General features: G+C 45.3%; 1 protein-coding gene across 1 annotated transcript; it reads left to right on the top strand.

Annotated features, from left to right (window-relative positions):
- Window positions 1-33,720: 33,720 nt before the first annotated feature.
- On the top strand, window positions 33,721-139,730 carry CHRNA4 (cholinergic receptor nicotinic alpha 4 subunit). Its single transcript, XM_054980192.1, has 6 exons — window positions 33,721-33,781; window positions 41,523-41,674; window positions 77,641-77,685; window positions 79,028-79,137; window positions 111,248-112,631; window positions 139,473-139,730. The coding sequence occupies exons 1-6, from the start codon at window positions 33,721-33,723 to the stop codon at window positions 139,596-139,598; spliced, it is 1,878 nt and encodes a 625-aa protein (XP_054836167.1). The 3' UTR covers window positions 139,599-139,730.
- The last annotated feature ends 4,449 nt before the right edge of the window (window positions 139,731-144,179 follow it).

Raw genomic sequence — 144,179 nt, 5'->3', positions numbered from 1 at the left:
TTGTGTGGTCCTTGCATGATATTAACAGCCATGATGGGGAAAGTTCAGTGCAAAAGCAGTGACCTTCACAGACACCAAGAGCCTGTCAATATCCATCACTTAACTGGGCCAAAATAATTCTATAAGCAGACTGCAGGTATCTCAACATTGTCTGACTCCTAAATCTGAACCACCATTGCTTCAGAAACAGACAATTGGTTGTAATACCTTTCAAAAAAAATTTGCTTATAAAATAGCACGGATATGCTCTGATCTGGATGCTGGATGTAATTTAGGTGAGGTGGAAGAAATGCTTAATATACTGCTGCAAGTTAAATGCAGAGGAGTTAGCCGTGTTAGTCTGTAGTAGCAAAATCAAAAAGAGTCCAGTAGCACCTTTAAGACTAACCAACTTTATTGTAGCATAAGCTTTTGAAAATCACAGTTCTCTTCGTCAGATGCATGGAGGGCAAGAAGAAACTGGTCAGATATATAGGTGGAGATGGGAGGGAGGAGTAGATGCAAACAGTCGCTTCTGATACGGAGATCAGTTTGCTTCTGTCTCCATATCAGAAGCGACTGTTTGCTTTTTGCAATTCATCTATGTATACTTCTGAATTTTGGAAGCCCACCTTTTCAAGCTGAATGCCTTCATTTCAGCTTTACAAACTGAGTTGTGTGGATTGATCCAAATCAAACCTATCCTTTCTTTTCAGGCCATTTTCTCCTTCTTTGCACTAAATTTACGCCCTGTTAAATGATCTTTTTACATCACATAACATCTCCCCACCACTGCACCTTTTGAATTTGTTTTATTATTTGTATATTGATTTTAGTTTTTGTTTTTATCGATTTTAACTGTTCACCGCCCAGAGCCCCTGGGGATGGGTGGTATATAAATTGAATAAATAAATAAATAAATAAATAAATAAATAAATAAATAAATAAATAAATAAATAAATAAATAAATAAATAACAAATTGCTTCCAGTAAAGAAATCAGGAATGCCCGCAACAAAAATAGATGAAGCAACAAAACTCACAACGGCAACATACAAAAAGGGAACCCAAATGGACATATTCATAAAACATCTCTAAATTCAGCCCCCTGGATCCTGGCTGAGATGACTGAGTTCTGCAAAAATTAAATCATGAAAATGAAAGATAAAATAAAGGATAGTAAAGAAGCTGGAATCGGTAGCGGGAAAAGGGAGGGGGTGGAATTGGCTTTGTTCTGCTGCAGAATATTTACTACATGTCTCCCAGGAGGTTTGCTGCTAACATCCCAGAAGGAGAGGCAAACAAAAATTTTCAGCAAAGCTCTGAGTAAATAACACGAGAATGCAGTTATTATTGATTTAGTATAATATGCAGGGTGTGTGAAAGCTTTTTTGCAAAATAAACACACAAGGAGTCCTGACCCTGCAGCCTCTGCAGTGGATGCTGTAAAACAAACTGTGGCACAGATGCAAGAACTACTACGGGTAGAAAGAGCCTAGGGCACTGCTGCAACTGAAGAACCCACAAACCCGGACACCACATTGAATCTCACCGGCCGGCACAGCATTTCACCACTGCCTGTTCCCTGGCTCAGTATAGAGGTGGGCTGCACATATACTATGCTGTGCAGTAACTCAGAATTTCTCAAACTGGGGACTGGAGACCCATGTGGGTCTGTGAGGGTACTATGGGGGCGGTCTTTGAGTCCTGGATATGTAAAGATAAAACCTCCAGGTGCAGCTTGGAGATCTCCCAGAATTACAACTGATCTCCAAGATCGGAATCCAGTAACACCTTAAAGACCAACAAGATTGCCAGGGTATAAATTTTCAAAGCTTCCTGGAAATCTTGTTGATCTTTAAGGAGCGACTAGACTTGAATCGTGCATTTCTATTTATTTATTTATTTATTTATTGCATTTCTAACTTGTTGTTTCCTCAAGCGGGCTCAGAGTGGAGCACAACATTCTTAAACATAAAAGGGGAGCCGTATTCCAGATGACTGACCCTTTTATTTGGCACAGGCGTAGTTTGTGCGCCTGCGGGAAGGACTGCCCACCTCCCTTCCCTTCACCACCGTGAAGGGCTGGGAGGCATGCCAACCCTCCAGCCCCGGAGTCCACCCGCCTGCCAAGCCCAGAGTGGGGAGGGCAGGTGGCGGGATGGGCAGGCACACCTCTCAGCCCTTCTGTGCCTCCCTGCCTCCCCCCCCCGCCTAGATCTGGGTGCCTGGAAGGGGCCAATGTCAGGCCCGGCCTCCCCCCCTCCCCCTGCCCCAACTGGATAGCTGGGGATGGGCCAATGCCACGCCCAAGCACCTTGCTCTTTCTAGAGTCCGTTGAATTTTCCCCCCACAATGAGCTTTGTTGCTACTATGTAATATAGCACAACATATTAATTTAAAGCCAGATAAAACATTAGTAAAATCAAGACTGCAGTTTCTAAAAGGCAGTGGTACACACACTCAGGGCCAGTGCCAGAGTTTCTGGTGCCTGAGGCCGGGGCACCTTCAGGGCTGTTGCTGCTCCCATGTGCGTGCGCTTGCACGTGGATTGTGTGATAACGTCACTGCATGTGACATCATCACACAGCATGCTGCTGTGAGCTGGCCCTATTGGCACAGCAGGCAGCTGGGATGGCACGTGGGTGGCCTCTCAGCCCTTCTGCTCAGTTGCCCCGCACTGCCCCAGCTGCCTGCTGTGCCTGGCCCGCCACTGCGTGCAGGTGGCGGTGGCAGCAGCACAGGGCAACTGAGTGGAAGGGCTGGGAGGCTCAGGCTGCCCCATGCTGCTGCCGCTAGCACATGCTCCCGGCCAGGTGCAGCAGCTGCAGGCCAGACATGGCAGGTGGCCGGGGCGGCGCGTGAGTGGCTTCCTAGCCCCTCTGCTCAGCCGCCAGTGCTGCTGCCGCCAGCTCCGCAGCCTGCACCCCCGTCCCTGCACCCCCTCTGGCGCCTCAGCACTTGAGGCGGCTGCCGGATCCACTTCCATGGATGCGCCGCCCGGCCCTGTCCATACTTCATGACCCAACAGTAACAATCCATAGGAATGGGTGGCCAACTGCTAGATGTTAGCAGAACATGTGTGTGTGTGTGTGGGGGGGGGAGAGAGAGAGAGAGAGAGAGAGAGCCCCCTGCAGGAGGCTGGTTCTTCTACTGCAGCCTGTCATCTTCAGATGACAGAGATCAGTTCACCTGGAGAAAATTGCTGTTTTGGATCACGGACCCTATAGCGTTATATCCACTGAGGTATCTTTCCTCCCCAAACTTTACCTTCCTTAGACTTCTTAGGCCCCACCCCCAAGTCTCCAGGAATTTCCCAACCTGGAGTTGGCAACCTTAGATCTCATGCAGCTATTTCCTCCACAGAGCAATCGCCTAGCTTGCAGATCACCCCAAAGCACAAACCAGAAAAGACACTGATTGGTTTCTGGGATCCATTAGCTTAGCTCAGACTAGGAAATCTAATCAGCTGAGTGATATCAAGAAGGCAAATTCTGCAGTCCTGAAGGCTGTATCCACACGTCACTGGATGGTGTGTATTGTTGTGGTATAGCAGTCATTACTGGAATGGACTGAACTCTCCGGTTGCAAAGGATTGTACTTATATAAATAAAGCTTCCATGGGGCTCAGGCACTTTGAAAGGAGGCTGTCTGGTGCACTGTAGATGCCAGTGAAGACAGAAGGGAAGGCTTGAAGTCCACGGCAACTTTTAAATGAAAATGGAGGTCCCATAGGTTCCTAGAGTTTGAGCACTGCTGCACTGGCTAACAGTGAACTAGTGATACTGCTTACCAGAAAGAATGTCCTTATGTCCATTACTTACTATCTTGGTGGCAGAGAGTGCCCTCGAGCCCTAGCTGGCTTATGGCAACACCTGATGGGGTTTTCACAGCAAGAGACTAATAGGTGATTTGCCATGGCCTGCCTCTGCAACCCTGGTCTTCGTTGGAGGTCTCCCATCCAATTACTAACCAAGGCTGACCCTGCTTAGCTTCTGAGATCTGAGGCTTACTTGGGCTATCTAGGTCAGGGCTCTTTCTGTCTTACTTTTGTCTTATCTGGATTGTTGTTTTTATTTACTGTTTTTTCCTCTTATGTCTTCACTTCTAATGAGCTTGTTCATGTCCTGAGATCCTCCCACAGCCTTCTCCTGGTTAAGTCCTCCCTTTGAGCTATCAATCTAGGCCGAGCACTTCTTTGGTGGTAGCTACACCATTATAAACAACAACAACATTTAGAAGTGGAATCACTTATATGTTCTTTCGTTGTCCTTTCCATCAAGTCTATAGGGACAAGTTTATTTCCCCACTCTTAGACACACCAATTGCAGAGGCAAATAAGGCCTGCCTGGAGAAACTCCTAATTGATGAAAATCCAACTATCTCCAGGCAAATAGCCAAATTCTGTCTCTATTTGGTTAAATTCCATAATAAAAAGAATAGCCATACATAGTCTCCTGCTTTTTTAATGATTTTAACTATTTTAATTTCAGTGTTTTAAATATTAGAATTCCTGCGGTTCCCAGAGAACTATATACATTTTAAGATAAGATTTTAAATGCTAAATGTACTTTTTTATGTCCTTTACATTTTTACGCTGGATTCAATTATTTTATCGATTGATAAGGATGTATTGTCATTGTTATGGTCTCTGGCCACAAATAAATTCATTCAGTGTTCAATTCAACAACATTTGATTTATACACCGCCCATCAAGACAACTTAGCACCCACTCAGAGTGGTTTACAAAGTATATCATTATTATCCTTATAACAATCACCCTGTGAGGTGGGTGGGGCTGAGAGAGCTCTGAGAGAGCTGTGACTAACCCAAGGTCACCCAGTTGGCTTCAAGTGGAGGAGTAGGGAATCAAACCCTGTTCTCCAGATTAGAGTCTGCTGCTCTTAACCACTACACCAAACTGGGTTGCCAACACCAGCCTTGGAAGTTCCTGGAGATTGGGGGGGGGTAGAGCCTGGAGAGGGCAGGGTTTTAGGAAGGGAGAAGACTCAGTGGTATATAATGCCACAGAGTTCACCCTCCAAAGCAGTCATTTTCTCCAGGGGAATTGATTTCTGTCACCTGGAGATCAGTCATAATTCCAGATCTCCAGCCACCACCTGGAAGCTGGCAACCCTCTGCCATATAAATATGGAAATAGAACAATCATTGAGGATGTCGGATGATAATATATACTTGGGGAGCAATAGAGGGCTAAAGGTTAAGGATCATTGATTGACAGCACTGGACAGTGATAATTTCTGGCTATATATCATCCCCGTACGCGACATCTTTTCAAGGATATGTTCATTGTTTAAAACATGACTAGCTTTGCCCTCAATGAATATGATAAATGGCTGTGATGAAAATGCACTTTTGAACGGGCCAGTGTTTTCACTGCAGTGCGTTTCCCTCAATAAATAAATATGCGAATAGTTCTTCAGGCATTGACGGTATGAAAATTGTTTCTAAGTCTTTTTGTTTGCTACAAAATTTATGTTTTCTGTTTCCCACTTTTATTTTCCTCTGCTTCTCAGACAGTGAAAATTAAGATATATATGCTTAGTGCTGGCTCGCTCTCTTTTTCATGTTTTTGCAACTTTTGCAGCTTTGTTTGTACGCTACTAAGGTATTTGTAGGCACAGTATAATTATATATATATATATATATATATATATATATATATATATATACCACCTCTGAAAGTCTCTTGCCTTGAAAATCCTATAGAGCTGTGACTTGATGGCACTTACACACACACACACACATGCAATTTTATATGACAGCCAACTTTTGAATGCCACACGTGAGGTTCTTAAAGCAGTCGAGTACGTTTAAGTTGAACGAGCAAGTAAATATATTTCACACATTCCCCTAACTTTTCTTTTTTTCACGGCTTCAAAATTTCTGAAGCTTGTAGCTGTCTGATCCATATGCATCTTCTGCATTAGAGCTGGCCATTGTACTATTGTTGTGCTATAGCACTCATTCACAACTGGATTGCCTACTGCACATTGAGAATACAGTTGCAAATTAGTGCCATAGCGCATTGTCCAATGACGTGTGCCTTGCAGCCTCAGATGGCTAGCAGAGGCAGAAACTGAAGGCCACGCAAGGATGCCAGGTCTTGAGAAATCTCCACGAGGTTCTAAGAAGTCGAAATCAACTTGGGGCACCCTTTAAGTTTAGACATCTCTAAGAAACTGAAACCAAGTGCTTGGTCTGGTGGAAGTCTGAGTTCCAGTCCAGGAGTGTTTCGCATTGCTCTTCTTCCTAAGAAGTAGATTAGGTAGGCCCTACCTTGGACTTTGAACCAGTTTTAATATAGGGCACGGTGATACAGCCTTTGCTTTGTGTGCAGAAGGTCCCATGTTCAATCCCTGGTAGCTCCAACTAAAAGGATTAGGCCATAGGTAGTGTGAAAGCTTGTGACTCTCTTAGGCAGGGGTCATTTCGTAGAAAAAGAGCTGGAGGAACTCATTAGCACAACTCATTAGCATATGCCATGCCCCTTGACATCACCAGAAATGTGTCATTAGCATAACTGATTTGCATATGCCACACCCTCTGACATCTCCTATCCTGGCTGCTTTGGACCCAATCCTGGCCATTCAGGGCCGAAATTGGGCCCAAAATGGCAAAAAGGGGCTGAAAATGGCCAAAAAGGGGCCCAAGATGGTCAGGATCGGGCCGCTGCTGAGTGAGAGAGTGATTCACCACCCGTCAGAGGCCTGATCCGGGTTGTTTCGGCCCCAATCCAGGACGAAACGGGCCCAAAATGGCTGAGTCAGGTGGGCGGGGCCACCTGACATGTGACCTCTTTGGGGAACTGCCGGAACTGTGTTCCTGCGTGTTCCCCCTCGCAATGAGCCCTGCTCTTAGGTGATGTTGAATCCTGAGACACTGGAGGTGGACTTTCAATCCCAGGTCTGGAACATAAGAACATAAGCAAAGCCATGTTGGATCAGGCCAGTGGCCCATCCAGTCCAACATTCTGTCACACACAGTGGCTAGAAATCCAGTGCCATCTAAAGGACTGTCAGTGAGGCCAGGACACCAGAAGCCCTCCCACTGCCTTCCTTCCAGCACCAAGACAACAGAGCACCACCTCCCCACAAAGAGAATACCATCTATCTCCTGTGGCTAATAGCCACTAATGGACCTCTGCTCCATATATTTGTCCAGTCCCCTCTTGAAGCTGGCAATGCTTGTAGCTGCCACCACCTCCTGTGGCAACGAATTCCATGTGTTTATCACCCTTTGTGTAAAGTAGTATTTTCTTCTATCTGTTCTAACCCGACTGCTCAATAATTTCATAGAGTGCCCACGAGTTCTTGTATTGTGAGAAAGGGAGAAAAACACATCTTTCTCTACCTTCTCTAACCCGTGCATTATCTTGTAAACCTCTATCATGTCTCCCCTCAGTCGTCTTTTCTCCAGGCTAAAGAGCCCCAAGCGCCTCAATCTTTCCTCATAGGGAAAGTGTTCCAACCCTTTAATCATTTTAGTTGCCCTTCTCTGTACTTTTTCCAGTGCTATGATATCTTTTTTAAGGTGTGGCGACCAGAACTGTACACAGTACTCCAAATGAGGCCTCACCATCGATTTATACAGAGGCATTATGATACCGGCTGATTTGTTTTCAATCCCTTTCCTAATAACCCCTAGCATAGCATTAGCTTTTTTTATGGCAGTCGCACACTGTGCTGACGTTTTTAGTGAGTTATCTATCATGACTCCAAGATCTCTCTCTTGGTCAGTCTCCGCCAGTTCAGACCCCATCAACTTGTATTTATATTTTGGATTTTTGGTTCCAATGTGCATTACTTTGCACTTGGCTACATTGAACCTCATTTGCCACATGGATGCCCACTCTTCTAGCCTCGACAGATCCCTTTGGAGTGCCTCACAATCCTCTCTGGCTTTCACCACCCTGAACAATTTCGTGTCATCTGCAAATTTAGCCACTTCACTGCTTAATCCCAATTCCAAATCATTAATAAACAAGTTAAAAAGCATTGGACCCAATACCGACCCCTGTGGCACCCCACTGCTCACCACCCTCCACTGTGAGAAGTGCCCGTTTATACTCACTCTCTGTTTCCTATTAATTAGCCAGTTTTCGATCCACAAGAGGACTTGGCCCTTTATCCCATAGCTACTGAGCTTACTTAGGAGCCTTTGATGAGGAACTTTGTCAAAAGCTTTCTGGAAGTCAAGATAAACAATATCTATCGGGTCTCCCTTGTCCACTTGTTTGTTCACTCCCTCAAAGAACTCTAACAGATTGGTGAGACAAGATCTTCCCTTACAGAACCCATGCTGAGTTTTCCTCATCAGCTTTTGGTCATCAATGTGCCCACTAATTTTATTTTTGATAATAGTTTCCACCAACTTACCCGGTATTGACGTCAGGCTGACTGGCCTGTAATTTCCCGGATCTCCCCTGGAACCTTTTTTAAAGATGGGGACAACATTAGCTACCTTCCAGTCCTCAGGAACAGATGCAGAGTTTAATGACAGATTACATATTTTTGTGAGGAGATCTACAAGTTCACACTTGAGTTCTTTCAGAACTCTTGGATGTATGCCATCTGGGCCCGGTGATTTATCAGTTTTTAAATTATCTAGCAGTCGCATAACCTCCTCTCTCGTCACCTCAATGTGACTCAGGTCTTTCAAAACCCCTCCCAAAGTCAGTGCTTCCGGAGTGGGCATGCACTTCTTATCTTCCACAGTGAAGACAGAAGCAAAGAACGCATTCAGCTTCTCGGCCATTTCCCTATCACCCTTTAGTAATCCTTTTACGCCTTGGTCATCCAAGGGCCCCACTGCCTCCCTAGCTGGTTTCCTACTTCTAATATATTTAAAGAATTGTTTATTGTTTTTCTTTATGTTCTTTGCAATATGCTCCTCATATTCCCTTTTTGCCTGTCTGATCACAGACTTGCACTTTTTTTGCCACAGCTTATGCTCCTTTTTATCAACCTCACTCCGACTAGTTTTCCACTGCCTAAAAGAATCCTTTTTACCTTTTACAGCTTCTATTACATTGCTTGTTAACCATGCTGGCCTTTTCCTAAACCTATTTGTGCCTTTCCTAACCAGCGGTATATATTTAATTTGAGCTTCCAGGATTGTAGTTTTAAATAGTCTCCAAGATTCCCCAAGTGTTTTGACCTTTTTTACTTTCCCTTTCAGTTTCTTCTTCACGTACCCCCTCATCTCAGAAAAGTTACCCCTTTTGAAGTTAAACATGGCTGTGTTGGTCTTATTTGGCAATTTCCTATTTATACATATGTTGTACTCAATAACATTATGGTCACTGTTCCCAAGTGGTGCAATCACATTTACATCTCTCACCAGGTCTTCAGCATTACTGAGGACCAAATCCAGGATCACCTCTCCCCTAGTAGGTTCTGTAACCATCTGTTCCATAGCACAGTCATTGAGACAGTCTAGAAACTCACTTTCTCTCCCCCGATTCGAACACCCATTGGCCCAGTCAATGTGTGGGTAGTTAAAATCACCCATTACAACACAGTTTTTTTGTTTAGCAGCCATCTTTAATCCTGTCATCATTTTATAATCCTCCTCTATTTTCTGATCTGGAGGGCGATAACAAACTCCCACAGTTAAGTTTCCATTTGGGCCCGTAATTTCAACCCATAGCATTTCCAGAAGCGAATCTAATTCAGTTACCTTCTCAATCTTACTGGAATGTATACCTTCTCTGACATATAGAGCCACCCCACCACCAACCCTTCCCTCCCTATCCTTCCGATATAATTTATATCCAGGAATCACCGTGTCCCACTGATTTTCCTCATCCCACCAAGTTTCTGATATGCCCACAATGTCTATGGATTCGCCTAACACTAAACATTCCAGCTCCCCAATTTTACCTCGGGCACTTCTAGCATTTGTATATAAACACCTGTAACTTCCCCGGCACACTTTGCCTCGAGACGTAGTTAGGTCATCTGCACTGTTTGTCTCCATCTCAGTTGACAACTCTAATCTATCTCCCTGTAGAAGTGTTATACCTAGCCCTTCATCTCTCTGAGATGAACCATCCTGAACCAGAGACACTTTATCTCTTGTCGGCTTCCCCCTAGCATTTAGTTTAAAAACTGCTCTGCCACCTTTTTGATTTTAAGTGCCAGCAGCCGGGTTCCTTCTCGGGACAAGTGGAGACCGTCTCTCTTGTACAGCTCCCGCTTGTCCCAAAAAGAATCCCAGTGCCTAACAAACTTGAACCCTTCCTCCCTACACCATCGTCTCATCCACGCATTGAGACTCCTGATCTGCGTTTGTCTCTCTGGCCCTGCGCGTGGAACAGGTAGCACTTCTGAGAAGGCTACCTTGGAGGTCCTGGCCTTGAGTCTCCTGCCTAACAGCCTAAATTTTTGTTCCAAGACCTCACGACTGCATTTCCCAACATCGTTGGTTCCAACATGGACCACGACCGCTGACTCTTCCCCAGCACTATCTACCAGCCTATCTATAACACGCGTAATGTCTGCTACCTTCGCACCAGGCAGGCAAGTCACCATACGGTCAGAATGCGGTTGTGCCACCCAGCTATCTACTTGTCTAAGGATCGAATCACCAACTACCAAGAGCCTCCCTCCCGCCCCACCCAGGGATGGTTCCTTGATGCGAAGGGAAACCTGCTCACCAACTGAAGAAGAGGTCCCTTCTGAGGGCATGTTCCCCTTATCCTCAGTACGGTGCCCTGATTCCACAAGATCCTCATTCTCCTTGACAACAAGAACGCTGCCATTTTTAGAGTGGGACACATCTATCCTGTCCCTGAGAATCTTGTCCTCGTGCCTATCTAACTGTCTCCGCTTCTCCAGGTCAGCCACCTTGGCCTCAAGGGTACGTACTCGTTCCCTGAGAACCAGGAGCTCCTTGCAGCGAGCACACATCCAGGACTTCTGACCAGAAGGCAGATAGTCATACATGTGACACTCAGTGCAATACACTGGAAAGCCCCCAACCCCCTGCTGGCATTCTGACTTCATTAATCTGTTTTAGGAATAACACACTAAGAGGAAAGAAAACGGCTATGATCCCCCGGCTAAGAGCCACAGGCCAAGAGCCCTTTAGCTCTCGCCCTTCGGCTCGCGCCAAAGGCTCGCGCCCCTGCCCAGCAGTTGCCTTTTCAATGCAAAAGGTCACTTCCTGCTAAGCACAGGAGGTGAGCACAAAAGGGGGTGTGTGGCTTGTACTGCAGCAACCCCCAGCAGCCTTACAAACACACTCACCCTCAAACACAATCAAGCCCAAACACACTCAGCCTCAAAACTACACTCAAATCAACACAAAACTACACACAAAAAGCCCCAAAGCTAGAGAGGACCACCCTTAGCTTCTCAGCTTAACCCACCACAGCCAAGAAAGGCAAAAAGCCCTTACCTCCTCTAGCAGCTGCAGACCATGTGCTCTTGAGCCCAGGTGACTCTGCTCTGCCAGCCCAGGTGACTCTGCTCTGCACATGGAGGATCTGTTGAACTTTCTTTCCCACATTCTAGCTCTTTGAGAGAACCGGGTAAATGATATTCTTGCAAGAAGAGCTAAAGATTATTGATGAAAGAGGTGATAGGGGTCTCATTATGAGAGCAGGCGGAGTGATGAAGAGGAACGCTCAGTCGATCCAAGCCTTTCCGTCATTCTCTAATTAATTGACTATGTCCGGTCAAATGCCAAAGATCTTCAAACGCTATGTGAAAGGTGGGCCATCTTCTTCCTGAAGCTCATTTGCAAAAGGAAAAAGCATGTGTGCATATTCTTACACACAGCACACATTCACACAAACACTGATATTACTGTTACTGTTACTGTTACTGTTACTGTTACTGTTACTGTTACTGTTACTGTTACTGTTACTGTTACTGTTATCATTATCGTTATCGTTATCGTTATTTATTACATTTCGAACCCAACCTTCCCACAAGCAGGCTCAGGGCGAGGTACAGCAGTTATAAAAATATAATACAAATATTAAAACAATTCATAACAGATAGGATGCAGTGAAAAGGAGGAGAAATATACTCTTCCCTGAGCTTTTTGGAGAAAGGAGAGTTGAAAAAATATGGTTGATAATGCCATTAATATACCAGTTGTTCTGCATACTAACATAAGCAAAAAAGTACAGATTGCTGTCCTAAAGAGCTTTCAGTCTAAACTTTTGGTTATTGGGGGAGACAATAGAGGGAGGGGAAGAATGGGGGAGAGCCACCATAAATATGGAGTTTCATCTACTCAGGTTGCTGTTCAGGTGAGGATGAGGGGTTAAGCGAAAGGCATTATGGGAAAGGTGGGTTTTATGGATGACAGTGGAAACAGAGGAGCTGTGAGTACATCGGAATGAATGTTTTTGAACCATCCGATGCTCCTCGGCTTTATTGTTTCTTCTTCATTTTCTGTGTGTACTTAATGTGCATAATACACACATCTGCTAACCGGGCGGAAGGAAAAGGTACTAGACTAATTATGTCTGATGGATGCTCCGGTACACATGACAAATCCCATATCCCTGCAAACAAAGCTGCCCACACAAGGTACGAAGATGTTCCCTATGACAAATGGCTGTTTCCTAATGATCAAAACATGTCCTTAAAAATCAATACAAAGGCTGGATAATCAACACTGTTAGCTCCTGTGTAACGATTGCGCTGATCTTTAATCCTTCACGCAGCTGAGCATGAAGGTCAAGGGTTGCCTGTGCCAAAGTCCTGAATTCTTATTCACAATCAAAAGGGGAAATATTTCACACTGTCTCAGATTCTTTATTGGAGCGATGCTCTGATGCATTTGTCAAGGCAACAGTGTTGTTTGAAGTTCTGAGGTCTTTTCAGGTAGATCAAAACACTATTAACAGGAAACCGAGCCTCACTGTCTGTGAGTATAAAATATAAACACCTACTGACTTCTTTGAGGAGCTGAGTAAACCAAAGGTGAATCTTATACCCTGGAAATCTTATAGGGCTTTAAGGTACTACTGGACTTGAATTTTGCTTTTCTGTTGCAGATGAACATGGCTGCCTACCTAAAATTTTAGACTTTGATTACAGGATTATAGGAAACTCCAACCCAACTCACATTTAAGGTGTGGCTACACTCACCATCAAAATGGTGTGTGTTGTGATAGCACAGTGTCCATATTAATAAAATGCTAAGGTATTGCTATGAATACTACAACTTGGAATAAGCATTTTACCACAGGGAAGCTGATACCCAAAAAACAACTCCATCTCTTACTAACATGGGTTTAGGGGTACTCTTTAGAAACTGGGCAGGAATTAATCTTCTTTTCCTCAGAAGATAAAAACCCTTCTTTTTTTGCCTTGTAAGGGAGTCTCAGTCCACTACCCAATCACTCTTGCCAAAACACACTTCCAGTTCTCTCGTGTCTGTGTAAAATGGGTTTCAGCTTACGTGACACTTATGCTTTGAATTCTTAAATAGAATTCTTCCTCCGTTAAGACACAAGATTCCTCTTCCCTCATATCAAGGGGATCCTGTCTGACCTTCCATGTCAGACGCACTCATACACTCTGAACAATCCTGTCAGAAACCAACTGACTCGCTTCAGACTGGTTCTAAACTGACCAATCAGAGAGGAGGGACCAGCCTGTCACTCAAGCTCTCCATTCCAGGCAGTAGTTAACTCTTTCCCTCCTAGCTCCCTGATTTTGCTGCACTTAGGAAACCTGCTTTTAAGTGCAGTCCATCACGCATGGGTTTAGGGATACCCGAGGGATAGTAGAACCACACCCCCTGAGGGATAAGTGCAGCCCAGTTTCATGGACTAAGACATAAAAACCATGGGGCCATGGAGGAATTCATTGCTCTGGAAGCATGGCTTGGGGCTCCCCCCACCTCCCATGCACAGAGGGAAAAGCACTGAGGCTTGAGAACAAATGGATTCCCCTGGTTTCACTCCTCCCATCAAACTTAATGGGCCTGGCAATTATGCTTTCTGTTTGGTATAGTTAGTCAAATCACTTTTAAGTCACTTCAACAGGGTGGGCTCTCATGAAAACCCTCAAATACACCAGTAGATCTCTGCAATGGATAAGAACCAGAGCTCCTTGCAATGTATATCAATGTACACGATATTGCTCTGATTTATTTTGTACATCAAAGCTATAAAAGGACAATGAATTGCTAGCAGCTTATAGAGTCCGTTCCCTTAGAACCCGTTCAGGATTAGAGATGGGCATGAACCTGAATACGAACAAAAAAAACCCATGAACCAGCCTGGTTCATGGTTCGCGAACCAGTGGTTCGCGGAAGCTCGTTTCCATGAACTTCCACAAAAAGGGGCTACTGGTTCGTTTGGTTCATATTAAAGGGCAGTTTAAATGGCCATTTCCCCGGGGAAATGGCCATGTAAACTTTTCCTGCTGCCTGCAAGTGGCAGGGCCCTTTAAACGCTCAAATCCCACAAACCCCAGTCCTAGGTATCTGGACTTCTTTCAACACTGTTACCTAACAATCACCCACCTCTTGCTTTACACTGCATACGCAAAGACCCAAACTTTCAATCCTAGCCCAAATTAGTACATACTGCTCAATCTAAATGAAGACATGTACTAAGTGTCCATATTAATGAGCTTTATTTACATATTGTGTAGGTGCCTTATAGGAGAAAGGTAGCACCAAAATAGGTGCTGTTCGCTCGTTCTCTGTGCCACATGTGTTTTTTGTGCACCTTTTTTGGGGTACTTTTGATGTACACCTACAGTGCCCTCTGCACTTTGCATACCCTTACACCAGGCACCTCTTTGGCCTGTGATCATTGTTGATTGCTGTTGAACGTGATCCCTCACAACTACTTTTTGGAGTTCCATCTGGAAATTTTCCTGTTTGGATCCTTCACTCTTCAGGTCAGGTAGTACGCTGTCTAATCACACCTACACTTACACATACATGAGCATGTTTAGGAACAGCTAGAAACATCTGATCAGTCAGGAAATCTGCAGCATTCGGTTCGTTATGGCTGTGTATGATTTGTAACCATGTATGATATGGAGGGTGGTGGTGGAGAGTACCCTCAAGTCAGAGTTGACTGATGGCAACCCCTGGTGGGGTTTTCATGGCAAGAGACTAACAGGTGGTTTGCCGTTGCCTGCTTCTACAACCCTGGACTTCATTGGAGGTCTCCCATCCAAGTGCTAACCAAAGCTAGCCCTGCTTAGCTTCTGAGATCTGATAAGATCAGGCTCTCCTGGGCTGTCCAGGTCAGGGCATGATATGGAGGGTGTAGAAGTGAATAACCCTTTGTTTTGTTAGGTGTTCTTTGTTGTATTCTTTGTAGTTTGTGCCCTTTGTAGAGATTCCGTTGTTTGCCTAGTAGTAAAAGCCTATATGGTAAATATAAAATTTATATTTATTTAATATAAAATTTTATTTATTTATAAAATAAATAAAAATAGACCATATAATTAAAATACAGCATTTAAATATAAGAAGAATAAAAAGCTGACTAAACCTAAGTGCAGATGATAGTACAGAGTCTCCCCTAAAACTTATCTGAGACTGATTTTGCATTTCAGTGAAATTATTATTGCCAAAAATTTCACCACCGAGACTGTTATTGCAGGAACAATGTCTGCTAATAAATAAGAAATCGTCCCCAGCTCCAGTGGAAGATGGTATTTGATAAAATGGGAAGTATCCAGTAGGATTTAAGAGCAGTCCATGGAAGGCAAAGCAATAACAAGTGGGCTGGAATATGATTGATTTGATTTCAAACATTTTGGAATGGCCTTTCATGGATGAATTAGCATGACACCGGACTGGGAATATATTCTTCCCTTGCCCCCAGTCCCAGATACTTGAATATTTCAAAAACTTCGCCAAACTGGGAATATATTCCTCCCCTGTCCCCAATCCCAGAGATCTGAATATTTCAAAATCTTCTCTTTGAAAGAGAAAGTGGAGATTCGTGCTTTTAAAAGAGTCTAGCCACATGCCTTGACCTCTAAGAGAACCCTGTATTGAAACGGATGTCCAAATGAAGTGTGGGTGAGGGGCTGATGGGAAATTCTGCAAGGGGCTGGTGATGCGGAAGAGAACTGGCAGTGCATTTTGGTGCGGGGGGAGGTCGCTTTGAGGTAGTGGAATGATGATAAAATATGTTCCTTCAACAACCCTGGTGCTATTGCCCTCTAACGAAGATGGGGAGGGGAGAAAAGGAGATTAAACCCTTCTTTGCCACAGAATGCCTACCCATGATGGATGTGTCTCGGAGGGGGGGGATACCATTTTTTAATCAAAATTATTTATAGGGTTAACCCAAAGCCAACCCTTGCGTGCCAGATTTATTGAGAGGCAGTGATGATTTGAGTGCATGGTGGAAGTTGATGGAATATAACTACCGAGGGTGCAAAAATGGCTGTTGTCATTTTGTGTTTAAGACTGTGAGCTTCGGGTTGGAAATTGCCTGCCTGCCTCTTGGTTGAGCTGCGGATTCAGAAAATGCCTCGAGCTCGCCATGGTGCAGTCTTTGTCTGAAATATGTCCTCTCTACTGTTCTATTTTGCGGTATGATACAAAGTCCTCATGGCTGGCATGAGGGAAATGCATGCTGGGAATTTCAGGCTTATTCTGATCCTGACTGTGTTTTTTATTTGTTTGTTTATTTATTTAACCAAATCATCAACCAAAAGGGAGACTGCAATAAAGAAATCAGAAGATTGAGATTTGGAAAAGCAGCTGTGAAGGAGCTAGAAAAGATCCTTAAAGATTAAGTTGTCTCTCCAGGAACCATGATCAGATTAATCCAAACTATGGTATTCCCCATTACTATGTATGGATGTGAAAGTTGGATGGTGAAGAAAGCTGAAAGGAAGAAAATGGATTCATTTGAAATGTGGTGCTGGAGGAGAGTTTTCAAGATATCATGGACAGCCAAAAAGACAAATAAGTGAGTTCTAGATCAAATCAAGCCTGAATTCTCCCTAGAAGCTACAATGACAAAACTAAGGCTATCGTACTTTGGTCACATCATGAGAAGACAAGATTCTCTGGAAAAGTCAATCATGCTAGGAAAAAAGGAAGACCTAAAACAAGATGGCTGGACTCAATCAAAGAAGCCACGTCCTCCAGTTTGCAGGATCGGAGAAAGTCTGTTAATGATAGGACGTTTTGGAGGTCTTCCTTCATGGGGTCACCATAGATGGGAGGCACATAACATACTCACACACTTATTGATTTATTGGATTTATATCCTGCCCTCCCCACAAGCGGGCTCAGGGTGGGTCACAACATCATATTAACAGCAATTATAACAATATATAAATAGCATACAATATTATAAAATATAACTTGGTGGTGAGTGCTCTCAATTCACAGCTGACTTACGGTACACCTAGTGGAGCTCTCATGGCAAGAGACTAACAGAGGTGGTTTGCCATTACCTGCCTTTGCAACCCTGGTCTTTCTTGGAGGTCTCCCATCTAATTATTAACCAAGACCGCCCCTGCTTAGCTTCTGAGATTTGATGAGATCAGACTCACCTGGGCTATCCCAGTCAGGGGATAAGGTATAACTTAAAACCATATAAAACAGTAAAACAGAGTCCAACAAGGACCTCCAAGATGTGGCAGTGTGGTAACTTAACAACAACAACGACAACATTTGATTTATATACTGCCCTTCAGGACAATTTAATGCCCGCTCAGAGTGGTTTACAAAACATGTTATTATTATCCCCACAACAAACACCCTGTGAGGTGGGTGGGGCTGAGAGAGCTCCGAGAGAGCTGTGACTGACCCAAGGTCACCCAGCTGGCTTCAAGTGGAGGAGTGGAGATTCAAACCTGGCTCTCCAGATTAGAGTCCTGCTGCTCTTAAGTGACTGACTCAAGGTCACCCAGCTGGCTTCAAGTGGAGGAGTGGGGAATCAGACCTGGCTCTCCAGATTAGAGTCCTGCCACTCTTAACCACTACACCAAACCGCGCTCTTAACCATTACACCAAACTAGTGATATGTAACTTCAGTACATATCACCGTGGGTAGTCACATGGGAAGGGACTGCAGCCTCTACCCTTGTACCTCCCGCAATTTTCTGTAGCTGGAACATGAGTAGACCCAGTGTTAGTGTTGGACTAGGAACCGGGAGACCCAGGTTCAAATCCCTGCTCTGGGTGGCCCTGAGCCAGTCACACACCTTCCACCTAACCTACCTCCCAGGGTTGTTGTTGCCAGGAGAAAATGAAGGAGAAAAGAATGATGTGAGCAGCTTTGGGTCCTCACTGGAGAAAACTTCCAGAACACGTTATGAAAAAATCCTTGTGGCAGCTGCGTGGGCTTTGTGAATGGGAGCGAAACTGGGAATCTGGGACTGGATCCCCTGGCATGCCATTTGGGTTAAAAATACAGGCTTGGAGGGAGCCCGATATAGATAGTGCTGCAGTGCTGGGACTTCCCCCCCCCCTGCCAAAGTCTTCTCTCCCATGCTGTTTCCCTGATAGAAATGGTGCCAGCCCCAGGCTACTTTTAGCCTGATTAAAGGGGGGGAAAGATATTGGTATGTATTCAGTGAACCGTGAGGAGTACAAAGTTCATAGAATGGGCTTCCCCTCTCCTGCTGGAGCCACCGAGCTCTCTCAGTTCATGTTCCCAGGGTCAGAGACTCCATGGTGATGGCAAAGCACAGGCCTGCAGTGGGTGGGAAGAACAGGAGAAAATCTTCTTTTGCTAACAGCAGAGTGTTTGGCTGGTGGAAATGGACTCTAGGAGACAAATGGGAGCTGTCTTTGTCCCCTAAAGGGGAAAAAACACCCTAGGAGGGAGGCAGCGGGGGCATTTCAATCAGGGAAACAATTTGCGGCAACGGGAATTTAATTCTCACACTTTGCCAATGACCCCCACTCCAGTACCCTGTTCCTCTTTGCTCTGCTTTCCTAGGTAGTTCACAGCTTCCGTTCAGGATGTCAACGCGGTCAAGAGAAATGATGAACGCTCCCCTAGTTAGCGCCCGTGTAACTTCTTAATGGATCTTGCGTTCCCGACTTGAATACGCTGCTGAGCCAGGAGTTTCTTCTGGAACGGATCGATCAGTTAATAGATAATTCCCTCCGTTTCCATACAGTTCATGCCAAGAGCTCCCCCCTCCCCGTCGCCCCGCTCAAGAATGAACTTCTGAATTCTGGCCAGTTTAACCACACATTATTTCCCTTATCACTTGCTCCAGAATACCCCCTTCCCCCAATCTTTCCAGCGTAACCACAAATCAGCAAATCTTCATCTCAGCATGACGGCCTCCCTTGCAGCTGGAAACCTGCCATGTCAGCTGCAAGATCTCAGCCCTTACGTCCTTATCCAAGGGCTCCATTGGTTCTGGCATTCTTGGAGCCCTAAGTTCTGGAGTTCTTAGATGTCAGTACCTAAGGAAAAAGAAGGAAAGGAGTGTTGGTGTTTCAGGGTGGTACCTATTGCCCCAAGGCACTTCCAGGAGCTATAATCTCCAGAGCTTCCTTTATTCCAAGGGCCTTAGGGCAGCCAGAGCTACAGGAAGACTCCATTTTGTATCAAACTCGTGTATCATGAGCACACTCATGCTGATGCAGCAAGATCCCCAGAATAAATGATTGGAAGAGGAGGACTCAGCGCTATCCCTAGGGTTGCCAGCTCCAAGTTGGGAAATTCCTGGAGATCTAGGGAGTGAAACCTGGAGAAACCTGGAGAAAGTGCTTAGAATGTTGGACCAGGACTCGAGAGACCCAGGTTTGAATCCCCACACTGCCATGGAAGCTTGCTGTACATTCTCAAACCTACCTCACAGCTGTACATTCTCAAACCTACCTCACAGGGTTGTTGAGATGATGAAATGGAGGCGAGGGGAAGGATGTAAGCCTGTTTTGGTCACCATTGGGGGAAAGGCGGCGTATAAATGAAGTCAATAAATAAACTCAAGTACCCTGAACTTAGATTTCCTGCACAGACAGGAAAAGGTTCCAATGTATGGTTTAAAAGGGACTCTCTTGTCTCCAGAATTCTTAGGGGTTTCCCTCAACCCTTTTCCCACCACAGACAACAGAGGCTCTGCTGACTCCTAAGGACAGGCAGAGCATGACCTAGTTTCTTCCATCTGGCTTTATTCTCCGTGTCCTTTCCCCCTCCATCCTCCCTCTTCCCATAATTTGATTTCCCCACCTCTGCTATGATCTCAGCCAACAGGCCCCCTCACTGTACAACATCACCCTTATACTTTCTTTCCAGCCTTTTCTGCTCCCCAAGTGGTCTGCTATCCCTCTCCATTGTAATACTCTGGGGTTGTCCCCCCCCTCTCTTCCTGCCTCTCTCTCTCCCTTCCTACCTAAGGCTCTTCTTCCCCCCTTTCTCCCTTGCTATCATTGGGGACATACACACACCATCTCCCTTTCCTTGCATTTACCCTTCTGGATTACTTGCGAGTGACGCACATCTGGGATTTTAAAGTAAAGTGACTGCTAGGCATTTGAAATCAAGCATTGCCTCTGCGTTTTTTCAGGATCTCCACTAGTACGTTGCTGTTGTTTTTTTTTTAAAAACGGGTCGCTTTACAATTGCCTTTAAAGATTCTTTCATTCTGTTTGCTTAGAAGCGTCTCTCTCCTTTATTCTTATTTTAGACTCTTTGTTACGTCAACAAAGTTAAACCTAGTTAAGCATCTTTCTGTCTAGCTCTCTCTGTCTTTCGGGGAGGTGTATTAAATCTAGCCTAAGACTAGATCTCTGCAGCCAGGATCTGGGATCTGCTTGACATAGATCTTGGCATAGGGCTCTCTTGGTAATACCCCTTCTCCTTGTCCCACCACTGCAGATATGCATATTTGCCTATTAGAATTTAAAGCATTCCTGGGAGGGATTTTCAATCAAGGAACAGCTGGGGGGGGGGGCGGAATGTAAATTACCCCCTTTTTCAGCTCCCAAGGGATGTTAAGGGATTCTAGTAACAGGACTCCCGTGTAATGCATCCTCCAGCCTGTAATCTTGTGAACCAGCAGCACTCATTTTGAGGGGGAATGGGCAGGAATGCAGTTCTGGTAGTCTGGTAGTTCTGGAGGTCACATGTCAAGTGGGCCCGCCCACCTGATTTTCAGCCATTTGGGGCCCGTTTTGGCCTGGATTGGGCCCAAAATGGCCAGGATCAGGCCCCAAACAGCCAGGTTTGGTCCCAAAACGGCCAGGATCAGGCCTCTGATGGGTAGTGGATCACTCTCCTGCTCAGCAGCGGCCCAATTCTGATCATTTTGGCCCCCTTTCGGCCATTTTCAGCCCCCTTTTGCCATTTTGGGCCCAATTGCGGCCCTGAATGGCCAGGATTGGGTCCAAAACAGCCAGGATAGGTGATGTCAGGGGGTGTGGCCTATGCAAATAAGTTATGCTAATGAGTTCCTGCAGCTCTTTTTCTAGGAAATGACCCCTGTGAACCAGTCAGAGACTGAAGTGAACTGCAAGGTTGTGTTGGTATCAGAAAAGTGTTTCAAATCTCAATTTGGGGGTCCGTCTCACAATTATCCCATTCAAAATACAGCATTTGACAATGTCTTTGCCACCGGATGTTTCCCCATCAGCCTTTTTCTGCATCCTCTGGCCAAATGTACTCTACCAGACACCTAATCTCTTCCTACAAAGAAGCAAAAATATTCCTCCTTAATCTCCCTCCGGCCTGAATTGCCGCGAGCTTTCACCGGAGGATGCCACATGCCAGCATCTGCCGCTCACGGCACTCTCGATAACCCCAAAGGCGCCTCTGGTTCCATCAACTACCTGTTCCCTAGGTAACCAGCTCTGAGGCGCTGAACCCAACTTTGCCGAGGTGGATGGAGTTAAAAGAAAACCTGCCGAGCATTCAGTCATTCCCTCCCTCTCCAGACCATTAGAGGGGCTGAATATACACACAGCGCGCTCTGCAATATCACACATATTAGTGGGAAACAATGTGGTGTGTATAATAGGGAGACCTTCACCTACCATGTACGTGCGCCTTCCTAGCAAGCAGGAGGAAAAGCTTTATTTCTTGTGAATTAGATCATTATCCCCTCAAACCTTTTTTTCTATCCCCCAAAAAGACTTTGGTTGTTTAGAGACAGTGTGAAATTTCTTTACGCAAAGTCAGCCTTAATCCGGTCTGTGCCTATCGAGGGATTAGAAAACACACTAGTCCCAAGGGATCGTGTCTTGCCACTTGCGGTAGAGTGGCATCCGTAAAATCAATTCACAGACCTGTATTGGGGAAGGGACACGAAAGCTAAGTGGGCTGGAGGCAGATGTGACTTCCCCTCCGCCTCTCTTCAAGATGCTTCAACAGAGGCATTCCTTTTCTTTTGAGACATGCTCGGTTCTTCTGTCCTGCTAACATCTCTGGCAAAGAGACTTTGTTTGAGGTGGGGTTGCAGCATCTTTGTTGCATGCAGAAGGCCCCAGGTTCAACGCACGGTATCTCCTCTCATAGGATCTAGGATGTCAGGTGCTGGGAAAGACCTTTCACTACCAAAGGGCTAATTCACAGGTTACAAAGTTCTTGCCTCCCCCCTATGTCATCCACTGGCCCTGTCAATCAGACATGTTCTGTTTCATGCTCAGATCTTAACTTCCAGGCTGTCAGACTATGGATGACAGGATATGGCAGGTAGATCCCTGGATCATTTCAGCAAGACACCGGTCCTTGGTTAAATTACTTTTATTCAGGAAATCAGTCTTTCCCCATATACACAGGTCCATAGGAGTACATGAAATAAAATGCATATGAGCATGGCAACTTCTCTTTGAAAGGAATAAGGTTGAAGACACTTTACAAGGCAATATACCCAAACAACCCCCTCCCTCCTAAACCACAAGTTCAAAGGCAGTCTGGGAAACATTTTCGGAGTTCACACACTAGGCAGACAAGATACTGAGAAATGCAACATTTCAGACACCCAAGGTCAGTCTAAAAAATATCAACGGGAGAGATGGTCCACAGCTTTGCCAGCTGCCGGGCTATGCTGGTTTTCAAAAGCTAAGGAACATACTCATCAGTTACAACATGAGATCAGTTACAATACAGGACCATAAACCTCAGACTTAACATTGGCATGGATGAATGGGTACAGTCAAACATGACACAGGCACTCAGGAGCCCAGTTCAGAGCAGGATTGCAGCATGTGAAGGGAGGAAGCTAAAACCTTCCCTTGCATGCCATTTCTCCCAACCCGAAACATGTTTGGGAAGCTATCATGTTGTTTAAACTTCCTTATATCGATGGGCTACCTGAATGCTTCCCCACTTCTATGTGCCCTGGAGGGGGTGGGGACATGCACCTCTCTCCTCATGCGTTGTGGCCCCAAACTGGATGAAGCTCTCAGGGAGCTGGGAATCTGCAGCGCAAAATGCCTAGAGGGGCACATATGTGTTGGACATGTGGGGGACTTTGTAATGGGCGAATTAACCGTCCAGGGACCTTGCAAGTCAACTGGTGAGATAAATGAACCCATTTTAATGCTTAATGACTAATCGGTGTTCTCTCTTTCTTTCTCTGGGTTATTTATATGATGCCTTTACAGGACAGAAGAAAGGAAATATTTCTTTACTCGATGAATAAATAAATTGTGGAATTCATTGCCAGTGGATGCAGTAATGGCTGCAAACACAGATGGCTTTAAAGGGAGATTAAATTGATGGGGATGGACAGTGGCATGGTATAGCCCAATCTCCTTGGATCTCAGAAACTAAACAGGGATGGTACATGGATGGGGGACCCTCAAGGAAGACTCTGCAGAGGAAGGCAATGCCAAACCACCTCTGCTTCTCACTTGCTTGAAATCCCTTGCTTGGGTCACTATAAGTTGGTTGTGACTCGATGGCACATACATATGTAGATGACCATCTATGGTTACTATCCATGGTGACCAAAGGGAAGCTTTATATTGAGAGGCAATACATGTCTGACACTTAGTGCTAGGAGATAACATCAGTGGAGGACCTTGGTTTCTATACTTATTTGTTGCCCTCTCCTGGACAACTAGTTAGCTGCTGTGTGAAACAGGATGATGGACTAAATAGTCCCCTGATCTGATCCAGCAAGGGTCTTCTTATGTTATGTTCATATGCTTGTTTTGTGGTGGTGGAGAGTGCTGTCAAGTCATAGCTGATTTATGGTGACCCCTGGTGGGGTTTCCGTGGCAAAAGTCTAACAGAGGTGGTTTGCATTGCCTGCCTCTGCAATCCTCGTTTTCACGGAAGGTCTCCCATCCAATTACTAACCAAGGCTGACACTGCTTAGCTTCCAAGATCTGGCGAGATCGGGCTTGTCTTAGCTACCCATGTCAGGCCTTGATAGATAATGGTGGTGGTGGAGAGTGCTGTCAAGTCATAGCTGACTTATTGCGACCGGCTCTTGGTGTCTGAGAGGGCCATTGCTTTTGCACTGAACCATTCCCATATTGGCTGCTAATATCACATAAGGACCACAGAAACGAGCCCTCCATGTCTATCATGGAGTGGTGGAGAGCACCATCAAGTCATAGCTGACTTATGGCGACCCCTGGCAGGGTTTCCATTTTGAACCATTTTGACCCAGTTAAGTGGATGGATGTCGACAAGTGTCTGTGAAGGTCACTGCTTTTGCACTGAACCTTTACCATCTTAGCTGCTTATCTCACATAAGGACCACATAAATGAGCCCATCATGTTTATCGTGGAGTGGTGGAGAGTACCCTCCAGCCATACCTGACTTGTGGCGACCCCTGACAGGGTTTCCATTGCAAGACACTAACAGAGGTGGTTTGCCATTGCCTGCTTCTGTAACCCTTGTCTTCCTTGTAGATCTCCCATCCAATTACTAACCAAGGCTGACCCTGCTTAGCTTCCGAGATTTGATGAGATCAAGCTTGCCTGGGCTATTCAGTTCCGGGTACGCTTGTTTTAGAGGCATTAAAAAAACCCCTGGCGTGAAATGTGTATCCCCTAGTGCTAGGATAGCTTCATTCTTGCCTGCTCTGCTTCTCCTCCAGCAAGAATCCCCATGGCCCAATGATGTCTTTAGATTTACAAAGCAAGGACGCATACTAAAATCATTTCACTTCTAAGCCATAATGACTAATCAGTGCTCTATCTTTCCTTTCATTGGATTATTTATGCGATGCCTTTACAGCTCAGCAAGATGCCCGGGGAAGCACAAGACAACACAAACTTAATTATAAGATTTTAAAAATTGTGAACTTGAGAACAATTTGCAGCCATTAAAAACCGCAATTTAAAACCAGGGATAGAATTTAATTTTAAAAGGCTTTCTGGACTTAAAAAGGTTTTTTTGACAGTCTGAAGAAGGCCTGTAAAACGAGAGGACCAGCTGTAGCTTGTGGGACAGCTGTGAATCTTTGTCAAATGTACCCCCAAAATTCTGCCACAGGAGTTCCTTTGACAGCTTCAGAGTACAGACAGGGCCTGGTCAAGCCATTTGGCCACTCCAAGGGGGCTACCACTGATGGTGCCCTGACCAAGATGTAAGGCAACAGAAGCAGCACACAAATAATGGGGGGCGGGAACCTACCTGTGCTTCTGGAGCCTGAGTGGCAGTAGCAAGGAAGAAAGGAGGCACCTCTTGTCATTGTTGCCACTGCACAGGGGTCTCTGGATGCTCTCACTCCTGGGTTGCCAGATCCAGGTTGAGAAATTCCTGGAGATTTGGTGGGTGGATCCTGAAGAGGGTGGGGTTTGGGAGGAGACGTGCCTGCAAGTTATAACACCATAATGTCCTCCCTCCAAAGCAGCCATTTTCTCCGGGGGAACCAGTCTCTGAAGTCTGGAGCTCAGTTGTAATTCTGGGAGCTCTCCAGACACTACCTGGAGGCTGGCCACGCTCGGCCTGCTGCCACCCCATCCTCAAGTCCAGAACAAGGTAAAGCAGAATGATTTGTGTTTTAAAAATGCTGCATTTAAAAAATCCTTCCTTGTCCCCAGAAAGGGACCTCACTATCTTTAGAAAGCACCAACAATCAGGGCCGTTTCCACATGGCTTACCTTGTTCTGGAAAACAGCAAAATCTCATGCAAAATTGCACAAGAAGAGGCTGTTATCATGTGAAATCGCACGAGAAGACATGATAACAGCGTCTTCTCACGAAATTTCGAGCGAGATTTCGCTGTTTTCTGGAACAAGGTAAGCCATGTGGAAACGGCCCAGGACAGCTCCACCGCCTCCCAAATGGCCACGTCCCTCTTCAGTTACTGCTGGAAGGAGAAGAAGTTCGGAAGAGCAGGCACCAGGAGAAGCCAGGCTAAGAGGTGGAGGGATTGTAAACTGACAGCCTTCGCAGCAGTGGAATCGGCTGCCTAGGGATGTGGTGGGTCCCCCCACTTTAGCAGTCTTCAAGGAGCAGCTGGAAGAATACTTGTTGGGGGTGTTCCTGCACTGGGCAAGGGGTTGGACTAGATGGTCTGTAAGACCCCTTCCAACTCTAGGATTCTATGAGTCTATGACTTCTAGCCTGGTTGCTTCCATAATACTATTGTCCAGGGCTTTTTGGGGTGGGGGAAAGAGGTGGTGGAACTCAGTGGTGGAACTCAGGACCGCACAGTGACATCACTTTGGGTCAGCTGGAACAAGGGGGGAGTTTTTAAAAGTTTAAATCAATGGTCACATGGCAGGTGGCCCTGTCCCCTGATCTCCAAACAGAGGGGAGTTTAGATTGCCCTCCACGGCGCGGACGGCAATCTAAACTCCCCTCTGCCTGGAGATCAGGGGGCGGGGCCACTGGCCATGTGATCATTTTCAAGAGGTGCCGGAACTCTGTTCCACCACATTCCAGCTGAAAAAAATCCCTGCTATTGTCAGCCCCGGCTTGGGAAACTCCTGAAAATTTGGGGGGTGGAGCCTAGGGAGGGCAGGGGACTCAGCAGGGTACAGCAACACAGAGTCCACTCTCCAAATAAGCCATTTTTCACGAGCAAGTGTCCTCTATCATTTCAAGATCAGTTATGATGCCAGGAGATCTCTGGGCCTCACCTGGAGGTTGGCATCCCCATCCCATGCCCTCCTTCTCCAGTGCCTGGGTATACTTGGAGAGGGTCTCTATTACCTTCAGAAAGCTCCTCCCCCATCTCAATAGGGTCTGAGACCAACTTTCTGAAGTTCTCCAGTTAGGGCGCAAGGCTGTCTAGCCAGCCGATGAAGGGAGCTTGACTCTCCAAGGCTTATACTCTGGAGCTCTTGTGGGTCTTTAAGGTGCTACTGGACTCAAATTTTGCTCTTCTACTGCTAACCACTTGAACCTAACCAAAGACAGGATCTCCCATTTTTTAGTTAGGTAAGCTAGAATTAGACGGATATTAATCTTGTTCTAGCTGTCATCTCAGAAGAACTGACAATTGAATAGTCTGTCTTGAAAAGCCTTTAGCTTTGTTATGGGCTGGCCACAGAATTTTAGGTGATTCACCAGGATGGAGCCCCAAAGCCTCTTTGGAAAGCTGGCTCTGGACAAGATGAAACAGAAATTTCAGGAGAGCGGGCTTCTGTATAAATACAGGCAATCCCCCACCCCTCACCTACTCATGAGAATGTTTGTAAAGTCCTGTCAGGTCACAACTGACTTATGGGAACCCCAGCAAGGGGCTTTCAAGGCAAGTGAGAAGCAGAGGAGGTTTGCCATTGCCTTCCTCGGCAGAGTCTTCCTTGGTGGCCGCCCATCCAAGTACCGAGCATGCTTAGTTTCCGAGATCTGATGAGATCAGGCTATACCATGCCGCCTTCCCTCTGTACACATGAGAATAAGGGATTCTTTATATTGAAGAAGATGCTCTTTGCTTATGGGGTTTATGTCCTCCTCATCTAGGAAATATTACCCAACTTGGCTTCCATTTATCGTTTAATATCTTGCAATGCTGTTATGGTAGCAGTCCTAATAACTCCGAGAGGCTTGATCTTATCTGAGCTCAGAAATTAAGCTGGGTCAGTACTTGAGAGACCAAGGAAAACCAGAGTGGCCCTGCAGAAGAAGGCAATGGCAAACCACCTTTGCTCACCTCTTGCCTTGGAAACTCCATGCTGTGGGACTTGGTGGGATTGCCACAAGTCCGTTGCGACTTGATGGCACACTTTATCCCTTTCATATTGATGTGATGCCTATCAACTTTTCCATCTTCTCTTAGACTTTTAAGGGACCCATGCATTCTCTCTTCCCCCTCCCTCTTGTTTTCTAACATCCACCCTAGTGAAAAGACATTTGATCAGTTACTGTTTTTTACATTTGCAGTTGACGGTTGCCATTCTGCCTACCCTATTCCCAGCAACACCCAGCACTTCCAAATGTCATCAAGATTTCCAAACACAGGAGGCAGAAAGGAGGCCTTCAGATCAAGGGAGCAATCCTAAACAGAGTTACTTCTTTCTGTGATGGGGTGGAGAGTGCCCTCAAATCCTAGCTGACTTATGGCGACCCCTAGTGGGGTTTTCACAGCAGGAGACTAACAGAGATGGTTTGCCATTGCTTGTTTCTGCAACTCTGGACTTTGTTGGAGGTCTCCCATCCAATTACTAACCAAGGCCGATCCTGCTTAGCTTCTGAGATCTGACAAGATCAGGCTCACCTGGGCCGTTTCCAGACGGCCCCCCGCCTCGCGAAACGTCGCGCGTCGTCGCGCGTCGTTGCGCAGAAAACGCGAAATATCGCGTTTTCTCGCGCGAGAAAACGCGATATTTCGCGTTTTCTGCACAACGACGCGCGACGACGCGCGACGTTTCGCGAGGCGGGGGGCCGTCTGGAAACGGCCCTGGGCTATCCAGGTCAAGGCTCTAAGGTGAGTTTTCCCCTTCTCAGTTTGAATGGATTTAGGAGGAAATGACTCTGCTTAGAATGGCACCTGAAACATTCCTCCCTCTCACTCGTACCTGCCGGATAACAACTGCCATGCAATGAGTTCCAGAGATTACAGTTAGACTGACTTCCAAGAAACACTGTTGAGATAAGAGTTATTCATTCATATGGCTCTTTGGGAAAGGGAGAATCAACTTTCGATGCACAGAATGGGAAGAAATGACTGGTTTGTTTAGAACGCAGTGGCTTGGATTTGGGGATTTTCAGCATTTAAACGATTTGGGCTCCAGCTGTGAGATGGATATTGGCGTTTCAGCTTTGATGGATGTTTCCTGAGCTGCTTACATCTGAGGAGCTGAGAATATTTGCTGGCTCTGCTTCTGGGCAGGATGACGCTGATCTCAGAAGGCTACTGTCGGGCGGTAGCTTTGCCTTGCTGTTGCAGATCACGGTGTTAAAAGGGCTGCGAGACGTTGCAAGAAGTTCTCAGGCTCCAGTTTTATGGTTTGTGGGCCCCAGTTTGGATTCTTTCTCTCTGTGTAGGAGATTCCCTATGATCTCAGAAAACTCATATGTCAAAAATGAAATTGCAAAAATAAAATGTGTTTTAAGGGAATATTTGTACCTGTCAAGAGTAGTTTCCCTTGAAAAAGCAACAAAGGGGTTTGCAACAAATACTTAGCATAGGCCCATTTCCTTGCTGGTAACAACAGTAATGCAGCGAAGGAACAACAGTCTATAAGAATGCTGGACGGAATATGTCAGAAGCTCACAATGGTGTGTACGCATATTGTTTTTATCCTTTTATTGGACATGCAGATTTCTGAAACAGTCTCAAGACCCTACCCCCTTTGAGGGGTAGATACCAACCTTTTTGTTACATTACTCTGTGGTGGTGGAGAGTGCCCTCAAGTCATAGCTGACTTATGGTGACCCCTGGTGGGGTTTTCATGGCAAGAGACTAACAGAGGTGGTTTGCCGTTGCCTGCCTCTGCAACCCTGGTCTTCGTTGGAGGTTTCCCATCCAATTACTAACCAAGGTTGACCCTGCTTAGCTTCTGAGATCTGATGTGATCAGGCTCACCCAGGTCAGGCCACATTACTCTGTAAATATATCAACTGTTGTTTATTATGGGGGGCTGTGGCTCAGTGGAAGAGTACCTGCTCAGCATGCCAAAGGTCCCCGGTTCAATCCCCGACAAAGGACCAGGTGGAAAAGTGATGTGAAAGACCTTGGAGAGTCATTGCTCATCTGAGTGGACTATAACAACCACAACATTTAATTTATATACCGTCCTTCAGGACAACTTAACATCGACTCAGAGTGGTTTACAAAGTACGTCATTATTATCCCCACAACAATCACCATGTGAGGTGGGTGGAGCTGAGAGAGCTCTGGAAGAGCTGTGACTGACCCAAGGTCACCCAGTTGGCTTCAAGCGGAGGAGTGGGGAATCAAACCTGGCTCTCCAGATTAGAGTCCTGCCGCTCTTAACCACTACACCAAACCGGCTCTTGATGGACCAAGAGCCTGACCCAGCTTCATGTCATTGTCATTAACAGGAATAGTGATAGCTGAGTGCAAATAATGCAGTGAAGTTATGTTGTGCTGATTAAAGAGGCAAAAGGTTTTTTTGAGGAAATACATTCTTGAGAGTAAAGAGGAGAGAGAGATTCCTTGCTATCTGACTACATACTGCAGAGAGAGAGAAGAAGTGTGGCAGGAGAGAGAAGAAGCAGGATATTGCCCTGTTTAGCCCAATAGGAGACAAGACAAGGAAATGACCCCCAGGAATCAAGAGAGATGCTGCTCTCACTGTCCTAACCAAGGGATCCTTGCTGCCCCCTGCATGGTAGGCTCTTCTTCCTTCTTGCTGCTGCAGTACACCAGACATTGCTATTTCCAACAAATAGAACAGTTGACTGACTGGCCATTTTAGGCATTTAAAACCAAAAACTCGCCCACCAAGGTGCCCTCTTATCCAGCAAGCAGACTTTGAAAACTATTTTTTAAGGCAAACCCTTACAAGAACGGTGGCTGTTTCTCTCCTTCATGAAGGAATGTTTCTGACCAGCCTGCATTGTCTTAGAACAGAATTTTATTCTGGCATAAACTTCCACAGACTAGAGTCCAGTTCTTTCGATACGGTGAGTGAATCCTAAGTAAAATGAATACAGAGTGAGGGTTTACTATTCACACTTGAAAGAAATGGGATCCACTCTACAAAGCTTGTGCTGGAGTAAAAGTTGGTTAGTCTTTAAGGTCTTTTGCCCAAACGTGGATAGCACTGGATGGCCGAGGCAGGCAATCTCAGTCAAGTTTATTACAATACAAGACCAGCTCTGGAAAGTCAGCAATAATGGAAATAAGGATAACAATGAAGTAAAAATAAAATTAAAAAATGAAATAAAAATAGAGAGGGCACATGCAGTGAGACAAGCACAGAGCAGTGAGCGCAGATTGTGTGTGTGTGTGTGTGTGTGTGTGTGGAGGGGGAGAGATAATACCTTCCGCCAATAAAGAAATAAAACTATTGAGGCTCAGTCAGCTGCTTATGTGTCCCACATGCCCAAAGGCAAAATTTAAAGGTGGCCAAAGGAGGCTCCTCCACACACAAGCAACAGGGAAAAAAGGGGCGAATGATCGCAGTGGGAGGAACAGTTGTCCACAAACAATTACCAAAATAAACACTATATTCAGAACAATAGTAGTCAAGCTGCATCCAATGAAACAATAATAGCCAGGTTATATCCAATAATTGGTCAACATGCATATAGGAAAAACATTCAAACCAAGTTCATACGCAAGCATTACGTGCAGGCAAGCTGCTCAAAAAAGCTGCGTTATTTGCAGTCCAACGGGTGAAGTCCACCTATTGTCTGGTCTCTCCACTCAGTCGAAGTTGATGAATCCACAGGGTGCACGATAGTAAGATATCTTTCTGACTGTCTAGTCCAAATGTTACAGCAGGGGAAAGAAGATTCCCGAGTGTGAACTCCACCGCCGTCCACCGGTGGAGTTCACACTCCAGATTCTTCTTTCCCCTGCTGTAACATTATGCACCCTGTGGAACTTTACCTCATTCTACATTGGGTTTGTGGATTCATCATCTTCGACTGATTGGAGACCAGACAATTGGTGGACTTCACCTGTTGGACTGCAAATAACGCAGCTTTTTTTGAGCGGCTCACCTGCACGTAATGCTTGTGTATGAACTTGATTTGAATGTTTTTCCTATACGCATGTTGACCAATTATTGGATATAACCTGACTATTATTGTTTCATTGGATGCAGCTTGATTACTATTGTTCTGAATATAGTGTTTATTTTGGTAATTGTTTGTGGACAACTGTTCCTCCCACTGTGATCATTCGCCCCTTTTTTCCCTGTCTCCTCCAAAGGCAACATTTAGCAATACTGGCAGGCAATCGCATAGCAAATGCGTACCATCTTTAAAAATCTCTTGGGTGGCCATAAGTCAGCTGCAACTTGCCAGCACTTTACAAACAACTGGAGTCCTGTTTAATTTTACCCCTTAAAACAGGAATGTCAGAGCCGCTTTGTGTTCACTGTCTGTCTATAGTTGTATGTGCATTCATAAATAAACATAGCCACATGCATATTAATCAGTTTATCAATTATTTCATTAAAACTCAGTCTGCTAAGGTTCATTTGATCAGGAAACGAGAATATAAGTGTGAGGCTGTTGTGGCACAAATGTAGAGACAGTTTCTGTCTGTGTTGGTCACAGTAGAAGAACAAGAATTGGGTCCAGCAGCACCTTGAAGGCCAACTAGATATCTAGGGTATGAGCTTTCGAGAGTCAGAGCTCCCTTCTTCAGATCCATTTAGAAGTGGAACTATGTAGGATTTGTAGAAAAGAGCCAGCCGCACCTACAAGACTAACGTTTGTGGTAGGGTAGTGAGCTTTCCTGAGTCGCAATTCCCTTCTTCAGATGTAAGTCCATCTGTCTTTATATCTTGGAGAGTGAGATATAAAGACAGACGGACTCACATTCTAGCTGTATCTAAAGAAGTGAGCTGTGATTCACGAAAGCTCATACCCCGACTACATGTTTTGTTCGCCTTATAGGTGCGACTGGACGCTTGCTCTTTTCTCCAGCTACAGACAGACCCGCACGGCTGCCCATCTTGATCTATGTAGGATTGGATCCAGGCAGAGGGTGGGAGGGGTTTTTTAAAACAATGGTGGAAGGTATAATCATACTGGAATTAGCTTGCTAGAACTGGGGTATGGCTAACGGTAGCACCCCACTCCTATTGCAAAATTAATTCTTAGCTCTTCTGGTGTGTGCGTGTGTGTCTGTGTGTGTGAGAGAGAGAAAGAGAGAGAGATTTTGTGTAGGATATTCTCTTCTTCCTCCTCCCTCTCCCAAGAAGAGGAGGAGGAAGAGATCCCCTTGAAGGAAAATACTCCACTCCAGTCCTCACCCTCTCCCAATGGCCCACTTTGGAGCGCCTTCCGTTAGCTGCTGCCGTCCCTTCCACACAGAGGCAACGAGGAGGATCGGCGGGGCGAAAGCGAGAGATCCCAGCGGCTCCCCCTGACTGAAGCAGGCGGAGAGGGGGAGAGAGAAAGAGCGCCGGGCGCCGCCGGAACGCCACCGGCCGTCCTCCCCGTTGAGAAAGCCGCACGCCCTCTTCGCACGACTCGCCTGCGAGCCCGGGGAGCGCGGAGCGAGGCGACCGAGAGACGGCGGCTTCCCAGCCACGGGAGCCCCGGCCATCCCGCGGAATCGCAGGCGGGCAACTGCGGAGGAGACCGCCCCGGCGAGCTCTCCGGGCAGGGCGCGGAGGGGAGACAGACCACCATGACTCCGGAGCAGGCGAGGGCTGAGCGGGGGGCGAAGCGGGAGGACCTGGCCCGCTGACCGGGGCAGAGAGCGGAGGATGGCCGCGCTGCGCCGCGGGCGCTCCGCGATGGGCTTTCTCGTGAGTCAAGAGCAGCTGCTGTTCCTGCTCTGCGCAAACTTCATCCCTGGTAAGTTTCACAGCCGGGCGTGTCAATTTCCCTTTCCCACCCACGCGCCAGCCCCGCACTTTCTCTCTCTGCAGCCGTCGCATTTTCTCCCTAAAACCATGGCCCTTTCTTACTCCATGAGCCTCACAAAAGGCTCCCTGGAAAAACCTAGCTACAGTGTTTTTTTATCCCACACGGTCCTTTTTATCATCGCAATGCCCCCTTTAAATTGGCAAGGCTGGAGAGAAAGAAGGGGCAGCCGGTAGGCGAACTGGCAGCGGGAGGACTCGAACTTGCCGTTCCTTGAGCCTAGCCTGAGGGCTGGACGCTGAATCTCCGGTCTCTCTCTTCCGCAGGAGCTGTAGTAGTTACTCAGCAGTAAAGACAAGGTAGCCTGCTCATAGTAAGAGGTTCTCTTACTGCAAAACAGGTCGGAGGAGAAAGTGTCCTGTCCCTTTTGTATAGGCTTAACGCGTGGAAATGGGCAATGAAGTTTTTCAAGGCATGGAGGTGAATAAGATCTCCTGGTAAATAACTTCCCGCTAAACCTCTATTAAAGGGACAGGACTTTTTTCTCCAGGTGGTTGGCAACCCTACATCCAAGGAGCTCTGGGTAGTGTATTCTCGAGTTTTCCTTAACTTTATCCTCACAGGAGGCACCTTAAAATAAACAAGAGCCCTGGCGCCCCTTTTAACTACTAACAAGATTGTATTCCAACATAACCTTCCTATTTGAAACTATCTCTGCTAGACTAGAGTTTATCCTTGCTAGTCTTTGAGGCGGCACTGAAACTGTTTGTTTTTTCTGCACCACCCTAGCATGGACTCCTGTGGAATTTAGTGGAAGAGAAAGCGATCTCTTCCAAAATCACCTAAAAGGTGTCATGGCTGAGCAAAGACCTGAAACTAGATCATCCCATCCATCACGCTGCATTCTCTGTGCCACAATGGCTCTCCAAATGTATTCATTATATGCACTTTCACAACAACCCTGTGGGGTAGGCTAGGCAGAAACCTAATGATTTGCTTGAGGGCATTTGACAAAGATCAAATGATATAATGATGCAGGAGTTTCATTATATATATTTTGCCCCTATAAGAGAGCCAGTTTGGTGTAGTGGTTAAGAGCGCAGGACACTGATCTGGAGAGCCGGGTTTGATTCCCCACTCCACCACTTGAAGCCAGCAGAGTGACCTTGGGTCAGTCACAGCTTCTTGGAGCTCTCTCAGCCCCACCCACCTCACAGGGAGTTTTGTTGTGGGGATAATAATGACATACTTTGTAAACCACTCTGAGTGGGCATTAAGTTGTCCTGAAGGGCAGTACATAAATCAAATGTTGTTATAATTATTTTATTATAATGCAGCGTTGGGGAGGGAATGAATTGGAGCTATCGTACTGGGGAAGATTTTTTAAAAAAACTTCTTTCCATGTTGCTTCCTCAGTTAGGCCATTTCCACACGTCCCCCCCTCCTGAAAAATGGTGCAAAACTTATGGAATGGTGCACCTTCATAGCGCAATTTTCCATCATGAATTCACTTCGTGGCGCATTTTCTGACATCGTCGCACCACAAAGCAAAGTCATGTCGGGAAATCGCGCCATGAAGGCACATCGTTCTGTAAATTTTGCGCCATTTTTCGGGAGGGGGAGAAGACGTGTGGAAATGATCTTAGAAATTTTCAGTTGGGGAAACGGCATGGGGAAATGGCACTTTCCCCAGCACCATACCCCCTCCCCCAGCTGTTTTTAGAGACCAACTTCCATGTCCCAACAGAGTTACAAGCGCGGGATTTCAGGGCCATGTGGAGTTTGCCACGAGCTTCACAGCTGTGCAGTGACTTTAACAAGTTTCTTCAGGGCCCCAGTCTGCCCACTATACCCCAGTGCTACATTCCAGCAGTTTGCTTTTGCTTAGTTCAATTTCAGCTCCACACCAACATAAAAGCAAAGTCAGATTTGGAGGTTGCCTGCCTGCCTGCCCGCCCGCCCGCCTGCCTACCTTCTCCTGACTGCTTTGCTGCTCTGCTCTCATCCTGTATTAATGTTCTAGAAATGTGGGAAGAATCTTCTTATCCTCCAGCCCTCTGATCCTCATCTAGGGAGCATTACAAAGTGTCTACTTTTTTAAGGACGTGACCATTTTTTTTTTAGCAAAGAGTGCAGTAGCACCTTTAATCAACTTTATTGTAGTGTAAGTTTTCAAGAGCCACAGCTCTCTTCGTCATGCATCTGACAAAGAGAGCTGTGGCTCTCAAAAGCTTACACTACAATAAAGTTGGTTAGTCCTAAAGGTGCTACTGGACTCTTTGCTATTTTGCTGCTGTAGGCTAACATGGCTAACTCCTCTGGATCTATGACTATTTTTTTTGTCACCCTATGCATACACAAAGTTGTCAGGGAAGACTGTTTCCTCTAGTGCCCCAAGCATGTGCAGAGTACTCTGTCATCTTTGCTACTGAATGACCAGAACCAGCTATTGCATTATTGGAATAGGCTGTTGTATGTAAAGCTTTCTAGCTAGGAGGGAGGCAGTGGTCAGTGTCTGTGCCATCATCCCTTATAGAGACCTGGAGTAGTGTATGGGCTGCGTGTGATCTGTCAGCTGGAATGCCTAACTCCTCCATGAACTCACTAGGTGGCCTTAAGCAAGCCCACAGTTCAGCTTCAACCCTTTCCTTCCCATCTGCAACATGGGGGAAATAATATTGGCCTACCATTCAGGGATGTTGTGAAGATTTCTCTGAATATTAGAAATCCTTCAGAAGTACATCGGAATGGATGCTAGATAAAAATGCCAAATTCATGACTGTATCGATTAACATTAAATGCATGTTTGGCTTTACTGTGCCAGTGGCAGGTCGTATTTTCAGAAGTTTAAGTGTTGGAATGCTGAAAGCTGGCTCAGTTTGAAATACTTGCTCTCTATTCTGATTGCCAAGGCTTCTCTCATTCTTATCTATTCTCTAAGCTTCTCATCTTTCTCTCTCCCCCCCACCCCTCCCTCTGTAATGGTATATTAAAGTGTTCCTGTAGCTGAACTTCTGGCTGCTAACATCTCCTCCACTAATGCTGTGTGTGTGTACGTGTTAAATATAATCCAAAACAGCCAAAGCTGATGTGCCGGCTGCAGCGTAAGAGCCCTCCTGATAACTGTCTGTGATCCTTTGTTTCCCCTGGAGTAGTTGTCCTGCCCTTAATCTGATTGCTTCTCTAGTGTAAAATCATAGCTTGGTGAATTTACAAGCTTTCTTGCCTTTGCATGCAGGCTGTAGACAGTTGAGCCTTTTCCTTGGTGCAAGGCAGTCAGGTTATATTTATTTTTTCCCCACCAACTAAACCAAGAAACTCTCTGACCTGGATGGCCCAGGTGAGCCTGATCTCGTCAGATCTCAGAAGCTAAGCAGGGTCAGCCTTGGTTAATAATTGGGTGGGGGGCCTCCAACGAAGATCAGGGTTGCAGAGGCAGGCAATGGCAAACCACCTCTGATAGTCTCTTACCATGAAAATCCCGCCAGGGGTTGCCATAAGTCAGCAATGACTTGAGGACACCACACACACACAGACCAAGAAACACCCTGGAGAGTTTCCTTAATGTGCCTGCTACTTCCAAACTTTTCAAGTCTTCCCTAAAACGGCAAGGTCTGCTTCATTGTCACTCCAAAGTTGATGCTCTGCCGGGTAGGAATCCATAAAGGAGCGAATGGATGAGCGCCCTTTCCAAAGAATTCTGCCAGTACTAATAGATTATCTTAAAATACTCACTCTTATCTGGTATAGTGAGCAAATGCTTGACTGCATTGTTGCAGTAAACTTTTGTTTTGCAAATGCTTTTGTTTTGCGAACTTTTGCTTGCTAATGCTTTACTGCATTTGAAAAATGCTTCCTCGGGTTTTTTCTGTGCATGCCCACAAAGTTCTATAAAGTTCTTTAACTAGCAGCACAATCTTAAGCAAACTGATGCCCTTCTAAGCCCATGGAAGTCAATGGGTTTAGAAGGGTGTAACTCTGTTTAGAATTGCATTATATGACCCTCATTTTACAGGTAGAGGACTGAGATGAAGGAACAGAGTTATCTGGAAGATCGAATCATGGCAAGATTTATGATTCAGATCTCATATTGCCGGATCCTAAGTGTATTTACTCAGGAAGAAGAAAAAAAAGACATACTTTGCTAAAGGATTCCTGCCTACTTAGCCAGTAAAGATCGTATGCACTATTATTAAAAACCCTCAGCCATGCCGAGGCAGAAAGATATCTCCTCTGGTCTCAGACCTCCGTTTTCCTCAAGCCATTTATTTACTCGGGTAATTATACCCCTCTTTTCTTCCTAACGGGGACCCAAGGCAGCTTATATCTTCTGTTCTTATCCTCTTAAGGACCCTCTGAGGAAGGTTAAATAATAGTAACCACGGTCAGGGCTTATTTTCAGCAGGAACGCAGTGGAACGGAGTTCCGGAACCTCTTGAAAAAGGTCGCATGGCTAGTGGCCCCGCCCCCTGATCTCCAGACAGAGGGGAGTTTAGATTGCCCTCCACACTGCTGAGCAGCGCGGACGGCAATCTAAACTCCCCTCTGTATGGAGATCAGGGGCGGGGCCACCAGCCATGTGACCGTTTTCAAGGAGGGCAACCCACTGAGTTCCACCATCTCTTTTCCCAGAAAAAAAGCCCAGACTGCAGTTATATACTGCTCTTCTAGACAGATTACTGTCCCACTCAGAGCGGCGAACAAAGTCAATGTAAGAGCGACTAGCCCGAAGTTATCCAGGAAGCTTCAACGGCTGATTAGAGATTTGAACCTGAGTTTTCCCGATCTCATCCCAGCACTTTAAATACTATACTAGGCCGGCTGATCTTTGTTCTCCCTCTATCAGAATCTCTCTACGCAAGACATCTTACACAGAGACCCTCAAGTGAAAGATCTTACGCTTGTTCTCCCATTGTGGATACACATGCTCTGCTAGGGAGGCGGACAGTGCAATCCTAAACAGAGTTCCTTCTGTCTAAACCCATTGATTTCAGTGGGTCTAGACTGGAGTAATTTTGCTTAGGATTGCCCTGATAGTACCCTTGAATATAAGACCATACAAAATGTAAGTCACTTGATTATTGCTCTGTAAGATGTCTTGTGTAGAGCGACTCTCAATCTATCACTCTTTAGCCCACCCTTCCTCCCAGACACTCACAGCACTGTATATAGTTCTCCCTTCTCCATTAAGTTATCACAACAACCCTGTAAGGTTGGCTAATCTGAGCGAGCAAGAGTAGTCCAAGGTCCCAATGAGTGGTCCCAAGTGGCAGAATTCCCTGACGTTCATATTCAAGTGGTATTTTCCTCCCGATGTTCCTTTTCTTGACATGTTTCTGTAAGAAATATATTTTTTTTAAAACCAACCTATACTTTCATAAAAACCACGATGGTGCTAATAGCGTTTAGGACTGCATCCTCTTTAGGCCTGATTCAAGTGTCTCCTGGCCCAGCGTTTTTAAGATTGTCAAACATGCACACCCCTGGACATGCATTTAATGAACTAACGCAGGCACAAAATGGCAGATGCCTATCTTGTAATCTGCCATCTCTCAAAAAATTTCCCCAACTGGATTCTCAGAATCCACCTTTCTCCTAAAAATTGACCCCAAGGAAGAGTTGAAGTTAGGAAAGTGGCAACAGTTCTAGATCCAAACCCCATGTTGGCTCCTCTGTGTACTGTCTGCATGATTAGATCTCAGAGATACTTTTGTCTTTTTTTTTTGAAATTTTTTTTATTGGGTTAGGATCAATTATTTTCACATTACAATCAATTCTCCCATTTCCCAATTTCTAACCCCCTCCCTTTCCCCCCCTTTTTGTTGACTTCCAACAGTTTTCCAACCCTTTGTCCCTTTTCCCTTACTCCTTTTATATTCCTCTATCTAACAAATATATATTCTCCCTTTATTCTAAGCAATAATTCTTTAACTGTTTTTGATACTCTGTACCCTAACTTTGAGTCCCTTTTTCCATGTTGGATAAACAATTTATCCCCTTTTTCATAATTTCAAATATTTCTATAGATCATAAACCATATAAACCATACATTCATATAAGTCAACCAATTTAACTTATGCTCTATGTGTTACTCATTCTACATATCTTCTTCTTTCTGCTTTAGTTATATTTAATTACATTAATGTTTTTGTTCCCCTTCAATTATAAATCTATATAACTATCATCATATAATATCAATCAATTTGACTCATGTATATCTTCAGATAAACTTATTCAGTTTGGTACATTATACAAATTTTACCAACAATAATATTAATTAGTCAGTCCTTATGATTAATCCTTATAGTTAGTTATTTTCTATCAATATTCTATATATTATTCTACATATAATCTAATGACATAACTGCTCAGAAATTTTCATTTACCTCTTCGCCCCCCCGGTAAAGTCACCCCCCTCTGCGTTTTATTTATCTCAGAGATACTTTTGTCAATGTGGTTGTTTACTGGCTCTAACTGCAGCTTTATGTGAAGCTGTCCACATGCTTGGGGTTTTGTGCAGGCCGTCAGGCACCACTGGGACAAGCAAATTCTGTTTCTAGTAGGTGTTAGATAGAGACCTTTAGATTATGATTCAGGTGAGAGTTCAAATGTCTAAACACTTTTCCTCATGAAAAAAAACACTCCTTGCTTGAAGAAACCTAGCATGTTGGGGAAAGAAATTTCAACTTAGTTTTTTTCTTGATGTATCAGTTTTTGCGTGGAACAACGCCCCCTCCTCCCCATTCAGACTTCCACTTGCCATTTTATATGGCACAGTCCAGGAAGGGGGCCATTATGTGTCATATGGTTGCCAACCTCCAGGTGGTGGCTGGAGATCTCCTGGAATTACAAGTAATCTCCAGGTGAGAGAGATCAGTTCTCCTTGGAAAGTGGACTCTATGGAATTATACCCAGCTGAGATCCTTCGCCTCCTCAAACCCTACCCTCTCCAGATTCCACCCCCCAAATCTCCTGAAATTTCCCAACACAAAGCTGGGAACCGGATGTGTGATATGAATCACACCTTAACAGAGAGTATTAAGATAAACGGTTCTCCTCTCAAAAGCTATCTGTATCTTCTCAACTTTGGGGGGATGTCCAGTTGGCTCATGTCTTCCCAAGGACTATTTTACCTATGCAAATTAATAATAATATTTTATTTATATACTGCTCTTCAGGACAACTTAACACCTACTCAGAATGGTCTACAAAGTGTGTTATTATTATCCTCACAACAATCACCCTGTGAGATGGGTGAGGCTGACAGAGCTCTGACAAGTTGTGACAGAGTGGGGAATCAAGAAGTGCAGAATCAAACCTGGCTCTCCAGATTAGAGTCCTGCCGCTCTTAACCACTGTATCAAACTGATGACTCAGTGTTGACTTCCAAATGTGAATGAGCCATTGAAGATTACTACTCACCAAGAAGAGACAAAAAAGGGTTGATTCACACATGCATATTTCCTTGCCCAATGACTGCAGCACCAAGTTGCATATGTGTATGAGTCGTTATGAACTTGATCCTAGAGGAACAATTCTCAGCAATTGTAACAATGCTTTGGAATGGAATCAGTTAGCTGAGTATATGATGGATCTTTAAGGAACCTGCGAGACATGCATGTGTGAACCAGCCGTAGGTTCATGACGGACTAGAAATTTCCGCTTCTGCCTTCCAGTTCAAGACCAACACATGCCATTTTTCATTCTTCAGTGCCTTCTGTCTTCTCCACAGCACTCAGCCACATCGAAACACGGGCCCACGCAGAGGAACGGCTCCTGAAGAAACTCTTCTCTGGATACAACAAGTGGTCCCGGCCAGTAGCTAATATTTCAGACGTGGTCATTGTGCGTTTTGGATTGTCCATTGCACAGCTCATAGACGTGGTGAGTAGAGCTGGTGCATATTAGCTATGCTTGGGGGTGAGGGGGAGTGCAGAGAAACTATTGCTGTTGTTCTACCAAAGCTGAATTTATATGCAGGAAAAGAATCTTACCAAATTGAAAACTCTCAAAATCACAGTTTCAAATGGGTCAGTACAGGACTTGACAACTTTTCTTTGACACTTGGAGAAGGGTTGCCAGTTCAGGGTTGGGAAATTTCTGGGACTTTGGGGGGTAGAACCTGGGCTGGGCAGAATTTGAGGAAGAGAAGGACCTCGGTGGGGTTTAATGCCATAGAATTTGCCTTGTGAAGTACCTATGTTCTCCAGGGTAACTAATGTGTCTGGAGATCAGTTCAAATTCCAGGCCATACCTAGAAGTTAGCGATCCTATCTAGCATTCTGACCAAGATTTTTTTTTTTTGTAGCCAGACTCATTTGTGAACATTCAAAGTTTTGTATTTTAATAACCATGTTTTGTTTTCTAGTTGTTGCTGCCATAAAACTGAATGTTAAACTCTTCATAGTCTCATCATAGCTTTAGTAAAATTATGAAAGAGCGTTGTAGCATATAAATAAAAACAGGGTAACCTTAGTTATCATCACTGTAACAGAAAGCTAACTTCTAACTTTAACCTGACTTCTTCCCACTTTCTCAAAATGTAATTATTGCCATAAGAAGCTGATTTTAATTGAATATTGGATACAGTATAGAAAGCAACTGGTTAAAAAATAATTCATTTCCTGCCACGGAATGATGTAAAATTAACATATAAACAAGCATTGATAAAAACTTCATGGACATGAATATTTGTGTCCTATGACAAAATTTTCTCTTGTAAAATGATCAATAAGATTTGAGGATCATTGAGAGACACTGCAATAAAATCATTGCTGAAAATATTCAGTACCACAAAGAAATTTCTAGGCGCCATGGTGACCTTGTACCTGGGATTTGTCAAGCCTTCTTTTTTTTTAACTTTGGAATGCAGTTTGGGAGTAAACAAAAATGTGTTATAATTAAGTGAAGCTTTCAAAGGTGAATGTGGTTGATACAACCCAACAAGTTTTGCAACTTGTGTGGATGGGGGAAGCCAAAAATGGTGTCCCGTGTTTGTCCCTACAGCCAAAAGTACTCAAAAGGCATTGAAACACATTTTATTTATTACAAGGTTTTTTTAGATGGCCTTTCCATATCAGCACAACATGCTCTTCTGGAACCAAAAGTGCAATTAAAATCACAATATAACAATAGTTTTTAAAAAAATAGCAAACAGAACGTAAGGTATGCAACTAACCCTGCCCTTACATTTCACTGTGGCACCTTTCAGACCTGAATAAACAGATTCTATGAAAGTGTCTGCTGGAAGAACACAGCTTTGCACACCTGCTGAAAGTGTGGTTGCTAAGATGCATTGCCCTGATAAGCCGATGCAAGCACAGCTGGCCTGCTCTTGCACAAACGGTTTTTATTGCCTCTGCTTGCGTTTTATATGTAATAAAGTTAGAGCTGGTTTATTAGTAGGGCTTGGAGCCCTACTAATCCTGCCTCGACCACTAAGCCAATCAAGTGACTCCCTCAGTTTCTTGATTTGTAAGGTGGGAAACCTTAGTCATAGGATTGTGGTTGGGTTGCATAAGACAGAGTCCTAAAGGACTTTGAACTTGCCAAAATGCAATAGGCAGGGTTGCTAATGAAATAAGTTGCTTCAAACCAAACTTTGATCACGATGACTTAATACTATTTGTATGTTTGCTGGAATTATTTGTTGGTGAACTAACTTAGCAGAATTGGACTTCCTGGATGGAATTTTGGGTTTTGAGCTGCAGTAAATGATGATCCTTAAGTGTGTGAAAGCAGAAAGGGATCAAAAAGAATGCCAGATGCTTCAGGGAGGCACTGATACTAGAACAGGGGACAGGGTTTAGCTGAGTGTTAAAGCATCTGTTTTGGATGTCAAATGTCCCAGGTTTTTAGATCCTGGCATCTCCAGGCAAACGCTTGGATCCAGCAGTCCACAAATGGAGTCATAAACAGACTTGTGCAAGATCTTGTACAACACCTAAAACTTTCCTCCCTATATATCATCATGCCTAGAAATTGGCCTCACAAGAGTTTGCACATAGCGGTTAAATGGTTGGGTTGTGAATCAGCACTCTGCTGGTTCGACTTCCTCTCCTGCCGTGAGCTCTGCAGGTGGCCTTGGGGAAGCCACTCCTCTGAGCCCCAGCTCCTCAGCTGTATTGTGTGGATAATGATAACACTGTTCACTGCTCTGAGTGGGGCACTAATCTGTCTAGAAGAGCGGTATATAAGCACAATAAGCTTGGCCCCAAACAAGTGGCTACTGCAGTCTATTTCCATGCATTTGCATTTGTGCAAAAATTCTAGCAAAAGTGGGAGTTTTATGCCAGATCCAACCCAAAGAATCTCAAATAGCAAATGTTAGGGAGGATAGGTCAATGCCTTGGAGAGCTGCTAAAGCTCAGGGTAGACAGTACTGAGTTGTGTGTGTATGTGTGTGTTATGTGCCATCAAGTTGCCTCCGACCTATGGTGACCCTATGAATGAAGGACCTCCAAAACATTCCTATTATTAACAGACTTGCTCAGATCCTCCAAACTGGCGGACGTGGCTTCTTTGATGGAGTCAAGCCATCTCGTTTTGGGTCTTCCTCTTTTCCTACTGCCTCCCACTTTTCTTAGCATTATTGACTTTTCCATTATTGTCTTCTCGTGACGTGACCAAAGTACAATAGCCTCAGTTTTGTCATTTCAGCTTCTAGGGAGAATTCAGGCTTGACTTGATCTAGTACCCACATATTTGTCTTTTTGGCTGCCCAGGGTATCCGCAAAACCCTCCTCCAGCACCACATTTCAAATGAATCCATTTTCTTCCTGTGGGCTTTCTTCACTGAGATAGACAGGCCAATATTGTCCCTCTGTAAGGTAGATCCATGTGGTGGACAGTATAAGAATAATGTTGGATGCTCTGGAATGGCATGCGCTTAGTTTTATTGATGTAGCATGTTTTGGTGCCCCACAAGCGGGAGAACCCTTGAAAGAGTTAAAGAACTCATTCCAGATGACTACTCATTTGATCTTTGCACCAGACTGCTCCCTCATGTATTATGTATAGGACCTTGAGTAACCGGAAAGCTAATTGGGAGTAGACTCAGGAGTTGGAGGGAAGAAAAAATGTTGTCATACTCTGTTGAAAAAAACGCCTCAGATGGAATCCGTTTCAGTATAAACAGCGGCCACAATCCGATGCACAGTTAATCACTCTCGAGAATATTGATTTTGGTGAGCTTTAGTGTATGTTGGACTGTTACCAGTCTTTTAAATCTAGAAAGAAAATGTTATAGTAAATGTCAGAATATTGACGTTTGGCAATACTCATTAAGATTTTAGGAGGCCAATGGGAAATGTCAGGAAATGCTAAGAATATTCTGACACTTACTGGGAAATCTCAACGTCTACCACGTGCCTTCTGGTAAGAATACATTTTGCCCTCCTTTTCTAGTAAAAGAATACATTTGCTGTTGTGCAGGCCAGAAATATCCAAAACAAGCATTCTAGCATAAACAAAGCGGGGTGGAGCGTCGCTGGAATCAAGCTTGAAAAGCAGACGGTATGGATGGCCAGGGGATCCTTTCACCAGCTTTGGCTGGTGAGCCAGCTTAGTGTTTTCCTGAGCCACAGTGGTGTATGCCCTAGTAACATCTAGATTAGACTACTGCAAAGTACTGTACATGGGGCTGCCCTTGAAGAGTGTCCAGAAACTATATCTGGCACAGAACGCTGTGGCCAGAATTCTGACTGATCAGAAAGACCATATCACTCCTGTCTGGCTCCACCTACACCATCTCCCAATTTTCTTCAGGGCCCAATTCAAGGTGCTGGTATTGACCTTAAAGTCTTATACAGCTTGAGGCCAGTATACCTTAAGGGCCACCTACTTACATATGAACTTATCCAATTACTCGGGTCACCTTTGGAGGACCAGCTTTGGATGCCCTTGCCATGTGATGCTAGGCAGTTGGCAACGTGAGAAAGGGCCTCCTCAGTCATAGCACCAAAATGATGGAATTCTCACGCCAGGAATATTCACCCATCTCCCTTTGCCACTGAGGGCCAGTTTGGTGTAGTGGGTAAGAGAGCAGGACTCTAATCTGGAGAGCCGGGTTTGATTCCTTACTCCTCCACTTGAAGCCAGCTGGGTGACCTTCAGTCAATCACAGCTTCTAGGAGCTCTCTCAGCCCCACCCACCTCACAGAGTGTTTTGTTGTGGGGATAATTATGGCATACTTTGTAAACCACTCTGAGTGGATGTTAAGTCATCCTGAAGGGCGGTATATAAATCGAATGTTATTATTATTATAATGTTATTATTGTCTTCCACCAGCAGGTGATGACTTTTCTGTTTTGTTTGGCATTCCTCCATTCGTGTGCTACAAGAGCCAGTCTGGTATCGTGGTTAAGAGTGGCAGGACTCTAATCTGGAGAACCGGGTTTGATTCCCCACTCCTCCGCTTGAAGCCAGCTGGTGACCTTGGGTCAGCTTCTGGGAGCTCTCTCAGCCCCACCCACCTCACAGGGTGATTGTCATGAGGATAATAATGACATACTTTGTAAACTGCTCTGAGTGGGTGTTAAGTTGTGCTGAAGCGCGGTATATAAATCGAATGTTGTTGTTGTTGTTGTTATTGTTGTTCTATTATGTTAATTTTGTTTTGCATATAGCTATATGTGTGTTTAACTTGTTTTAACTGTTTGCCATCTTGGGGCAACTGTTTGCCATCATATAAATAGGCTAGCAAAAAATCCCCCCTCCCTTTCCGGTTGTGTTGCACTGACATCTTTGCCCCGAATCCATCTTCCTTCTTAGAAACAGTGATGGAATAAAGCAGCCAATCTAAGAGATTACATTTTAAATTCATTGAAGCTCAAAGTGGCATACATGAAACAGCCTTGGTCGACCCGACGGATGACCTGCACGGGGAGATGGACAGGGGAAAGGGACCCTGCTAATTTTCCTGGAATTCTCAGTGACTTTTGATACCATCAGTCATGGAGTGATTCCGCACACGTTGGATAATGCACTTCCAATCCTCTTTATAGATCATTTGGAACGGATTTTTTTGTATGCGGAACAAAAAATCCACCTCAAATGATTGATAAGGTGCATTATCCAATATGTGCGGAATCAGCCTGAGTCTCCTTCTGGACCCTCTTTCTGATCCTGGGAGCCACTATTCTGTGGTGGTTCCAGTCCTACATTGAAGGCAGGTTTCTGGACTTGGTGCTGAAATCATCCAGCTCTCCCTCTTGGCCTCTGGGGTTCTGCAATGTTCCATCTTGTCCCCTCTTTGATTTTCAACATTGATGTAAGCTGCTGAGAAATGTCATCTATAGATTTGGGCTGAGTTGCCACCAATATGCACATGACCCTCAGTTTTATCTGGCATTACCAGCAGATCCCATAAGAGCCCTGTGGTGCAGAGTGGTAAGCTGCAGTACCGCAGCCCAAGCTCTGTTCATGACCTGAGTTCAATCCCGGCGGAAGCCGGGTTCAGGTAGCCAGCTCAAGGTTGACTCAGCCTTCCATCCTTCTGAGGTCGGTAAAATGAGTACCCAGTTTCCTGGGGGTAAAGTGTAGATCAGTGGGGAAGGCAGTGGCAAACCACCCCGTAAAAAATCTGCCAAGAAAACATCGTGATGTGACATCCCTCCATGGGTCAGTAATGACTCGGTGCTTGCACAGGGGACTACCTTTACCTTTTTACCCAGGGAGGCTGAGGAAACCATGGACAGCTGTTTGGAGGAAGTTTTGAAATGGATGCAGACTAACAAACTGAAACTTATGGAAAAGAGCAAGAGTCCAGTAGCACCTATAAGACTAATGAAATTAGTGGTAAGGTATGAACTTTCGTGAGTCCTGGCTCATTTCTTCAGATACAGCTAGAATGTGAGTCCATCTGTCCTTATATCTTGGAGAGTGGAGCGATTGCAGAAGCTGAACGATAATAGCCTGTGAATGACAACGGCAGGCGTGATTGAATAGGGTGGGGTATTAAACCGAAACTGAATCCTGACAAAACAGAGGTGGCACTGGTGGGGGGAAGATTTGACCCAGGAATCTCCAGTTCTGGGTGGCATTGCTGCCCCTCTAAAGGAGCAGGTTTGTAGCTTTGGGGTGCTGTTGGACCTGGGCCTCCAGTTGAATAAACAGTTGGCAGCGGAGGCCAGGTGCCTCTTTCACCTGCATGGGCAGGTGAGAAAGCTACAGCCCTTCCTTGACAGAAAGATCTCACCACTATAGTCTATGCCCTGGTAGCATCTAGATTAGATTACTGCAAAGCATTTGATGTGGGTCTGCCTTTGAAGACTGTCTGAAAGCCACGGCTGGTACAGAATATTGCAGCCAGAATGTTAACTCAAGTGGGTTGTAGGAACCATATCACTCCCGTCTTGTTCTGTCTAGGTCAATTTTTAAAAAATTACTCTGTGGCTCTTGAATGTACTGTTAATGACAGGCACGGCATGTAAGGCAATGACTTATTATACTGGATATGTCCCAGATACTCCCAGGTAGGTTGGCCCGAGGGCCAGTACCCAGTCGATACAAGCAGAGCTGCCAGTGACAAATGCAACTCTATGTTCTGCTCTTCCATTTGTCATACAATTTATAATGACCTTTCTATGTGTTTGTGCATCTATAAGCAGCGAGTGATTCACTGTTTGACAGGCGGAGTGGGCTTTTCAAATAATAGCTTCAGAGCTGCCTTTGAAAGCTAGCCCACTTCTGCAAAAGCCACGGCGGCAGCTCAATAATAGCCTTCCCCGCTCTCGACTTGTCGCTCCACTGTAAACCGGATAATTGTAGGCTGCTCTTTGTTATTTGGGCTTGTTTTGTGGGAAGATGGCGGAGAGGGGGGTCCTTGTGTCTGGGGGCCCTGTCTGCTGGTCTTAATTGTGATTGTGAGTGCGTGCATGTGTGATGTTTACAGTGCAGTGGTAAGCAGGGGGATGCCGTTCTAGGTCCATCAGTCAAAGGTCTTAGAAGGGCATAACGGCTTCAGAGGGTGTGGTGGAGCTACTCTGAGGTTTGTGCCTCCTGGCAGAAAGGTGTCTGCAATGCTCTGTGGCCAGCACATGATGATGAAGACAGCAATCATTATATACAACTTGCTTCTGTCGGGTTTTGAAGGTTTGCAAATCTGCCCAAGTGCTGAATTGCAACTGATAATGAAGCTTAAGACAATGTATCCTCCTGGAATGAACCAAGACCTAGCCTTGATTCATATGTAAAATTGACTCAGTCAGGCTGGGACTGAATAGAGACTATGAATGGTTATCTCATTATCAGAAGTAACTAACTTCCTTAACGGAAGCAAACTGATCTCCATATCAGAAGCTACTGTTTGCATCTACTCCTCCCTCCCCTCTCCACCTATATATCTGACCAGTTTCTTCTTGCCCTCCATGCATCTGACGAAGAGAACTGTGATTCTCAAAAGCTTATGGTACAATTAAGTTGCTTAGTCTTAAAGGTGCTACTGGACTCTTTTTGACCTAGGCTTCCTGTCTCATTACCAGTGCTGATTTATCCACACCCACTACCCCTCTACATACCCCACCCTATCCAATCAAGCCTGCTATTATTCACCGAGGGTTGCCAGGGACCTGGAATCCCTTGATGAGAGATGCCCAGTTCCCTGGACTCTCCTGGCGGGGGATTGGAGCTGGCACTTACCCCGGATTCCTTGTTTGTGTGTGCACGTGCTCCCAGCTCATGTGATGATGTCACTTCTGGGAGTGATGTCATCATGCGGGGGTCAAAGGGGGCTCCTTGTCCTTGCCGGCACAGCCTGCTCTCATTTGGCACAAAGGGGTTGCAGTGGTAGCAAGAGTGGGCTGTGGCGGTGGAAGCAGTGAGAGCAGGCTGCTCTTGCCACCACAGCCGCCGTGGCCGGCTCCTGTTGCCTCCACAGTCCACTCCTGCTGCCGCTGCGTGCTGCTCTCGTGGTGTGGGAGTGTGCCCCCCTACTTGGGGGCATGCTGTGCTGCCTGGTAAGGGGGCGTCCCAGGGAGTGCGTCCCCTGCCGGCCAAGTAAGTGGGAGCAGGGGGGAAAAGGATGGGATTGGGGGATCCCCCACCCCAGGCGGGGGAATGGGAACCCTACATTCACCTTCTGTAATCACTCCACTCTCCAAGATATAAGGACAGATGGACTCACATTCTAGCTGTATCTGAAAAAGCTGTGTTGTGACTCATGAAAGCTGCTACCCTACCACAAATTTTGTTAATCTTATAGGTGCTACTGGACTCTTGCTCTTTTCTATTGTTACAGACAAACTAACATGGCTACCTATCTTGATCTACCACCTAAGTGTGTTGGCCATCCCATGTATTTTCCCTGTTGCCTAGAATATTTGGCTGTTTTAATGCACCTGAAGTTGTGTGTGGTTCTGGGGACAGTTGTGCATGTTGGCTTCAAGTTTGTGCTTCTCTTATTTTCCTTGCTGGCCTAAATCAACAGCTATTTCTGAGACTTTTCTGCCCAGCCCAAGGATGGGCAGAAGTGCACACAAACGATGCCATTCCAGTGCAGAATGAATGGATCATCATCTGTGTGGCTTGTCTCTCTTCCACCAGGTCAAGAGCTTTCCCTGTGGTGGCCCCATCTGGGTGGAATGTTCTTTCCAATGATATGGGTGCCTGCAGGACCTTTCCAGGTAGGATTGCCCACCTTCAGGTGGTGGTTGGAAATCTTCCAGAATTACAACTAATCTTCAGGCCATAGACCTCAGTTCACCTAGAGAACCGGATAAAAATGCAATAGGAATTTGTATTTTTTGAAAAAGGAACTCATCCATTCAGTCACTAGTAAGCTTCATTGAAACCATTGGAGCAAATTAGTTGTGACAAGTTCAAACGCTGCTGCCGCCAAGGGAGCTGCTTCCATCAAGGGCTGGGCTTTCCATCTTCCCGGCCCCGCCCCTTGTTGCTCCAGCCTATAAGACTGCTGCTAGGGGACTGCTCGCCTTGTTACTGTTTATTGTTTTTATACTATGTGTGTTAGTTATTGTAGTCTATGTTGTTAATTTGGTAGGGTATTGGGGTTTTGTGTATGTTTGATAGCTTAGTCTGGGATAGTTGGTGGGCTGTTGATTTTGTGAGGGTGGTGGGTTAGCACTATGATCATTGGTGAGGAGGCCGGCTTGGGGTCGGGGATCCCAGTGATCCGGGGACGCGGGAGGTATGGTGGTGGGAGCAGATTATGGAAGGGAAGGGCATTGAGACATGGTAGGGCTCGGTGCCCTTCCAATCTGCGTCCCATCCCAAGATATACCTGTTGTGGGGCTAGGATATTAAACCACTCTCCGACACTGGTGCTGTGCAATGCCAGGTCCATAAATAATAAGACCAAAACACTGCAAGATTATCTTGCAGCATTGAATGTGGACCTGGCTTGCATGACCGAGACATGGGTGAGGGACGGCGAGACGGTCGCTTTGAAAGAACTAGCCCCCTCCAGGTTATACGGTCCTCCACCAGTCCCGGACAAATGGTTGGGGGGGGGAGGTGTGGCTTTGCTCATTCGGGAGTCTTTCTCCTTCAGACCACTCCCCACTCCAAAAATTACTGGCATTGATTGTGTGGGCCTAGCGTTGGACGCCGAGGAGAGGTTGGCAATATGCGTGGTGTACCGACCGCCTACTGCACCTGCATCTTCCCTGTCTGGTCTCTTGGAGGCGGTGGCCAGCTGGGCCTTGGAATTCCCGAAACTTTTGGTTCTCGGGGATTTCAACGTCCATGCTGACGACGATGCCTCCATGCAGGCCATTGACCTGGTGTCCTCCATGGCGGCCCTAGGACTCTCCCAGTTTGTTTTGGCTCCCACGCATCAAGCAGGTCACACGCTGGATTTGATTTTTGGGGCAGGGATGATGGTGGTCCTGGATGCCTATGATGCAGTGCCATGGTCAGATCACTTTGTTCTGAAGGCTCGTCTGAGCATGCCGCTCCTTTCCCGGGTGGGCGGTGAGCAGATTTACGCTCGCCCGCGGAGGCTTATGGATCCAATTGGTTTCCAGGCAGCTCTGCGGGATCCGATGCCCCCTGGCAGTACGTTAGATGAGCTGGTGGATGATTGGCATGGCCGTCTTTCCGAAGCCATCGATGCTATTGCCCCCTGCCGTCCTCTCCGAGCCCGCAACCGGGTAGCTCCTTGGTTTACCGAGGAGCTTCACCAGATGAAGCGGTCTCTGAGATGACTAGAGCGAGTGTGGAGGCGGGGGCGCGACGAAGAGGCAAGAAAATCTTATAGGACATTTATGAAAGGTTGTCATCAATACGTGGATGACACCGAACTTTTTCTGTTGATGGACAGCCGGCCAGACACGGCCCCAGACAATCTGGCCAGAGCTTTGGAGGCTGTGACGGCATGGTTGAAACAGAGCAGGCTGAAATTGAACCCAGTGAAGACGGAGGTCCTGCAGCTGGGACGGGGGCTGCCAGATGTTGGGATCCAGCTCCCTGCCCTGGATGGGGCACCACTGGCAACTTTGCCAGTGGTAAAGAGTCTGGGTGTGCTCCTGGATGCCTCCCTATCGATGGAGGCCCAGGTCACGGCGGTTGCCAAGTCTGCATTTTTCCATCTTCGTCAGATCAGGCAACTTGCCCCCTACCTGACGCCCCAGGACCTGGCTACAGTGATCCATGCAACAGTCACCTCCAGGCTAGATTACTGTAACTCACTCTACGCTGGGCTACCCCTGGGCCTGATCCGGAAACTACAACTGGTCCAGAATGTGGCGGCACGGGTCCTGACTGGTATACCTTACCAGTCACACATCACACCTGTCCTGCGCCAGCTGCACTGGCTTCTGGTTGAATTCCGAATCAGGTTCAAAGTGTTGGTTCGTACCTTTAAAGCCCTGAGTGGGTTGGGACTGGCATATCTTCGGGACCGCCTCTCCCTGTACATTCCCCGGAGATCGCTTCGATCAGTGAATAAATATTTACTTGTGGTCCCCGGCCCTAAGGAAGCCCGCCTCGCTTCAACCAGGGCCTTTTCAGTCCTGGCCCCAGCCTGGTGGAATGCTCTGTCAATGGAAACCTGGGCCCAGTGGGACATATTATCGTTCTGCCGGGCCTGTAAGACAGAGCTGTTCCGCCAGGTGTTTGGTGATTGAAGGGGGCGGTGCCATGTCGGCCTCCCACCTTTGGGGTGGGGAAGGTTCTCCCCACCACTGCACCTTGTTAATTTGTTTTATTATTTTTAGATTGATTTTAGTTTTTGTTTGTATTGATTTTAACTGTTCACCACACAGAGCCCCTGGGGATGGGCGGTATATAAATTGAAAAAATAAATAAATAGTTTTCCAGTAGGATTAAATGTGGTGGACATTAGCTGGATCAGGGCCACAGAGTTTGTGAGGGCTGGTTTTATTGATTTTATTTTAAGAAACAGACTTATTTATACTCTCAACTGAGTTTACCACCCCCCTCCACGACAATTCATCTGCAGTAATTCCGTTGTCTGAGCAAGCATGCACTTTGAATATTAATAGATTGCAAGTGACATTGCTGGACTGTTCAGTATGTGGTACGCGCAATAGCATAGCCAGGATGAAAATTCAGAATGGACTTTGTAGTTTTAATTCAGTTTAGGAGGACTAAAAGCAGAACTCTGGCTAATAATGCCTCAGTGACATTTATTTATGTCTTATTTTTGCTTTTTATTTTCCCCTTTCTCCAAAGAGCTAAGAGCAGGGTACATTGTAGACTTGCACATGTGAGTTTGTTTCATGTCTTTCATTTTTATTATTCCCAAAGGGAGTCTTTCATTATTGGGTTGTTTCATATGGATTTGTTTCGTTATTGTTGATTTGGTTACTGTTATTTTCTTTTCATAATTCTGTTTTGTTGACAGTGTGGTGTAGTGGCTAGGGTGTTGTATTAGGATCTGAGAATCCTGGGTTCAAGTCCCCACTCTGGCATGGAAGCTCGCTATGCGACCTTAGGCCAGTCACACACAGTCTCTCTACATGGAAGCGTAGTTTAAAAAGAGAGCCAGCGGAGATAGCTCCACAGAGGGTTTGTTAATTTCATTTTCACCTCACTGAAGGCTCTGTCAATTTCACCTCTCCAGTCTAAAACTGTGTGGGATGGCAACCAAAGGGCAGCGAGGAATAGAAATGGGCTGGAGCTCCCTTCCAGAGCCGGGCTTGGACCTGGAGAGGTTTTAATGGGCTGAAGTTTCCCTTCTGGCATTTCACAGCCCCTTCACACAGCTCCAGTGTATAGCAAAGCCTTTGGCCTGCCGCCAGCTCTGTCTTTTTGAACTACCCTTCCCGGCATCTCTTGACACATGTTCTTCATGCGTCAGATGTCTTGTGTAGAAAGACTCACGGTTGTTGTGAGGATAAAATGGAGAGTAGGAGAACAATGTAAGGCACTTTGGCTCCTATGGGAGAGAAAGGTGGGGATTAATTGAAGTAAAAACAAAATTTTAAAATATCATTTCTCATTTGTTTCAATATACCTCCTCCTCTCCCTCTTCTTCAGTCCGTAACTTCCTGGTTTGATATCTGAACTGGATAAAACTCGGCAGAATTGCCATACTGCACTAGGGCATCTACACTGCCAAGTATCGGCCGGATCACTGCCTTTTTGAGGCAAGGAAATGTGCCAGTGTTTAATACTAAAGTCTAGGAGAGAATTGATAGGAAACAACCGCACATGTTGGATAATGCGCTTCCAATCCTCTTTAGAGAACATTTGGAATCTATGGCATTATACCTCGCTGAGGTCTCATCTCTTCCCAAACCCCATCCTCTCTAGGCTTCACCCCCAAATGTCCAGAAATTTCCTGACCTGGAGTTGGCAACCCTATTTCCAGGCTCCACCTGGAGGTTCTCAAGCCTGCCTGGGACCATCTTACAGAGAACATATACAAGGAAACAACTTAGCAACCAACAACTTCAGCTAACATTCAAAACTGGAAAACTAAAACAAGAGCACCACACACACACACACACACACACACACACACACACACACACACACACACACACACACACACACACACACACACACACACACACACACAATATACACACACAATATACACACACAATATACACATCATAAATATACCACCAGGGCTTTTTTTCAGCTGGAATGCAGTGAAACTGAGTTCCAGAACCTCTTGAAAATGGTCACATGGCTGGTGGTCCCACCCCCTGATCTCCAGACAGAGGGGAGTTTAGATTGTCCTCTGCGCCATGCGGCGTGGTGGGGCCACCAGCCAGTGGGGCAACCCACTGAGTTCCACCACCTCTTTTCCCAGAAAAAAAGCCCTGAATACCACACCCACCTCCATTTTGCCAAAGCAGGCAACCTGACCACCCTAGGAAGTTCGGAAGAACTGCTTGCTTAGTAGGGGGCACAGAGTAATCCATTGGTAAACAAGGACGTTATTCTGGCAAATGCATGCTAAGTTTCCTTTGAATTTTCAGAGTTAACTGGTATTGGGCTTGTACATCAATAGCACCGCCAGCCCCCAGTCCATTTGGATGATTTCAGTTTATTACTTTAAAGTGCTGCATCTTTAATGAAGATCTTGTATTCTCTCTCTGGCCGAATTACAAAGGAGGTCAGATAGCAGGTGCTCTCTTCGTATTAGGCTGCTTCCCATTAACTCAAGCTTCAAATGAATTCCAAATTTTTAAAGGCCAGCCTGCACTGGAACCAGGAAAGACCTCCTTCCATCCTTCACTGCTCCCTGCTGCGCCCGACAACCACTGCTGTGATTTAAACATCTGCACACAGCCAGGGTTGTCTTAATGTGCTTGGACTGAAGGCAGTTTTAGAGGGAAAAGGGCTTTTTAAGTCAAGGCTGAATGGATCTTTTCCATTCAAAATAATTTCTTTTAAATAGGGGCTGGAAAAAATGCTGGCTCCACCCTATACGGCTTGGGAAATTCATAGACTCATAGAGTTGGAAGTGGTCTTACAGATCATCTAGTCCAAGCCCCTGTCCAATGTAGGAACAGCCTAAAGCAGCCCCAACACGTATTGGTCCAACCACTCCTTGAAGACTGCCACTGAACCCACCACACTCCTAGGCTGCTGATTCCACTGCTGGATTACTCTTAACGTGAAAAGGTGTTTCCTAATGTCCAGCCGGTCCCTTCCCTCCTGTAATTTAAACCCATTGTTTTGAGTCCTATCCTCTGCAGCCAACAGGAACAGCTCCCTTCCCTCCCCTAAGAGCCAAGCTACAAGTGACACCTGACACAGGTTGGACACTTGTCAGCTTTCTGCAGGTTTTGATGGGAAATGTAGGCATCCTGGTCTTGCAGCTGTAATGGAGAGCCAAGCTGTAAAACCAGGACGCCTACAAAACTTGAGGGAAGCTGACAAGTGTCCAACCTGTGTAAGGTGTCACTTGTAGCTTGGCTCTAAGTGACAGTCTTTTAAATACTTAAAGAGAGCAATCATGTCTCCTCTCAACTTCTTCTTCTCCCAGGTCCCTCAGCCTTTCTTTGTAGGGCTTGGTCTCCAGGCCCCTGATCATCCTGGTTGCTCTCTTCTGCACCCATTCCAATTTGTCCATATCCTTTTTGAAGTGAGGCCTCCAAAACTTGAGCACAATACTCCAGGTGCAGCCTGACCAATGTGGTAAATAGTGGGATAATGACATCCTGTGATTTGGACGTTAATACGCCCCAAGATTGCATTCACCTTTTTTGCTGCTGCAACACACTGAGTGCTCATATTTAGCTTCCTTTCCACCCATATCCCAAGATCTTGTTCATTCACACTGCTACCAAGAAGTGTATTCCGCATCCAGTATGCATACTTTGCATTTTTGTTACCCAGGTGGAGATCTAACCCTGTCCATCTAATCATCCTAGAGTCCATTCCACAGTCCACCAGTTTACCCATCGGAACATCATGAGGAACCTTGTCAAATGCTTTACTGAAATCCAGATAAACTACATTGGCAGCATTCCCACAGTCCAGTAAGCCTGCCACTTGGTCGTAAAAGGAGATGAGGTTGGTCTGACAAGACCTTTTGGGGACAAATCCATGCTGACTTCCCTGCATCACCGTGTTGTCTGTCGGATGCTTGCGGACTGACACCTTCAATATATGTTCCAGTATCTTCCCTGGGATAGAGGTCGGGCTGGCTGGCCTGTAGTTCCCTGGATTATCCTTTTCCCCTTTCTTGAAGCTTGGGATGACACTTGCCCTCCTCCAGTCTTTTGGCACATCGCCTGTCCTCCAAGTGGCCTGGAAGGTGATTGACAAAAGGGTCTGCAAGCTCTTTCAAAAGTTCTTCAAGCACTCTTGGGTTCACTCCATCTGGCCCAGGGGATTTTTTTACACATCCAGTGCAGCAAGGTACTTCTCCACAACTTCTCTGCCCATGTCAACCAGCAGTCCCCAAATCATGCTTTGCCTACTACCGTCACTAGGTAGGCCTGTTCTCTCCTTCAGGGAGAAAACTGAGGCAAAGTGAGCATCGAGCCTTTCTGCCTTCTCTCTGTGCTCTGTCAGATTGTCTCCATTTTCACCGAGCAATTGGGGAATCGCCCCGTTCACCTTCCATTTACTCTTCATGTATCTGAGGGCCAAACTACAAGTGACAAATGACACAGGTTGGACACTTGTCAGCTTCCCTCAAGTTTTGATGGGAAATGTAGGCATCTTGGCGGAATGTTGGACAAGTGACAGTTGAAAAGTCCATTGGACAGCAGTCGGAGAGCCAAGCTGCAAGACCGGGATGCCAACATTTCCCATCAAAACTTGAGGGAAGCTGACAAGTGTCCAACCTGTGTCATTCATCACTTGTAGCTTGGCCCTCGAGAACATCTTTTTGTTGTGGTGAGCCCCCCCCCCACCTTGGCCATTCTCAGCTCATTTTGAGCTTTGGCCTCTCTGACAGCTGCCCTACAGAAACTAGCTACCCCTAGATACTCTTCTTTGGATGTATTTTCCTTCCCTCCGTTTCTTGGACATCTGCTTTTTCCTCCTCAGCTTATCACCGAGCTCTCTGTTCATCCACATCAGCTTCTTAGATCTTCTACCACATTTCCGTACTGCTGGGATGGTAATAACTTGAGCCTGAAAGAGCTCTTCTTTTAGGAGAGCCCACCCTTCACTCGCTCCTTTCCCTTCCAGCATTCTTGCCCATGAAGTGCCTCTCATCATATCTCTAAGTTTATTAAACTTTTCCCTACTAAAATCTAACCCATGCGTTTGGCTACAAACTCCCTTGGTACCTCACAGCATAAGGAATTCTAGGAGGATGTGATCACTTCTCCCTAAAGTTCCCACTGCCTTGACCCCATCAACCAACTCTTTCTTGTTGGTTAATATCAAATCCAGTATAGCTGAGCCAATCATCACTTCCTCCACCATTCGCGAAAGGAAGTTGACAGCCAGGCAGGTCAGGAAGTTGCATGACCCTGAACACATAGCCGGGTTGCTCTCCCAGCACACATCAGGGAAGTTGTAATCTCCCATAGCTACAAGGTCACGTTTCTTGGCTACCCTATTAAGCTGCTCACAGAGGGCAGAATCTATGACATCTCCCTGACCATGTTGTCTACAACAGACCCAAACCACAATACTGCTCGCCTTCCATACCTTATCTTCACCCTGACACTTTCCTGCACTGTCCTCCTCCTCCTCCAGTATTTCCTGATAACTAAGCCTTTTCCTCACATACAGCACCACTCCACATCCTCTACAACACTTCCTGTTCTTCTTGAATAACTCATGCCCATCCACTATTGTATTCCAGCCATGAGAATCATCCAAGTCTCTGTAATGCCATCTAAATCATATCTTTCCATCTGCATTAGTACATCAAGTTCCTCCTTCTTATTGTCCAAGTACATCAAGTTCCTCCGTATTGTCCAAGCTTTGAGCATTGGTATATAGGCATCGGACATCTTGCAACATTCCTCCTCTTTGACCTGGCCTTCCCAGATAGTCTTCTATTTGCTCTCCTTCTAAGAAATTTCTGTGCCAGGTGAATCCATTCCCCCATGATGTCAATTTAAAGCCCTCCCAAGGAATCTCCCCAGGTCCCTTCCAAACAATTTTGTGGTGATTTGGGGGCAGTTCCTGGGGGAAGTGGATTATATGGAGGGGAGGGAGCTCAGCGGGATGTGGTGCGATAGGGTCCACCTTCCAAAGCTGCTATTTCCTCCAGGGGTACTGATCTCTGTAGTTTGGAGATCAGTTGTAATCCTGGAAGATTTCCAGGGCCCACCTGGAACTTGGCAAGCCTGTCTCCCAGTGTCTGCCTATGAAGGTGTTGATGTTCCATTAAACAGGGAAAGGAGATGCTGGTTGAAATCTCTTGGGCAGACATGTTGAGCACAAACATTTTGCATAGACAATTCCTACAAAGAGCTTTCTGTATTAAAATCATACCGCAGGTGTGTGTGACAGGTGCCTCTCTACCATATAGCAAGCATTGTACTGACATTTCTCAGTTCTCACAGTGATTAACATGTTTACCATACATTCTTCTTTGGTCTTTTGTTTCAAGTTTCATTTTCTTGCAAGTTGCGTTACAAATACTACAATAGCTCCTGAAAATGGTAAAGTGCATAATACTGAAAGGCAGAGAAATGGTATATAAAATCTCTTTCATTAAATCCATATCCCACAGACATACCACATATGGTGCATAGACATTTTTTTTCTCTTTGCATGGGAGTACACGACTAAAATAAGGCTGCTTTAAAAATGTCAGGAACACGATTGCAATAGATGAAAATACCTGCCTGTCATCTGCTCCAAAAAGAAGCATTGTGAGCAGAGGGCCCCAGCAGGACCGTTTTACACTTCAAACTCTCAGAAGTGTGGCACTTAGGGTTGCCAATTCCAACTGGAGAATGGGGGGGGGGTAGATTCTGGAGAGGGTGGAGTTTGGGGAGGGGAAGGAGCTCAGCAGGTATGTGATGTCATAGAGTCCAGTGGGATGTAATGTCATGAAGTCTTCCATTTGAAGCAGCTCTTTTTTCTGGGGGAAATGATCTCTGTAGTATGCTGGAAGCCACTGCCGCTCTACAGGACGGGGCACTGTCTTCCGGACTATGCTAGTTTCCAGTTTGTCCTTTGATTTCCCCACCTGTGATCTGAGCCTATCCCAGCTAACATCATGCCCCCCAGATCCCCCTAACCTCCCACTGGTTGCCATGGGGGTGACTTCAGCGGGGTATCATGCCATAGAACACCCTTTTCCACAGCAGTCGTTTTCTCCAGGGGAATGGATCTCTGTCAACTGGGTATCAGTTGTAATTCAGGAGGATCTCCAGGCCCCACCTGGGGGTTGGCAACTCTACATGTGGACGGTCCTAGGCCAGCCTTCTCCCAGATGACAGTTGATGGGACCTGGTTAGGATGCAAGCTGTTAACCACATCATTTGGCTGATGCCTCCATAGTAGGTCTGGGTGGCACACTTAATTTCTTGTCAGCGCATATCTCATTAGCAGGTTTTATTAGATTAATAGCAAGTAAGTAATAATGTGTGCTGTGGATATAGTGTTCCAAGCCCTTGTAGCATTGCATCCTGAAAGTGCATTCTACTAGTAGTGGTATTTTCTGATGGAGAGGTGGTGTAGAATAGTGATGGAGTGGTTGGGATGTGAACCAGCACTCTGCTGGTTTGACTCCCACCACTGCCATGAGCTCAGCAGATGGCCTTGGGGAAGCCACTCTTGTCCATCCCAGCTCCCAAGTTGTATGGTGAGATAATAACAACACTAGCTCGTTCACGGCTCTGAGTGGGGCACTAATCTGTCCAGAAAGGCAGTATATAAGCACACTGTTGTTGTTGTTGATATGTGCTAACATCATTCCCTTTGTGCCCAGAAGTGATATCAGTACATTGCTAAGGATGCTGTGGCATCTCACAAAAACTCAGTGATTTTAGAGTTTTTGTGTAGTGCTAGAGTGTCTATAATTGCCAGCTCTGGTTTGGAAAATTCCTTGAGACTTCAGTAATGTATAATACCATAAAGGCCACCTTCCCAAGCAGCCATTTTCTGCAGGGGAACTGATCTCTATGGCCTGGAGATCAGTTGTAATTCCAGGAGATCTCCAGCCACCATCTGGAGGTTGGCAACCCTAGTTGCCACCACTGCCTTATTAAATGCTGTGATATTTTCAGATTGGCACCTGGGGAGAGTGAAGTTTGTGAAAGATGAGATATCACTTCTGGATGACTGTCTAGAAATTCCCCCAAATCTCTGTGGTGAAGATCATAGATGCAAGGGGAAGTCACTGTGGGACCATTTTTATGGCCATTTTTATTTCTGCACCTCACCTACTTGGAGGAGACAGCAGAGCAAGAAAAGCAGCATGCTCAGTCTTTCTCCAAAAAAAATCCTGCAGTCCATCTGAGAATCTTCCCCAGGACATACGATTGTGTGTAATGCTTTATATATCTCCATAGGATGGTAATAGAGATGTTGCTAAGATTTTCAGCTCCGCTGCTTCAACAAAAAAAAAAAATCTGCCTTCGCTTCTCCCTTGAGCAAATTGAATCCACGAGTCTTTATTTTTGTGCCATTTTCTGTTTCCTTGTAGCAAAGTTTCCCTGTAAAGCATGTGCCTTTTTCAATGATGTTTGTATATAAAGTGCATATAAAATGTTTTAGATCCCATGGCTCCATTCTCCTAGCATTTTCCTTTGGTGAATGGATCCTTCCGATGACACCAGAGGCTTTTTTGAACCTCTTGCAGAAGGAAAAGTCTCCATGTACCGGATCAAAACAGTTCCAGAAGCGGAAAGGATCCACAGACTACAACCCAACCAAATAAATCAGAAACCCCAACAGCAGAAACAGATGGTACAAAAAGATTCACAAGAACAAGTTGTGAAAAGGAGAAGAAACATACAAGGTGTTATATCCTTAAATGGTATCTTATACACTTTCCTAAGATTTGAAGCAGCGTGGTAGATTCTGAAGCATCCACATGAGCAAACATCGAGGTGCACAAACTTTCTCGGTGTGATTGATAAAACTTGGTAAGCTGGCCAGCTGCAGTATCTTGTCAAGTGGTAAGAACGATTTTGATATATTTCAGCTCCTGATCAAAAATCCAAGGAGCAGGGAAGTAGTAAGAGATTCCTCACAAGTTGCCAAAACAGACTGGCTTACCAAATGGTTATCAGTGGAACTTAAATATCTCATTCATTTGTTTGCAGTCGATGACCATTAAGAGCCATTAACATATATTTACAACAGTCCCAAATAAAATGCGAACCATGTAAAATTCCAGCATATAAAATGTGAGGTATAGTAAATACATAGTACAATCTAAAATACATGTTCAGATTATTAAAATAGTTAAGATCATGCCCCAAAGAAAGAAGATCTCTATGAATGACTTTGTTGCTTGCTGTGGCATTTTATCATATGAACAAACAACTTGGCTATTAGCCTGGAGACAGCTGAGTTTTCATCTATTAAAAGTTTCTCCAAGCAGGTCTTATCTGAAGAACTGCTGGTCTATCAAGGAAGGGAGAAATAGTCTTATCTCATAGTTCTTTGTAGAAAAGGCAATGGAAAAAGACATGTTCCAACGATTTTGTATCAAATCGTTACATGCCCTGTGCATTCAATCACCATTGGGGCAACATCACTCATAGTTGGAACTTCGATGCATTCACAATTAAATCACTTTACTTATAAGCCCTTCAAATCTCACCCCAACACTTTCCTAAAGATGTCATTGGGAGCTGGGTGGGGGCCTCAAGGCTTTGGTAATGTGAGCAGCTGTTAGGGACTCCCTATACCCTCCCAGCAGGAGCAGGGAGGGAGGGGAACTCAGCATTTACTAGGTGTATGGATGGTATTGAAAGGTATAAAATGTTATAGCCACTTTGAGACCCCATTGGGGCTTCAAGGTCAGGTTTAGATAAACTCCACACCCATATTTTTAAACTACGTCTTATGTTTATACTCAGAAAGGGTGCCCCAGGACAAGAAGTCCTTGACACACAAACTTTCATTAAATTGATTATTGTCAAGGCACTGCTGCAATCCTTTGGCAAATTTATACTTCATTCCAGTGGTTATCGTTATTGTTGTTGATGGCCTGCAGATTAAATAGCACTTCATCTCTAATTCAGTGACTGTAGAGTGTGAACGCTGCAAGCTGTTGGCCTATGTGGGAAGCAGAATTCTCCTGCTGCGATTTTTCCTTTCAACTGCTCATCAACAGGCTATTATGACCCTTTTGCCATCCCCTTTGAGCGTTCCCACAGCTAGTGTGATGATGAAGTGCCATCGTTGTGTCCTCTGGAAGTGTATCTGGTACACGCTTGCCTGGGCTGCTGGCAGGCAATTGCCAGGCAGTTTGCCACCTCCGGTCAATTGCCAGTGATCAGCAGGCAACAGGGCAAAACCTCAGGAGATTGACCTCTTCCAGCAGGCAACTGGGAACCATAGTAACAGTAATCTCACCCCCTTCCCTGTTAACAAAACTGATCTGGAGGTTTCCGAAAGGCACCTCCATGAGCCTTCCTCCCTGCTTCCAATGTCAGGTAAATTTTTGTGGGAAAGGAATAGGAAGGTTGGCGGCTCTGAGCAGGGTTGCAAGTGGGAGGGCTGGGGGTGGGGGCAAGGGGACATGTGTCTGACATGATGTCTCTATGTCACTTCTAGGTACATTTCACAAGAGACAACGGGTAGCTCTAGGAATTGCTGAAAATCTATGGTAAAACCTTTGAGTTTCTAGCAATTCCTAGAGCTACCCTTTGTCACTTCTGGATTGTACCTGGAAGTGATAGAGCAATGTTGCTGACATCAGTGATGTTGCTGTTTTTTACTTTATTTTTCTCTTGCCGCTGCTCCAAGCAGTGGCAGGCAACAGAGCTTGCTAGTGGGAAGCCTCCTGACACAGTGGGAGGCTGGCAAGCTTCCAGGTAAGGGCTGGAGGTCTCCTGGAATTACAGCTGATGTTCAGACTACAGAGTTCAGTTCCCCTGGAGAAAATGGCTGATTTAGATGGCAAACTCTGTGGCATTATATCTTGCTGAAGCCCCTTCCCTCCCCAACCTGAGTCTTCACATGTTCCACCCCAAAATCTGCAGCAATCTCTTTACCTAGAGCTGGCAACTCTAGCTATGAAGGTAGTTATTTATATTTCTGTCCTGATTTCCAGCTATGAAGTCTTCCTTCTAGATTGTAACATTTTTAAAAAATGAAACACATCATGTGCTGTGCTGCTCTTGTTGCAAACTCGGGTCAAACTTTGAAGGAGACCTTCCTCTTTTCAAGCAGGCCAGAAGACGGTGTCTGAATTTGAAGGATTTGCTTCAGAACTTCCCAATTCCACACTTTGCCACTGTTAATGGTCATCACTCTTGCTTCCTACTTGGCTGAGTTATCCTCATAACAGTCTGTGGGACATAGGGTTTCCAGGTCCCTCTATCCTCCCAGCAGGAGGTGGGGGCCCCAGCACTTATTTGCTGTGTAGTCAGCACACGTGTGCTCCCAGGCCCATGTGATGACATCACTTCTGGGAAGTGATGTCATCAGGCTGGCCATGGCCACCCCTGGGAGCACTCCCACACTTCACGGGGGCCCTGATTTGGGCTGAATCGGGCCCAATTCAGGCCAGATTCAGGCTGATTCGGGCCACTGAGAAGTACGAGAGTGCTCCCGTACTCTGCAGTGGCTTGATTCAGCCCGATTCAGGCCTGAATTGGCTTGGCTTGGACCCGAATTGGCTTGGGATGGGCTGCTGTGGCATGCAGGAGCACTCCCATGCTCTGCAGTGGCCCTATCCAGATTGGTTTGGACCTGAATCAGGCTGGATCAGGCCTGTGGGAGTGCACCACACTGCCTGGGAGTGCACGCCCAGGAGGCCTGTGCCTCCCCTGCCAGCCAGGTAAGCAGGGGTGTGGGGTAGAGGGTGGGATCAGGGGATCCCCTGCCCCCAGTGGGGTACTGGCAATCCTAATGAGACACAAGCTAATTTTTTTTTAATAAGACTCTAAGCCTAAGAACCATTATGGTGTTGTTGTAGAGCGATAGACTAGGACTTGAAATGCCTGGGTTCAAATCTTTCCACTCTGCCATGAAACACGTTGTCTTTGGGTTGGTCACTGTTCAGCCTAACCTACCTCTCAAGGTTGTTGTGAGGATGATATGGTGGCAGAGAGAACTTTGTACACCACCGCAAGCTCTTTGGCAGAAGGGTGTGATAAAAGTGGATGGATAGGCTATCGAGTAAACTTTTTCTTGCCTGAGAAGGGATTAGAAACATATCTTCCTAATCCAAGTCCTGCATTCTAACCACTAAAGATCCTGCAGACGTGAAATGGCTTATTGCAAGATCTGTATTTCCAAGTGCTCAGGAAACCTGCTTGCCTTGCATTCAATTTCTCTCATTTCCAGGCCTACATTTAAGATTTCCACTTTACTGCAAATAAGTTCAGAAGAGAGGGAAGCAAAAAAAGCACAGAGGGATGCCAAGATAGTCATGGTTGATACCCGATTACGTGTTGCAGAGCAACAGCTTTTGGTATCTGCCATGAATTCAGATGGCTGTGATGTTTTGCAGAATATTAAACTGCAGATGAAGGTCCAAAACATGTATCTGCTCAGATCTTACACTTGGCGAGGCTTGCTTCCTCTCCCGAAGAAAAATATCATCGAGCCATTTGTCCATTTCCAGGTATCATTTCATCTAAATGTATGCAGGCTTAACTGAGTGTTACTTTGCATTAGTCATATGCAGAGAGCAAGATTGGTTGGGCTGGTTTGAAATTGACCAGTTGTTACTGAGACGTGAGAGAAGCTTTCTAGCAGAAATTTAATTTCTTGATCCTGTTCAGCCGATATCCAGGGGGCAATCAGACTGTCCACTTAACTTTTAACCAGTTCCATTTAAGCCTCCCCATCCTTCAATACTATCCACTGCTTGCTTCTGTCAGAGGCCCTGAATTCATTTGTGCATGTATATTTGGCTTATGATGGCACTGAAACATGGGTGTTGTAGTCTGAAAAATCGTCTTCAGCTGTTGTTCTTTGCTTAGAGGGTTTGCTTTCCTGAATGAAGATGATTTGATGCACAGAGAGAGAGAATATACTGCAAAAATGCAGATGCCAGAACACAGAATCCTCATTTTGCGGACGATTCTTTATTTAAAAATAAATAAATAAAAGCACTGCAGATTGTCAGTGGCTGCTAGGATTTCTAGGTCAGGATTCAGAAGTAATAATGACATTGCGTTGTATTAGTTCTGTATTTTACCCATTTTGATAGCAAACAGAAGCAATGCATCCATTGCTGCTAACAATGATACGTTTTTAAGAACAAGATAAAGTTGAGTATACTGCTTCAATGTATGTTTTGTAACGGGGTCAACTGCAACCTACACCGAACAAAGAGAGTGGTTTGAGAAGAAGGAAATGGTGCAGAGGGGAAACCTACATCCTGTCACTGGGCCCCGGTTGTGAGAAGAAAAGACATGGTCTAGGAGGCACAAAATATTGAATGTCTGCTTCATGGTCATAAAGTCTTAAGCTGCCTGTATGAAGAGAGAAAAAGATATAGTGAACAAAAGAAAGACATAGAAGGTGTGCAAATTTCTTACTTTCTCATTGGTGCACATGAAGGCGTGATTCTTTTTTAAACAAGGCTGGGGTGGTTATGATTTCTCCCCAAAGCCTTCTGCAAACGACACTCCAGCTTTTACCCAATAACTGCCTGACAGTCTGGAAGTGAAAACATTACTACTTGGAAACATTTCACAACACCATCTTCCTCTGGGAAGAGTCCAAAGTGTGATCCGGCTAAAACAAACAAGCAATTTTCATTAAGTCTGGCTGAGCACTGTCGATTTATCACCGTGGCCTCGTTCTTGCTACAGAATTGTCCTTGTGCCCTTACAGCGTGACCGGCCGTTGCCATTTTGAGTTTCTGTTCAGAAGAGGGTGTGAAGCAGGCAGGAGTCAGGAAGCAACAGCAGAATATTGAGTGTGTGCACTTCCTTTTAGAAAGGCTCGACTAGGAGAACGTGAAATCAGAAGGAAATCCGAGGAGAGCTACAGTAATGCAGTAGTTTATTTAGCTTGCAGATCATAAGAAGAATAGGCAAATCTCTCTTCTGAGCCTTTTTTTTTTTAATAAAATTTTTATTGGAATTAGAATCATATAATTTCACATTACAGTCGATTCCCATTTCCCAATTTCTAACCCCCTCCCTTTCCCCCCCCCCTTTTTAGACTTCCAACAGTTTTCCAACCCTTTGTCCCTTTTCCCTTACTCATTTTAAATTCATCTATCTAACAAACATATACTTTCCCTTTGATCTAAGCAATAATTCTTTAACTATTTTTAATACTCTATACCTTATCTTTGAGTCCCTTCTTCCATATTAGACAAACAATTTGTCCCTTTTTTACATAATTTCATAGTTTCCTGGTTTCAAATATTTCTATAAACCATATACCATATAAACCATATAACCCATGCATTTATATAAGTCAACCAATTTAACTTATATTCCGTATATTACTTTATATAACTATCCTCAAAAGTTATCAATCAATTTGATCCATATATTTCTTCAGGTAAGCTTATTCAGTTTAACATGTTACACGTTTATACCAGAAACAATATTAATTAGTCGGTCCTTATAGTTAATTATTTTCTGTCCATTTTCTATATATTTTTCTATATATAACAATCTAACAAAATAGCTGCTTAGACATTTTCATTTCTCTCTCTACCCTCCGGTAAAGTCACCCCCCTCTACATTTTGTCATATTTCAGTAGTTCTCGAACTGCCACAGTTCTCTTCCCACCTCCCATTTCTTCAGCACATATCGCTTCAGCTTCTCCCAGTCTGTGTTGAACTGTCCTGGGTCCAGATTTCTCAGTTTTCTTGTCATTTTGTCCATTTCGGCCATATACAGCAATTTGTAAGTCCAGTCCTCGATAGTTGGCACTTCTTGTACTTTCCATTTTTGCGCATACAAAAGTCTGGCCGCTGCTGTCATGTAAAATAACAGTGTTCTATATTGGGCTGGAATGTTCTCCATTCCCAAGTTCAGTAGCAGGAGTTCTGGGTTCTTATTAATTTGAAATTGCAGAATCTCACTTATTACTTTTATTATTTCTCCCCAGTACTGCCTAGCTACCTCACACGTCCACCACATATGATACAGAGAGCCCTCATGTTTTTTACATTTCCAGCATTTATTAGAGGTGTTCAGATTCCCTAGCGCAATCTTCTTTGGTGTCATGTACCAACGATAGATCATTTTGTAAATGTTCTCTTTAATATTAGTACACGTTGTAATCTTCATTGTGTTTTTCCACAGGTGTTCCCATGCCTCCATTGTTATTTCTTTGTTAAAGTTTATGGCCCACTTCACCATTTGTACTTTAACTATTTCATCCTCAGTATACCATTTCAACAGTACTTGGTATACCTTGGAAATTTCCTTCTTATCCTCTTTTAAAAGTGTCTGCTCTAGTTCCGAATTCTCTGTTCTTATGCCTCCCTTTGCACAATCCGAATTGTAGAGATCTCTGATCTGCCTATACTGGAACCAATCATAGTTGGGTGATAACTCGTCCTGTGTCTTTATTTTAAGTTTGGAAGATTCTATTCGGGTTATCTCCTTATATGTTAAACACTGTTGCTCAGTATCGACAGCTCTCGGATCTATTACTTCATACGGAACTACCCACATGGGGGTTCCTTCTTATAGAAAGTCTCTATACTTCTTCCAGGTTGCATATAGGCTTTTCCGTATGTAATGATGTAGGAACATAGAGTTCACTTTTACTTTGTCGTACCATAGGTATGCATGCCATCCGAATATTTTTTTATATCCCTCTAGGGCCAATAATTTCTTATTCTTCAACGTCATCCAGTCTTTCAGCCACACTAGGCAAATTGCGTCATAGTAAAGTCTTAGATTGGGCAGTTGCATTCCGCCTCTTTCCTTTGCATCTTGTAAAACTTTCATTTTCACTCGAGGCTTTTTGCCTGCCCAAACAAAGTCTGATATTTTCCTCTGCCATTTTTCAAACTGCTTAGAGTCTCGGATAATTGGTATTGTCTGTAACAAAAACATTACTCTTGGTAACACATTCATCTTAACTGCTGCAATCCTTCCCAACCATGACAAATTCAATCTATTCCATTTGATCAAATCTTGCTCAATCTGAGTCCATAATTTTTCATAGTTGTTTTTGAATAGATCTATATTCTTTGCAGTCAGTTCAATTCCCAAATATTTCACCTTGGTTGTTACTTCACAGTCCGTTATTTCCATTAACAGTTGTTGTTTTTGCTTAGTCATATTTTTGCATAATATCTTTGACTTCTTTTTGTTAATATAAAACCCTGCCAAATCTCCGAACTCTTTGATCTTCTCTATCACTTTTGGCATATTCTCCATTGGGTCTTCCACAATTAACATTATGTCGTCCGCAAATGCTCTAATTTTATAAGAAAAGTCTTTTATTTTTATTCCGCGGATTTCTTCATCTTGTCGTATTTGTATCATCAGTATCTCCAGTACTAAGATGAATAACAGCGGAGACAACGGGCAACTTTGTCTTGTTCCTTTACTTATAGTCAATTTCTTGGTGGTCTCATCATTCACCACAATTGCTGCATTCTGGTCTCTGTAGATTTCTTTAACTGCTCTTATGAATTTTTCTCCCATTTGTAGCTTTTCCATAGTGGCAAACATAAAGTCCCAGTTCAAATTGTCAAACGCTTTTTCTGCATCAACAAAGAAGAAACCAACCTCTTTGTCACAACGCTTATCATAATACTCAATAGCATTGATCACTGTCCTTAAATTGTCTCTGATTTGTCTACCAGGTAAAAAACCTGCTTGTTCCTCCTCAATAATTTCCGAAAGCCACCCCTTCACTCTCTCTGCCAGTATCTTCGCAAAGATTTTATAGTCATTGTTAAGTAAGGATATAGGCCTGTAATTTTTCACATTAGTCAGATCTTGGCCCTCTTTGGGGATCAGTGAAATGTTAGCTTCCTTCCAGGTATCTGGAATCCGTTGATCCTTTAATACTCCATTGATCACTTCTTTTAGGAATGGTACCAGTTCGTTGGCCATTGTCTTATCAAATTTAGCTGTAAATCCATCTGGCCCTGGTGCCTTTCCCAAATTTGTTGATTGTATTGCCATTTTTATTTCCTCATCCGTTACTTCATTGTTCAGTCTATCTCTCCATGCTTCCGAGAGTACTGGGAGCTTCATTTTCTCCAAATATGTCACTATTGATTCTTTATTCACCTCTTTCTTATTATACAATTTAGCATAAAATTTATAGAAGGCTCTACTAATGGATGTCTGTTCCAAATACGTTTTGTTATCTTCACATATTTTGTTTATTGTTTTCTTTTCCTTTCTCTTTTTCAATTGCCATGCCAAATATTTCCCAGGTTTGTTTCCACCTTCAAACCCTTTTTGATTCAGTCTTTTAAGATTCCACTCCAATTCTTTATTATTCATTGCTGTCAGCTGTTCTTGTAATATCTTAATGTCCTGGTAAATTTTCTTTTTCCCTGGTCTCTTCTTTAACTGTATTTCTTTGGCTTTTATTTTCTCCATAATCTCCTGTCTCTTCTCCTCTTTCTTTTTTCTGGCTCTTCCATTTAAGTCCATTAGTATGCCCCTAATTACCGCCTTGTAGGTGTCCCAAACCTTGTTGGTTGGTACTTCTTTATTCATGTTGTATTGTATGAAGAACTTTGTCTCTCTTCTCAGCATCTCCATATTCTCTCCCTCTTGAAGTAAGTCCTCATTTATTCTCCATCCTTTCCTTTTGCTCCTTCTCCCCAGTTTCCACATAATTGGATTATGATCCGAGCCTACCATCGGCATTATTTCCACTTCCTTAGTCCATAACGCTAAGTCTTTTGAGGCCCAGATCATATCAATTCTCGATAGTGTAAAGTGTCTTGCGGAATAAAACGTAAATTGTCTGCTTTTCGGATTTTGTCTTCTCCATACATCTTCTAAGGTTTCCTGTTGTATCAGTTCAAAAAACAACTTTGGTAGCAATCCTCTTTTCTTTTGTGCAGTTGATGATTTTTTGTCTAAATCCAGATTTGTCACTCCATTGAAGTCTCCAGCAAGTATTATCTGATCATATGAAAGTTCATCTAGTTGCTTCCTTAAGTCCTCAAAGAAGCTTTCTTTTGCTCCATTAGGTGCATAAATTCCAACTACCAGCACTCTCTTTAAATTCCATACGCATTCCACTGCTATAAACCTGGCTTCCACATCTTTCATTACAAACTTTGGCTGCAGCTCCTCTTTAATATAAAGCACTACTCCTCTTTTTTTCTTGTTAGAGGCCGCTGCAAAATCATTGCCCAATTTTTTTGATTTTAAATACTTTACATCTTGTTTTCGAATATGGGTCTCTTGCAAACAAACAATATCACATTTTTGTTTTAATAGCCAGTGAAAGATGCTTTTTCTCTTATTCGGTGAATTAAGTCCATTTACATTCCAAGATAAAACTTTACACTCCATAATCATAATCTTGTTGCTGGTAAGTCCTTTTCATTGTCTCTTATAAATCGCTCCATCTCTCGTTCCGATCTGATGCGTCTTTTGGCCCCTCCAAATTCAAAGGACACTCCTTCTGGTAATTCCCATCTGTACCTGATTTTCATGTCCTTCAAAATCTGAATTAGCGCCTTATATTTTTTCCGGTCCAATAACACCGATCTGGGTATTTCCTTCATAATGATAATTGTCTTGCCGTCAATCTCCAATGGATCTTGAAACTGTTTAGTCACAATCTTCTCTTTCATATTTCGGGTCGTAAATTGCACAATCACATCTCTTGGTAGTTTCCTCTGGGTCGCAATTCTTGAATTTACACGATATACCACGTCCAGGGTAGCCACAACTTCCTCCTCCTCCTTCCCCAGGTATTCAGCTAACACCTCAGTTATCTGTTCTTGCGCTGTTTTTCCTTCCACTTCCGGCAAACCGCGAAATCTTAGCTGCTTCTCCATGTGTTTACTTTCCGCAACCGCCATTCTCCCCCTCATCAGCCTCATCTCTGTTTGTTGCGTGTCAGCTAAATTCTCCACCACGCCTTCTACTACTTTAACTCTCTGCTGTGTTCCTTGCAGTTCATTTTGCATTGTTTCCATACCTTTCTTTACTTCTGACAGCTCACTTTTCACTGTCTGTTTAACCTCTTTGATCAACTCCGGTTTCATGTCCTTAAGTTCTTTAATCACTTCTAAGAGTTTTTTGTCTAGATTCTCTATTGCCGATTGCCACTCTTTTTTCGACATCGTGGGGCTTGCCTTGGCTCGCTCCCACGAGTCCGCCCTCTTCCTTAACTCCATGGCGTGAAATTAAGCGTCTTTTTAATTTTTAATTTAAATGTCCCAGTCTTTTTGCAAAGAAAAGACTTTTAGAAAATCCAAAATGTCGGGCGTCTTTTCTCTATGGTTCTTCTATGGTTTTTGTAATCCAAAATGGCTTACTTCCTCTTCCGCTGAAGCCGCGGCTTTTCCCCTTTCAAAAATGGCGATTCCCTTCTTCCTGCCCTCCGGCAGGGGCCGCTTCTCTCCAGCAACTCTATTGTTATTACGTACTTCCTGTCTCCCGACTTCCCGCAGTAGCTCTCGCGATGGCAGGATTTTCTCACAGCTCCATAACCGCAAGTATTCAAAACAATAGTCCAAATTCTTTAATAACTTCTTTAAGCTTAATCTTTTTTCTGTTTCGACTCTTGCCGAGTCTTCTCCTCGTTATAATTAGCCTGTTGCAGTTTTAAAATCTACTTTTAATCTTCTTTACTTTTAACAATCTGTCCCGTATCAGAAGATAGTGATCTTTACCTTCCCATTCACTTTCCGTGGGTTGTAATCACTGTTTCAATCTTCGTTTCTCCTCCACTCCTCTTTCCCCTATTGAAGCTTGGGTACGTAGGTCTTATGCCAACTGCATTGGCCCCGAAACTGCCGCAGAGATCTTTGCCGACCTGTCACAGGGTGGGACCTCAAGGGTCGTGAGGGGGCCCGTCGCGTAGAGCCCCCCCTCGCCCGAGATCAACGTGCCCTGAGGTCTTGAGCGTTCTTTGCCTGCTCTCCGCCTGAGAGCAGTCGGCCGCGGGCTACTTTGCCCCCGCCGGCCGGTTAAAATGGCAGTCCGGTCAGCTCCGCAGTTGGAGCTGCGTCAGACCTCCATGAATCCCAAACCGGAAGTCCTCTCTTCTGAGCCTTGCAAGGCTAAGGACCAACTGTGGTGTAGTGGTTAGATTGCGTTGCCATGTAGAAGGTCCCAGGTTCAATTCCAGCATCTCCAGTTGGAAGGACCAGATAGTAGATGATGTGAAAGACCTTCTCCTGTGATCTTGTAGAGCTGCTGCCAGTCAGAGTAGACAATACTGTCCATGATGGACCCAAGGTCTGAGTCAGAATAAAGCAATTGAATGTGTGTATACATGGATGAGCTGGGATTCTCTGGTTCAAACCTTCACTCAGAGCCAAACTATGCGAGACACCAGATACGTGTTTTTTGCGTGTTAGGTCCCACAAGGTTCCCTGGGTAATGTAGTCTTACAAAGAACAGCTGCTTGATATGATTCTCCACTGCAGGAAGAGCGATGGGAGGGATTCTCTCTTTTGCAAAAAGCCTTGTTTGGGGTTTTTCTCTTGTGGGTGGGGAGGGGCAGGAGGGAGGAAATCCAGGGTGGCTTTTTTGCAAGACAGAGAGAATCCCCCCCACTGCTCTTCTCCCTGGCAGAGAATTGCATCATGGATTCTCTCTCTCTCTCTCGCTTGCAAAAAGCTGCCCTGGATTTTCTGCCTCCTGTTATGTCTTGTCCCCCCACTCTGGCCCCAAGCTCATGGAGGAAAACCCAAGCTAATGCTTTTTGCAAGAGAAAGAATCCCTCCCATCAATCTTCCCCTGGTGGAGAATCACTTCGAGCGGTTGTTCTTTGTAAGACTACACTACCCAGGGAACTTTGTGGGACCCAACCCATGCCAGTGTAGTTTCCTTCTCAGTTGTGAAGCTCACAGGATGACCTTGGACAAGCCACTTAAACCCACCTTGTAGGGTTGTTGTGAAAATGAAATTGGGAAAGGAGAACCATATGCCCTGAGTGCCCTCCAAGGCACTTTCGCTGAGTGCCTTGGAGGAAAAATGGGGTAAAAATGTACTCAGAGTTCACATTTGTATGAGTTATTACAGTACATAGCAGGATATGAATCCAGTGGCACCTTACAGACGAACAAGAGTTTTGGATTGTAAGCTTTTGAGAGTCAGAGCTCCCTTCTTCAGACACAGTAGATAGTTGCATGTCATCTCTTCAAAGCCTTCAACTGTAAGCCATCAAAGGAGAGAAGTCAAGTGACAATGAGCATGTGGGAACCACAGTAGGGGGTCAAGAGTTGGTTAAGTGGTTGGGCTGCAAGTCAGCACTCTGCTAGTTCGACTCCCACTATTGCCATAAGTAGGTGGCCTTTGGTAAGTGACTCCTCAGCTTCCCAACTGTATTGTGGGGATAATAATGAATACTGACTTTGTTCACTGCTCTGAGTGGACACTAATCTGTCCAGAAGGGTGGTGTGTAAGCACAGTTATTATTATAAGGGAGCTGCTGAAGCACAGATCAAGATAGGTAGCCATGTTAGTCTGTCTGTAGCAGTGGAAAAGAGCAAGAGTCCAGTCGCACCTGTAAGACTAACAAAATTAGCGGTAGGGGATGAGTTTTCATGAGCCACAGCTCACTTCTTCAGATACTGCATCAATCCCAGCTCATACCCTGTCACTAATTTTGTTAGTCTTATAGGTGCTACTGGGCTCTTGTTCTTTTCCAGTGCTGTAGCATCATGGCTAAGTGGTTGGACTGCGAGTCAGCACTTTGCTAGTTCGACTCCCACTACTGCCATAAGCTCAGCAAGTGGCCTTGGGTAAGCCACTCCTCTCAGCCCCAGCTCCCCAGCTGTATTGTGGGAATAATAACACTTAATTTGTTCACTGCTCTGAGTGTGGTGCTAATCTGTCCAGAAGAGTGGTATATAAGAACTCTGTTGTTGTTGTTGTTGTTGTTGTTGTTGTTGTTGTCTTAAAGCAGGAATGACTGATGACAGGAACTGTTGGACAAAAGAACAGTCAAGGTACATTCTGGAGGGACCACAGCAAACTGTAGCTGAGGAGGCTCTCTGGAGAGCAAAGCAAGGAAGATACTGGGTGGGCAGACAGATGTAACTGGGTGGGCAGACAGATGTAGCTGTCTCCTTCCTGTCAGGAAAATCTATCTACTTCCTGTCAGGAAAATCTATCTACTTCCTGTCAGGACAATCTGCTCAGAGTGAAAAACTTGCAAAGATTCTGGGCAATGTGAACTCTGATCGAGGCCTCGAGTCTGTAGACAAAGTCCTGAATCAGTCTGGGCATATCTGTTAGCCAGTCTGCAGCAGCTGCACTGGTGACACCCAAGAGCAGTAGACAACAGGATTAAGCAGGCAGAGTATGCTTGGAGAACTCATGATCTTGCAGCAATAAAAAAAGGTAACGGGAGTCCCCTGTGCAAGCACCATTACTGACCCATGGGGGGACGTTGCATCAGGATGTTTTCTTGGCAGACTTTTATTACGGGGTGGTTTGCCATTGCCTTCCCCAGTCATCTAGACTTTACCTCCAGGAAACTGGGTACTCATTTTACCAACCTCGGAAAGATGGAAAACTGAGTCAACCTTGAGCTGGGATTGAACTCAGGTTGTGAGGAGAGCTTGGGCTGCAGTACTACAGCTTACCACTGTGCGCCACGAGAGAACATTGTGATATGATGTCCCCCCGTGGGTCAGTAATGATTCGGTGCTTGTACAAGGGACTACCTTAACCTGCAGCAATAAAGCGAGGCAAATTCTTGGATTGGTGACCTTCTGGGAATCCTACATATACCACCCTGAGTTTACTGATGGAAGAAAGGCAAGCTATGAATATAATACATGAATAATGTTCTAACAGTTAACAGTTGAACAGAAAGCAAAGTGCCAGAGTCTGGCTGGTTTCATAACCTCCCACCCCAACATCTTGAGTCTAAATCTGTGGTCCTCATTTAGGAACTGGCTTGCAACAGGCACAGTACAATATAGTACATGTTCTGACTTCTGGCACTTGTTTCCTTGGCTTTTATCAGTCTCACTTTTGGCTTTATCAGATGTGAGTCGAGAGAGAACATTGTGCTTATCCTTGCCTCGAGGGGGTTATCTGGGATGGCTTGGACACGTTGACTAGTCTGTGTTTCGAGCTGGAGCTACAATGAATTTGTTCCCCAGAATTCTCCTTTCTGGTGTTGTATCCGTCCCGCACTGGACAGCCTTCGAATTCAGCATTTTGTTTCTCGTGGCAGTCAGCCATGCGAATAATCTGGGCACTCACAAACAGTTCAGGGAGAAAAGAGAAAAGAGGAAAGACTTCACCCTGTGGCACACTCCAGTTTGGCGTAGTGGTTAAGAACGGCAGGACTCTAATCTGGAGAGCCAGGGTTTTTTGTTTTTTTAAAAAATCGTTCTAGCTATTTCCTTTTATTATATGTAACACTATCTGACCTTGCTACTGGACCAGCCCACGACACACCTTTGGGTGCAGTGGTTAAGAGCAGCAGGACTCTAATCTGGAGAGCCGGGTTTGATTCCCCACTCCTCCACTTGAAGCCAGCTGGGTGACCTTGGGTCAGTCACTTAAGAGCAGCAGGACTCTAATCTGGAGAGCCAGGTTTGATTCCCCACTCCTCCGCTTGAAGCCAGCTGGGTGACCTTGGATCAGTCACTTAAGAGCAGCAGGACTCTAATCTGGAGAGCCAGGTTTGATTCCTCACGCCTCCACTTGAAACTAGCTGGGAAACCTTGGGCTAGTCACAGCTTCTAGCTCTCTCAGTCCCACCCACCACATAGAGTGTTTTATTGTGGGGATAATAATGGCACACGTTGTAAACCGCTCTGAGTGGGCATTAAGTTGTCCTGAAGGGCGGTGTATAAATCGAATGTTATTATTATTATTATTACTCCTGATCTGAGCTCAGGACATTTTGTGGCTGCTATTTAACAATATCTTCTGTCTGTGGATCTGTAGCTCTTCCAGCGTCTCCTTGAATCAGCCCTTGCCCTCAATATTCACACCTGGTGTGAAAACCATATTTAAGGGCAAACTTTGCCCTTATTCATTCATTATTTCATTTGTTCATTCATTTGTTAAAATGACCTAAGTTGGGCAAAGCCGGTGAGGGCAAGGGGGGCAAGGCAGGAGTAGTGCTCAAGACAGGTGTTGCCTCCCAAAATCTATCATCTGAGGCTACCTCACTTTGCCTCAACATACAGCGAGCTCTGGGTCAGGATCTAAGATTTGCTTCTTTTGTTCGATGCTAAGCTAAGATTGTCCTGGGGAGGAATCTGGGGGGAGACGTGAAGACATGAAGGGGCACTGTCGGGCAACAGCATGATGTCACTTCTTGGGGAAACTCAGAAATAATGTTACATTTCTCTAGGGCCCACCAGAAACTCTATGGTAAAACTATAGAGTTTTTGGTGATTCCTAGAGTGGACTGATGTCACTTTCAGATTCTCCCAGAAAGAGATGTCATGCCATCACTCAATAGTGATATTTTAAGATTTTTTTTCTCCAGCTGGCTACGGGATTGGCAGTGGGAAATGAGAGCCAGGGGCGGGAATTCCCTGCCTCAGCGCGAAACTAGCAGCCATATGTTAAGCTTCAGTAACATCTGTTTTTTTAACAGATGCTTAAGTATGTTTATTTCTGTGATTTTAGGGGGCAAAGCTGGACAGCAGCAATGAAAGTTGCTATTCGAGAGCATTTGGGGACAATGCCAGCTCTTTTTACAAATCAGACTTTTTCTCCTTTTTCTTTTTTCTTTCTCCAGGATGAAAAGAACCAAATGATGACCACGAATGTATGGGTTAAACAAGTGAGTCAACCTGAGTTGCTTTTTCTTGTTTTGATTCGGCTTCCCCTGTATTATTTATGTCCTCCCCCCCCAATCATCTTGAAAACAGAGGTCACAATCCAATGGGAAATTCTCTTGCCCAACAACCCTCCTGTAGTGCAGTCCCCATTCCTTTTGCTGAAGCTTATGCTTCCCACTAGACTGTGTCTCCATCCCTTCCCCACTGGACATTAGCAGGCTACTCCCTTATGAACCTATCTGGCCACCATGTTTATCGTCCAAGGCCCTGCCTTGAGTGCCCCTCCCTTCTGAGATTAGGTGAGTGGCAACCTAGGAGAGGGCCTTCTCAGTTGTGACACCAAAACTTTGGAACTCTTTCCCTAAGAGACTCATCTGTCCCCTTCTATTGCCATTTTCTGCCATTTGTACCTCACTTTTCTCTCCAATGAGGACCTAAAGCAGCTTACATTGTTCTCCCCTCCTCAATTTTTTCCTCACAACAGTCCTGTGAGGTAGGTTACTCTGAGGGTGTTTGACTGGCCCAAGGGCACCCAGTAAGCTTCCTTGGCAGTGTGGGGATTTGAACCTGGATCTCTTGGATGCTAGCCTGGCACTCTAACCACTCTACCACACAGGCTTGCAATTGCTAGTGGAAAATGGCAAGGAAGGTTTCTTGCCCTCATGCACCACTTGTGGGCTTTCTGGACCCCTCTTCCTGGCCAGCCAAAGTGAGAAACAAGATACTGAACAAGGGGACGTTTGGGCTGATCCAGTGCAGTCAATTTAGAATGGAAGAACAGCAGGGCTTTTTTTCAGCGGGAACATGGTGAAACGGAGTTCTGGCACCTCTTAAAAATGGTCACATGGCCAGTGGCCCCGCCCCCTGATCTCCAGACACAGGGGAGTTTAGATTGCCCTCCGTGCCACTGGAGCAGCGTGGAGGGCAATCTAAACTCCCCTCTGTCTGGAGATCAGGGGGCAGGGCCACCGGCCATGTGACCATTTTCACCAAGGGCGATTTAATCTGTAAAAAACTCCCCCCTTGTTCCAGCTGACCCAAAGTGATGTCATTGTACGGTCCTGAGTTCCACCTCTGAGTTCCACCACCTCTTTTCTCAGAAAAAAAGCCCTGAAGAATGATTCCAGTGCTCCTTCCTTTCCTAATCTTTTTTTTGTTGTTGTTATAAATGGCCCCTCCCCTAGCAGTTTTGCCTTTTTGGAAAACACCATTGAGATTTGGGATTCTGATCCATCTATCAGCACATAATATTGAATTTGCTCCTTCATGTAGCAAACTGTTAATCCATTTTGTAAAAGGTTAGGATTATCTCCAGATCAAGTCATCTAAACTTTTTTTTTCTAGGAATGGCATGATTATAAACTACGCTGGGATCCTGAGGAATATGAAAACGTTACATCAATACGAATTCCTTCTGAGCTCATATGGAGGCCAGACATTGTTCTCTACAACAAGTAAGTTGGGGTTCTGAGTGTATTCACTTGCGGTGCTGGTTTCCCATTGATTTGTTATTTTCTTTTATCCCACACTTCCTCTATGGAGCAGAGTGGAAAATGTGGTTCTCTTCTTTCTCATTGTATCCTCACAACAACCCTGTGAGGTAGGCTGAGAGAGAACAATTGGCCCAATGTCACCCAGTAAGCTTCATGGATGAGTGGAGATTCAAACTTCGCATTTCCAAATCTGTCACTTCAACCTGCACTCCACACTTGGTATCTCTTTGCCGTCAGTGTTCCCTGAAACCTGGACATATCTTGGAAGCTAATCTGGGGTTCCTCAGAGAGAAGATCTTCCCCAAGTGATGGCTTGTGCACCATTACACCCTTCTTCTGCAAGAGAGTATGGAGTATGTTCCAGGCTGCACTGGAGAACAGTAAGCTCCAGCATGTCTAGCCACTACTCCGCATGAGACAAGCATGTGCCTTGTTTCTGCATGAACATGTTTCTGCATCTTTTGCAATGCACTGATTTTTTCAGTGGTTCCTCCATAAATGAATTAATATTAGAGATGAGCATGAACCGAAATACAAACGAAAGTTCAGCACAAACCGAACCGGTTCATGGCTTGCAAACCGGCAGTTCATCAGAGCCCATTTCTGATGAATTGCCATGAACTTTAGGCCAGTTCATTTGGTTCATTTTTCAGTTTGTCACTGCAGATAGCCTAGGCAATGGAGGATGGGCTTTCGGCAGACCTTCTGCTGACCTGGAAGTGACCTTTCTACTGACCCAGAAGTGACCTTCTGCTGACCTAGAACTGATGATTTGCTGACCCGGAAGTAACATTTTCACTAACAAAACGAACCACTTCACAAATTGGGGAGGTTCGTGAAAGTTCGTGGTTTGTGAAACGTGATGAACCACGAACTGCACAAGTTTGTTTTTTCCCAGTTCGTGCCCATCTCTAACTAATATTGAAAGGATGCCTTGATAGTAGTTCCTTAGACAACTTCAGGGTTTTTTTTAATTGTGTACAACATTTTAACCTCACTTTTCCTCTGGGGAGGTAAGGGTGGCATGCATGGATCTCCTATCTCCCTTTTATCCTCACGATAGCCTTGTAAGGTAGGTTAGGCTGAGAGAGAGAGAGACTGGGCTTCAGTCACCCAGCAAGCTTTGTAGTAAAGTGGGGATTTAAAGCAAAGTCTCCCAGATCTTAGTCTGATGTGTGTATGTTATGTGCTGTCAAGTCGCCTCCAACCTATGGCGACCCTATGAAGGAAAAACCTCCAAAACGTCCTATCATTAACAGACATGCTCAGATCCTGCAAACTGGAGGCTTCTTTTATTGAGTCAAACCATTTTGTTTTAGGTCTTTCTCTTTTACTATTGCTTTCAACTTTTCCTAGCATTATTGACTTTTCCAGAGAATCTTGATGTGACCAAAGTACAATAGCCTCAGTTTTGTCATTTTGGCTTCTAGGGAGAATTCAGGCTTGATTAGATCTAATACCCACTTATTTCTCTTTTTGGCTGTCCCTGGTATCTGCAAAACTCTCCTCCAGCACGACATTTCAAAGGAATCACTTTTCATCCTGTCAGCTTTCTTCACCGTCCAGCTTTCACATCCATACATAGCAATGGGAAATACCATAGTTCCCAGAGAGACAACTTTATCTTTACGGATCTTCTCTAGTTATGTCACAGTTGCTCTTCCAAGTTTCAGTCTTCTGATTTCTTCATTGCAGTCTCCTTTCTGGTTGATGATTGAGCCAAGAAATAGAAAATCTTGAACAATTTCAATTTTCTCATTATCCCCTTTAAAATTGTGTAATTCCTCAGCAGTCATTACTTTTGTCTTCTTGATGTTCAGCTGTAATCCTGCTTTGGTGCTTTCTCCTTTAACTTTCATCAATAGTCATTGCAAGTCTTCACTATTTTCTGCTAGTAATGTGGTGTCATCTGCATATCTCACATTGTTAATGTTCCTTCCACCAATTTTCACTCCACTTTCTTCTCGATCGAATCCAGCTTTCCTTATGCTCTGCATAGAGGTTGAGCAGGTAGGGAGATAATATATATCTTGGTTTAATTATTCTCCCTTAATGACTAGAGACTGAGTCGATGATCTTGCAGCTGGCTTGTAAGAAGGTAAACCTTGCCTGGTGAGATTATATGAACAGTTCCATCAGGTTTAACATTTAGTCTCCTGCAGCCAGATGTCTTTAGAAATCTCTTAAGCAGGGCATATTGGAGTCCCTTTCCTTTGTTCCTGGAATCTGTAATTTTGTCTTTGTACATGGAAGTTGCATTCAAATGTCATGTCTAACAAGCACCAGCTACCTATCTTCTACGAATCTGCCTAATCCTGTATTAAAACCATCTAAGCCAGTGGCCCATCATGAGCAGAGGCCATTTTTCTCTGTGTACCAAATGCTGGGAACAGACGACAGGGGTGGACAAATGCTTCCTGTTGCTGGGGCATTTGGGGAAGCAGAATATTGGAGTGGATGGACTTTTGGTTTGATTAGCATGCCAGTTGCCAGTTTGCTGTACAGAAGCCTCATATCTGGGTGCCACTGCCTTAATTTGTTTTTCAAGCAATAATGCTGGATCCAGTATAACCCCTAGGCTCGTAACTGAGTCTGCAAGGGTCAGACAAACTCCTTTGAAAGTGAAGAGTACAATGTCCTTCAAGACCCTTCCCAACAAGCATCACTTCAGTCTTGTCTGGGTCTCTAGTTCGCTATTATCCATGATAGGTTCTTTAGGTTCTAAGGCAGAATACCTTCAGTTGTTACTAAATGCTGGGGAGCAGTCAGCACTGCAGTTGAAAGCTATAACAACATTTGGTTTATATACCGTCCTTCAGGACAACTTGTAAACCACTCAGAATGGTTTACAAAGTGTGTTATTGTTATCCTCATGACAATCACCCTGTGAGGTGGATGTGGCTGAGAGAGCTCCAAAGAGCTGTGATGGACCCAAGGTCACTCCGCAGGCTTCAAGCAGAGGAGTGCAGGACTCAAACCTGGCTCTCCAGATTAGAGTCCTGCTGCTCTTCTTAACCACTACACCAAACTATAGCCAGCAGGTCCTGCTTATGGACTTCCCTGTGCCATCTGACTGGCCTCTATAGGCAACTAAGGATGCACGGACACTCATTAGTTTGGCTTTTGCCCAGTTCACCAGCTGCAACCAGAGACGTGATTTTTTGGTGATCATTTTGTTAGTTTGTTGATCTCTTTGTGAGTATTCAGCAGGTGGTTTCACTGTATTCCTTACTAACCACAAAATGCTAAGTAATTGACTTTTTGAGCATATGTATTCTCAACCAGCTCGATTGCGTTCTTCTTCTCACCCACCCTAGCCTTGCTGCATTAACTGCTCCGCTCATCAGTTAAACAGACAATTAGATCTCTCGCAAATCCTATAAATCAGTCATCAGTAAGTGGTGCATTTCAATAAAATCCTTCTCTTTGGCATTCGTCTAAGTAGTCCTTAGTGGCTGCTGATCACTTTGAGTGTTGTGCAGCGTCTTTGGGCATGCATAGTTTGGGGAAACCTGATGCAAACTGGTTTGGCTGGCATTCGCGGCTGCTTGGCACAAAGTGAACAGACTGGGTTATTGGCTGACATCTGATCCCAGCCTTCAAGCACGGTAAATTAAACCATTGCACACATTAACAGCAAAATTCACAGCATCCCTCTTGGGAAAAGGATGCTGGACTAGAGGTTTCATCTATGTAATAATAATAACATTCAATTTATATACCGCCCTTCAGGACAACTTAATGCCCACTCAGAGTGGTTTACAAAGTATGTAATTATTATCCCCACAGCAAAACACCCTGTGAGATGGGTGGGGCTGAGAGAGCTCCAGAGAGCTGTGACTAGCCCAAGGTCACCCAGCTGGCTTCAAGTGAAGGAGTGGGGAATCAAACCCGGTTCTCCAGATTAGAGTCCCACGCTCTTAACCACTGCACCAACCTGGCTCCACTTTCGCTAGTTTTCAAATTTGCAGCTTCCCTACCATATAGTATCTGTTTTCGTTGAATACTCCAACTGTTTATCATATTGTATCTTTGTTCTGTGAATGTCCTAGCCATTGATTATATTGTAGTCACTTGCAGTACGTAATCCACCTTGGATCTCAATGACAAAGGAAGGCTATAAATAAACAACAACAGCAATAATAATAATGAGCCGCAGTACTTCTATTATTTACATTTTATAGCTATGCCTTGGAGGCCTCTTTAAATTGCGCCACAAAGTTAGTACAGCATTTGGGGTGGCTCATTTTCTCGCCTGTTTCTCCATTCTCTCTCTCTCTCTTCTACTCTTTATGATGATGTGGGTAAAAACTGCCCAACCTGTCCTCTAAATAGCTGCCTGCAAATATCATGCCAAATGCTGAGAATCACCTCTGGAATGATTCAAAGCCAGTCTCTTTTTAGAGGTCTGCTAGGGACTGTGTCTTCTCCTGGGCTGCTTTGTGATTGGATTTTATTTTTTCCTCCTTTTCCTCCCTGATGAAGTCCCTTGTTCTTGGCAAAAATCCTTTAAGGCAAACAGAGAAAGAGAGATGAAGGACAAGCAAGACCCGTTCAATTGGCTGGGCCTGGGCTCTTGAGATGTTACAGCTACTCGCTGAAGCCAGGCTTGCCAGCTGTGACTTCAGAGCGGATGCTGCCAAGCAGTCCTGGCATCCTTTTCTCCTCCCCTTGCATAAATAGGCAACAATTGGGATGGAAACAGGTTCTGTTTCTTTGTGCTCGCTCTATTTCTAGAGCACCATCAATAGGTATCATGGAGCTTTATGAAATGACATGAGCAAGAAAGACTGGCCCTTGCACCGAGGTGCATAAATGTAGGCAACCAAGGAGATGAAAAAGGGGAGAGAACAGGTTAATGGAGTAATAACGCATATTCATAGATGAGAAGTTGATAGATCCTGGGGCACCTTTTTGTGTTTCAGTTTAGGGAAGTGATGGCTTCCCCCACTCCATTCTCGTTACCTGATGAGGGAGGCCCACCTTGCGTCGACCAGGGCCAGGGCCTTTTTGGTCCTGGCTCCAACCTGGTGGAACGCTCTGTCTAAAGAGACTAGGGCTCGGCTGGATTTGTTATCCTCCTACTGGGCCTGCAAGATGGAGCTGTTCTGCCAGGCGTATGGTTGACGCTGGTTGGGCCTCCCCATCGGCTGACTAGAGGAAAACAGCTCCTACCCACCCAGCCTGTTAAATACTTTGGAGATGGTTGGGTGGTGGTTATTAAAGTCTGTTACTGTGTGTTTTAAATATTTATGTGGTTTTATTGGTTTTAAAGTTATATGCATTTTAAATTACTATACCGATTAAATAAATAAATACATTTGTCTCCTTTGTACGCTGTTGTTTTCCCAATGGGGTGAGGAACATATCTATCTATTATATTTTATCCCTTTATATATCACAGGGTGCCATACATGGTTATACCTCCCTCCCCCGCCCATTTTATTATCACGACCACCTTGTGAAGTGGGTTAGAGAGACAGTAACTGATCCAGGGTCACCCAGTGAACTTCATGGCAAAGGGGGGAGGGATCTAAACAGATGGGTTTATGGAGGAAACTAGTGCTGCCAACTCTGGGATGGGAAATTCCTGGAGCTCTAGAGGAAATTCCCGGAGAGGGTGGAGTTTGGGAATGTCATTAGGGCTGCTAACCTCCAGGTAGGTCCTGGAAATCTCCTAGAACTACAATTGATCTCCAGATGACAGACATCAGTTCCGCTGGAGGATATGGCAGCTTTGGAAAGTGGACTATATAGCATTATAACCTGCTACGGTCCCTCCCCTACCAAACCTCACCCTCTTCAGGCTCCATCCCCAAATCTCCAGGAATTTCCCAACCTGGGGTTGGCAAGCATAGATGTGACGTCATAGCATCTACCTTCCCAAACTGATTTCTGTATTGTGGAGATCAGCTGTATTTCCTGGAGAACTCCAGGCCCTACGTGGAGATTGGCAACCCTAAGAAATATGTAGACATGGTGTTTGGATGGCTTTCCTCCATGGAGCAGCTCTCAACCTGGGGTGGTGGTGGGGAACGTTTTGATCTGGAGGGTGGAAGAAACAAACATTTACCCTCTCTCACACACACAGGCCATTCCCTTGTCTGATATAAGACTTCCAACAATTTTTAAAAATTAAAAGCGAAAAACGGTGTGTTTTGCCCTCTGTCTTGTCTAGTTTTTCCATGACCAAACAGAAGAGAGAATCACGGTGGTATAGGCAAAGGTAAAGGAACAATAGCCATGACCAACTATCTCAAATTTAGTAAAATTGCAATACCAATCAAACGACAAAGTCATATATATAAAGCTCAATTTTTAAATATATAACAGTCTATGCCTGTAAAGGTGGAGTGGTATATTCAGAAGTAACAATCAGGTTACCGCTTAAAGGCAAGCATCCGAATAATTGTAGTCACAGTCAACCAAAAGATTAGGAAAAGATCAGTTGCAGAGATTAGATCATGATCTTGAAATGATTTTATCAACTGTCCATACAAAGAATAAAAAGCTGAATGAAGACTTGCTAAGGGGACAGCAGTGGTTAGAGGAACAGCAGCAGCTAATAGACTGCCTTGATCAAACATATGAGCTGATTCCGCACACGTTGGCTTTCAATGCACTTTATCAATCGTTTGAGGTGGATTTTTTGTTCTGCATACAAAAAAATCCATTCCAAATGATCTATAAAGAGGATTGGAAGTGCATTATCCAACGTGTGCGGAATCAGAACGAAATAAGCAATCAAGTTGTACGGTTTTCTGAGAAAAGGGCCTTTCAAGAACTGAAAAGTAAAATGCTGAAAATAAAGACCTATAAGGAAGAGCTCTTGAATGCCCTTGGGGAGTTCGTTGAAAAACACTTCCCTCTCCCCGAAGATGATGGAATTAAACATATTCCAAAATTAATTTAATTCTAATAATTTTGGAATTAAACATATTCCAAAATTGTATGTATGTATAAATTCCTGTGCCTACTATATGAGAACCTGAGTTATAAACAATATAACAATGAAAGGTAAACAATACCGCTCCAGATACCAAAGCAAAAGTTATATTTAAAGGTCAATTTCCATATTTAAAGAGACGGTGCAGAAAGTTCAATCAACAATCAACATTCTTAGGTTTTTAATAGAAATCCTTTATTACCAGCAATTTGTATCTATCTTTGGAATTCTTCAGAAGAATTTCTACTAAAAACTTAATCATTCCTACAGGAATGATTTTGGAATATGTTTACATAGTTAAAGCTGTGACTACAATTATTCTGATGTTTGCCTTTAAGTTGTTATAACCTGATTGTTAATTCTGAATATACCACTCCACCTTTATTTTACTTATTTATTTTATTTTATTTATGTCATTTATAGTCCACCTTTCTCACTGAGACTCAAGGCGGATTACATAGCGTGAGATTAGCACAGTCAGTTTCAAGGACATTTCCATAAACAATGCCATAGGATAAATAAATACAATTTTACAAAGATATAGCATTAGTAAGAATCCAATACAGAGTTGAAGAAATGCAGAATATAAGCAATTGTCTTTTCGCCAGGCCTGTAAGACAGAGCCATTCCGCCAAGCATATGGTTGATGCTAGGTGGAGCCCCCCTGTCCAGTCGAGCGTGGTCTGTGCCCTCCCCACTAGCGACATCCTCCATCTGTTGAGCTCCACTGTAAATGCTCTGGTGAAGGTGAAAGGGAGGTGCCTTGTGTATGCGTATAGTGCATTTTATTATGTCGCTGAGTATACGTGTATGTATATATATGTATTTTAAATGTTAGGATGTTTATATATTTATAATTTTAAACTGTGTAAATTGTTAGATATATTTTAAATGTATGTAAATTGTAATCCGCCCTGAGCCTGCTGGTGTGGGGAGGGCGGAATATAAATCTAATAAACTAAATTAAATTAAATTAAATACATTAATTCAAAATAATCCATACTCTAACACCACAAGTCAATATGTAAGAGACATTAATTTTGCCATTGGTTCATTTAAAAAATCCTAACCAATATAGAGGTTAATCTTATTGTCCCAGAAAGTCATTTCCAAAGCACTGTAACAATTCTCACGTGACACCCATGCCCATCCCACTTAAGTACACATGTTGTGCACAAAATCCCACTTCTGGTTCTAGCTTGTTTTATATATTAAAAAACTGAACTTTATATATATGTCTGACTTTGCCCTTTGATTGGTATTGTAATTTTACTAAATTTGAGGTCGTTAGTTTGCCACGGCTATGGTTCCTTAGTTTTTAGATCTGTACTTTCCTCAAGCCTCTATTCCTTTCAAAGAAGCTGTACTGCTTGGATGCTTCTTTGGCTCTAAGTAAATTTATGGACCTGTGCCTATGGAAAAGATCTGATTTCTGAATAAAAGTCATTTAACCAAGGACCTGTGTCTTGCTGAAATGATCCAGGGATCTGTCTGCCATATCTTATCATCCATAATCTGACACATGGTGACCACCTCTGGTTATTTTTTTTGCTTAAGAGTGGAAGGCTGCAAATATAGCACAATGAAAGAGTTGCACCTGATGAAGTGGATTCCAATTTACAAATGCTTACACCAGAGTAAATCTGTTAGTTTTTATATAGTGATATGAGGTTTTTTTTCTGCAAGCCATGCGGCAGTAAACACATCCTGTCCTGAAGTTAAAACAGTTTGAACAGGCAGCTGCCTATAACCTCTGGCTATACTGTGACTCTCCTGAAGCGATGTTTAAATCTGGGAGAGTGGGGATGGGAAAGATTGCAGATGTGGAGGAGGCTGCCAATGATCAGAACCAGAGCGCTGCACGATTTTGCAGTAGGAGATGAGCCGTGAAAAGTACTTTACAAACTAAAAGTACTGTGTGTTTTTTCATTTTTCATATTTATGGATCACCTCACCTCTCTCTGGCCTGGTGATGCATAAACATGAGGCAATGATTTTCTACTTTTCAAGTACAATGTTACGAAGTCAGCAGGCTGTGGGGCAGAGGTTAGCGTGTTAAATTAGGTTGTGGGAGACCTGGGTTCAAATGAAACCTGCTAGGTGACAGTGTAATAATAATAACTTTTCATTTGTACACCTGGACAGATTAATGCCCACTCAGAGCAACGAACAAAGTTAGTGCTGTTATCTCCACAATACAGCTGGGGCGCTAGACTGAGAGGAGTGGCTTAGCCAAGGTCACCTGCTGAGCTTATGGCAGGAGTGGAAGTCGAACCAGCAGAGTGCTGATTTGCAACTCGACCACTTCACCACTATGCTACAGCAGTTCTTCCAGACAGATTAGTTCACTCAGAGCAGTGAACAAAGTCAATGCTGTTATCCCCACAATATAGCTGGGCAGCTGGAGCTGAGAGAGGTGGCTTACCCAAGGTTACCTGCAGAGTTCATGGCCCTAGTGAGATTAGAACCTGCAAAATGCCACATTGAAGCTCAGTCACTGCACTATACTAGCTCTCTTAGACAAAGTTATACTCTGCCAGCCTAACATTAGGAGACCCTGCTGGAATCAGACCAGTGGTCTTTTTAGTTTAGTATCCTATTTCACACAGCAGTCAACTAGTTGACCTGACTTATTTCCCAGAAATTTCATTGGTTGCACCCAAGTTCTAGTGTTATGGAAGAGAGAGAAAAAGTTCCCTCTATCCACTTCTCCCCATGCATAATTTTATAACCCTGTATAATGTCCCCTCCTTAGCCTTTTAACCTAGCTCACCAGCTTGTCATGAAGATAAAATGGAAAAAGGAGAATCCATGTATGGATTCCTGTTAGGGTTGCCAGATCCCCTTGCCTTCCCAGCCGGAGGGGAGGAACCTGGTACTTACCTTTTCTGCATGTTCCTGGAGTGGTGCAGTGATGTCACTTCTGGGAAGTGACATCATCATGCAGAGCCGAGGTACGCTTCTGTGCTTTGCAGTGGCTTGAACCCCAAACAGGCTCAAATCAGCCCATTTGGGGCCCAAATAGACCCACTGCAAAGCGCAGGAGCACTCCCGCGGCAGAGTGATGATGTCACTTCTGGGACTATGATGATGTCACTTCTGGGAGTGACATCATCATGCTGCCCCAGAAGCACACTCAGGAGGCCTGTTCCCCCAACTTCTGCTCCTCTGGCCAGGTGAGTGGTATTGAGGGGCAGAAGGCGGGGGCGCAAGATCCCCCTCCCCCGGAGGATGTTGCAATCCTAATTCCTGTAATTCTTGGAGGGTGAACAGGTTAAAAACTCACTGCATAAGTAGAATTGGGAACAAGATTGGGAATGAGATTAAAAAGGAGAATTTATTTAAAATAACTTAGATTGAGAACAAATCGTGATGGTTTCGTATTGTAAAAGTTGGAATTCTCAGGTAAAGATTTCTCATATTCTCTGCAAGGACTATGCAGTTAATAATCGATGAGCGCATGAGTCTACCTTATGCTGAATGCAACACCAGTGTTTTTAATATTATATGATTTGTCCCCTGGCTTGTAACCAAATGGAAGGGAATATTTGTTTTTGCAAGCTTCACACGTACCAATTTCTTTCAATGTCATGGAGCTTTAGGGTAAAGAGTACTCTGGTCTGGTGGATTTAGTTCAGTTTAAAATACCCAGGATGGTCAGTTTTAAACCCATTGCTTCTCAAATGCATACTTTGGTATTATCCATCAGGATCAACAATGTTGTGGCAAATGAATAAAAAAGTTTTGCAGGATCTAATCCTGAACAGGAGTTCAAAGTGGAGTATGGCCATTTCGAATGACAGTTTGGTGGAGTGGTTAAGAGCACAGGACTCTAATCTGGAGAACCAGGTGTGATTCCTCACTTCTCCACTTGAAGCCAGCTGGGTGACCTTGGGTAAGTCACAGCTCTCTGGAGCTCTCTCAGACTTATCCACCTCACAGGGTGTTTTGTTGTGGGGATAATAATAGCATACTTTGTTAATCACTCTGACTGGGTATTAAGTCATCCTGAAGGGCAGGATATAAATCGAATGTTGTTGTTGTTGAAGAATGAGACAGAAAAATGCTTTTGTACAGCGTCAAGCAAAGTGTGTTGGAAACACTTTTTACTCCTGCAAAGCTTTCGAATGTCACAACCCTTCTGGAGGCAAATGTGTGTGAGGTGTGATTTAAATATGAGACTGGTCAAGGCAAAAACACTCTCTTGTGGGATTTTAAAGGGGTCTCCTTTAAACCAAACTGTTCCAATGTGAAACAGATATGTGTTACACGAAGCTGTTAATAACTATAGATGGGCATGAACCAGAATACGAACCAAAAAACCCATGAACCAGCCCGGTTCATGGGTCATGATGAACCAGTGGTTCGCGGAAGCTCGTTTCCATAAACTTCCACAGAACTGGTCTACTGGTTCCATTTGGTTCATATTAATGGGCAATGCCCCATTTCTGTGCTGCTGCAAAGCGGCAGGGAAATGGGAAGTTTAAATGGCCGCCTGCCAGCTGATAGTTTAAACGGCCCTTCCTCTTGCAAGCGGCAAGGCCATTTAAACGGCCCAAACCCATTGGGGTTCGGGCCATTTATAGGGTCCTCCCTCTTGCAAGAGGCAGGGCCCTTTAAACTATCAGCTGGCAGGTGGCAAGGAAAGAGCCCTTTAAATGATCAAATGTCCCTTTCCCTGCCGCATGGGTGGCAATCTTTCCATCCATGGAAATGCATGGAGGATCAAAATTTGTGTTTTTATTGCACACTTCCTCTAAGGTGCACAGGGCAGCACACATGGGTCTCTTGTCCTTTGTTTTATCCACACTACAACCCTGTAAGGAAGTTCCAGCAGGAACATGGATTGGGATTACACAGCGTTTACTTTGAGCCTTGGAGTCCAAATTGTACATTGTACCCTGGCTGTCAGCTTTATGGTCCTCCCAGAACTATACTCTGCAAGTCATGATAAAAGTGAATGACATTTTGCCAGTGACAAAATCTTTCTCTGTTCAGAGCTTGGAAATGGCAGTCCCTACTTTGCCTCAAGCAACACTTTGCTGGGAGATGTATGGATAAGCACTGCCAAGAATGGGTGTGCAAAATGGAATTCCTAAACTGAAAACACACACAGAAATCAAATCATTATCTTGATTTTCTGGAATGGCAATACAAATTTGAGATGCTTGGGAATAACTAAACACCCTCCCTGAAAATATCATTTCCCCCATATTTGGATGCTTACCAGCCATGCAGCATGAGCACAAATTGTTGTTTTTTAAATTATTATTCTAACAATTTTCTGGACAATGTATTTTCTCCCTTCTAAACAGACCCTTGCAATGGTGAAGCAAAGAGCACTTCCAGCCAGTCCCAAGCCATAGAGAGCTGCCATTCTTCCCTTGTCCTTTGTAGGGTGGAGAGTTTTCCCCCCTCAGAAAGTAGAAAGCCTGGAGTTGTTCAGTGACCCATAGAATTCACACCCATTGCCCAATTTGCTCAAAACTTGGAGGTTCTTTTTTGGACAGGCAAAAGCAGTTCTGCTGCAATTTTGATGACATTTGGTTGACAAATGACAATTCTGGCTCCCTTCCCTTGCAAATAGTCCTCCACAAGGAATAATAGCGGCCTCCATCACTATGTGAAAGGAAACAAAGAGAAGACCACAACAAAGGAAAGATGGCAAATGCAGAATTTTCAGCAGAAATACGTAAAAAGAATTCTTAGTCACTATAAAAGTAGGAAAATGAAATGAATGCAACAGGGTTTTTTAATGCTGTTGGCTGGCTGGAGCTCTCCTTCTGGCCGCTGCTTGATGGCCATTTTAGCAATTAGTAGAGAGAATTTAGTGTGGCTAAGAGAGAGACCTAGTTCGGGGGTTTCTAAAATCAACTCTCTTTGTTCAATCTGCTTGAAACTTAGGGGAACTTTAGATTAGAGGGCTATGTTCTGTGCAAATTTGGTGCCATTGTCTTTATAAACAGCTGCCCTAGAACCCCGTATACATTCCCCATTGAAAATAATGGTTCTGGAATTCCAGAACCTGAGAAAAACACATCATGGTAAAAAAATCCCCCCCTTCCCCAAAGCCTGGATCTGAAGTTATAAAGAAAATTTTCCCGTTGCATATCCCTACTGCACAGCCTTGAAGTTCCAGTACAACTTTCAGTGGCCATGGCTAAATTGGAAAGACAGTGGGGATTTTAGTTTGCATGTTTTCTATTTCAATCTGGTTATAAGTAGCTGTTTTCTACATGGCTTTGTCTGGGTTTCCTACTCGAAGATGCAAGCTGGTGCAAACTAGAAGTATAAGGGTCGTACCAAATGTAATACAGCATGCTTGTGAGCAATCTTCCATCTGACGAAGAGAGCTGTGTTTCTCGAAAGCTTATGCGACAATAAAATTGGTTAGTCTTAAAGATGCTACTGGAATCTTTACTTCTTTGCAACTACAGACTAATATGGCTAACTCCTCTTCCAATTGTTGCTGATTTTAAAGAACACAATCTGGGGAAGTGAGTGCACTCCAAGTTTGATCACAGCAGCCGTAGTTGGGGGCTCAACCCTTTCCCCCACAGGCCACCCCCCCCAATCAAAGTTGTTTCTCCTCCTCTTTCCTATCTGGGATGGGTTTCCTCCATCTTTTCCTATGTGGTGGAAAAAATAATCTGGAATGGGCCGCTTTGATCAGGCAAAAATAGCCCAGAGGAAGAAGGTTAAGTACCCCTTCCTCCCACCACTCCAGCAAACTTTGCAAAGTGTGACAACCGCTGTTAAGTTAAAAGGAACAGAGGCTATTTATTGGTGTCCTTGGTCGTTTCTAGGTTGGGAAAACAACAGTCGTCCAGGTTGACGTCTATACCGAGAGCCATTCTTGTTTCCTCCAGGGAGGCAGAATCAGGATGAGTAGTTGCGAAACTGAGATTTGCATCTTCAAGGGATGCGTCCCTGTGGCTGTTAAGTTATCTTCTCATCTGAGCTCATTATTGTCAAATGCTCCTACTGGAGCTCTCTGGAGGACCAAATTAAATCAGTAACTGTGGCTAAGCTTGTTCCAGGGAGTGTATATACTTGTCAACATTCATAAGGAACCTAAAGCCAAATTAATATCCTAAGGGGGAGTTAATGCACGGTAGGGTTTCTTTAGCAGGATTTGTTAGATGCAAACAGTTTCTTCTCAACCTGAAAAATTGTACACCAAAGTCAGGGCTGTATCAAAGAGGCGTACACTACAACATTTTACCATCTTCACACAAGGCAGCCCACAATGAAAAACTATAGGATCTGATTCTAGGAGATGTCGCTTAGTGATAAGTACATGCTTAATGTATGCAAAGTCCCAAGTATAATCTTCGGCATTTCCTGTTAAAGGATTCCAGATCTCAGGGCTGGGTAGGACTTTCCCCCAAACCCAGGAGAGTTGCTGTCAGCCTCAGTGCTGGAGTAGATATATCACTGATCGAACTCATAGAATCACAGAATCACAGAGTTGGAAGGGTCCATACAGAGACCATCTAGTCCAACCCCCTGCCCAGTGCAGGATCAGCCTAAAGCATCTCTGACAAGTATTCATCCAGCCTCTTCTTGAAAACTGCCAGTGAAGAGGAGCTCACCACCTCCCTAGGCAGCTGGTTCCACTTTTGAACTACTCTGACCCTGAAAAAGTTCTTCCTAATATCCAGCTGGTATCTTTCTGCATGTAATTTAAGCCCGTTGCTTCGGGTCCTACCCTCTGCTGCCAACTGGAACAGCTCCCTGCCCTCCTCCAAATGACAGCCTTTCAAATATTTAAAGAGAGCAATCATGTCCCCCCTCAACCTCCTCTTCTCCAAACTAAACATTCCCAAGGCCCTCAGCCTTTCCTCGTAGGGCTCAGTCTCCAGACCCCTGATCATCCTCGTCGCTCTCCTCTGCACCCTCTTGATTTTGTCCACATCCTTTTTGAAGTGAGGCCTCCAGAACTGCACACAATACTCCAGGTGCGGCCTGACCAAGGCAGTATAGAGAGGGGCTATGACCTCCTGTGATTTCAGTGCTATGGCCCCTTTGATAAAACCCAGGATTGAATTGGCCCTTTTTTGCCACCGCATCACACTGACTGCTCATGTTTAGTTTACCGTCCACTCTTACCCCAAGATCTATTTCACATATACTACTGCCCATATACTCGGTATAAAGCAGCTCCTTGAGTCATCATTACCACTGCAATTTTGTGTGACTCATGCACTTGTGTGATCCTGCATTACTGTAGTGTACCTGCTTCATATCTGTACAGTGGTGGTGCGGGGACGCCAGCAAAGATAAGCACAAATTCAAACAATAAAAATAAAATGGAGGGGGACCTGTTAAAATGATGGCTCATGGAGTTTACCGTCCACTGGAGGCTCATGGATCCCTTTGGATTCCAAAATGCTCTGGGGGATTTTAGGATTCCCAACACATACTCTGTTGAGGCTGTGGTTGGAGACTGGAACGTAATGCTCCTTGACGCTATTGACAAGATTACTCCTTGATTAACTTTTCTGTCCTTCGGGAGGAAGCCAGCCCTGTGGTTTACCATGGAGTTGGGTGATTTATAGAGGGCCTGACCAATGCATATATAGTGGAATAATGACATCCTGTGACTTATATGTTATGCCTTTGTTAATACACCCCAAGATTGCATTCGCCTTTTCTGCTGCTGCATCACACTCAGTGCTCATATTTAGCTTCCTATTCACCCATCTCCCAAGATCTGATTCACACACACTGCTAAGCAGAAGTGTATCCCTCATCCAGTAGGCATGCTTTGCATTTTTGTTACCCAGTTGGAGAACCTGACACTTACCCATGTTAAATTGCATCTTATTCAAATCTGCCCACTTTTCCAGTGCGTTTAGATCTTGTTGAATTCTGTCCCTGTCTTTAAGGGTGTTTGCTGCTACTCGCCCCAGTTTGGTGTCATCTGTAGATGTAATGAGGAATCCCTTCACACCCTCGTCCATATAAACGTCCTGATAAACGTCACTAATTGGTTGTTTACTCTCATTCAGCAAGAGAGCTTTTCACATGGAATTAGAGGTCTAGTAGCATTGCAAATACACAGATGGAGCCAGTGTTTTTTTCTGGGGAGACGCAGGGGGACGCGTACCCCTAAACATTTTGTGACTCTAACGGGAGAAAGTAAAAATTTTAAAATGCTGGCATTCCCGCTAAACTAACTCCAAACGTATTATGGATATTTATGTGATTTGTTAAGTTTTATGTAGTGCATGTTGGCAACAAAGATGTTTAGTTATATTTAAACTCACTAGGAGCGCTGTTCATCTTACAAAAAATGGAACATCTTTGAGCATCGAACACGCCACCGAGATCACTGGCATAATCGTTCAGGTGCAGACAAATACAAACAAGTCTTCTCTAAGCCACTTGGAGCTCTGGTAGTTGGAATCTAGCATGGTGATTGGTCAGTCTTGTTGCGAGCGACCCCCGATGGCAGCAACCAATTTGTGTATTTGTGTATGTTTTGTGCAAAGAGTGCAAAGAGTTTGTCTATACTGAAACTCTTTGGTTGTGCGCACATGTCACTTGGTTGGCAATACCCATAATTCTCATCACCGACAGTCTTCTGACGTCATTTCCTTTCATGGTGTTTTCTAAGTCTCAGATGGAAGCGAGTGTTTCATCTGTGAAGTAGTGTGGTGTTTTACTGACGAAAGTTTGGCCTATAACCTCATTGTGTGGCACAGTGAGCTGTGTAATGAGGTAATGCATATTCTTGGTAATTTTGTCCATTGACTGCATTTATTTTTTTCTGATTTGAACTATGAAATGGTGATATTCTTGAGTCAAACTGAGAGTACCCCTAAACATTTTTTTTTAGAAAAAAAGCACTGGATGGAACCATAATCTTTTTATTAACTATCCCTCTGCGGAAATGGTCACATTCCAGCTTTCCCACCCATCTATACTGTGACGCTAACCAAACCCGATGGAACTGCCTAGATGCATCTTCCGACAGCAAAACTGAACAGGTAGTTTCACTCTTGAAAGCTTACGCCCTGAAAATCTTGTTGGTCTCTAAGGCAATACTGGTATCAAACCCTGCAGTTTCCCTGGAGAAGATGGCTGCTTTTGAGGGTAGGATCTATGGCACTGAGGTCCCGCCCCAAACCTCCAGGAATTTCCCAAGCCAGACTTGGCAAATCTAAGCCCTGTTCTTATATCTCTTTATTAATTTCAGCCATTTAACTTTCACAAAAATGTGTTCTACATTATAAATCTAGATGAAATGTAATCAGGTTCTTGGACATTGACCCCTGACACAGATTGGAAAGATCAAAAAGAGTCCAGTAGCACCTTTAAGACTAACCCAGTTTACTGTAGCAAAAGCTTTTGAGAACCACAGCTCTCTTCATCAGATGCGACGCATCTGACAAAGAGAACTGTGGTTCTCGAAAGCTTATGCTACAATAAAGTGGGCTAGTCTTAAAGGTGCTACTGGACTCTTTTCGATTTTGCTACTACAGACTAACACGGTGAACTCCTCTGGATCTAGATTGGAAAGAGAATCCCTACTTCAACTATAACCATGAATTGGAAACGTGGATCAATCCTAATGCACAGGCAGTTGCTTTCTGTCTCTTTCCACCGCATTTTCAGAGTTGGGGTTTTGGCTCCCCGGGTAGTTGCCTAGTTTATGGAGATAGGAGGCCTAGAAACATCCTCTGAAAAAACAAAAATGGAGGTTCCCCGGAGCCCCTGGCCAGATCTGGCTTTAGCAATGCAGGTTCTTAGTTGTGTGGTGTTTTCTCAGCCGTCAAGCTTTCTGGGCCCCCTGAGAATGCACTCAAATCTGCTCCTCAGCATTAAATTGGGAGTGTTTTCCCCACTAAAGTCATTAATTTGTAGCTCTAATTTCCTCTGTACCCAATATTTGCTGAACAAAGAGTTTCTTTAATTGGAGAATATTGCAAACGGAATGTGTGTCTTTAATGTTTAGCCAGGGGCTGGAAAGTGGAGGAGTGGTATTTGAGTAACCCTGTTCTGTTTAGGCTTGTGTATATATGCAGAGAAACAGTAAAGAGTCCATTAGCTCCTTTAAGGCTAACCAACTTTATCGTAGCATACGCTTTCGAGAGCTACAGCTCTCTTCGTCAGATGCATGAAGGGTATGAAGAAACTGGCCAGAGATATATAGATGGTGAGGGGAGGGGGGAGAGGGTGCAACGAGTGAAGGCCATGTAAATGCAAATCAGTTGCAAAAGTCATGAAAGAGGTGGAATGTGCAATCCAGGCTGGGTGTGACCCCCTTCCCTCCATTGCTGAATCTGAATGGAATGCCTGAAAGGCAGTTACTTCTGGTAATGAGATAACCATGGACATTCATATGTAAATATGTAAATTGGAATTCATATGTAAATTTGACTCAGTCAGACTTGGATTGAATAGAGACTCTGGATAGTTATCCGTGTTATCCGTGTTAGCCGTGTTAGTCTGTAGTAGCAAAATAGAAAAGAGTCCAGTAGCACCTTTAAGAATAACCAACTTTACTGTAGCCTAAGCTTTCGAGAATCACAGCTCTCTTCGTCAGATGCCGATGAGAACTGACAAAGAGAACTGTGATTCTCGAAAGCTTAGGCTACAGTAAAGTTGGTTAGTCTTAAAGGTGCTACTGGACGCTTTTCTATTTTATCTCATCTCTATTTTATCTCATGAGATATCTCATATTTTATCTCAGAAGTAACTGCCTTCAGGCATTCCATTCAAGTTCAGCAATGGAGGGAAGGGGTCACACCCAGCCTGGATTGCACACTCCACCTCCTTCATGACTTTTGCAACTGATTTGCATTTACATGGCTGTCACTCCCTGCACCCTCTCCCCCCTCCCCTCACCACCTATATATCTCTGGCCAGTTTCTTCATACCCTTCATGCATCTGACGAAGAGAGCTGTGGCTCTCGAAAGCTTATGCTACAATAAAGTTGGTTAGTCTTAAAGGTGCTACTGGACTCACTATTTTGAAGCAACAGATTAACACAGCTAGCTTCTCTGGATCTAGGCAGAGAAAGTCTAGCATACTGTGCCTCTCCGCGGGCCTTCAGGCCTCGTTCATTTCAATGGGGCACAGACAGGTGAACTTCCCTGCGATTCAGCCATGCAAATCAAACGTGGAAGCGTTTCATTTTGCAAGCTGGCTTGTCTTCAGTGAGGAAAGGCATACAAACCATGACAAAACCATACTATGGCTTCCATGATTCAATCTCTTTTCTGTAATGTGTCATAGCTGGATCCGGTCTTCCCCTGAAAAGCTGAAGGCATTATATGTAGCGCTATAAGGATAACTGGCGACACCCCTGCGAGGTAGGTTAGGCTGCAAGATAGTTATTGTCTCCAGGATGTGCAGTATTTTAGGTTTGCCAGCCTCCAAGTGGGACCTGCAGAACTCCCCTGAATTACAACTCATCTCCAGGCTAGAGATCAGTCCACCTGAAGAAAAGGGTTGTTTTGGAAGGTGAACTATAAGGCATTTTACCCCACTCAGTCTTTATAATCTCTTATAGTTTGACCCTATTTGGGGACCTGATTCCCAATCCTCTAGGGTAAAACTGGATGTGCAGGTTTTTGAAGAGTTGCGTCCTGGTTCCCCAGGCACAATTCGACTTCCCCGCAGTCACAAATCAGCGGTAAGGGATGGCTGTTTAAAAATAAAGGAAAGTTAACAATGCTAGGTGCCTGCCAGTGGTGGACAATCTCCTTGCAGTTTATCTGTGTGCCTGCCAGACATTGGCAATCAGTGGTAGGGTTTGGGCCACTCAGAGATTGCCCGCCACCAGCGGGCACCCCAGGAACATGCATGGTGCGCACACTCCCAGCAGAGGTGACAATGTCACTTCTGGAAAAGACGCTGTTGCACTGGCCACAGGAGTGCTCCCACACTTAGTTGGGGCATTTTGCCCCCAAACGGGCCAATTTTCAAAGAATTGGCCCCATGTGGAGCTCAGGAGCATTCCCATGGCTGTCATGATGACCTCACTTCCGGAAGTGACATCATCACATTGGCACTGGGAGCACGCACAGAACACACTTATGGTATGTGCCAGGTCCCCTCCGCTCGTGCAGACAGCATAGGGACCTGGGAACCCTAAGGAGAACCCAAATGGCTTCAGAATGCAACTGAGAAGAGGGGGACTCCTGCCTCCTCCCTTGAGCCATTTTGCAAAATAGTGAGTGGGGAGGGGTCTCTGTTTTTGCTGCTCCACATGGCTTATTCTGTGTATGTGGAGCAGTAAAATGAGGTCGGGGGCAGATCCTTCTTCTGTGCTATTTTAACATGGGGAAACAGTGTGGGGGAAGATCGGGAGGGGGGAGAGCTCTTGCTCCCCCCCAAGCCATTTTGCAAAATAGTGAGGAGGGGTCTCTGTTTTTGCTGCTCCACATGGCTTATTCTGTGTATGTGGAGCAGTAAAATGGAGGGGGGGGAGCCTTCCCCTGTGCTATTTTGACCTGGGGAAACCGTGTGGGAGAGAATGCCCCATGGTGGCGTTCTGAGGTCATTTCGGCTCTCCTTAATTTTTGAACAGCCATTCTCCTTAGCACGTCTAGCTTGATCCCCAGTCTGGTGATTTTCTTGATTTCTCTACAAAGGCAGCAGTTATTCCTGAATGTGTCCCAATCCCGTAAGCAGCAAGCCTCTAGCTTTATATTGAAGCCATTTTCAAGTTCCCCATTTACATAGAAATCTTCACCAGGCCGACTTGTGCGCTGACATAAATGGTGACTCTTTAGCAGGAATAATTTGGGTTCCAGTTCTTTTACTATGGCCCCGGGGCACAATAAAGGCTGTCCTTTGTATAACACTGGCTGTTTTCCAATTGGAGCACGTTTGCACACAAGCAAAAAAGTGCATGTTGTATTGCAGCTATCATTTCTTTTTTAAAAAATCAAATGTCTGCTCCTAAATCTGAAAGTGTGCAGGCAATACTAAGTGAACTCTCAGGGGTGAGGTGGAAGGAGTGGGGTGGCAGAAACATTTCCAGTATCTTAATTACACAGCATGCTTCTCCTTACTGCTAGCAGAAGCAAAATAAATTATTACGAATTAAGGAAATGTGCATATTTTTGCATAATTCAGCTTTTGTTAAATATGGGCGACACATTATAGAGAGCAAATAGCATGAACATTCTGCCGGCGTGTGCAATTTGCTCGGAGTGTAGATTAATTCTAGCTAGTACAGAGTGGGTACTTGATCAAACCAAGCTTGCATTCTCCCTAATAGTAAAATGACAAAACTGAGGCTATCGTACTGTGGGCACATTATGAGAAGACAAGATTCTCTGGAAAAGTCAATAATGCTAGGAAAAGTAGAAGGCAATAGGGAAAGGGGAAGACCTAAAACAAGATGGCTTGACTCAATAAAGGAAGCCATGTCCTCCAGTTTGCAGGATCTGAGCAAGTCTGTTAATGATAGGACCTTTGGAGGTCTTTCATTCATACGGTTGCCAATAGGTCAGAGGCAACTTGATGGCATGCAACACACAAAGTCCTGGAACAATTTTTTTTCCATTATAGTCCATCAGATTTTTCCCTTTTTTGTTCATTGATGCTCCACAAGCTCATGCCACATTTTGGGTTGTTGCCCTTTAAGGTAAAGAATTACCAGAGGCTTTCAGAAAGATACCCCCATCTCAAATCCCAAAGGCACTGGCCAGTTTGACCAAAATGTTTTAAAAACACATTTTTTAAACTATACTTTATTTAATTATATTGTACCAAGCCACATGGGCTACAACAGAACAGAAATGCACTCGGTATAGGGTTACAAACAAACTTTGCGTTACAAAGGTAACATTACAATCAAAATCTGAAAGAAGTCTACTAATCTTAGATTTATATTTATTTGTCTTTAGAGATAAGCTACAAGTGACGAATGAGACTTGCCTGGCAAGTGAACAGACTCACGTGTATTCCTCCCTGTTCACTTGCCATTCACTTGCGCGCAGTGAATGGCAAGGAGAGGGTAGCCTTGTGGTGCCCCTGAGCAAAGCGGCCCTCTCCATTAAAATGAAGGGGGTAGGAGGGAGAAGCCCACAATAATAGCCCTTTCAAGTGTTTCACATATATTACTTCTTATAATTTTTACAACAACCCTGTAAGGTAGGCTAGTAGTATTATCCATGAGGTACTGAGGCTGGGGCCCTGACTTGGTAGCTCAGGAGAGCCTGATCTCGTCAGATCTCAGAAGCTAAGCAGGGTCAGCCTTGATTAGTAATTGGATGGGAGACCTCCAAGGAAGACCAGGGTTGCAGAGACAGGCAATGGCAAACCCCCTCTGTTAGTCTCTTGTCATGAAAAATTCACTAAGGGTTATCATAAGTCAGCTATGACTTGAGGGTTCTCTCCACCACCACCACCACCACTGAGGATGGAGACAGGGGCTTCCCAACGGCCACCTAGAAGGGATGCCAGGTAGAGTTGCCAGGTCCCCTTCCCCGCCTGACAGATGGGCGGACCCAGCACTTACCTTGTACCTACTCCCGGCATGCTCCTCGTGGACAAAGAGCCTGTACTCCCAGGGCTGGTACGATGTCTCCACTTCTGGGAAGTGACATCATCGTGCTAGGCAAGAAATGTGCCTGCATTTTGCAGTGGGCTGATTTGGGTCCCGAACGGGCCCGATTCAGCCTGTTTGGGGCCCAAATCAGCCTGCTGTGAAGTGCGGGAGCGCTCTTAAGGCAGCACGATGATGTTAATGATGTCGTTGTGCTGGCCTTAGGAGCGTGCCCAGGAGACCTCTTCCCTCCCCCCCCCTCTGCCCCGCCACTGGCCAGGTAAGTGGTGGTGGGGACAGGTAGAGGCGGGGGATCCCCACTCCCACTGGCAGAATGGGGTCCCTAATGCCAGGCCTCCTGTTCTCTGGCATCCCAGTCTGCCGACGCCTTAGGCTTGTGGCAAGAAATGGGGGAAGGGGCATGACAGAAGCTCTAGGATTTTACAAACCATAGAGTTTTTACAAAACATAGAGCCCTAAGGCGCAGAGTGGTAAGCTGCAGTACTGCAGTCGAAGCTCTGCTCACGACCTGAGTTCGATCCTGGCGGAAGCTCAAGGTTGACTCAGCCTTCCATCCTTCCGAGGTAGGTAAAATGAGTACCCAGTTTCCTGGGAGTAAAGTGTAGATGACTGGGGAAGGCAATGGCAAACCACCCCATAACAAAAAGTCTGCCAAGAAAACATGATGTGACGTCCCCCCCATGGGTCAGTAATGACTCGGTGCTTGCACCTTTAGAGTTTTTAGAACTGCTAGGGCATCTAAAGACGTCCCTTGCAGTTTTTATCAGATGTGATCAGTAGCAACCAGAACCTTCCCTCTGATTCCTCCTGAGTGTTGCCAGTGATGGTCTGGCAATTCTCCCACCTCGTGAGTTTGTGGCAACAGCAAGGTTTGAACTAGCACCTGCCCCATTCATAGTGCAGCCACTTAGCCGTTACATCGTGCCCCCATGCACGACTCATGCGCAGGCTCTTGTATCATCTGAGCATTTCTGTAAAGACAGGACTCTCTAATGTGTGGCTAGCCTCTTCTCTCTTCTGCTTCACTGAGATTTCTTGGCAGAGCGTTCTTAATCTGCAGTAAATATCACGGTAGCGACGCCGGCCAAGTTTTCCAGGCCAGACGTCCTCACAAATGGGATTGTCGAAACAAACAAAACTTACTGACTTTTGCATGCTGATGCTGCAGCTGCCTTTTAACGAATTGCTTGGATGGTGCTTCATAAAGCAAAGCCTCTCTGGCAACAGGATTTAGCCTGAAAGGGGAAGAAGGGGGCATTCTGTGTGTGGAAAAGAGACAGGTGAGCAAGGAAGAAGGCTGGTTAGGAGGACGAACCGTGGCACAAGGCAGAGCCCAGAGGAAGAGTCTGTAGGGCAAAGCCTCAAAATTAGGAAATGCTAGTGTGAAATAACAACAACATTTGATTTATATACTGCCCTTCAGGACAACTTAATGCCCACTCAGAGTGGTTTACAAAGTATGTCATTATTATCCCCACAACAAAACACCCTGTGAGGTGGGTGGGGCTGAGAGAGCTCCGAGAAGCTGTGATTGACTCAAGGTCACCCAGCTGGTTTCAAGCGAAGGAGTGGGGAATCAAACCCGGCTCTCCAGATTAGAGTCCTGCCACTCTTAAGGGACTGACTCAAGGTCAGCCAGCTGGCTTCAAGCGGAGGAGTGGGGAATCAAACCCGGCTCTCCAGATTAGAGACCCGCGCTCTTAACCACTACACCAAACTGGCTCTCCACTTTCAGTCTGTCAGCCTTCTCCCTCTCACCCAGATGTGCTCTGGGAGTTCAACACTTGGAAATTAATCCCTGGGCATGCTCGAGCCTCATTCAGATTAGGGAGGCTCAAACACCTGCAAGTTTGGCTTACAGCCATTTGCCAGTCAGTTTCCAGCTCTAGGTGGAGAAATTCCTCGAGATTTGGGGTGGGTGGGGAGTAGAGCCTAGAGATGGTGGGATTTGGGGTGAGGAGGGACCTCAGCAGGTATAATGCCATAAAGTTCACCCTCCAAAGCAGCCGCTTTTTCCAGTGGATCTGTGTGGCCTGCAGATCAGTTGTAATTCTGGGAGATTGCCAGAAAACCACCTGGAGGTTGGCAACCCTGTTGACAGGAGTGATCAGGCAGCCAATTGGATGGGCTCTTCTCACACTGTTTGTTTGTCTTTGTCAGAACAGGCTACTTGCAGCCATCAGTACCTGAGGGATCTGCTCGAGTCCGCTTCTGATCTCCTTCTGCGGAAATTTTGCCCAGCAAAACTCTGTAGGGAGGATTAGCATCTGACTCCCAGCTGATCAGCCGGAAGTTGAGTTCTTCTAATGTCTCATCCTAGAAACTTGCTGCCTCCCAGACGTGCTAAGGTTCAGCAAACTGGGGCAGGGTGGGGTGGCGAGTTAGTGATCAGAAGCCCAGCTGATATCCTTCTCTTCTCCCCACCCCAAGTTGTCTTCTTGGGCCGCAGAGAAAAGGAGAGAAAAGTGGTCTTTCTCCTCCCCATTGGCAATGGGGAGCTCAGAAGCATTGCGTTGATTTTTGTACTTATTTATTTAAACATTTAGATTCTTTCATTCCCCTGGGCTCAAGGGGGCTTCTCTGTTCCCACTTGGAGTGGGAGGAAAGCAAGGAACTCTTTCTCCTCTCCTCTTTTGCACTGCAGAGATTAAAACAGTATTCCTTCTGTTCTTACCTCGCTTGGAGGGGAGGAAAAGGAAAAAGCTCTTTCTCTGCCTTTTGCATTGCAGAGATTGCTTCTTTCCAGGCCCAGCTATTTTGCTGAGGGGTGGAGTGGATCAGAACCCAAATCCCAGCTGATCCCCTGGTCAACAGGCAGCTACAGCCTCGCTCAGAAACTGTTCATGAAGCAATTCGACCATATCCCTGAAAGGTTCATGGTCTGATTGTGAATGCTGAACAAGTTAAGTTTGACCACTGAGAAATTTGCAGCGTCCCTAATTTGGATTGGAAGGATGGTGTGCAAGGAGAGGGGGTTTAGGCCTTCCCCTCTGCACCATTTTTGTAACCGGAAATGGCCCATCAGTAAAGTAAATTTCCCCAGCAGGACAAATAGCTGTTCACCAGGGCTGTTTAGGTTGGGAAAATGGCACAGGGGAGACAACTTAAGGTCCAAATAGCCCCCCCATATCAGTGCACCTGGGAATTAAATTCTGAACACTGAATTCCCAGTAAAGTTATCAACCTCCAGGTGGTGGCTGGAGATCTCCTGGAATTGCAACTCTTCTCTAGATCACAGAAATCAGTTTCCCCAGAGAAAATGGCTGTTTTAGAGGGTGGACTGTATGGCATTATACCCTGCTGAAGTCCCTCCCCTCCCCAAACCCTGCCCTCTCCAGACTCCACTGCCAAAACCTCCAGGAATTTCCCAACCTGGAGCTGGCAGCCCTAATTCCCAGAGGGCATCTGTTCAACATGACTTGAGGCATACACATGGGGGATGTGAGGACATAGTAATGTGTGAACTGGCCCCTGGATGGGGGTTTGAACCCAGGCTTCTCCACTCCTAGGCTGATACTTTAACCACTGCACCGCAGTGATAGTTTTCTTCCCTGACTTTGCAATTTGATCCGTTGTTTAGCATTTGCCTGTGTTCCTTCCTCTCCTTTTACTTTTTTTCCTGTCTGTTCCCATGATACAAACAAATGCAGAACAGAACTTACTTGCTCTGCAGGTGGAAATTCACTAGTGCATCTGAGATCCTTTTGACAACACGGCCCTTAATGTTTGCTTCTGTGTACCACCCTGATATTAATAGCAAAAGCAGACAGCTGGGGAACTTACTAGGGAGGCGATGACCTGCTTTGGGAATTTCTGTATCTTTCTGTGGCTAGACACCAGGAAGCAATTATGCAAAGTTCTCCGCAACAGTCATTTTCTTTCTCTCTCATAAAAAATGAAGCAAGTCGCTTGTCCCGCTGGTTCACTTTTCCATCTCCTCCTGACTGATAGTTGCTGTTTTCTTCACAATTACCTTTCTTCCCTTTTTTTGCATACGCCAACTTTAGAAAGATCACCAAATCAGGTCTGTTCAGATCAAGTGGAGGAGACTTTAGAATGGTCCACGTTATACTTTGGTAGGCTTTTCCAGGGAAGGTGAAAGTATCTGGATGGAAATGACTGTAGGACATTGTCATGAAGACACGTAATTACGTGAAGCTGCCTTGAACTGTATCGGAGTGTTGGTTCATCAAGGTCAGTAGAGTTTATTCAGACTGACAGCGTCTCCAAGATCCCCAGGTGGAAGGCAGTAGGAAAAGAGGTAGACCTAAAACAAGATGGCTTGACTCAATGAAAGAAGCCACGTCCTCCAGTTTGCAGGATCTGAGCAAGTCTGTTAATGATAAGACTTTTTGGAGGTCTTTCATTCATACGGTCACCATAGGATGGAGGCGACTTGATGGCACATAACACACGCATAACACACATGGTCAAATTGGCATGCTGAAGTAGGCAAGGGTGGCCAAGTCCTTCATGGCAGAGCCAGACAAAAACCCCATCGGACCTCCTCGTGGTGATTCTCAGCTACCCTTTTTTTCTCATGTCTAGAGAATTTATATTCTCCCTCTGTTCACTCCTCTAGGTCAGCATTTCTTTTCCAGTTCTTCCCCAGGAAGAGATATGATCTAGCATTTGGTGTCCGTTGGCTGTGTATCTTTGGTGTCCCTTGGCTCTATTTAGGTTGAGGAGTGAGATGGTAAATTTTTTGTTCTACCCAGGCCAAGTCCATCTATATAGCAAAGCCCTGAAATGCTCTGGGCTTTGGGGAGAGAAATGACTCTTCTCTTGCAGTTTTCCTTTTGCCATTTTTCTACTAGAAGTAAGGTTTCTTGGAGCACGTGCAAAAAAGCAGCCCCAGAATCTTCCAATATTGGGGTAGGCTCTAGGGTGGAGTGCATTTCTCCACACAAGCTTCATAGACGTTTTTGTTCACATAGAAAAACAGACTATAAATTATGTCAATAAGTAAGAGATGTTTATGATGATTGCAAAACAGAGTCATGTCGATACAGCCTTCATGGGCTGCAGCAAAAATATACAAGCATCTTGTGACACAAAGATGCTTATTCCAGCAGACGCTTTTGTGGATCAGAGTCCACATCGTTGGATATATACAGTGGTTCTTGCTGGAAAGATGTTTATATATAAGGTTATAAAGTGTGTGTGTGTGTGTTTGTCCAGGTTCAGAAATAAAGTCCAAAGGGCCCTGAAATGCAAGAAGGATTGCGGGAGAAGTCAAATTCAAATGTGATGGAGAAAAATACAAAGGCTGTTCCCAATAGCCACACCTCTCTAGTTTTTTTGCAGCTAGTTGAGGGATGAATCGAGAGGGAGAGAGGAGAAGGAAACAGTTAACGTGAAAATGCTCGGGCAAAACTATTAAGTTTTATGTGTGCTCATTAGGGATACAACCCAGTCAAAGTTAAGCATTTTTAAGCCCTGTTGATTTAAAGAGGAGACTTAATCATACGTTTAAAGTGTTCCCATTGAAACCAGTGGGATGCGAGACCGGTCCTAAAGTCTATGTTGAGCTTGGATATCTTGCTGAATTTTATTGAGTTTTGTTTCATGCAATTCTGCTCTTTTTGATTCTTCTCTTAATTTTCCTGATTTGTTGCATCCAACAAGGATTTATGATAGTTGATGTATTTCAGATGGCTGGTTTACTTATCATAATAAGCCGCTTTGGGGACTCTTGCCATTGACGCATGGGCTGTAAATATTTCAGGCAGACAAATAAATAATAAAAAGGTTTCCCATTGCACTGGATCCGACCCCAATTAGTTTATGTTTTGCTACACCTGAAAATGTAAAATGGGAATGTTAATGTTGTTGGCTAAAGGGGTGGATTTTCTACAGGGACAGATAAAAGATAATGGAAAGAAAGAATTTTACTCTGCACAGATGAGTACTTTTGCATTTGCAACGATCGGTGAATGCAGACCCAGCAGAGAAGAGAATCTGTGTTCCATTTGAAATTAATTATTAAGCTGATCTACATAGAAGTCACCTCTTTCCAGCTGTTGGCTCCTCAGACAGAACTCAACCGAAGAAACAGGCCATGTGTGTAAAAACATACAGGTCCCCCCTCATTCTGCATCGTTGCCCTGGTACCCTGATGCCATTTGACAGCGACAAGGAGCTTAGATTTCTTTGGCTCGCCTTCGGTAAGGAAGTGCCGAGAAGAGAAAGGGGAGAGGGAGCTGTAGAAGAGCAGCGGGAAGAAATTGTCAAGGAGGCTTGAAGCTATGAGTGCTGAAGGCTCAGAGGAATTGGGATATGTCTTGACCCACCTCCAGTCTTATAAATAGACATGGGCACAAACCAAAAAAAACCCGAACCATGAGATCTGTGGTTCATGGGGTTTCTACAAACCACAAACCATGAACTGGCACAGAATTGGCCCAGTTATGAACCAGTGGCAGCGCCCTTTAAACTGCCCAAACCCCAGCCCACACTACCCCTACCCCCTAGCCCCATATATCTTCCCCTGTGGCATGTGGTGTCTTCCCTCTCCTCCCGCAAGGGGCAAGAAGGCAGTTTTCAGCCTCCTCTGCCGCCCTGTGGGCCCGCAGAGGGCCAGAGGAGGACGAAAATGGCCTTCTCGCCCCTCATATGGCCACTGCTGCACGCAGCCATCTGAGGAGTGGCAAGGCCGTCTTCCTGCCCCCTCACAGGAGGAGAGGGAAGACACTGTGCGCTGCCGCAGGGGAAGGTAAGTGTGGGGCTGGGGTTTGTGGCCTGTTTCAAGGGCCCTGCTGCTTGCAAGTGGCAGGTCCCTTTAAACTATCAGCTGGCAGGCGGCAGGAGGGATCCCCCCTGCTGCCTGCCAGCTGATAGTTTAAAGGAACCTGCCGCTTTCAAGCTGCAGGAAAAGTTTAAATGGCCATTTCCTCGGGGAAATGGCCATTTAAACTGTCCCTTTGCCAATATGACCCCAACAAACCCGAACCAGTAACCAGTTCGTGGAAGTTCGTAGAAAGGAGCTTCCATGAGCCATGGTTCATGAACCACGAACTGGCCTGGTTCATGCATTTTTGGGGTCGTAATTGGATTCGTGCCCACCTCTACTTATAAACCACTCTCCTACAGGAGAGGAAAAGCCCTGACCTGGATAGTCCAGGTGAGCTTGATCTTGTCAGATCTCAGAAGCTAAACAGGGTTAATAATTGGATGGGAGACTTCCAATAAAGACCAGGAATGCAGAGGCAGGCCATGGTAAACCCCCTCTGATAGTATCTTGCCATGAAAACCTCACCAGGGGTTGCCATAAGTCAGTTGTAATTTTGGGAGATCTCCAGGCCCCATCAGGAGGTTGGTAACCCTAACAGAGACAGAGTGAAGAGACCAGTGGTCTCGTTTGACAGAGGATGGCTTTGGGTTTATGTGCTTACTTAAGATAAAAAGAAAGGATTAATATGGAGGCACTTGCTTTTTTTTCTTTTTAGAAAAATGGAATAAAAATAACTTCCCTTGATTTGAGCTAAATATTAATCACTGTAAATCAGTAAATGCATTCCTTGCTTTTTATGTAATTATTCTGATCTAATAGCCAAGGGCTGGCCTCCATGCAGAGACCAATCTGTCTAACAGCTGCCATTTAGAGTTTTGCTCACTCAGGGGAGCTCACAGGTTTGCAGAAAAATCTTGCTTTGGAAAAAAAGTGGGTATGGAAGTAACCTCTCAGGTTAATAGTAACATCTGTGCATATGTGTATAGACACATGGAGGGGATAAGGGGGAGTTCAGGTGGCTTTTTGATTGCAGTAGCAAACTAGGATGGAAAACCTGGCAGAGGCTATCAGAAAGAGGAGGGGAGGGAGCTGGAGTTGGGGGGGGGAGCAAGAGCTGGTGGCAAGGAGAGGAGGGGAGAAATAAGATTCCCCCCCCTGAACGAGTCTTCAGTGGCCCCCTACTATCATTTTTAGTCCTTCTTGCCAGGATCAGGTTGGGAAATTCCTGGAGATTTTGGGGGTGGAACCTGGAGAGGGTGGGGTTTGGGGAGGGAGGGGCCTCAGAATGGTAGAATGCCACAGAGTCCACCCTCCAAAGCAGCCATTTTCTCCAGAGGAATTGATCTATGTCGCATGGAGATCAGTTGTAATTCTGGATCTCCAGCCACCACCCAGAAGCTGGCAGCCCTACCATATCCATAAGAACATCAGTAGGTCCTGCTGGATCAAACCAGTGGTCCATCTAGGCCAGTTTCCTATTCTTTACAGCAGCCAACCAGTTCCCCGGGAGGCCAAAGAATCAGAGCATAGAATCTGATGTCCTCCCCTACTGCTGCCTCCCAGCACTTGTATTCAGGGCTTTGCTGCCTCTATATATGGAGGAGAGGGCCCTCTCCTCCACGAATCTATTGTGGGATTTGGGCATTTAAAGGGCCCTGCTGCTTGCAAGTGGCAGGTCCCTTTAAACTATCAGCTGGCAGGCAGCAAGGGGGGGATCCACTTGCAAGCGGCAGGAAAAATTTAAATGGCCATTTCCCCGGGGAAATGGCCGTTTAAACTGTCCTTTAATACAAACCAAACAAACCAGTAGACCAGTTCGTGGACGTTCGTGGAAATGAGCTTCCATGAACCAATGGTTCGCAAACCATGAACCGGGCTGGTTTGTGGGTTTTTTTTGGTTCGTATTCAGGTTCGTGCCCATCTCTAGTAGAAACTGCCTAGGGGAATTGCATTTCTTTCCTCTGTGTTGGGGAGAAATGCCATGTCTTTGTGACCTAAGCCTCCATTACTCCAACCCTATCTCTCATCTCAGATCTATTTGCATGATGGACCCATCCAATATAGCCCATGTCAAGAAAAGGGACAAAGACTGCCATCTTGAAGAGATTTTGGAGCAACTGGTCCACTCTCTTAAGCTGCCATTTCCTCCAAAAGAACTGATCTCTGTCATCTATAAACAGGGTTACCAGGTTCCCTTACCCTCCCGGTGGGAGAGCAGGTACCCGGCACTCCTCTCTGTACCTCCAGAGCACTCTTGTGTGATGATGTCACTTCAGGGTGATGTCATCACTCAGGTGCAGGGGTACATGTGTGCTTCACAGCAGGCCGATTTGGGCCCCAAATCAGCCTGCTGTGAAGCACAGGAGCACTCTCAGGGTGGCGCGATGATGTCACTCCTGGGAATTGATGTCATCATGTCACCCCAGGAGCATGCCTGGGAGGCCTGTTCCTGCACCTTCCCTCTTGCCGCCCAGGTGAGGGATGGCGGGGGCGGAGGGTGAAAGCGGGGAATCTCCTGCTACCACTGGGGGATTGGTAACCATATCTATAAATCAGTTGTAATTCCAGGAGATCTCCAGGCTGCACCTGGAGGTTGGTAACCCCAGGAGGGACAGAAGGTTGAAAACGAGCATGGACTGCTGTATATCTGGGTACTTTAGGAATGCAGGATACTGTCATCAGCCTTGCAAATGTAGAAGAATAACACCAAAAATTATTCATGTTAAACAATGATCTACCCACCATAGCCCTCTTTTTTGCTGCATATTCCCACCCTTTGTTAAGTATCTCTGTAGCTAACAGATGTTTAAGAAGCCTTATTCTAATTACTTGCTTTGTGTTTTATTCTCCTTTACACAGTGCAGATGGGGATTTTGCAGTGACCCATCTCACCAAAGCCCACCTCTTCTACGACGGCCGGATCAAGTGGATGCCGCCTGCTATCTACAAAAGCTCCTGCAGTATTGACGTCACCTTCTTCCCCTTCGACCAGCAAAACTGCACCATGAAGTTCGGCTCGTGGACGTACGACAAGGCCAAGATAGATCTGGAGAGCATGCACCGCCATGTGGACCAGCTGGACTACTGGGAGAGCGGAGAATGGGTCATCATCAATGCTGTGGGCAACTATAACATCAAGAAGTACGAGTGCTGTTCAGAGATCTACCCTGACATCACCTATTCCTTCATAATCAGGCGCCTCCCTCTCTTCTATACCATCAACTTGATCATTCCATGTCTTCTGATTTCCTGCCTGACTGTCTTAGTCTTCTATTTGCCTTCCGAGTGCGGGGAGAAGATCACTCTTTGCATCTCCGTCCTGCTGTCTTTAACGGTGTTCCTTCTCCTTATCACAGAGATTATCCCTTCAACCTCGCTGGTCATTCCTTTGATCGGGGAGTACTTGCTCTTCACGATGATCTTTGTCACCTTGTCCATCATCATCACCGTCTTCGTGCTCAACGTCCACCACCGTTCCCCTCGGACTCACACCATGCCAGCCTGGGTGAGAAAAGTCTTTCTTGACATTGTCCCTCGTCTCCTCTTCATGAAGCGCCCTTCCACAGTGAAGGACAGCTGCAAGAAGCTCATTGAATCCATGCACAAAATGGCCAACTCGTCACGGTTTTGGTCTGAGACAGAAGTGGAACCCAACTTCACTACCTCGTCTTCCAATAGCCCTCAGAGCAATGAGCAGTCTCCCACGTCCTCTTTTTGCACCCATCTCGATGAACAGGCAAAGCCGCAGCCCGTATGCAAGTCGCCATCGGGCCAGTATTCCATATTGCGCACAGAGCAAATCCGGGCGAGCTGCACATCACTACAACCTCCCTGCCACCCCTTGGAAGACTCCCAATCCAGCTCGATCTCCAAAGGCAGGTCACTCAGCGTCCAGCAGATGTACAGCAGCCCAGGGAAAGCAGAGGAGGGGACCATACGGTGCCGATCCAGGAGCATCCAATACTGCTACTTGCAAGAGGAGTTGTCCCAGACAAACGGGCAATCCAGTGGGTCCCCAGCATCTCAGCGATGCCATCTCAACGAGGATCAGGCCAAAATCAAACCCACGCACTGCAAATGCAAGTGTAAAAAAAATGAGTCTGCCAGCACGTCAGGGCAAGGGAGCAAGACTCTTGGTCCAAAAGACCAGCAGCTTTTGCTGATGTCCCCTGCCTTGAAGTTAGCAGTGGAGGGTGTCCATTACATCGCAGACCACTTGAGAGCAGAAGATGCTGATTTTTCAGTAAGTAGAAATGATTGGTTGTATCTAGGGTTGCCAGGCAACTTGTGGGAGAGCTGGAGGTGGGGACATGGGTATGTGTGTGACACTGATGATGTCATTACATCACTTCCAGATACAACCCAGAAATTACATAAGGTAGCTCTAGGAATTTCTGGAACTCTGTGGTAAAACCATAGAGTTTCTGGTGATTTCTAGAGCTGTCCCTTGTCACTTTCTGGTTTTGCCAGGAAGTGATGTAACAATGTCACCAATGATTTTCTTTATTTTCATTTTCTTCTGTTCTTGGAGCAGCAATGGGCAATGGGGCTTGCCAGAGGGAGGCCTCCAGCCATAGTGGGAGGCCTGGTAAGCCTGGTTTCTTCTATGTATGTTCAGTACAAGCCAAAAAACAAAGTTGCACAATCTGGATCCTAATAACTGCTAGGGCTGAGATGAATATTCTATAGAGCTGATTTTTAAAAAATGGAATTAAGTTGCCTCAAAACTGGTGAGTTGTGGGACATGCTTCCCACAGCCTTTAATTCTACTTTTTAATGGCTGTTAACAGCTGTTCATAGATACTCTGTTCCCACTGTTTTCTCCTCTTGCTTTTATGCAGATGGCCATTTTGTGTCTCTATTTCAATCCTTGTGGAATGATTCTAGCCAATCAGGGATCCTGTAGTGTATGTAATAGCTTCACAGTGCTATGAAGCCAATCGGATTTAGTCTTATGCTTATGTCACTGAAGGTTAATAAAGCCCATTATATTAAGGGAGAGGTTTCCAGTATTGGTCATATGGACAATGCTGGTCAATAAGGGATCACTCTATATACTGAGCATTTCTAATTCATTCCACAATGGTCCACGGAAAATCACCAAAGAGGAGCTCTTTCCGGAACTGATTTTTTCATGAAATGATCTCATTTCAGCCACGCACTGATTCTGTCCTATTTTCTAAGTAGGGCTTTCCAATACCTTATCAGACCCCGACTTTCCACTGGAAGTGCTCTCAAGAAAGGACAACAGATAATCCTGCCTCTCAAAAGAGACCGTGTTTATGATGATGTACCCCCTACTTGCTGTTTACACTTCACATTTCCAAATGCTCCCTTAAACATCTTAGGTGGACACTTTTCATAGAGGAGGGTGGGTATAGTCTGCAATGTGTACTTTTGCAGAATTGAGACTTTGCATACATATTGGCGCACTGGAGGATCTCAACATTTTTTTTAATATTGTGAGTTTCTTGTTCAAATATGCTTGTAAGTGTGTGAGCAATACCTGTTGTAGTCCCAGAAGCCTGCTGTAAGGATGGGGAGAGATACTGAAAAGAGTTTCCCACATGTTCTACATTGTTTACCATCCCTCAAAGGAATATACAAGATAAGTATAAATCTTTGCTATCTATAAATTAAATATGTTTAATACAAATTAAATTTATACAATCACAGAAGACAACTTTCTTGGTGCAACATGTAGATTTTTTTTTTACAGCAGCAATTGACCGAGACCTGCACATATGCTCAGGTGGGCAGGGTCCAATCCCAGGGTCCCTTCTCACCAGTGTGTGGGCTCTTCCCATTCCTGGATCTAGCACAGCCGTACAATGCAAGTGATTTATTTGAGATGGGCAAGGGATCAGCTGCTCTGCTTCTTGGAACATTCGTTCTTATTGTTGTTCGGGACTCAGGAACAATTATTTATTTGTCCTTAAAAAAAATTATTTATACTTTACGTTTCTCCTGAAGGGGGAGACAAAGTGGCTTATGTTATTCTCCCCTCCTTCCAGTTCTATCTTCACTACAATTCTGTGGAAGAGGCTAGGTTGAGAAGGACTGACCCATGGTCACCCAGTCAGGCTTTGTGGCAGATTGTGGATTTGAACTTGGATATTTCAAATCTCTGTCCAGTATGCCACTGTACCACACCGGTTGTCTGAAAAAGGTTTGCCAAGTTCCTGTTGTGGGCAGAAGATCCCCTGACCTCAGTGGACTCTTTCTGCACCATTCAGCTGGGCAGTAGGAGAAAAAGGAGAAAGGAGAAAATGGGTGGGCAATGGCTAGCATCCTGGCATGCTGGTATCACTTCCTATATGACTGGAAGTGACAACAACATATTGCCAGGGGCACTTTGGCATGCAGGCCAAAGTTTTTGGCCTTTTGGTTTTTACTCAAAAGGTACAGCCCCCACCAGCTATGTACTGATGTCATTTCCTCTTGTGCCCAAAGTGATGTCAACATGTTGCCAGCGATGTCCTTACATCGCCGATGATTGATTGATTAGATTTTTAGCCCGCCCTCCCTGCAAGCAGGCTCAGGGTGGGTTACAATCATAAATAAGTTACAATAGATAAAACCAATAAAATAACATCTCAGTGCATACATGAATATCGGCATTCCAGATGGGGCACCCTCCCCCTTTCCTTGCCCACCATACACAAGGTAGGAAAATGAGTGTTCTCACTTAGAGATGGGCACGAACAGCAATATGAACAAAAAAAAGCCATGAATAGCCCAATCTGCTGTTCACGAACAAGCTGTTCGCGAGGCCCCATTCTAAACGAACAAGTGGTCGTTGCAAGCCTTGTTCATTGCGTTTGTCAGCTGTTTGTCAACTCAGACAGTCTGGCACCTGCAATCAATTCTCTTGGCAGCATAGGTGGAGATTGTCTGAACTCTGTCTGAACTCCTGCTGTTGTCCTGGAAACCCCAATCTAAGCCCAACTTAGGCAGGTCTTCCTTCCAAGTGTGGAGCTCCAAATTTGTTACAAGAGAGCAAAGAGCAGGGGGGAGGGGGTCTTCTGTAGCCATGGGAACACCAATCTCATCCCTCCAAACCCTGTTAGGCAGTTCTGACTGCCAACCACAGACATCCTGTTTTGCTCTATGGGATGTCTGGTTATAAAAGGCACCATGCTCCCAGCTCTGGCTTTCAGTTTCAGCAGACAGTGGAGTGGGAGACAGCTGCTGTTGGCATTTTGAGAGAGAGAGAGAGGAAGAGTGCATTGGAGCTTGAGGTTTTTTTGTGTGTGCTACACTGTGCTACAGCAGCTCTTCTAGGCAGATTGGTGCCCCACTCAGAGTGGTGAACAAAATCAGTGTTGTTATTACTCCCACAATACAGCTGGGGCTGAGAGGAAAGGCTTCCCCAAGTCCAGCTGCAGCACTCATGGCAGTCATGGGAGTCAAACCAGCAGAGTGCTGATTTGCAGCCCTACCACTTAACAGAATCACAGAGTTGGAAGGGGCCCTACAGACCTTCTAGTCCAACTCCCTGTCCAATGCAGGATGAGCGTAAAGCATCCCTGTCAAATATTCATCCAGCCTCTTCTTGGAAACTGCCAGTGAAGGGGAGCTCACCACCTCCCTAGGCAGTTGATTCCACTATGCTACAGCAGCTCAGGAAATGGGTGTTCTGCCTCAGAACGGATGTGAGTCAGCATAGACAGGACAACCTAGACAGACCGCTGATCATCAGGTTCAGTTTCAGGCTGTGTTCTGAATGATGAAGCCCAAATTTGTATTGGCATTATAGTAACAAGGAGCACCTATGTAGGGGGGGGGCCTTGCTCAAAATCAGTTCCACTGGCCTGGGAGTCATGTACGGTTGCCAGCTTCCCTTACCCTCCCGGCAGGAGTGGAGGGGGACCCAACACTCACCTTCGCAGTTTCCTCGTGTTTGTGCTCCTGGCGCAGCATGCTGATGTCACTTCCAAGGTTGATGTCATTGCACAGGACCCTGGAGTGCTTTTGTGCTTCACACCAGGATGAGATCGCTCCTGGGAGTGATGTGCCATGCTGGGAGTGCACCCCAAAAAGCTGTTCCCCTCCCTTTCCCCTCCATTGGCCAGGTGAGTGGTGGCAAGGGGTGGAGGCTGGGAATGGGGGCTCCTCTGCCTCGCCCAGGGGACCGGCAACCCTAGAGCCATGAAAGGCAGAGGTGCAGTTAGATCATTTTAGATTCTGGTTTGGATGCTGTGCTAAATCTCCACAGATAAAAAGGGTTTGTGGCAGTGGAACTGAACTTCCTGGCTCACTTCTTGTATTTGTACATTTTATTTATATTATTATTTTTATTTGTAATCTGCCTTTCTCACTTAGGGCCAAGCTACACATGACGAATGACACTTGAACGGCCAGTGTATTTCTCCCTGTTCACTTGCCCTCCACTCAATCCACTTGCCGTTCAAGTGTCATTCGTCATGTGTAGCTTGGCCCTGAGACTCAAGACGGATTATAGAGTCTAAGTCAATATGATCAATGGCTGGAGCATTCAATAAAGTATACAATAGTGAATGGATTGCAGATGTTTGAACACAAACAGGTCCTTTTCTGTAAAAGCCCGGAATCTCTCAGTGATTCCCCAGGGGAAATGTGTATCTCTTTTTTGTGGCTTCAGGAGGAAAATGCAAACCTCACTGATATCTGAGCGGCTGTTATGGAATGAATTGTTCTTGAACGTTTCAGGGATCTGTGGGTTGGTTTCATCGTTTGAGTAACTCCTTTGATTTCTTGTGGGTTTTTAACAGCGTTCCTTTGGCTTTGCAAGCCACCTCAAATAGTTGGAGAAGTGCAATAGCAATATTTTAAATAGACCAGGGAAACGCAGGTAGCTTTTTTAATTTCTCAGGAAGTAATTTTTTTTCCCCTACTAACAAATGATGCAATAGCCTGATGACTGGTTGGGCATCGAGTACTACAGAGCTCAAAGTGGGAGTTCTGTGGACCTGATTCAGAGCAGCCAGGCTTACCTAAAGGGTTTCCATTCCATGTATTGTCGAAGGCTTTCACGGCCAGAGAACGATGGTTGTTGTGGATTTTCCGGGCTGCATTGCCGTGGTCTTGGCATTATAGTTCCTGACGTTTCGCCAGCAGCTGTGGCTGGCATCTTCAGAGGTGTAGCACCAAAAGACAGAGATCTCTCAGTGTCACAGTGTGACACTGTGTCACAGGTTTCCATTCCCTTGGTGGGGGGCAGCTGATCCCCCACTCCCAGCTTCTACCCCCGCCCCCCCTCAGCCGGCTGTAGGGTTGCCAGGTCCCCTTACCCTCCCAGTGGGAGGGGGAATGAATCACTTACCCTCTCGTCTCTCTCTGTGTGCACCTCACTGCTGCACAATGACATCACTTCCGGAAAGTGACATCATCGGGCACGCGTGGGAGTGCACGCGTGCTTCTCATTCGGCCAATTTCTCTATTGTCTGGAGATCAGTTGTAATTCTGAGAGATCTCCAGGCCTCACCTGGAGGCTGGCAATCCTAGAATCTGTGTTTCCCTCATCATGCTCCAATACTCTATTACATCATGCTGGATCTAGGCACCTTGGAAGGGTACCTGCCTTCTGCTTCTTCTTATGGCTTCATTGACAGCTGTTAGTAACCGAGAGGAAGGAAGCTCTTAGATGGATGGAAGGGTGCTGGGCTTATCCCACTAGCCTGATGGCAGCTAGGGCTGCTAAGCCCCTGGCCCTTGGCCCCAGTCTTGTTGCCTGCCGCTGCTTGGAATGGTGACTGGAGAATGTTTTAAAAAAGAAACAGCAATATTGCGTGCGTCACTTCTGGTAAAAACCTGGAAGTGGAATAGGGTAGCTCTAGGAATTTCCAGAAACTCTATGGTTTTACCATTGAGTTTCCAGTGATTCCTAGAGCAACCCTATGTCATTTCTGTTGTATGTTGCAGGCGCTTGAGTCTGAACGAAGGCTCCTGGGGCCTACATGGCTATTGGGTGTTTTTGCACTGGTAACGGCCAATCATAACTGTTGCCTTATAATCCAGTCACTGTGCTGTAACTAGTTACTTTGTATATAGTTCATGCAAACGAAGGATTCTAACTACTTGCTTTGTATTGGTTGCTGCTAAAAAGGGGTGCAGTTTTCTGAAGTATAAACTGGCTCCTGTTGAGCCTGGTTTCAGTCTGTCTGCTTCCAGTCTTCAATAAAGTTGTTGCTATGAGCTGTCAATCACAATACTTAATAATTTCCATGCTTTTATCAGAAGTGATTTTGCGCGGCAGCTTGCACCATGGGCCCCGCATGTCCTTGCTCACAACCCTCCTGCCAGTTGCCTGGCAATCCTCATGGCAATTGACAGGGACGGGAATCAGAAATCAGGAAGCGTTCCTTGTAAAGAGGGATAGTTGCAGGATGTGAGCCAAGCCCGCTATGTCCCCAGCTCTTATATCTTACTGCCTGTTGATCTCCCTTAGTATGGGCAACTTATCACTGGCAAGAGGCAGGTGACTTTCTGGCATCGTCATGCCTAGGCTTGATATCGGCCTCCCACTCTGGCTTCCTTGCTGTCCAGCCAGCCTCTCCCTTCCTGCTTTTCCTTCAACCCACCTATGCCTTTGGCTTCCTCCATACTCTGTTCTTGCCTATGTCTTTTGTTTCAGGACGCTCGCAGCCTTTCCAGACATTGCGAGCTAGCCGCACAAAAACTCCTGGGCTAGCACCCAACACTGGGCTGTGCCTGATCTAGGGATCCTATTTCCCCAGTGGGGCAGAGGATACCCCACTTTCACCTTCCACCCCCCGCAACCACTCACCTGGCCGGTGGTGGTGGTGGTGCAGGAATGGGCCTCCTGGGACACTCCAGGGACAGTGCGATGGCGTCATTCCTGGGAGTGACTTCGTCAAGCTGCCCTGAGAGTGCTCTTGTGCATTGCCATAGGTCGATTTTGGCCCCAAGGGCCTGTTTTGCCCTGCTTGAGGTCAAAATCGGCCCACGGTGAAGCGAGCACATGTGCCCCCACACCTGCATGATGACGACAGTTCCCGGAAGTGACATCATCATGCAGACGTGCTTCGCTCTTGCATGAGTAGGAAGGCCTCCTGCTGGGAGGCTAGGGGGACCTGGTAACCCTAGCTTGATCCTTTTTTTGTATCTAAGCTTAGAGCACATGAAAGGTTGGGTAGCTGTCCGAGCTGTTTAAAAAGCAAACATGTACACCAGGTGAAAATGCATAATAATAAAAGAGGTAAGAGACGGAACACTCTTTGGTAACAAATCTCATCAGGGAGGGTATATTTGAAGCTGTCCTGGAACCCCATTGAACCCTGAGGCTGGTGGCAGCTGCAGACTGCAATCTGCACAGGCACTGATGGGAGTGGACAATACGGTTGGCTTTCATGGCACTGAATGCCAAATGCATCACAACCCATCCCTTAAGCTATTATCTGGGGACAGAAAGTCTGCGCCTTGCGAGAGGCAGATAAAGAAGCCAAAGAAGAGACTTTTAAAAGGCAGTCTTCGCTGTTCATTTGCTGAAAACTAGACGGCATTTTCCTTAGAGATAAGCCACCAACAAGACAGGAAATTATCACCTCTGTCTACTACTTGGAAAGAAAACCCAAAAATGTCTCTGGCTACTGAATTTTGAAAGAATGATGCAGCCAGAGAATATTCTATAAGGAATGCTTGAGTGGTAAACAGGTGTCTGGGGGGCCAAGCTACACATGACGAATGACACTTGAATGGCAAGTGGATTGAGTGGAGGGCAAGTGAACAGGGAGAAATACACTTGCTGTTCAAGTGTCATTCGTCATGTGTTGCTTGGCCCACAGAGATCCAGGTTTGAAAACCCACCTTGTCATAGACTATTGTAGCTGAACTGGAAAAGGGTTGCCAACTCTGGTTTGGGAAATTACTGGGAATCTGGCTGTTTTCTTACTTCTGTGACAAATCTACACAATGGACCTCTGCAAACCAAATTTTATCACCTGGTCCTTAAGAGAGAACTCATCTAGAACCTCAGAAATACAGCTTTAACCCACACATAAAGGAATCAACCAGAAATCAGTTTTCTTTGGAACATCCCACCCTGGCCATCTGCACAGTACAAAGAATATTCCTCCGCCTACAAATCCTACAACACGCAGACTTATAATTTATTTTTCAAACCTATATTGAAGGGCTGGCTGTGTGAACTATCTCAGTTACCAGGATCTTCTTCACAGCCTACATTGATATGTCTCCACAGTAGAGAATGTGACATCAAGAGGCAGGGCCTTTCCCGTGGTAGTGCCCGTTGATGGCACTGTTTGTTTAACTGGCCTTTTGTCAATGTCATTATTAATGGGCCAGACTTTTGAATATTGCCTGGAAGTGACCTTTTTAATAGGGTATCTTCAAATGCTATTTATTTTTCCTATCTAGTACTCTTTAACTCCATTAAAGTTGCCAAATTCCAGGTGGGGTTTGAATTTCTCTCAGAAGTACACCTGATCTCCAGGCTACAGAGACTTCCTGGAAGAAATGGCTGCTTCAGATGGCAGACTTTATGATATACCATAGGTACTAGGAGAAACGCAAGTCCTAGAGTGGCATCACATTAGTCAACTAACCTAGGTTTAAATATTGGTGATATTAATGGTGATATTAACTAAGGTCATTCCCACATGTCCTTATAGGGACGGCCCACTCACGGAATGCTGGTGGCTTTTCCCCATGATTCCAGATATCTCTATTTGCAAAATACTTACAGGTTGCTTGGTTTCCGTTTTTTCGGAGCCTTTTCTGGGACTGCATTTTCTCTGGTCTTTTCCTTTGCCATGGTCTGACAGAGAGCTTCTTCTGCATTCTTGGGAAAGTGAATGGTTAAAGCGCTCTGATGAATGATCCAATTACAACTCAGCTCCTCCGTTGAAACTCTCAGCATGCAATTGTGCATGTGCGGAGAAAAAAAACATTTGAAAGGGAGGCAGGTGACAATGACAAAAGTGCCCAACCTCCCCTCCCAAACGGCAAGGTAAGCACTTTTGGGGAGTGTGTGTAGAGGCTGAGTTTTTGGAGTGACTCAGCAAAACACACGCCAAAAGCAGGGAAGGGGCAGAAAAGACCGGCTGTGTGGAAACATCCTAATTCAAGACAAATTGGAACTGCCTAGCCAACACCTGCCGTATGGGATTTGATCTGAACACAGTAAAAGCTTCCTATCCTACAAACTGAAAGCCCCTCAACCCATGGGCTCACCATGCAATTTTAGCAACACAACTCATGCCATTCATTTGAAGTTGTACTATAGAATTTGTTCCTTATCAGGCTCCCCATGATTTCTTATAATAGAAGCAATCTCTCTTCTTCTTTTTTTTAACTCATTGGAGAAATCCTACCTCCCGTATCTCACACAAACTTCTCTCCTTATAAGATTATAATGAAAAAAAATCATTACACCATGAATTTTCTCTTCCCCCCCCCCCCCCGGTTCTATTCTTTTTCTCCATCTTTAATTTGCAACCTGGACCGTGCAATGAAAATACAATTCCTGGCTGCATCTTCCTTTATTGCATCGATGCTTCTCTTTTGTCGAATGCATCCCAGCTCTTGACGGGAACGTGCCCTCCACTGGCAACTTCACCCCAATTTTGCTGGCTAGAAAGGATAGCCCCGTGACATGATTAATCCAGTGGAAGAAAATAATAATAATAATAAAGGAGAGCCCAGTGCAAGGACAAAGAATCAAATTGGAGGGAAATAAATTACCATGGGTGACCCTGGATTTGCTCCAACTTTATTGGGAAAAGACTTAGAATCTATATTGTTAGAGAGCTTGTTCTTGGTTGGCTGCTGAACAAGGAAAATTGTTTCTCTGTTTTCCGGCGCCACAGGGACTAAAATAATTTCCCCAGAAAATTGTGTTGAAGCACACTAAAATAACTTTGACCAGCCTGTGTATATTTTGTATTGGAAAAACAAACCAGAAAGTTTAAAACTCTGTACTGATGTATTCTGCAGGCATAAAATAATGAAAATTAGCAACTCAATTCAATGTAAGATTGCACGGAAATAAATCTCAATGTGCATGTTTATGCAGAAATAAATCCCGCTATGATCAGTCGGGGTTTACTCCCATATAAGTATGCAAAGGATTGTAACATAAGTCACTTTAGACTAACTTGTTCATTGGGCAGAACGTACATTGCTTCTGCTAGTTGTTGAGAGTGACCGCTGAGGGCCTATCCTGAGACCATTTCGAATGTTCTCTGACCCCGTGTTAGAAATTTTCATGTCCAATATAGAGAGACTTGACAGAATGTGAAAGAAAACCACTCTTCTTAGGGAAAAAAACCCATAGAGTTTTGGCTAAATGCTAGAGTGTCCCTGACAATGTGATTATGTCACTTGCAGTCATCCCAGAAGTGACATTACTATGTCACCCACCCAAATGAGTGAGTTTCCCACCAGTTGTCAGTGTTGTGCTGGCAACCCTACTGCCATCACTCAGCTGGGAATGTCTGGGAAAAATCACTTCTGGGAAAGTTACATCCGGCAAAAACCTGGAAGTGATGTCGCTGCATTGGTGCTATTCTGTAGGATTCACCCAAAATTCTGTGGTTTTACCATAGAGTTTGGAGTGAATCCTAGATCATTGTGTTGGCACTGTGAAATTACCCCTAGGTATTTGACAGAAGCGACATGGTACCATCAGTATGATGTCATTCCCCCATCTGTGCCTCCTTCCTCTCCCACTGGTGGTGGTAACAACAACAACAACAACAACAACAACAACAACAACAACAACAACAACAACAACAACAACAACAACAACAACAACAAATATTCGATTTATATGCCGTCCTTCAGGACAACTTAACACCCACTCAGAGCGGTTTACAAAGTATGTTATTATTATCCCCACAACAAACCCTGTGAGGTGGGTGGGGCTGAGAGAGCTCTGAGAAGCTGTGACTGACCCAAGGTCACCCAGCTGGCTTCAAGTGGAGGAGTGGGGAATCAAACCCAGTTCTCCAGATTAGAGTCCTATACTCTTAAGTGACCACTATGCCAAACTGGCTCCTTGCTGGTTAGTTGCTGATGGCTGGCAACCCTGTGGGTGGAACTCCGCCTTCCCCACCTTAGCTTGTCTAACCAATTTTGAGCCCATCTTTGCGATGTATTGGTCTAGAAACTGTTGAGGGTATTATTTTCCCCCTTCAAGATGCTGAAACTTTTTGCAAAATGTAATCACGGAAGACACACAACTTGAGCTTTGGAAACACTGGAGATTGCGACTCATCCTATATCAGAGAGTTATAAATAGTGTCAATCAGTCCTGCAGGGAGGAAATGAAACATTTAAGTATGTACTAAAGATGAAGGTTTGGGGGAATCATCCCAACCTGTGCATCTTGGCAGCCCGTTTACAATAAAGCACCTCAGAGACTGGATGCAGAAGGACTCCCTCCCCCTACATCTTTCTTTGATGATTACAAGGAAAGACCTCCATCTAAAATCTTAAAAGATTGTTCTTCTTCTGCAAACACAGTGGATTGGAGATGAAAATGGAGCTGATGCCCTTGACGCTAGTCTGGACTGGAGTGGAAATCACATGTGACTTGTTCAAAACTGGAATTTACACTGCTTGTGATACCTGCTCCCCCCCACCTCCCATGTAATTGAGTTGGTAATTTGGACTCGGGTCAAAATTAGCAGTTTTACTTCTGCAAAATTAGTGGCATTCATCATGGCCGCGAACCAAGCAGTCTGGAGGGATGTCCCCGAGTTGCTGGTTTGGATTATGGATGTCCCAGGGATTATCATGGCCAAATCTAGCCCATGATTTAAAATCAGCTACGTATGGAGCGCATCCACTGTTTTCATGCTTGGGTAGTCTGTTGCATTCTCCCGTGAGCAGTATTCCTCATGTGGCTGCATGCTTTGGACATGCTGGGTCAGTGTATGAGAACACACAAAGTATTTGGGATCCAGTTGGAACACTGGATGAACATGCTCGGTTTTGGGAATCTGGGGTATAAAATTCGCAAGGCTTAATACTAGAGAGGACCTACAACGGTCGGATCTAGAAGACCCACAAATTTGAAGCACACTGTATAGCTGGAAGAAAACACACTTCCTCTAACAATTTAACAAAAATATGGTTATTTATCTAGCCAGCCGTTATTCATGCAGTCAAACTACAATAGGCAAGTTTCAAAGATGTTAGAAACCTATAAATGACCAAACAGTCTGAGCATCAAAGAAATCCCTTTCAAAAGTCCAGGTTCTCCAAGGTCTGTAAATGGAAATAGAAAACGGAGCCGAAGCTCTTGTATTTGGAAGCCTTCAAGGGAACCCGAAGCTGCAGGCAAGCAAGGAGCAGGCTTCTGGAACGGAGAACTCACAGTGGAGAAAACTGGACGTACAGGGGATGAATCACAGCTATCAACTATTCAATAGGGCGCAAGCTGGATTCCTGTTTCGGTATCGCTTTTTCAAGAGCGTTGATAGGTAGCTGTAATATTAATAAAGTATAATAAAATTACAATGCTCAAAGAATCTCTCAATAGTCGTATGGTCTTCATTACATAGAATCATTACTTACAGTTCCAAGTGCAACAAGAAACCTCACTTCTGTAATCCCAAGTGGGAGACGCAGATAGCAGGTGAATAGAACGCGGCTTCGGGTTCCCTTGAAGGCTTCCAAAGAAGAGAGCTTGGGCTCCATTTTCTATTTCTATTTACAGACCTTTTTACAGCGTGCTTCAAATGTGTGGGTCTTCAAGATCCAACCGTTGTAGGTCCTTGTTTGGTATATTGCTATCTACTACACAGCGCCCTTCTGCTTTGGTTACTTAATACTAGAGAGGCCTGGCTTCTTCCCCACCAATCAGTGTGGTGTAGTGGTTAGAGTGGTGTAGTATTGTGTAGTGGTTAGAGTAGCATAGTATTGTGTAGTGGTTAGAGTGGTGTAGCATGGTATAGTGGTTAGAGTAGCGTAGTATGGTGTAGTGGTTAGAGTGTCAGACTAGGATCTGGGAGTCTCAAGTTCTAACCCCTTCTCAGCCATGGATGCTTGCTGAATGACCTTGGGCCATTCACACGCACTCAGTCTAGCCTGCCTCACAGAGTTGTTGTGAGGATAACACAGAGAGAAAGGGAGGAGAGGAGAATTATGTGAGCCACTTCCGATCCCTTTGGGAAGGAAGGTGGGATATAAATGAAGTAAATAAATAAATGAATAAACCAAGGAAAGCACTTTATGAAAATAGTTTAATGCTGTTTTCTAGTGGATGGATTGGGTGAGCAGTGGCAGGGAAAGAGGGACAGCGAGAATTGTAGGAAAGCAGCGCAAGAATGTATATGCACGAAACAGCAAATTAACAACCTGTCCTGACAAACTTTTAATGACAAAGTTTCCCCTTGTCTGTCTGGGATCTAGAGCTATGGTTGTGATCAGGGCTTTTTTTCAGCTGGAATGCAGTGGAACGGAGTTCCGGAACCTCTTGAAAATGGTCACGTCTGGTGGTCCCGGCCCCTGATCTCCAGACAGAGGGGAGTTGAGATTGCCCTCCATGCCGCTCCAGCTCCAGTGGCACGGAGGGCATTCTCAACTCCCCTCTGTCTGGAGATCAGGGGGCGGGGCCACCAGACATGTGACCATTTTCACCGACGGTGATTTAAACTTTTAAAAACTCCCCCCTTGTTCCAGCTGACCCAAAGTGATGTCATTGGTCCTGGAAGCATGCGTGCACTTTGCGCGCGCACATGTGGTACCGAGGCACCACCTCCCGCTAAGAGTTGCCCCCTCTGCTGGCAACCCACTGAGTTCCAGTACCTCTTTTCTCAGAAAAAAAGCCCTGGTTGTGCTATAGCAGTAATCTGCAACTGGATTTTCCAATGTAGACAAGCCAATCCTGTTGTGGATTATTGCAACCATGCACCAAGAGCACAATATCCAACAATGTTTTAACATGGAATAAATGTTCATTTGATGCTCCTTTCCCCACTCATTGTTTTCTGGGCTAATGCTGTTCCCCCCACCCTGATTGAAGGAAAAACAGACATGCATAGATTCTGTTCAGAAGCCATCTGCCTTTCGTATGGCAGTGCGTTAGGAACTTATGACTTGGAAAACCGAAAGGCAAAAATAAAATTGGGATCATTTACATAACACTGCACCCCTTCAGCAAACAGGAATCCTCTCATTTGAAGGGGGCTTGGATCTCAGGATTCTCCCGGTGGGGAAATCTAGCAGGACTGTGAGAATGAATTAATTCCCTCGGGTTGTCAACTTACATATGTGAAATTCCTGGAGATTTGGGGGTGGGGCCTGGGGAGAATGGGGTTTGGGGAAGGGGGGGACCTCAGCAGGATATAATTCAGGGTTACCAGGTGCCTTATCCTCCCAGTGGGAGGGGGAACTTGGCATGCACCTTTTTGATTGTTTTTGCACATGTGCGCAATAATGTCAATTTCGGGAAGTGACATCATCACGCAAGGGTCAGGCATGCTCCTGCACTTTGCAGCGGGCTGATTTGGGCCCCAAACAGGCCCAATTCAGCCTGGATGGGGTCCAAGTAGGGTTGCCAGGTCCCTCAAGTCTCCCAGCAGGAGACTGGGACGCTGGCTCCTACCTCATTGGGGGCTGCCCTTGTTGTGAGCGCGTGCGCCCGCTCCCGGTGTGCGTGATGATGTCACTTTTGATGTCATCACACAGGGAGGAAGGGCAGAGATCACAGGCAACACTCTCTGTCTCTCTCACCACCGCCGCCGCTGCGCCCCTTGTCCCTGCTGGCGCGGGCAGCACATGGGCAGCAGTGGCAGCAAGAGAGCTCTCGCGTGCGCTGCAGCTGCTGCTGCCCCTGTGCTGCCTGCGCCGGCAGAGACAAGGGGTGCAGCGGTGGCGGCGAGAGAGAGAGAGCAGGCTGTGGCCACCGCAGCTTGCTCCCTTGCCGCCGCTGCCCCTGTGCTGCCCGAGCTGGCACGGACAAGGGGTGCAGCGGCAGCGGCAGTGACAAGAGAGCAGGCCATGGGCACAGCTCACTCTCTTGCTGCCGCTGCACCCCTTGACCCTGCTGGTGCCGGCTGCAGAGCACTGGCAGTGGCTGTGATGAGAAAGCGGGTGGCGGCAGCAGCAGTGAGAGCAGCATGCTCTTGCAACCACCACCTGCTTTCTCTCTGCCACCGCCTGCTCTCGCTGTGCGGGAGCATGCCCCACACACTGGGGCATGCCGCACCACCCGGGGAGGGGGCGCCCCAGGGAGCACGCCCCCCACTGGCCAGGTAAGCGGGCGCGGGGGAGGGAGGGTGGGATCAGGAGATCTCCTGCCCTGAGCGGGGGGATGGGAACCCTAGGTCCAAATCAGCTCACTGCAAATCACTCTCAGGAAGTCTCTTTGCTCTCTCTCCCCCCCGCACCGGCCAGGTAAGTGGTGACGGGGGACAAAGGGTGGGAGCGGAGGTCCCCTGTCCTCTCCATGGGACCTGGCATCCCTAGTATAATGCCATAGAGTCTACCTTCCAAAGCAGCCATTTTCTCTAGGCAACTGATCTCTATTGTTAGGAGAACAATTGTAATTCCGGGAGATCTCCAGCCCCCGCCTGGAGGCTGGCAACCCTACTTCTGTTCTGTTTGGCTGACATGAGGATTCTTTCGGCCTGCCCTTCAGGCGTGCTCAGAGGCATGGTGGTTGACCTGCTTGGGTGTGCAAAGGGGAAGGAGAGGGAGGGGGTTAATGGGATTAGATGTGGAATACATCTGCTGGCCAAACAGGAAAATAAAAGCAGATCCTGCTATTAGACAATAGTCTGCTAAGTGGAATGGAAGGTAAAGTGGAGTACCAGATCAGGTTCAAGGTCTTGGTATTGATCTATAAGGCCCTGTGCAGACTGGGGCCAGCATACCTGAGGGACCGTCTCTCCCCGTATGTTCGCCAGAGGACCCTCTGATCAGGAGAAAAGAAATTGTTATCAGTCCCTGGCTCCAAGGAGGCCCGCCTGGCCTTGACTAGAGCCAGAGCTTTCTCAGTCCTGGCTCCTACCTGGTGGAATGCTCTGTCTACTGAGACCAGGGCCCGGCAGGATCTACTATCTTTCTGCCAGGCCTGTAAGACAGAGTTGTTCCGCCAGGCTTATGGCTGAGGCTGGGCCTCCGCTGGCCGGAGGATACAACATCTACCCCCCCCCCTCTATGAGAGCTGCCCACCACTGTTCTGAAGCTGCTGCTATGTTCAATTGTACTGTTGCATTATTTGTTATTAACTGTATTGCCGCCATCAGGAAAAAGAGTGCTGCTATTTTTATATTTTTGTATGATGCTTTTAAATGTTTTATATGGAATGTTTTAAATGTTCTTAATGCTGTTATCCACCCTGAGCCTGCTCATGGGGAGGGTGGAATACAAATACGATAAATAAAATAATAATAATAAATAAAATAAATACATGGTTTGATTTGATTTAATAGATTTTTAGCGCGTCCTCTCCACAAGCAGGCTCAGGGCAGTTTACAATCATAAATAAATTACAATAGATAAAACCAATAAAATGCATCTCAGTACAAATGTGATTTCAGCATTCCAGATGGGGCACCCTTCCCCCTTCCCCTGCCCACCATGCACAAGGGAAGAAAAGGGTGTAGGTGTAGGCTGGTGAAACTCTAACTCCTGAAGCATGGGGGGGCAGATGGGCAGAAATACAACCTGGTCCAAGGGTTATATTTTCACTGCTTTGGAAGGAGAAGGGTCTGATCATTGCAAATGCTGGAGCATAATACAGTTTGTTAATGTTGATGTGGTCCCCTCCACGCGCATATGATCCCAGGGTAATAATTACCCCTCTTTTAAAAAAAGGAATGGCGGCTCTAGTCTCATTGAATTCAGTAGGATTCACTTCTAAGCAACTGTGCATAAGATCGGGCTGTGAGCGTCTTCTCGCTTCTCCAGCCATCACTCACTAGATGGGTCTGTCTCCAAGGCCCTGATCAGTATTCGTTTCGAGTCCCACTGCCACAGGGGAAATGTGATTATATTAAAAGCAAATAGCTCCTTTAATTAAGTGATTGAGTCTTTTTTTAAAAAAAGGAAAGAAAGAAAAGAGCAAAGCCAGAAGTAATAGTGTTACAAAACTGGTCCGATGCAGATTAAATTTGCCAGATGTTGGCGACCCGAGGAGGGGGTCCAAAGGTCCCTCCCTAACAGGCAGGAATATTCATACATGCATGGAGATTGGAGTGCTAGGCACACTTACTAGAGAGCAAGCTACATCGAACATAGCAGGTCTTACTTTTGAGTAAAATGTGTAGAAAGCAGGCTGCACAGCTTGATTCCTAAGCACACTTATTCTGGAGTTGTCTTAGTGAATTTCAGGAATTTCACAACTCTGGGTTGAAAAATTCCTGGAGATTTTGGTGGTGGAACCTGAAGAGGGTGTGGTCGGGTGAGGGGAGGGACCTCAGCAGGGTATAATGCCATCGAATCCATCCTCAGAGTCTCTCTACATGACCTTGGCATGTGTTCGTCAAGTGTAGGGAGATACCATGTTAGGTGGGATTTGTAGTTTAAAAAGAGACAGCTGGTGGAGATCGCTCCTCAGAGAGTTCATCAATTTCATCTTCTCCTCCCTGAAGGGTTTGTCAGTTTCACCTCTCCTGTCTAAAACTGTGGGATTGCAACCAGAGGGCAGTGAGGAATGGAAATGGGCTGGAGCTGCCCTCCAGATCCTTGGACCTGGAGAGGTTACAATGGGCTGAAGTTTCTCTTCTAGCATTTCACAGCCCCTTCACACAGCTCCAGTATAGCAAAACCTTTGCTCTGCTGCAGGCTTTGTCTTTTTAAACTACCCTTCCCAGCTAACACTGCATCTCCCGACACGTGTCCTTCATGTGTCAGATGTCTCGTGTAGAAACTCTCAGAAGCAGCCGTTTTCTCCGGGGGAACTGCTCTGTAGTCTGGAGATCATTTCTAATTCTGGGAGATCTCCAGACCCCACCTGGAGCTTGGTGACCCTAACTACATGGGATTTATTTCCGTGAATGCATTTAAACCAGGAATAAGGGAATGGGAGTAAACTTGCAGGAGCAAACTGGATATGACTGGTGTTTTTTAGAGGAGCTTTGGAGAAGGGAAACTTGAATCAGGGCCTTAGCTCTGGAGGAGAAATTGTGTTTATGGTGGATGAGCTGAGAACTTCGACACACAATTTATCACCATGCAAACTTAGCTTGAACAAACTGACACAATTACCCAGGAGGTGAGCTGAGCTTCCGACTGGGTTGCTTAGATGGATGTTGTCAAAATTTGTGTCAAGCACCATGCTGTAGCTATTTGCGCTTCAGGGCCAGGTCAGGTTTGGTAGTAGGTTAAAAAAAACCCAAAGTTGACTAAATCTTCTTAATTACTAGAGCAGAAGCAAAGATCCTCTGGGCTTGGTCACTCAAGTGACCTACTTGTCGTTGCAGAATTGCTTGTGGTTCATCTCTTCTTTCTGCCTGCATGGATAACTGTGTCCTTTAATGCTGGACACCCTGTATTGCCTGTTTTTTCTAACCTGCAAAGTCAGGGGCATCTATTTTGTGAAGAGGTCGAAAGAACCGATCATGCGATTATTTACATTCACGGGCAGACACTGAGGGTATATAGAGACAGCTATGTAGCAAGTCTCTCAACCCCATCTCCTATTTTTAATGTGTCTTTTAATGAGTGGAGGTGGCAGCAGCAGACTGGAAGAGTGTTAGCAGCTGCAAGGAAAGCAAACCAGTCCTAGAAACGAATACATCCAAATTAATTCAGCCACACCTGAACAGCTTGGTAAGTTGGTGAGTTGTGGTGGGTGATCGAGCATAACTAATTTGCAGTGATAGGAAGGGTCTGGCTCTGCAGTCAGTGATGGCTTATTCACACATGTAAGCCATCTTTGGATAGAATCATAGGGTTGGAAGGGACCTCCAGGGTCATCTAGTCCAACCCCCTGCACAATGCAGGAAAGTCACAACTCATAGAATCATAGAGTTGGAAGGGGCCATACAGACCATCTAGTCCAACCCCCTGCCCAGTGCAGGATGAGCCTAAAGCATCCCTGAGAAATATTCATCCAGCCTCTTCTTGAAAACTGCTAGGGAAGGGGAGCTCACCACTGCCCTAGGCAGCTGATTCCACTTTTGAACTACTCTGACCGTGAAAAAGTTCTTCCTAATATCCAGCCAGTACCTTTCTGCATGTAATTTGAGCCCATTGCTTTGGGTCCTACCCTCTGCTGCCAACTGGAACAGCTCCCTGCCCTCCTCCAAATGACAGCCTTTCAAATATTTAAAGAGAGCAATCATGTCCCCCCTCAATCTCCTCTTCTCCAAACTAAACATTCCCAAGGCCCTCAGCCTTTCCTCGTAGGGCTCAGTCTCCAGACCCCTGATCATCCTCATCAGTCTCCTCTGCACCCTCTCGATTTTGTCCACATCCTTTTTGAAGTGAGGCCTCCAGAACTGCACAAAGTACTCCAGGTGCGGCCTGACCAAGGCAGTATAGAGGGACTATGACCTCCTGCGATTTCGACGCTGTGGACCCTTTGATACTACCTTCACCCAGTGACCCCTGCTCCATGCCCAGAAGATGGCAAAACACCATCAGTTTCCCTAGCCAAAGTGGCCTGGGGAAAATTGCTACCTGACCCCAAGGTAGTGATCAGCCTTACCCCGGGCATGTAAGTAGGGGTCACAAGAACTAAGCCCTGATGTAACCCTTCTTGCCTTCCCTCTCATGATCTGCCCAGGTTCACAGAATCAGCATTGCTGTCAGATGACCATCTCGCCTCTGCTTAAAAACCTCCAAAGAAGGGGAGCCCACCACCTCCCAAGGAAGCCTGTTCCACTGAGAGACCGCTCTAACAGTCATTAAGTAGATGTTACATTCATTAAGTAGACTACATGCATTTGGGAACCAGCCCTTAAAGACAATCCTTTTAATATGAGGGAGGATTGGGTGTGTGAGAGCTCTGGCCTTGCTTGCAGGGATCGGACTAGGTGGCCTTTTGTTTGGCGGCGCTTCTTCTGTGATTCCATTTTTCCTTCATTTCAGATGTATGCAATGTCAGAAATGCTAAGTAACTATGCAGAGGATTGATCAAGATGGGTAGCCGTATTTTTCTGTAGCAGTGGAAAAGAGCAAGAGTCCAGCAGCACCTATAAGACTAACAAAGTTAGTGGTAGGGTATGAAGTGAGCTGTGGCTCACGAAAGCTCATACCCTACCACTAATTTTGTTACTTATATGCTACTAGACTCTCGCTCTTTTCCACTATGCAGAAGATTGGCATCTTAGTTATCAGGGTACTAATTTATTGTCTTAAACTCTTCGCTCAGCCTTTGTGACTTTCCAGCCCATTACAAGAAACCAGGGCTTGTTTTGGGAAGTGATTTGTAAGCATCACAAAGACGGGAATTTGCCAGATAACTTATGCACCATAAATAATTCCAAGAGCCATTAACAGTAACATACTTCGTTTGGAACTTAGGGCTGTCTTGATAGGACATGATTTCCTGGCCTCCGAGATAAAAACATTGCCTCCTGATCATAATTAATGTGGAAAGTCAGTGTGATTGATGATTTTACACAGCAGCCTTCCTGCAAAGTGTCAAGTTGGAGAGAATGACAGAATGGAAGAAGGAATGTGTGGGTAACCATGGGGGTTAATTCTTGCCATGCTGCTAAAAATGGAAGAGCTGGATAAATTGCCAAGGCTGTATCGAGTCATTTTTAGCCCAGAAATGTTGACCTTGCCAGGATTATACAACATTTGGAGTGATTTCTGGCTAAGCCATCTCATACTTAACTGGCAAGAGCAGTCTGAGATAGAAAAAAAACAAAAACGAGGGAATGCTTTGACAGTATGCTAGGGCTGTCCACTATCAGAGGCAGTAAACCTCTGAATACCCCGACTTGGATAGCCCCGCTGAGCCTGATCTCGTCAGATCTCAGAAGCTAAGCAGGGTTGGCCTTGGTTAGTAATTGGATGGGAGACCTCCAACGAAGACCAGGGTAGCAGAGGCAGGCAATGGCAAACCACCTCTGATAGTCTCATGCCATGAAAACCCCACCAGGGGTTGCCATAAGTCAACAATGACTTGAGGGCACTCTCCCCCACCAATCCTCTGAATACCTAAGCCAGGAGGCCACATAAGGGGTAGGCCTTGACTCTTTAGACTATCCAGTTGGCCACAGTGTCAGACCGAATGCCAGACTAGATGGACCGCTGGAAGCATTTCTCTTATGCTCTTATGTCCTTCTCTTATGCTTCCTGAAGCCTCACCCTCTGAATTTCTCTTCAGATTTTGAAATTATAAACAGGATCCATGACATGGTAATCTTGACTACTGTAATGCACTGTACATAGGTTTCCCCTCTAAATTAACTCGGAGCAGTTGGTGCAGAATGCTGCAGCTCAGCTTTTGTCGAGAGCTAGGAGGAGCATGAATATTACTCCCATTCTTCAGTCACTCCATTGGCTACCTATCTGTTACCAGGCTCAGTTCAAGATATTGCATATTGGATCGAGGAGATCTAGGTTTGAATCCTCAATTTGCCATGGAAGCTAGCTGGTTGACCTTGAGCTAGTCACATGCCTTTATTTATTCATTTTTATTTTCTTAAATTTATAGTCCGCCTTCCCCAAAAAGGTGGGCTCAGGGCAGATCACAACAACTTAAAACACACTACACAATTTATCAGCAGTAACCATTAAAAATATAAATAATGCATATCATTCATTTAAAAACATATATTACCACTATATAAATACAGCTATAACAATAGAGAACATAGCAGCACGTTATACATTCACCTATCACCATCCATACAGCAGTTTACAGCAACTATATAAAAGATGGGAGGTGTCATTGGGTGGGAGGGCACAAAATCTCACCCCCCCACACACTAGGGGGGGCACCACCCAGCATCACCTGTATGCGTGGCGGAACAGCTCCGTCTTGCAGGCCCGGCGAAATGCAAGCAAATCTTGCTGGGCCCTTGTCTCGCAAGACAGAGCGTTCCACCAGGTTGGGGCCAGGGCCGAAAACGCCCTGGCCCTGGTCGATGCTAGACAGGCCTCCCTAGGGCCAGGGATCTTTAATAGATGTTTGTCACTCGCGCGAAGGGTTCTCTGGGGCTCATATGGGGAGAGGTGGTCCCGCAGGTACGACGGTCCCAGTCCACTTAGGGCTTTATAGGTTAGTACCAAAACCTTGAACCTGATTTGGTACTCTACCAGTAACCAATGCAGCTGGTGTAGTACCGGTGTTATATGTTCCCATATTGGTATTCTGGTAATAACTCGCGCTGCTGCATTCTGTACCAGTTGTAACCGCCGGATCAGGCTCAAGGGAAGCCCAGCATAGAGTGTGTTACAGTAGTCCAATCTAGAGGTGACTGTTGCTTGGACCACTTTAGCCTAACCTACCTCACAAGGTTATTGTGAATATGCAGTGGAGAAGAAAAGACTGTTGTAAGTTGCTTTGTGTCCCCGGGGAGAAATGTGGGGCATATATGAATTAATGAATCAATTAATTAATTAATCTTAATACACACCCAATCCCCTCAGGGCCAAGCTACACATGACGAATGACCCTTGAACGGCAAGTGGATTGAGTGGAGGGCAAGTGAACAGGGAGAAATACACTTTCTGTTCAAGTGTCATTCGTCACGTGTAGCTTGGCCCTGAGTCTTGCATTTCTGCAGGGTTGTATTAATGCAAATGTGCGCATTGATAAATTGGGGGTTCCTCCTTGGGGGAAGCAACTGAAGGGTTTCTAAGGAAGCCCCCAGACTGTTTTTAGAGGACCAGGAAAACGTCTCATCTGGGGGATGGATGCTATTGCCGCTGCTGCAGATCGTTTCTGTGTTGTCACTGGATTCCGCCTGAAGCAAAAAATGAAGATTTCTCCTGCAAGAAAACATTTGAGGAATTTTGAGGAAAGCCACAAAGGGATTGAATAAGACCAGAGACACTTCTCTGGGAAGGGAAGAGATGCATACCCCTCGTTAAACCCACAGAATGACAAACAAAATTGTCTGTCAACCCATGATTTTGTATGCATGACTGACAACAACGTAAGAAAGGTTTGCATTCCCTTAAGAGCAATGAAGGACAGCTGGGGGAACATTTAACTGACAGGCCGTCCCTAGGTAGAACTCTACCTCTGAGCATTTCTTTTAGAACTCTTGACATTTTGATGAGTGGAACTTTTAAAGATGTTTAGTAGTCGCTTGACTTTTTCTGACATGTTCAACAAGAAGTTCGCCAGTGTTGGAGTGGGAGGGGAGAGCGAACATTTCAACGGCATTATAAATCAATAGGGACGGATCCCCAGTTTTTGCAAAGGCTGTTGACTTTACTAATACTCTCACTCCAGTTCAAACCGATCAGCATTCAAAGTTATCCTATTTTTTGCCACCATCAGATTTGGTGACATTTTCTTTGTATTTCATCAGATGTAGTTCCACTCCGAGGGGTGGATGCAGACTAAATATCCCTGCGGTAGGATGGGATTTTTTTCTTCCTCCCTCCTCACATGAAGGCCCACTGATCTCTATGAAATGCAGCTTCTGAGTAGGCTTGCCAACTTCCAGGCGGGGCCTGGAGTTCTCCTAGAATTACAACTGCTCTCCAGATTATAGAGATCAGTTCTAATCTCTATGATATACCAAAGATTCTTGATGAAACTCTTCCCCAAATTTCCCTCCACAGACACTGCCCCCAAATCTCCAGGATTTTGGCAACCTTACTCTTGAGGAATGATGTGTGTGTATGAGGGGGAAGTCTAAAATAATAATAATATTAACAACAACAACAACAACAACAACATTCAATTAATATGCTGCCCTTCAGGACAACTTCATGCCCACTCAGAGCGGTTTACAAAATGTGTTATTATTATTATCCTCACAATCACCCTGTGAGGTGGGTGGGGCTGAGAGAGCTCTGAAAGAGCCGTGACTAACCCAAGGCCACCCAGTTGGCTTCAAGTAGAGGAGTGGGGAATCAAACCCGGCTCTCCAGATTAGAGTTCCGTCGCTCTTAACCACTACAGCAAACTGACTTTCTACAATAGAAAGGGGGAATTGACAGAAATTGTACCTCCCCTTAGCAAGAAATTTAGTTTGGATCCAACCCTTAGTTCTCTGAGTGAAGTTTAAAATTCTTCATAATCTGGGACCCAAATACCTCTTTCCCCTTCACAGGAGCTCCTTCTTGCTATCCCCATGCTTCTGAACAGTGTTCCCCACTCTGTGGAATAGTCACTCGCAGAGTATAAGGAAAGTTCCCACTTTCATTCCAGAGTAGCTGCAAGAAGAACTTTTCAGAAGCATGCTTGGTGGTCACCAATTTCCAGGTGTGTCCTGAAGTTCTTCTGGAATTAGAGCTGATATCCAGACAGCAGAGATCAATTCCCCTGAGGGAGATGGTAAAATTGGAGAGGGAACTCTATAGAATCAAATCCCCAATGAGCCCCCTCCCCTTCCAAAACTCCACCCTCCCCAAGCTCCACCCCCAAATCTTGAGGAATTTCCCATATCAGATTTGGCATGGCAAAGCTATGCATAGCGTGACAACCATGCATGGCATGAGATTGGTTGGCTTGCCGGATCTAGAATTTAATTGGCATCACCATTCTTTTCTCAGGCAAACTTTTGTATAGAATACATTGTTTTATCTCTTTTATGTATTTATTTATTTGAATTAAGTATATCCTGCGTTTCTCTGAATCAAGGAGGGAAGGCGACATGGTATAGTCCTATCTCATCAGATCTCAGAAGCTAAGCAGGGTTTACTCTGGTCAGAACATGCATGAGAAACCATCAGAGAAGTCTGGGGTTGCTCTGCAGAGGCAGGCAATGGCAAACCATCTTTCTCCTCACTTTCCTTGAAAGCCCCTTGCTGGGTTCGCCATAAGTCAGTTGCGACCTGAGGGCACATGCATACATACGTTTCTCCCGATCAATGGGACTTAAAGTGGCGTCCATCATTTAAGCCTACTCAAACTTCCCCTTACAGAAATATGATGCAAATGAAAAGAAGCAGGTGAGATATTACACCATCACTGTCTTCCATTTATGAGCCACCACAAGTGGAAAAACTCTGCTTTACAGAGACACCCAAAGCTTTGCAAAGTTGGGGTCTTTCTTGCAACCTCAGGAAGCCCAGTCTGAGCACAATCCTGAAACAGTGGAGGACCACCAACTAATCCTTGGCCTGATGCTCAGAGCTGTCTTCTGGGAGCACATGGGTGGAGGTGGTTTTGTGGCGATGAGAGGTCCAGGTTATGGCAGGCTTTAAATGTGAATATGCAGTTCCTTGAAATGAACATTCCATGGTTCCCAACTGGCTTGGGAAATAATTCAATAAACAGTGGCTTGGGCTACGTAGGAATTGGGCAATCAAACCTGCTGAAGGGCACATAACTCACCTAATGACCACAGTTCTTTGAAGCAGCATACATATTTAGTGCCTTGATCTGGATAGCCCAGGTGTGCCTCAGATCTCAGAAGCTAAGCAGGGTGGGCCTTGGTGAGTAATTGGATGGGAGACCTCCAATGAAGACAAGGGTTGCAGAGGCAGGCAATGGCAAACCACCTCTGTAAGTCTCCTGCCATGAAAACCCCACCTGGTGGGGGGGGGACCATTAGTCAGCTATGACTTGACAGCACTTTTCACCACACATATTGAGTAGCTTTCATTACTGGGGATGCCAGAGGTTTAATGAGGTGGTAATTGGGCTGTCATCTCCAGGTTGGAAAATTCCTGAAGATTTGGGGATGGAGTCCAGGGAGGTTATGGCTTGGGGTAGGGTCCTCAGCAGGGTATAATGCCAAAGAGTACACCCTCCAAAGCAGCCATTTTTCCAGGAGAATCGATCTCTGTAGACAGGAGATGATTTGTAATTCCTAGAAATGGTCCTCTGATTATGATAAAAAAATCTACACGAGTTATTCAGATAAAAAACAATACCGTCGGGAACAAGTTTCTTTGTGTTTGGCATGTTCTTGAGAAAGAACAGTCGAAACAAGTGAAAATGCCAGTTTTCTCGTTGGGTAGAGCTACTTAACATCTCATTCACCGTCTTCTGTTTGGAAGGAAACAATTTTGGACATTAATGGAACTGTTTGTGGCGTATACCCACCTCCATCTGTATATTTAATTGTCAGTTTGCACTTTAAACTTCTTCACTTTACGGAGGTTCGACTTGTTATTTATAAACATTGTTTTTGAAAAATTTCCTTTTTAAAATGGCTAAATTTGGATAGTAAGTTGGCTTGCAGTGGGGGGTTTCCCCTGTATAATTGTTTCTGCACCTGGAGGTGGGCAACCTTAGGTAATAACCCTCGATCCCCTGCCCCCACCAGGGGTCTGGCAGCCCTAATACTGCTGTTGAGGAGAAAGAATGGGGGGAGGCTCTGATCTCCATGCCCCTCCGGTAGGTCTTCCGGGGACATCCGGTTGACCACTCTAATGCTGTACTAAGGTAGGCCATAGATCTGATCTGGCACAGCTGCTCTTAAGACCCTCTGCATGCTCATCTTCTGCTCTACCGCTGAGCTGTGACCCAACCCAAATGCCAAATGGGCAAGCAGTGGTTGAAGACCCTCACTCATCTCCCTCTGCTATACACAGGGGTCATTTCGTAGAAAAAGAGCTAGAGGAACTCATTAGCATGATTCATTAGCATATACCATGCCATTCGCCAGAAGTGTGTCATTAGCATAACTGATTTGCATATGCTACACCCCCTGACATTACCTATCCTGGCTGTTTTGGGCCCAATCCTGGCCATTCAGGGCTGAAATTGGACCCAAAATGGCAAAAAGGGGCTGAAAATGCCTGAAAAGGGGCCCAAAATGGTCAGAATCGGGCCGCTGCTGAGCAGGAGAGTGATCCACCACCCATCAGAGGCCCAATCCGGGCCGTTTTGGCCCCAATCCAGGCCAAAACGGGCCTAAAATGGCCAAGAGTCAGGTGGGCGGGGCCACCTGACATGTGACCTCTTTGGGGAACTGCCGAAACTGCATTCCTGCACTTTCCCCCTCAAAATGAGCCCTGGCTATACATGACTCTATTTCTGGCAAGTGCTCTTTCTTCTCTCTTTTTTCTCTCCCTGCAGGTGAAGGAGGACTGGAAATACGTTGCCATGGTCATCGACAGAATCTTTCTCTGGATGTTCATCATCGTTTGCTTGCTGGGTACTGTAGGACTCTTCCTCCCTCCGTGGCTCGCAGGGATGATTTAAGAACAAAACCAACTCTGCCGAGGAATCAATTGCATCCCATTTGATAGATTTCAGTCCACCTGGAAGGGGCAATGCGGAAAGCTGGAGACAGTCTCCATGAATAATTTACTGTAATGGCCCCGCATGAATCATTCCCGGAAGCTCTGGGAATGCCTTCCAAGGTTGCATCACCTGCCTAAGCCATCCTCATCTTCTATATCTCTTTGGGGGAGGGAGGGAAGGGGGGCTGGTTAATTAAAGTTTATCCATAGCATGACGGCATTTGTTGTCATATATACTCCGAAGACCACAACAGCATTCCCTTCAAGCAAGTGCCAAATAGGCACATTATAGTAGACTCGGTTCCTGGAAAGCCAGCAGGGAAGTTAAACAATGGCTTGGTGCTGAACCAAAGCCCAAGAAGGGAATGGCTCCTGATGGTGTAGATTTGGACAACAGGTAAGGCACAGTAAAGGTTGAGATGACTGGGTTATTTGTTGGCAGAAATGAAAAATAACAGGGACAATGATCAGAAATCCAAAGCTAGTTTTCTTGATCCTTAGAAGCTTGCTTCAAACTTAGAGCAAAATGCAGAGGGGGAAAAAACATGGTTTGCTGGCTGATGGACCGCATATGTGGACTGGCTAATCTGAAACCCATGATCAGAAAAATCAAATGCTATGGCTTTTACAGGGTTGTAGGAGAAGTAATGGCTGCACCTGTATGCAGAAGAAAAGAAGAACCAGGTGCAAGGTGAAAAAACTTTATTCAAGTTTTGTAGATCCCAATGCGTTTCACTTAAAAGCTTTGTCAGGGGATCTGTTATGACGTATAAACATGATTTACCAAATTAGAACAGCTAGTAGAATTGTAAACATTAAAATCTAATACATAAACATCCATCTGAGCATATTACAGGTCCGTTTCCACACGGCTTACCTTTTGCCGGGATGCAGCATGAGCTTGCGCGAAATCGTGCGATAACAGCGTCTTCCTGGTGCGATTTCACGCGCGAAGACACTGTATCCCGACAAAAGAAATGGCCCAGGTTTATCCTCAACCTGGAAACGGCCCAGGTTTATCCTCAAGAATTTCATGAATAACAACCAAAATTACAACAGTTTTCTATTTCCAGGGTGGAAGAAGCACACAAATATATTTAAAGGCAGAATCTAAAATAAAGCGCTAAGAGTAAGCATGATGACATTTCTTTCGTAACATCCCAAATGACAGCAACTTTCAAATTCAAGAATGGAAGGAACACAGAATGAAAAGACTGCAAAAACATTTACATTTATAACTCAAAATAGAATGCTAAGAGCCACACGTTCTGAGGAGTGAAACCCACGATCAGAAAAAAACAAACACTATGGCTTTTATGGGACTGTACCATTTCTGGCATCAGGTGGTATGTTTACGGGGGAGTAATTCTTCCACCTGCAGCTAGAAGTGGCACAGCATACCAAAAAAATGCACTGCACAATTTTTCTGGTTGGGTAGTTCAGCTTTACAGCTCAGAGACAAAGGGAGATCTCCTGCAGGAGAAAGAAAGCCAGTAGGGGCATGACTAGTCATGATGCTCTCCCTGGTTATTTGCCGACACACATCCTTGGCACCATTTCAGTTCAGAAAAGTGGCACGGGGAGGTGGGAGGCAGGAGCCCCTCCTCCCCCTGTGCAGCAGTGGTCCTGACCAGAAGTGGATCCCTGCAGCGCTCTTTACTGGCTTTCACGGCTCAACAAAATGCAGGTGCATCCCTAGGGGGAACCTGGAGACAGCACCATGTCTAGTTGGGCCCTTAGAGGACCAGTGGTGAGATGCAGGCCCATATATGGTCAGGGCTTCCATTTCTGGCTGTCTTTCAAGTTCAAATGGCACTTGCCCTGGTTGTGATGATAATGGTAGAGACCCACATTTTTCAGGGGCTGGCTGTTCTTTTGGGTTTCAGTTTGAGTGGGAATAGTATCCCATTCCTACACTTATATAATGATTAGCTCTAGAGATGGACACGAACCAAAATACGAACCGAACCAGGTCGGTTCATGGTTCACGAACCAGCGGTTTGTCAGAGCCCATTTCTGACAAACCGCAATGAACTTTAGGCCGGTTCATTTGGTTCACATTTTGGTTCATCACTACAGGTAGCCTGGAGCTGATCAATCAGTTTCCTAGGCAACAGGGGGCATGGGCTTTCTGTAGACCTTCTGCTGTCCCGGAAGTGATATTTTCATGAATCAAATGAACCGGTTCGCGAACCGGGCAAGTTCATGAAAGTTCATGGCTTGTGGTTCGTGAAATGTGATGAACCGCACGGTTCAGCATTTTCCTGGTTTGTGCCCATCTCTAATTAGCTCCCTTTGGCAAATCCAGAAGGACTCTGATGTCTTTTACTGGCTGAGGATGTAGAAACAGTAATATGCTCTGGAGATGCACCGATCTCTTCTTCACAAAGGAATGGCCAGAGAAGAACTCTGTACGGCACAGAAAGTCAGCCCCCACCCCCGCCAACACATTGGATTCAATAAAAGGTATTGTGTATGCTGTTTGAGACAGAACATGCCATGCCCAGTTTTTGCGTGTTTCTAAAGTTTAAAGGCATCCTTTTACGTAATCTATTCCAGTTGTACAATTCACATTTCCTAGGTGCAGAAAATGGGTATATTTACTGCACCCTAAATTGAGTCCAGTACTGAAGGGTGGGTTTTGTATTGGCATCCCTTTAGTTAGGAAGATTCTATTTTAAATCATGGGTCAGGCCATATTGGATAAATGAATTTGGCAGAAAGAATAGGTGCAGCCACATAAGATGTCACTACAGGTTAATACATGGGAGTGGTTTCATCAATGGCAAATGTTTCATCGATTATAGAGCAAAACACTATCGTTTGTGGTCTGGTCCTCATTGGGTAGAGCAACTTCTGGAACTCACCCTTCCAATTCAAATCAAGCTTGGTTCTGGCTAGTTCAATCTTTTTAAGGACATGGGCTGAGGTTATATCTTGAATTTTTCAAATGAAAGCCAGGTAGAAAAAGTTTCAGGCAGGGAGCCATGTTGGTCTGTAGTACAAGATTCCAGTCCAATAATGTCTTTAGATCAACCAGATTTCCAGGGTATGAGATTTCAAGAGACACATCTCCCTAGCTTATACCCTGAAAATCTGGTGGGTCTTTAAGGTGCTACTGGACCTGAATCCAGATTGGAAAAAAGACTTTTTGGAGCAGAAGAAACTAGAGATCCCAAGGGTGGTTCTTCCAGGTTTTTATTCCATGTGACCCTGGGCCAAATCTCTCTTGCTTAAGAGAAACAATAGATGAAGCTTCAGGAACAGACTTGAAATAAAAGATTTCTGAGTAACCATGGCCTCATGTGTCATTCTTTTTGTTACCTTACTTGAATGTAAAGAAGATGGCCAGTGTGAACACACAATAATGGGGTTTCCAGCATGGGGAATTTGAAGGGAAAGAGAACTGGGAGGAAAAGGGATATTTAGTACAGCTGGGATGTAGGAGAAGAGTATTGGTTTATCTGTTGCACTGCGTTTGATTGATGTCTCATGCTTTGGCTACAACTGAAACACTCTTAAAAACTGCTTTAGGAGAACAAATTACTGGCAAGTGTGAGAACCACCTTTTTGTCCTTCAAATTTAGAAACTTTCATAGAAAAAAAGTCTTTAAGGATCTAAAGAGATTATCCATTTTCAGCGAGCATTTTATTTTGGTTCTGCAAAATTGGTTGGGCTGTCCCATCCCTTTCCCCAAATGACTAGTAGTTTCACAGGTTGGATTAAGTGTCCAAATGAAAGCGTTCATTTCTCCCTCTGCATTGCACGGTGGCCAATTGGAACAACTTACCAGAATTGTCTCCATGTTGGAATGAATGGAAGTTGCATTCTAGCTCTTTAGCCATTTGGGAAATGGACTCAGTAATACTGGCCTCCATACAGGGCCAGTTCTAGGGCTGGGGGCTGGGTTGAGAGTGCCTCAGCCTCCTCATGCTTCTCTTCCCATCTCCAGTTGTGTGTGCCCCCTGTGTATCTTTCTCCCACTCACAAGCTTTCCCATCACCCATGCTCAGTTGCCTGTACCACATGACAACTGTTCCTCAACAACTCTACACAGTTCTTTCAGCCCACAGTGTTGCTTCCATGGCAACCACTATGCCCAGCTCACATGCCCTTCCCCAGTGACACTGGACAATTGGGAGCATGAGTGTCAACGTGCTTCAAGTAAACAGATAGAGATAGACATGCAGACAGATGGTAGAGGAGCTGCGTGGGAAGGAGTCAGCATCAGTGAGCCCCACTGGAAACTCTGGACCCTGGCAGCTGCCCCACCTCCAGCTATGTTGATGCTAGCCCTGCCTCGATATGCCCACTTTGATAATTCAATGAGAACTAGTTGGGCAGAAGATCAACCTTCCCTAACACATTCTAACAATGAACAACAATCCATCTCTTTGCTTTGGCCAGCTTGTTCAGTGCTGAAGGAAAAGAACGGTAACTTACAAGGAACCTGAAAAACTCTACAAGCGAGATGCAGTCGAGCCTTAAATGCAAACACGTCTATAAATGCCATACATGGATTGCATAGGAGACAAGCTT

This window comes from Eublepharis macularius, chromosome 5, assembly GCF_028583425.1.
Source record: "Eublepharis macularius isolate TG4126 chromosome 5, MPM_Emac_v1.0, whole genome shotgun sequence".
In the NCBI taxonomy this organism is placed as follows: Eukaryota; Metazoa; Chordata; class Lepidosauria; order Squamata; family Eublepharidae; genus Eublepharis; species Eublepharis macularius.
Note: the sequence above shows the minus strand (reverse complement) of the source record. Positions and strands in the feature narration are given on the sequence as shown.

Bases quoted from the DNA above. Each gene is read 5' to 3' on its own strand.
- CHRNA4 (XM_054980192.1), top strand. From the start codon at position 33,721: ATGGGCTTTCTCGTGAGTCAAGAGCAGCTGCTGTTCCTGCTCTGCGCA. The intron at 41,675-77,640 runs GTGAGTAGAGCT...TTCTTTCTCCAG, and splicing joins TTGCACAGCTCATAGACGTG to GATGAAAAGAACCAAATGAT. The intron at 79,138-111,247 runs GTAAGTTGGGGT...TCCTTTACACAG, and splicing joins GACATTGTTCTCTACAACAA to TGCAGATGGGGATTTTGCAG.